The 118,666-nt window shown below is 41.8% G+C and overlaps 1 protein-coding gene across 6 annotated transcripts; it reads left to right on the forward strand.

Annotated features, from left to right (window-relative positions):
• The first annotated feature begins 18,749 nt into the window (after positions 1–18,749).
• On the forward strand, positions 18,750–113,305 carry add1 (adducin 1 (alpha)). Of its 6 annotated transcripts, XM_078431947.1 has the most exons (17): positions 18,750–18,954; positions 44,639–44,852; positions 59,583–59,745; positions 61,948–62,099; positions 65,081–65,161; positions 66,913–67,062; positions 68,198–68,341; positions 71,165–71,263; positions 75,935–76,108; positions 79,976–80,329; positions 86,269–86,355; positions 90,253–90,342; positions 91,624–91,710; positions 96,461–96,614; positions 99,600–100,037; positions 102,596–102,703; positions 110,861–113,305. In XM_078431947.1, exons 2-17 carry the CDS (start codon positions 44,658–44,660, stop codon positions 111,208–111,210), a joined length of 2,826 nt encoding a protein of 941 aa, XP_078288073.1. In that variant the 5' UTR covers positions 18,750–18,954; positions 44,639–44,657; the 3' UTR covers positions 111,211–113,305. The 6 variants fall into 6 exon arrangements, with proteins under 6 accessions (XP_078288073.1, XP_078288065.1, XP_078288058.1 ...); XM_078431939.1 differs by lacking the exons at positions 99,600–100,037; positions 110,861–113,305 and adding an exon at positions 103,953–103,987 and having other exon boundaries at positions 18,753–18,954; XM_078431932.1 differs by lacking the exon at positions 99,600–100,037 and having other exon boundaries at positions 18,754–18,954; positions 110,861–113,280.
• Positions 113,306–118,666: the final 5,361 nt, after the last annotated feature.

Here is a 118,666-nt window from a genome sequence, read left to right on the forward strand (position 1 = left end):
GGCGCCATGATATGAGTAATGCTAACTTAAAGAGATGAGGCCTAACAACATTTTCTTAAGACTCTTTCTTCTCCCTCAATCCTGCATGTCTTAAATGTACTTCTGCGTTAAACCTATAAAATGTTGCCATAAAATAATTGGCCTTATTTGTTTTAGCTTCATTTTCAAAACATTTCGCAGGCAATTTCCAGGGCAAACACGAATAATTTTTTTCCCGGACAATTTCTCAAAAGAAAAGATGTGGCAAAACTCAGTGGGAGTTCACTTTCCATCCTGGATAATTTAGTGGAACTGCCATTTGAAACATCACGTGAAAAGAACACTGTGGAGAATAAGTAAGTATAATGAAATAGTGTCACCTTTCTAAGACCCATGCTAGGAGCAAAGGAAATACAAAGGGTCAGTCCGAACATGGGATTAACATAAGTGGATCCAATAACATTGTTTCTTTAATTGAAATATTTTGCTGGTGCTTTTAGATCCTGTTATCAGTCAAGGACATTGAAAGGCTTGAATTTCCTGCACAACCATGAGTAAAAGTGGAACGTTGAGGGTGAAGGCTCTCTTATAATCCTCGATGGGTGAAGGAAAATAGTTGTATCAAAAAATAAGCAACAGCCGCATTTCAATTGTATGAACAGATCACTGTCACACTGTAGGTAGAGCAGCTGTCTCACAGCACAAGTGTTTGATCCTGACCTCTGTCAGAGTCATTGAGCTCTACAGCATGGAAACAGGCCATTCACCCATCTTGTCATTACTGACCAAGTTGGCATTTCGGGCAAGTCCCGTTTGTCTGCATTTGGTCCCTATCCCTCTAAACCTTTCCTCTCCATATATTTTTTATCCATATATCCATAAAACTTGTATTTACATCTGCTTCTGTAACATCACCTGGCAGCCCATTCCAGATACAAACTCCACCCAGAGTGAAAAAGGTGCCCTTGAGGTCCCTCTTAAATCTCTCCACTCTCACTTTAGACCCATGCCCTTTAATTATAGAATCCTTCATCCTGGGAAAAAGACTGAATGTTCACTTTACCTATGTCCCTCATAAACTTGTACGCCTCAATAAGGTCACCCCTCAGCCTGACCTCTATCCAGGTATCTGTCCAAATGTATTTTAACCCTCTGTGACCAGGTGCACTTCTTCCGGTGCTCCACTTTCCCTCCACATTCCACAAAGACCTACCTGTATGTTAATTTTCTGCAGTAAGTTACCCCATGATGGGTGGGTGGAAGGGAAAAGCAGGCAGAAGAGATGGCAGATGCTGGAATCTGGAGCATTAAACAATCTGCTGGTTGAAAGCAGTTGGTGAAACAGCATCTGTGCAGGCAATGAAATGGTAACAATTTTGGGTCAAGATTCTGCCTCAGGACCAAATTGATAAACATGTAAATGAAAACTTGGAGAAAAATCTGTGGACAAATTTGGATTCTTCACAGCTAAAATGATAATTTAACTGAACAACCTGATCTTGGAAGTTATTTGCTGATATAAACATATAATTTTTTGGGGATCCTCTGACTTCATGCATCTGTGCATATTGGAATTAGCTTCATTTTTTTACTAATGTCTTGACGGAGGGAGAAATCTCTGGAGAAATTCTTGGCTGGAGTCCTGCCAAAGAAAATTTCCCTAGCTACAGATTATTTCTCACCACCCAACCAACAAGGCTACTCTCAAGTGATCTGGTCACAGAGGTTTGAGTAAATGTGACTGTATCTATCATCCCACAATTTCCTCCATGTACTGCTGGCAGGAAATGCTGCTTAGTAGTAAGGAGGAGGAAGTCTGTTTTGATTGAGAGGTAGGGAGGTCAACTGTGGTGTCTGGTCATAATCCTGTCTATATCTCAAGAGTTGAGAACATTTAAGGGACTGAGTTATAGGGGGAAGTTGGGTAGACTAACACTTTATCCATCTTGCATGGGAGACTGACGGGTCGTCTTGTAGAGGTTTATAAAATCATGAGGACCATAGATAGGGTGAATGAGCACAATGTTTTTTCCAAGAACTAGAGGGCAAAGCAGTAAAGTGAGGGGGGGGGGGGGGGAATTTTCACAAGAACCTTAAAGGCAACATTTTCACACAGAGGCTGGTAGGTGTATGGAACAAGTAGTTGAGGCAGGTACAAAAACAACATTTTTGTAATTAATTTATTAGCCAAGTATGTAAAAACATGTAAGGAATTTGCTTTGCCATACAGTCATACCAAAAAACAATATTAAAAATACATTTGGACAGGTACATGGATTGGAAAGGTTCAGTGATATTGGCCAAACACGGGAAAATGGGACTAGCTTAAATGGGGATCTTGGTCGGCATGGATGAATTGGGTCGAAGTGCCTGTTTATGTCCTGTATAATGCTATGTCCAGGCTGGAATCTCTCAGTCTTCCCTAGAGAACAGGCAGATTTTCAAATTAAGGTCGGCTGGCACAGCTGGAGAAAGGCCAAACTTTCCAACAGTGTTTGATAGATCAGAAGTGGAAACTAAGTCTTTTAAAAAGGAGAATTAAATAAATGCTGACTATTCATTCTCCCATTTCAGTGTTTGCCTCAAGGAGAGCAACAACCAATATTATTTCACTAATTTAAAGCCATTAGCTGTCAGCCTCTTCTATCCTTGCGAAGTTAGTGGAACTGTGACTTCCTTTCAGATCCACTGCTTCATGACCCTTTGCAGGAAACAAAAGAATGAAACCAAGGGAGTCTGTATCCCCTAACAACTGAGAGTGCTAGAGTAATAAATCTCTATTATTTCATTGAGCCATATAAGGAAGCACTGTTCAAGCCGGTTATTCAAAATGTAATCAAAGTATGTTAGTGTTCTATTGCTGTGGAGGAGGCTCTACCATTTGAGATTTAGAACTGCAAGTAAGGTTTAGTGAAGAGGGATCGTAATGTTGATGATCTTGCATCAGAACAGCGCAGGTTAAAATCAAGCATGTTGTGAGATGCAGATATGCATCTCCCTCTCTATGGGGGGGAGTGTGATGGTGGATGGAGAGAGCAAAGGGAATGTGCCTCCACGCTGACAGTGGTCGAGAGACTGAGTGGCACAAATGGTTGTTGCTGAGAGAAGGGTGTAAAGGCTTGTTGATCACAGCTGATGTGCCTGGGGGTGGTATGAAAGGAAGGAGATGAGTCAGAACTGAACAAAGAGAAAAATAAAGAAATGTTGGGTTTGTGTGATACAAAACACTAGATGCAGGAAATCTGTAATAAAAGTGAATGCTTGAATTACTCAATATGTCAAGCAGCATCTATGGAGGGAGCAGATGGTTTCAGCCTGAAGATATTAAATCAGACGTGTTTCCACTTGCCTATCACTTTAATTTTCTATACAGTCCCACTCCTTTTTGTTTACTTTAGACTTTAGAGATACAGAGCGGAAACAGGCCCTTCGGCCCACCGAGTCCACGCCGGCCATATCTTATCGAAACATTATTAAGGGGTTGGACACGTTAGAGGCAGGAAGCATGTTCCCAATGTTGGGGGAGTCTAGAACCAGGGGCCACAGTTTAAGAATAAGGGGTAGGCCATTTAGAACAGAGATGAGGAAAAACATTTTCAGTCAGAGAGTTGTAAATCTGTGGAACTCTCTGCCTCAGAAGGCAGTGGAGGCCAATTCTCTGAATGCATTCAAGAGAGAGCCAGATAGTGCTCTTAAGGATAGCGGAGTCAGGGGGTACGGGGAGAAGGCAGCAACAGGGTACTGATTGAGAATGATCTGCCATGATCACATTGAATGGCGGTGCTGGCTCGAAGGGCCAAATGGCCTACTCCTGCACCTATTGTCTATTGACCAGCAATCACCCCATACACTAGCACTATCATAAACACTAGGGACACTTTACAATTTACAGAAGCCAATTAACCTACAAACCTATACGTCTTTGGAATGTGGGAAGAAACCGGAGCACTCTAGAAACCGGAGAAATCCCACGCGGTCGCAAAAAAAATGTATAAACTCCATACAGATAGCATCCGTAGTCAGGATCGAACCTGGGTTTCTGGTGCTGTGAGGCAGCAACTCTCCCGTTGCGACTCTGTGCCTTCCTGTGTTCATTCTTGTCCTTCTTTATAAATCTTCTTCCGACAGATAGAATCATGGAGCACAGAGTAGAGAAGAAAAAGTCAGACAGCCATTATTCTGATTACAAATGCATTACAGTGGCATTTGTTCAAACACAAAAAAAGGTCCTTCGGCCCAACTTGTCCATGCCGTCTAAAATGCCTCTTCCAAGCTAGTCCCGTTAGCCTATGTCTGGCCATATCACTCTAAACCTTTAATTTCCATGTACCTGGCCAAATGTCTTTTAAGACATTCTAGACAATAGACAATAGGTGCAGGAGTAGGCCATTCAGCCCTTCGAGCCAGCACCACCATTCAATGTGATCATGGCTAATCATTCTCAATCAGTACCCCGTTCCTGCCTACTCCCCATACCCCCTGACTCCGTTATCCTTAAGAGCTATTGTCTATTGTCTATGACATTCTAGATTACTGTGATTAACAAACCTTCACCAACTTCTCGGCCGCTACCTGAGTCATTCAGTCTCTTTTAGTCTCCAGCTTACTGAAGACATTTCCTTTCTTCCCTCCACACCTTCCAGCTTTCCTGCAACTTAAAACATGTTTGATTTCTCATGTGCAATAGGTCTGATGAAAGGTTATTGACCTGAAACACTTTGTTTCTCTCTTCAAGCTATCTGACCTGCTATTTCACGAATTAGCTACATGGACACGTAGTAAAAATAGAGCATTTTGGCCCTTTGATCTGTCATTGAATTTGATCATGGCTGATAATCCAAATTCAGATTCCTATCCACCCCTACCCAACCCCACATCATTACGAATTCCTCTTGAATATATCTAATGATTTGACTTCAACTGCAATCAGTGGGAGGGAGTTCCACTGGTTCACCACTCTCGGACGAAGTTCTCCACTTCTCAATCATAAATGGCTTACTCTTTATCTTTTAGACAATGACGTAATGACGTGAACCCCCTTGCTATGTGGAACATTTGTCCTCCATCTAATCCGGTCCTGTTTGAATTTTGTAGGTGTCCATGAGATCCCAGTCCAAATCCTGGAACTCCATTCTCACCGGCACTGTGGGAACACCTTCACCATAAGTACATGATTCATATTCCTCTATTTCCTACACTTCCATCTAAAAGCCTCTTAATCTGCCTCCACCACCACCCCTGGCATAGAAACTAGGTGCAGGAGTAGGCCATTCGGCCCTTCGAGCCTGCACCGCCATTCAATATGATCATGGCTGATCATCCAACTCAGTATCCCGTACCTGCCTTCTCTCCATACCCCCGATCCCTTTAGCCACAAGGGCCACATCTAACTCCCTCTTAAATATAGCCAATGAACTGGCCTCAACTACCTTTTGTGGCAGAGAATTCCACAGACTCACCACTGTGTGTGAAGAAATGTTTTCTCATCTCGATCCTAAAAGACTTCCCCCTTATCCTTAAACTGTGACCCCTTGTTCTGGACTTCCCCAACATCGGGAACAATCTTCCTGCATCTAGCCTGTCCAACCCCTTAAGAATTTTGTAAGTTTCTATAAGATCCTCCCTCAATCTTCTAAATTCCAGCGAGTACAAGCCGAGTCTATCCAGTCTTTCTTCATATGAAAGTCTCCCTTAACCTCTCCCTGTAGCTGAAACCCACTAATTCAGACAGCATTCTGGTAAAAAGTACTGCAGTGGTTCACAAAGGCAGCTCACCACCACCATCTCAATTACAATTAAGGATGGATACATGTACATGTACATTGCCTGTCCAGCAACATCCAGATCCTGAAAATGACTGAATCAGTGTAGCAATTTACCAGGGGTTCTTTGCAGGAAGCCCATTCCCTTAGCCATCTCGTGGCAAAAGGCAGATGGAAATACCGCCTGTGTTAATTCCCCTCTCAAATCGCGCTGTGGAAATATCTTCAACTCAAAGAATGCAATGGTTCAACAGTGAGCTTGTCAACGCCGATTGCATGTGTACAATAAATGCTGATTGTACACATTTTTAAAATGAATAGTTGTAAAACAAAACAATTGCACAAAATATGTCCCTTTGGAATCAGATTTTGGCTGACAGTTTCCTCTGACATATTGACACTGATACTTTTTCGAGGCACACCCAGATGTGTAATGCTTCCACTGACCTTCCTTCAGCTGAAATCTGTGTTAAAGAATGGAAAGTGTCGGAGCTCTTACCCATTCAGAAGATAATGTTCAGACTCCATTTCATTAAAGTCAATTAACTGGGGGAAAATGTATTTACTCCACAAGTTCGGCTTTGCTCATTCTCCCAAGAATGAAATATTCTTCAACATGTAAATTTTAGTCGCAGCCACAGAAACAGATGGAGTCATACACTACAGAAACAGGCTGTTCACATCAAAACACTTTTACACTAATCTTGCCTTAATACCCTTTATTTTCCCCACAACCCTATCATCTCGCCCCCCCCCCCCCCCCCCCCAAGTGCCTATTACCCACCCACCCATTAATGTGTAATTTATAATTACAATTATCCCAAGTCTTTGGGAAGTGGGAGCTCCTGGAGGAAACCCACGTGGTCACAGGGAGGACACGCAAATGCAACTCAGCCGACACCCGAGGTCAGGGTCGAACCCAGGTCTTTGGAGTTGTGAGGCAGCTGTACTGCAAGCTGGGGTATGAAATTTGTTTTGATAACTACTCAGCAGAGATTTAAAAAAAACTAGTAGGAAAATAACTGCAGATGCTGGTACAAATCAAAGGTATCACAAAATGCTGGAGTAACTCAGCAGGTCAGGCAGCATCTAGGAGAGAGGGAATGGGTGACGTTTCGGGTCTCAACCCGAAATGTCACCCATTCCCTCTCCCCTAGATGCTGCCTGACCTGTTGAGTTAATCCAGCATTTTGTGATACCTTAAAAAAAACCTAGTAGATACCTACTTTGATTAGAGATAGATTAAGAAGATTCTTTAGCACCTTAATGTTAGTTATACAAATTCTGAAATTGTCCCATCACAGAAATAGCATTTACACTCTTGCAGTTTTTATTTTGCCATTATTTAAAGGACAAAATCTGACTCTGCACATGATTTTACAACGTTTCACCACATGTGGCAATTTATGTGTTTATGTAACCCTGAGGGAAATATCAAGCAAAGCCATCTGGGAAGAATAATGTAACACTCACTGATACTTTAACCCATCAAAACCAGGCATTGAGCGTGAGACATCCTGATTATGTACCATCGTAACTCATAATCAGAGCAGTATGCAGCACGGAAACAGGACCTTCAGCCCAACTCATCCATGCTGACCTAGATGCCAACCTGACCAAGATGCCAACCTGAACTCGTCCCATTTGCTTACGTTTGGCCCAGATCTCTCTAAACCTTTCCTATCCATGTATCTGTCGAGATGTCATTTTAACATTGTAAAAGTACCCACCTCAACTTCCTCCTCCGGCAGCTTGTTCTACATACTCACCATCCTCTGGGTGAAAATGTTGCCCCTCAGGTTCTTTTAAATCTTTCTTTTCTCACTTTAAATCTATGTTCTCTAGTTTTGGTCTCCCCCTACCCTGGGAAAAAGACTACGACCATTCACTTTCTCTATGCTCCTCATTATTTTAAATCCCTCTGAGGTCATCTCTCAGCCTCCTATGCTCCAAGGAACAAAGTCCAAGCCTATTCAGGCTCTCTTCATAACTCAAACCCTCCAGCATTGGCAATATCCTTGTGAATCTATTCTGCATCTTTCCAGTTTATCCTTCCTGTAGCTGGGCAACAATATTCCAACTGCAGCTTCAACAACTTCTCCAGCTGTGATACGATATTGGAATAATTAATGCCTTGACTGATGAAGGCAAGCATGCTAAATGACTTCATCACCCCGTCACCACTTTTGGGTAACTATGTACCTACTGTATACTCCAGAGTCTCTCTGTTTGAGATACTACCCAGGTGTATCTACTCAGTTTCCTAATGCTAGAGGAAAGATGTTGTTAAGCTGGAAGGAGTGCAGAGAAGATTTACAAGGATATTGCCAGGATTTAAGGGCCTAAGTTATGGGGAGAGGTTGAGCAGGCTACAACTTTATACCTTGGAGCGCAGGAGGATGAAAGATGATCTTATAGAGATGCATAAGATCACAAGGGGAATAGGTAGGGTAGATGTACAGAGTATTTTACCCAGAGAAGGGGAATCAAGAAACAGAAGACATAGGTTTAAGGAGAGGGGAAAGATTTAAAAGGAATCTGAGGTGCAACGTTTTCACACGGTGGGTAGTGGGTATTTGGAATGAGGTGCCAGAGTATATAGTTGAGGTAGATACCATAACAATATTTAAAATACATTAATACAGGTACATGGACAGGAAAGGCTGAGAGAGAAATGGGCCAAACACGGGCAGGTGGAACTAGTGTAGATGGGACATCTTGGTCAGTATGGGCAAGTTGGCCAAAGGGCCTGTTTCTGTGCTGTATGACTCCAATCTAGAAGCATATTACTGCTGTGGCAGACCATATGCCAAGTCTGAGGCCTAATGAAGCTAATATTCACAAACTAGTTGGGAACTTTACAACCAAACTCCAGAAAACATGAATATATCCAAACTATGTTAGGAACTATTTAGCAGTATGCAACATATGGTACATTCAATTATTGGTTATGCTTCCTTTCCAAAACAGGATTCATGTGATCCCAAGAAAATAATGGCAGAGAAAAACAAGTAACAAAGATTTCATGTTACACGTTCGATAGTGAAGAGCCCATCGGAAGGTTATCTTCATTACAATTGGATGTTCCCTGACAAACAGGCTTTGTAACAGGCCCTTAGAAATTGAATCATTTTTCACACCTGCAATACATCATGAAGAAAATATGTGAGTGTGCTCTTTTTCAGAATTGTGAAAATATTGTTTTCTTTGATAACAGAGCGATACATGTACACACACACTCAAACACAGACACACGCACATCAACGGGCATTTGTCTGTTATCAGGCCAAGCAGGCCATTTGCCCTCTTTAACACATTCCAGCTGTCACAGGAAATTCCAGCCTCCTGCTGAACTTACTGCTGATACTTGACTCACTTTTATAAAGCTCATAGCAGAGATGTAGTACATTGTATTTGCAATGGATATTATTGTGTTGTCAACTTTTGATGAAGTGTTTTGAAAACTATGAATTGATTTTTGGTTAAATTAGAAGCAGAAACTAAGATGACTAAGTAGATTTCTGTACTGCAGTCACTAAGACACTATTCAACTCAATAGACAATAGGTGCAGGTGTAGGCCATTCGAGCCAGCACCACCATTCAATGTGATCATGGCTGATCATTCTCAATCAGTACCCCGTTCCTGCCTTCTCCCCATACCCCCTGACTCCGCTATCCTTAAGAGCTCTATCCAGCTCTCTCTTGAATGCATTCAGAGAATTGGCCTCCACTGCCCTCTGAGGCAGAGAATTCCACAGATTCACAACTCTCTGACTGAAAAAGCCCCTCCTCATCTCAGTTCTAAATGGCCTACCCCTTATTATTAAACTGTGGCCCCTTGTTCTGGACTCCCCCAACATTGGGAACATGTTTCCTGCCTCTAACGTGTCCAACCCCTTAATAATCTTATACGTTTCGATAAGATCTCCTCTCATCCTTCTAATTTTTCTAACTCATTTTGGAAAATATTTAATAAAACATGTATTATGTTCATACCTTCATACTCATTTTCTGCTTGTGGTTTCAACCAAATTTCATATCAATCAGCAATATATTCTTAAACAAAGTGTACAGATCAGAATGCACAAACCCATGATTAAATCTGAAAAAGGATCCCTACCCGAAACATAGTAAAACAGGTGCAGGAGTAGGCCATTCGGCCCTTCGAGCCAGCACCGCCATTCAATATGATCATGGCTGATCATCTAAAATCAGTACCCTGTTCCAGCTTTTTCCCCATACCCCCTGATTCCTTTAGCCCTGAGCTAAATCTAACTCCCTCTTGAAAACATCCAGTGAATAGGCCTCCACTGCCTTCTGTGGCTGAGACTTCCACATTTTCACAACTCTCTGGGTGAAAAAGTTTTTCCTCGTCTCAGTCCTAAATGGCCTACCCCTTATTCTTAAACTGTGACCCCTGGTTCTGGACTCCCCCAACATCAAGAACACTTTTCCTGCATCTAGCCAATCCTTTTAAGAATTTTATATGTTTCTATAAGATCACCTCTCATCCTTCTAAATTCCAGCGAATACACACCCAGTCGACCCATTCTTTCATCATGGGTCAGTTCCACCATCCCGGGAATTAACCTGGTGAACCTACGCTGCACTCCCTCAAGAGCAATAATGTCCTTCCTCAAATTAGGAGACCAAAATTGCACACAATACTCCAAGTGTGGTCTCACCAGGGCCCTGTTACCGAAATGTCACCTATCCATGTTCTTCTCCAGGGATGCTGCCTGACCCGCTGAGTTGCTCCAGCATTTTGTGTCTTTCCACAATTAACTCTTTATTTTCATAAGGATTTGATATAGAGTCACAGTCATCTCGCATGGAAACAGGCCCGACCTGACTATGCTGACCAAGGTGCCACATCCCAGGTAGTCCTATTTGCTCACCCCTGGCCCATATTCCTCTCAATCTTTTCTATCCGTGTACCTGTCCAAATGTACTTTAAAGTTTGTTATATTCTACATAAAGGATGGCTGCACAAGGTAACATTGGAAGTAGAAGCAGGAGTAGACCAGTTGGCCCCCCATGCCTGCTCAGCTGTTCAATAAGATAATGGCTATTGTTTTACCAGTGCACCGATCTCTTACACTAACCATATCCTTAATTTGCTAAGTATTTAAAAATATATTGATCTCCGTTTTGAATATACTCAGCAAGTGAAACTCTGCAGTCTTACAGGGTAGTGAATTCGAAAGATTTGCCACCCTCTGCGTCTTATTATCTGTGTCCTGAATGTCCAACCCTTTATTTTCAGGCTGCAATGCCTGGTAAAAGGCTCTTTAGCCAGGGAAAATATTGGCACCCTGTCGTCCCTATAGGGAAGTTGTATGCTTCTGCAAAATCAATCCTCATTTTTCTAAATCTAGAGCACAGGCCCAAACTGCTGAATATCTTCCCATACGACAAACCTGCCAAATCAGAAAACATTCCTTGCTGCACCCCTACATTGTAAAATACACTCACTTTAATAGGGAGAATGTTCCAAATTAAGGTGGGGGCTTGGAACACATTGCTGGGGTGGTGGTGGAGGCACATATAATAGTGGTGTTTTAGAGGCTTTTGGATAGGCGCACGGAAGCGCAGGGAATAGAGGGATATGAATCATGTGCAGACAGATTAGATAAGTTCCGATGGGCATTATGTTTGACACAGACATTAGAGGCTGGAGGGCCTGTTCCTGTGCTACACTGTTCTATGTTCTATAAATGCAGTCTCATCAGATCTACATAATTCACGGAAGAAAGTCTCTGCTTTTGAATTCAAATGCTCTGTTAGCTGCCTCACAGCTCCAGACAACTGGCTTGATCATGACCACAGGAGTTGTCTTTGTGGACTTTGGACATTCTTTCTGTAACCACATGGGTTTCTACTACATGGGTTTCGTTGGGTACTCTGACATCCACCGACATTCCAATGACATACTGGTTGGTGGATTAATTGACAAGCAAATTGCTCCTAGGTAGGTGAGTGGCAAGAGAATTATAAATGGAGTTGACAGCGATGCAAGAGGAAATCTGTATTAGTGTGGATGGGTGTTTCATGGTCAGTGTAGAACTGGAATAATTAACAAAGATTGACAAAATCTTGGAGTACCTCAGCAGGTTAGGCAGTATCTCTGGAGAAAATGGATAGGTGATGTTTTGGGTTGTGACCCTTCTTCAGGCTGATTGTAGGGGGGGCGTGGTGTGGGAAGAAATTGGAAGAGAGTAAAAAAACAGGACAAATCAGAGCTGGCAACAGATGTGTAATATAATGAACAAATATAGCTAAAAGATGGATGTTTTACCCAAGAAGGATGAGTGTAAAATATTGGATGGGATGGGATGAGCATAGTAAAAATCAATGGCTTAATGCCATTAATTAAAAGTGGATACATTCGCAACCCTGGAAGATGTATACACTACAACCACTCGTTAAAAGAAGCTAAGAAGGAATTTAGGAGGGTCTGCCTGCAACCTACAATACATCTGGGGTGAATAAATTCAACAACAACATCAGTTATTCATCACAGAAACAGGCTCTTTGGGGCAAGTTTTCCATGTTGACCAAGTTGCCACCTGAGCTCGACCCACTTTCTTGTGTTTGGCTTCATATCCCTCAATAAATGTAACTATCAACGTGCCTGTCTTGTCTTATATTTTGCAGGGCCAAAGTAATGCATGACGGTAGAGGTTTTTATTCAGCTTGAAAGACTAATTGGTACTTTCGCAGTTTGCAAGCAGAAGCTGAACATCACCCATTACAATTTTGTTGGGAAAGTTTTCCAAAAATATTTGTGCTACGTTGTGATTGAATGCACAATCGTGCAGCCAGCAATGACAATAATGCTAGTTTGTACTCTGCACTCTGTACAGGAGAAAAAAGGATTCTTGTTTCATTAATGAGCTGGCTTACTCGGTATGGGGGGGGGATTTGTTGATCACACGAGTGCTGTTTCCCCCAGACCAAACTAATGTGCTTTTGATTTGAATTTTCTTTGGCTTTCCTTGCCATTCCCGTCAAGGAAATTCTGGATAAGATCAGCAGAAATCCCAGAAAAGTGTCATATTTACAACAGCAAGTGATCATAAAAAAGAAACCTTGTGGAAAAATATTACCGTTGTTGGGTTAATGTGGAAGGAATTTTGACTTGTCTTTCATCCATGTTTGTACATCTTTGTAATGTTCAGTTAAAAGTTTAAATTTTTTTTTTAAAGCAGATACTGCTTCCAATGGTCCTTGATTTGAAGCCTTTTCTCTTTCTCTTTCCACAGATGCTGCCATGCCTGCTGAGTGTTTCCAGAATTATCTCTTTTTAAAAAATCAATCAAATGGTGTTCAGCGGGTCAGGCAGCATCTCTGGAGAAAAGGAATAGGTGATATTTCGGGTCGGAACCCATCTTCAGACATTTTGTGTCTGTCTTCGGTATACATTTTGTGTCCCTCATTGGTTTAAAACAGCAGATGCAGTTCCTTCCTACACAAACGTGTTCAGCCTCGGAAGGTGCTATCAATCTTCTGCCTAATTGGGTGTAATCATACAGTTTGCAACTGTCCACCATGCCCAAACAATATGAGTCAGAAAATAGAAACAGATACTGAACTGAAAGTAATCATTTTCTATGCATTCTAAGTAAATTTAATTCTTAACATATTACATTGACACAGCATAGAGCTCTGATTGAGCTGTCCAGGCAGACCCAGCAGAACATTCTCTTGCAGATGTGACAATCATGTAGATTTGGCAACTACTCAGCCCAAGGAACAAGTATACTGGTCTCCTTGTTAAATTAGACTAAAACCATGGCCAGTATACCAGGTATGGTCTCACCAATGTCCTGTGCAATTCCTCACTTTTATACTCCATAACCCTTGTAATATGGCTAATATATTCTAGTTTGCTTCTTTATTGTTGTAAATGCTGCTTACTTTCTGTGTTTTGTGAGTTAGAACTATGTACATTTCCTTACATGACATTCCATCTGACTAATTTTAAGCTGTTCATTTAACCTATCCATACACTGGCAGATTTTTCATGATTCCTCACCAATGGCTACCTACCTTTGCATTGTTGGTAACTCTGGTACAATACGCATAATTCCATCCCTCTGGTACTCAGCTAGTTTATAGTTTACCAGACTAAAAGATTTTTTACCAAATTCCTTGTTTCTGTTAACTAGCTAATCTTCTGTATGTTAGCTAACCCTATGTGAATTTGTTGCCGCAACTCTCATACCTTTTGCAGCAATCTTATAGATGGCAGCTTATCCTTTTTGAAATCTAAATATATTATATCTACTTGTACCCCGATATGGTTTCAATGGTTTCTTTATTATCATATGTACCAAGGTAGAGTGCAATACTATTTTTTTTGCGTATAGATCAGCAAGACCATTACCATACATAAGCAAAATCCTCCAGTTCATACAGGATGTACAGAACAGCCCTCTGCATCTACAGTATATGCAAGAGGCCCAATTTTGGCACCATTTTACAGTCGCAGTTGTAGCTGGCCACAAATGCCCGTTGCAACTGTTGCCTCCATTCCTGTCCTCCCGCGAACCGTCATCCCTCTCCTTTCATGGCCCTCTTCAGCCCATGTTCCCCGGGACCCACCCTTCTCTTTGCATCCTCAAAGAATTTGTGAACTAAAATGTTCCTTTCATTAAACCATGTTGACTTAACCTGATTGCATTGTGACTTTCTAAATATCCTGCTGCTCTTCCCCAAAAAAATAGATTACGTATCAGAATGGTTTATGCTGAGTGGTTTATGGTTTCTCATTTTCAGTCTTGTTCCTTTCTTGCAGCCTTCCAATCTACTGGGACTTTTCCAAAACCTAGGGAACTTTGGAGGATCATAACCAATGCATTCATCACCTTGCATCATCGTCTTCTAAATCCCCAAGCTCCAGCCACTTAAATTTTTTTTTAAACTGCATACCATATCTTGTAAAATCCTAGAATACAGAAGCCTTTGGTGAGTCTCATTTAGAGCACCACATGCAATGTTAGTATCCATATTTAATAAAAAGGATAGACTTGTTCTTGTAACCAATGCAGTGTAGACTCACTAGATTAATTCTTGAGGCGAATGAGTTGCAGTGAGAAGTGAATTTGAGAAACACTATGTTATACTCACTATGGGCGGCACGGTGGCGCAGCGGTAGAGTTGCTGCCTTACAGCGAATGCAGCGCCGGAGACTCGGGTTCGATCCTGACTACGGGCGCCGTCTGTACGGAGTTTGTACGTTCTCCCCGTGACCTGCGTGGGTTTTCTCCAAGATCTTCGGTTTTCTCCCACACTCCAAAGACATAGGTTAATTGACTGGGTAAATGTAAAAATTGTCCCTAGTGTGTGTAGGATAGTGTTAATGTGCGGGCATCGCTGGGCGGCCGGACTCAGTGGGCCGAAGGGCCTGTTTCCGTGCTGTATCTCTAAATCTAAAAAAAAAATGATTTAGAAGGGCAAGAGGAGATTTAATTTAGAAGATCGGATAGATGTTGGAATTTTGAGCAATAAATTAAATGCTGGATGAATTCAGTGGGTCAGTCACCACCTGAGAAAGGAAATGGCAGAATAATTCTTGGAGTAAATCAGTAGGTCAATCAGCATCTCGAGATTGCTTTCTTCAGACTTGCTGCCTGACCCACTAAGTTACTCTCGTACTTTGTGTCTATCTTTGGTATAATCTAGCATCTGGAGTTCTTTGTTTCTACAAAGTAATTATTTCCCTTGCACGTGAGATGATAGACAATAGGCAACAGACAATAGGTGCAGGAGTAGGCCATTCAGCTCTTTGCACCATAATGTTTGGGACACAGCAATGTCATGTAAATGAAAGTAGTCATGTTTAGTATTTTGTTGCATATCCTTTGCATGCAATGACTGCTTGAAGTCTGCGATTCATGGTCATCACCAGTTGCTGGCTGCCTTCTCTGGTGATGCTCTGTCAGGGCTGTATTGCAGTCATCTTTAGCTTATGCTTGTTTTGAGGGGTCGTCCCCTTCACTTTTCCCTTCAGCATATAAAAGGCATGCTCAATTGGGTTCCGATCGGGTGATTGACTTGACCACTCAAGAATTGACCATTTTTTAGCTTTGAAAAACTCCTTTGTTGCTTTAGCAGTAAGTTTGGGATCATTGTCTTTTTGGAGAATGAACTGCCGGCCAATGGGTTTTGAGGCATTTGTTTGAACTTGAGCAGATAGGATGTGTCCATACACTTCAGAATTCATTATGCTACTACCATCAGCAGTTGTATCATCAATGAAGATAAGTGAGCCAGTACCTTCAGCAGCCATACATGCCCAAGCCATAATACCCTCACCACCGTGTTTCACAGATGAGGTGGTATGCTTTGGATCTTGGGCAGTTCCTTCTCTCCTTCATATTTTGCTTTTGCCATCACTCTGATATGTTAATCTTCGTCTCATCTGTCCATAAGACCTTTTTCCAGAACTGTGGTTGCTCTTTTAAGTACTTCTAGGCAAACTGTAACCCGGCCATCCTAGTTTTGCGGCTAACCAGCGGTTTGCATCTTGCAATGTAGCCTCTGTATTTCTGTTCATGAATTCTTCTGCGGACAGTGGTCATTGACACATCCACCCCTGAAGAGTGTTTCTGATCTGTTACACAGATGTTTGGGGATTTTTCTTTATTATAGAGAGAATTCTTCTGTCATCAGCTGTGGAGGACTTCCTTGGCCTGCCTGTCCCTTTGTGATTAGTAAGCTCACCAGTGCTCTCTTTCTTCTTAATTGAATTGAATAGAATAAATTTTATTAGCCAAGTATGTATACATACAAGGAATTTGCCTTGGTGCTTTGCTCGCAAGTAACAACACGACATACAGTAAAACATAAAACATTAAGAATAAAACATTATAGTTTAAACATATGAAGAATGAAATAAAATACCAGAGCAAAAGGAGGCTACAGACTTTTGGTTGTTGAGTAGAGCTACTGCTCATGGAAAAAAGCTGTTTTTATGTCTGGCTGTGGCGGCTTTGACAGTCCAGAGTCGCCTTACAGAGAGAAGTGCATCAAAGAGTTTGTGGCCAGGGAGAGAGGGGTCGGAATTGATCATACCCGATCGCTTCCTGGCCCTTGCAGTGCACAATTTGTCAATGGGGGGAAGGTTGCAGCCAACAACCTTCTCGGCTGATCGAATGATGCGCTGCAGCCTCCGGATGTCATGCTTGGTGGCTGAGCCAAACCAGACCATGATGGAGACAGTGAGGACAGATTCTATGATGGTAGTATAAAACTGGACCATCAGTGCCTGTGGCAAATTGTTTTTTTCTCAGCAGCTGCAGGAAGTACATCCTCTGTTAGGCCTTTTTGACGGTGGAGTCGATGGTGGCCTCCCATTTAAGGCCCCTGGAGATGATGGTTCCAAGGAACTTAAATGATTCCACAGATGTGTCTGTGGTGTTGTTGATGGTGAGTGGGGGGAGGGGGAGCTCTCCAATGATGTTCCAAACAGTTGATTTAGGTAAGCCTAAGGTCTAACAGTTTTATTCTTGTTTCTCAGTCTCATTATGGCTTCTTTGACTTTCATTGGCACCACTTTGGTGCTCATGTTGATAAACTGCAATAAATGTTTCCAAAGGTGATGGAAAGACTGGAGGAAAGACTAGATGCTGAGAGCTCTCTTGCACCTGCATTAAGGAGGCATTTTAACACACCTGAGCAATTACAAACACCTGTGAAGCCATGTGTCCCAAACATTAAGGTGCCCTGAAATTGGGGGGGGGGGACCACTATGTATAAGCACAGCTGTAATTTCTACATGGTGACACCAAAATGTATAAAAATACCCTTTAATAAAATCTGACAATGTGCACTTTATCCATGTGATTTTTTTTCTCTATTACAAATCTCAAATTGTGGAGGACAGAGGCAAATAAATAAATGATGGGTCTTTGTCCCAAACATTATGGAGGGCACTGTACATCAAGGTGGGCAAACCCATGGAAACCTATGCTCCTGTGCATATCACATCCAGATACATCCTTGCAAGATCTGAGCTGTGAGCACTGGAGCACAGTGAAGATGAAACATCTACAGAAAAGTACAATTGGTGATGAATAATATCCAACGGTGACTCACTTAGTAGTAGATGCTTGTGGTTTCAAAGACACCTGCTGCGTCTTAACCATAAAATTCAGCCATGTGTTGGGAGGGAGCACTGTTATTTTAAATTGAAAGATTCAGCATGGAAATGTTTTAATTGAAAGATACATCCCTTTTGCCCACCGAGTTCACGGTAATCATCATCCATTTACATCCGTTCTATGTTATCCAACCTTCTCCCCTACTCACTTGGTAGCATTTTCCATAGGGCGAATACACGGACAAACCAGCACATCTTTGGGATTTGGGAGGAAACCTGAGCACCCGAATGAAAACCACGCGGTCAGAGAGAGAACGTGCAAACTCCGTACGGACAGCACCTGAGGTCAGGATTGAACCTGGGTCCAGCTTTACCATCTGCGCCACTGCAACCTTTTGGAGGAGATGTTGAACCCGAAGACCCCTGTGCTTTCCGAGGTTGCTGTCCTCTCAAGATCTACAGATGCTGATATCTATTCCGATGGAAGCTTCTCTTGGCGTCTTGGGCTAATATTTACCATTAAAAAATAAATAGTTAAAGGACAAATCGCGTTAAATAAATATTGTTTGGCCTAAACTAATGGCTTTTGTTATCTCAGCTCCCCCCCCCCCCCCCCCCCCTACCAAAACAAAAGGCATGACAAGAAATTAACGCGAAATACAAATTTGAACCGTGAACGGTTGGCGCGGCGGTTGGGGCGCCGCACACGCGCGCGGGGGGTCGCGGGGAGGGGGCGGGGCGGGGCGGCGCTGGGCGGCGCTCGGCGTCGCGCGTAAGGGGCGGGCTCATCCAGCCTCGACCAAGACCGACAGGAGGACCCGCCATCTCGCTCCCTCCTCTCATTCCTCTCCCACGCCCCACCCTCTCTGGGCCAATGAGAGGGCTCGATGCAGCCGCGGGCCGTCGTTTGCGCTCGTCGTCCGTCTCGGTTTGTTCGCCTGAGCCGCGGTGGGCGCCGCACCCATGTCAGTCTGTGTGTAGCGTAGTGGAGCGGAGAGGGGGAAAAAAAATAATAACCGCCACCTCCCTCTTGTCACCCCGTTGAGAGAAATACACACATTCAAACACACGCTCACCTCAGATCGTGGCATTTCTCACGCTATCAGGTAAGAAGATGCGCCGAGGCCCGAATGAAGCGGTCAGCGTGAATCCGGCGGGCACTGCACCAGTCCGGCGGCTCCTGAGCTTGGATGTCCGGCGGCCCCTTTCGTGGCGGTTGGAGCTCTCCCTGATCGTGGTCTTATCCCGAGCTCTGTGCTGATTTGTAATTAATTGCTCTGCACTGTTGCCATCCATCTTCCCCCACCCCATCCTTGGCAACGCCGTTTTTTTAAATTTTCTCCATTGCTCCCACCCTCTGCACTCAACCGCTCCGCGGATGCAAGGGTCTCGTATCTTTGTGGGAAAAAGCATCATTTTTTAAAAATCTCGTTAAATTTGTATCTATGTAAAATATCCCCTTGTCACCCTGGACGCAACCCAGCTACCCAATGCTGCAACCTGGTTGTGTCTCTTTGTATTGTGGGCGTATGTCAGTAAATTGGATTACTGCAAAATAAAATATGGCAATGTGTGTTTCATAGATAAACATAATCGTTTTTTTTAGTTTTTTAAAAATAATGCAAGAGGAGAAAAAAATATAACGTGTCACTGTATTGTATATATCAGTAGTAATCAATAGAAGGCACTAAAAGATAGAAAAGTCGAGGTGTCCTTGTATCATGTTTTACAATTTTGCGATCGACTTAATTCTACTGTTGTAGTAGTCATCTGCCTGTGGCTGCGTGTTTGTATGATCTGGCTATCTATATAGTGTATTTTCAGTTAACAGTTAAATACATTCGATTCTTTTTAAACCTAAGACCATATTCAATGTAACGTGCAGCTTTAGTGCAGTGTTGCAAACGTTCCTGGGATGAGCCTTTTTATTTTGTTTTCTATTGCTGAGTTGCAGTCCTGACTGACCCGGGACATAGCAATATTCTGAAAATGGGTGGGGACCTATACTTGGTAACCTCTTGCCAAGTATTTCAAATGGATGAACCATTACTGCCCATGAATAACTAGAGAATGTTAGTCAGATGAGTAAAGTTATAATCAAAACAGTCTAAAATTGAGAAACTGGTCTGGTAGTGTTGCTACTTTTCCCGTATCTGTCTCTTTGTGTCTGAGATTTCCTAATAGCTACAACATTTGCTCTTCTTCCCATGTCTCTGCACAGCCTTGCAACCCATCTTAACAATTAACTATTTATTGAAGAAAACAAATCTTTTTTTTGTCTTCATTGTCCAAACACCAGTATTGATATTGATAACATTGAAGTATTTGAATTTAAGACCTACTGATTTACTTTGTCCTACAATCATAATTTAATTTGAATTATTGTTAATAGGTTAACCTTTTATTCCATTCCACTTGGTATCCATAAAATTCTGATCTAATGTTCATAGGTTTAATGTCAGGTTTCATAAGGAAGACCCCTGATGGTCAACAAACTATTTCCAAGTCTAGAATGTAATAAAAGAACTGCAGATGCTGGTTTATACCAAAGACAGACACAAAATGCTGGAGTAACTCAGCAGATCTGAAAGAGGATCCCAACCCAAAACGCCACCTATCCATTTTCTCCAGAGGTGCTGCCTGACCCGCTGAATTAATCCAACATTTTGTATCGAAGTCTTGAATGTTCTCCTCATGCGGGTGGCAGAACTGATCACAGAATTCAAGGTGTGGTCTAATCAGTACACTATATAACTTCAGCTCAATGTCACTGCCCTTATCAGTAAATTAGTACAATGGTTTGAATTGTTTCTATAATGTAAAGAGTTGGGAATAAGGCAAGGAAGAGGTTGGTTGATCTTGTTTGAGATAGATAAAATGTCTTGAGCAAAAACAGGAAATAATTCAGCAGATTAGGCATGCATCTATGGAGAGAAATGGATGATGTGGGACCCTTCTTCAGACTGTCCATTTTCCTCTACTGATGCTGCCTGATCAACTGAGATCTTCCAGCAGTTTGAATTTTTTTTTTGCTCTTGATACCAACATCTGCAGTCACTTGTGTCTCTAAAACATGTGAATATTTGCTTGTACGGTTATTTCTTTTGTGTTCTGAAGCCTGCAGGCATTGATCCAACTTTCAGTGTCTGACAAATGGGCATTAAAAAAATTACTAGTTGTTTTGCTGAAATTTTATTTGCAGCATTTGAAGTGACCGGATGATTGGTACAGAGTTATATGTTTAAATAAAAGCAAAGATACAGGCCTTTAGCCTTTCACATCTATGCTACAATCAAATACCCATCTATGTCAATCCCTTTTACTTTCTACTGTCGATTTAAGTGCTCATTTTTTAAATGTTGACAACCACCACCCACTGAGGCAATACGTTCCAGATTCCAATCACCCTCCAGGAGAAAAAGTTTTTTTCCCAGACCCACCCCTTCCCCCAAACTATTTATCCCTTATTATCAACCTATACTGTCTTGGTTTAGATATCTGTGCTGTGCGGAAAGGTCTTCTTCTGTTTATTAGGAAGTATTCCAATGTTGTAAAGTCATGGACAAAAAGAAGTACATATGATCTTTCATATGTGCAGACTGTTATTTCTTTATTTCATAGTTTTCCTTTGCCTTCTTCACTGTGCATTAATTCTTTCTCCAGCTTTGAAGGAATTGACCATGTTATTGCATCTGCAGTCAGTTGTAATAATGGAACTTGGCTGTAACAAAATTGTTTGCAGCTGTTATTTAAGACTTTTAAAACATTTTAAAGCTGGTTTAAACTATTGAACCCAAAAGTTCTTGCTCTAAGATATTGAAAATAATTGTGATTTATATATTTTTTATATTTTATTTGGGTAAAGCTACAGTTGTACCCTTATAGATGATCAAGTGATTCAGTCAATGGTTGACTAACAGATGGCCCTTTGGCGTATTAGGCTTAATCTTTTTAGTTCAGTCAGCCAGAGAAAATACAGGCTTGCTAGGATTTGCTTTAGATCTCTGTCTTTGCCTGCTGCCAAGTTGACTATCTAATATAAGTTGTCTACCGAGATGAAATTAATAGTTTTTTTAAATGCGAATGTTTTGACCTAAACTGATGTCCATGTGCTGTGATTTATTTTCATCTTTCAGCGTTTGTTATTCTGCAGATAGCTTCATTCTTCGTCACTCTACTTCTGCCTTTCTCTAATTCATCGATTTATAGCTCCAGTTGTATTAATATTCTTGCTTGTCCTCTTTGTTAATTGTTTTTTACTGAGCCACAGTTTATTGTACATTGAGCTTTTTCATGGAGGTACTATTTTATTTTGTCAAGTTTATGAATCATAATTTACTTGGGTGATGAAAGATTTAATATCTAGGAACTGTTGTATAGGTTCACGATCAAGACTGAAGCAAGGAACCGCTGTTTTATGATCAAGATCAGGCAGGATACTTTTCAGGATACTTTCTGAAGAAGGGTCTCGACCCGAAACGTCACCCATTCCTTCTCTCCTGAGATGCTGCCTGACCTGCTGAGTTACTCCAGCATTTTGTGAAAGGAAACTTTTATTTTGGACGTGCACACACTATGGGCAAAAAAATGGCTTGTGTGTACATTTTTTATGATTTGATTCCTTGTCTCAACTCCAGCAAGTACAGGCCCAGTGCCTTCAAACACTCAACATATGTTCACCCAATAATTCCTGGGATCATTCTCGTAAACCTCCTGGACCCTCTCCAACGCCAGCACATCCTTCCTCAGATATGGGGCCCTAAACTGCTCACAATACTCCAAATGCGGTATTACCAGTGCCTTACAAAGCCTCAGCATTACATCCCTGCTTTTTGTATTCTAACCCCCTCGAAATAAATGCAAGCATTGCATTCGCCAATTCTTGTTGCCTTGAGCAGGACTATTCCCAAACCAAGCTGTGATGCAACCCAACAGTAGGCTTTCTATGATGCATCTGCATAAGTTTGTAAGAGTCACTAGAGACATGCTGAATTTTCTCTGTCTCCTCAGGAAGTAGTGGCATTGGGTGCCTTCTTGGCTGCTGCATCACTGTGGTTGGTTAATAACAGATCGTTAGTAATATTAATGCGAAGGATCTTGAAGCTCTCAATCATTTCCACATCTGCAGCATTGATGCTGACTGGGGCATGAACTCCTCCATGCTTCAATAACTAACGCCTTTGTCTTGCTGACATTGAGGGAAAGGTTATTGCCCTGACACCATAACACTATATTCTCTATCTCCTTCCTGTACTCCATCTCATAATTATTCGTGATTTGGCCCACCACAATGGTGTCATCTGCAAACTTTCCTGGATTCATCTTCCAAAAGAAACACACTTCCTGAAAAATGACCTCTTTGACCAAGCTTTTGGTCATCTACGTTGATATCTTGTGTGGTATTATGTCAGTTTATTTGTTTGAGGATGCCTTTGTGAAGCATTGGTGTATTTTTGTTGTGCAGAATGTGCTGTATGGAAATTATTTATAAAATGTTAGTTGAATTTCTTATGTTAAATAATTCCATGGCAAAGATTGATAGCTTTGAGAGTTATATTTCTTCATTTCATCTAAATATAATATTTGCGTTTAATCAATGGCTTGTAAAGCAACTAAGACTGCTGGAAGAATTAACATCTTAATTTCGGACCATGATTAATTTTGTATAGTTGGTTTAATGAATGAATAAATTGGAAAATAAATTGAATAACTTAGTTTTTTTTAATTGCCTTAGCATTTAACATCTTTGATAATGTTGATGCAGTTATGATTAGATCTAACATCCTTTGATTTTGGTTTGAAAGTTGGGCATTTATTGAAATTATAAATCAAGATACTTGAGTTTGTTATAGTTGCCTGTCAATTAGATATAATTTAGAATTGATGAAAATCGGTGACCTGTTCATCAGAGTTGCCTTTGCTTGGTAATGAAGTCTTTCATTTGTCTTTCAAGTTGAAATGCCCTTGTGTACTGTTTCACTTTCTGTTTACTAAAATGTTAGCAAGTAAGCACCTTATTTTGCTCAATCTCGTTTTCTTTTGAAGCGTATTCTGCAAATCTAAAAATTGGCATGGAGCAAGTAAATTTTATATGCACTAGGTTGCATTGATATGGCATATCTAACATGAGCAGCCAGGAGTGGAGGGATATAAACCATATGAAGCAGATGTCATTAATTGGGCATCGTGGTCAGTGCAGACATGGTGACTGTACTACCTATACCAATGATGTATTTTTCAATGTTTCTATGCAATGTCCAGTGAACATATATTTGGAAGGGTATTCGAGTGCATATTTTTCTTGATCAAAAAACAACATGCTAGAGGATCTCTGTGTCAGGCAGCAAATGGGGAGGGAATGGATTGATGACGTTTTGGGACCCTTTAGACTTGTTTTTTGAGTGTGACTAGTAATTTTCATTTGTCTAAAATGCAAGCGTTAAATTTTTTTTTACTAACCATTTCTACACATTGCTGGTCATCTTTAAGAAATAGAAGCAGGATTTGAGTCTTTTTGCTGGACTCCCATTCAGTTTGGATAGGGATGATCTTTAACTCCGGGGCTACTTGTACACACCTCTGAAATCTCTTGTATTGAAAATACTCTGCAACCGAGTATCCACAAACCTCCTGGATAGTAAATTCTAAATTTAAATCTCAAGGATCATATGATCCACATCCCAGAGTTTTGCAAAGGTGGCTGCATAGATAATGGATGCTCTGGATATTATCTTTTCATGTCTGGATATTTTCCTGCAGATTGAAAGGAAGGAGAGAGAAAACCCAGCAGTATGACCCATTGGCCTATCATCAATAACAGTGATAATGCTGGAGCCTATAATGAAGGATGTAAAAACAGAACACTAGGAGATGAATGATGAAATTGAACAGAGTCCGCAAGGATTATGAAAGGGAAACCACGCGTGACTAATTTTCCCTTCGTGCACAGGATGAACGGTTATCAACCTGAAACATTAACTTTTTTTTCTCCACAGATGCATGCTGAACATAATGAGTACAGCACTTTTGGGGTTTCTTTTGTTGAGGTATCTGCAACTGCAGCTTTTTTTATTGCTCATCTTACTGGCGTAGTTAACTTTGCTCTTTGAAATAAACAGGTTTTTGGAACCAAGAGATTAGGACAAGGTGATGGACATTTAGTAATGAGTTGAGGAAAATTTTCTTTAAGCAAAGGGTTGTAAAAGGGTCTTTGGAATTCTTCACGTTGGAATGCTGTGTCTGTTCATTCAACCGGTACATTCAAGGTTGAGTTTGATCAATGTCCTTAGTTGCCATATATGTGAGGAGTCATAGAGTGATACAGCATGGAAACAGGTCCAACTTGCCCACACCGGCCAACATGTCCCAGCTACATTAGTTGCACCTGCTTGCATTTGGTCCGTATCCCTCCAAACCTGTCCTATCCATGTACCTGTTTCTTAAATGTTGGTATAGTCCCTGCTTCAACTACCTTCTCTGGCAGCTTGTTCCATACACTCACCACCCTTTGTGTGAAAACGTTACCCCTCAGATTCCTATTAAATCTTTTCCCCCTCATCTTAAACCTATGTCCTCTGGTTCTCGATTCACCTACTCTGGGCAAGAGATTGTGCATCTACCTGATCTATTCCTCATGGATTTTATACACTTCTATAAGATCACCCCTCATCCTCTTGCACTCCAAGAAATAGAGTCCCAGCCTACTCAACCCCGCTCTATAGCTCAGCTTGGCAACATCCTCATAATCTTCTCTGTACCCTTTCCAGCTTGACAACATCTTTCCTATAACATGGTGTCCAGAACACAATACTCTAAATGCACTTTCACCAACGTCTGATACAACTGCAACATGACCTCCCAACCTTTATACTAAGGAAATGAGGATTGAGTGGGAAGGTAGATTTTGGTTTCCTTGTTATTTGAGCCCAACAGAATACAACTATGTAGTCTTGGTTGGGTGTATATTTTGATTAATATTCATAGTCCACTATTTGCCTGGCCACCTGGCTCAGTACTTTATCCTGGTCAGAATGATTCACTTAGTATTAATGCATGTCTCTTCTGCTCTTTATCAGTGTTCTGTGTTTCATCATAAAACAAATCCATGATATGTTTAAGATTATACTTGCAGCAATGTTTGCGTGATGTGTGGAAGGAATCTAAAATGCTCAGCGCAAATTTGATTGGTCATAATCAGATACAGCTCTGATTGGTCAATTTATAATTTTATAACCAAGTAGACATTTATTACTTTTTGCTGCTATTACTTGCATATTTATGAGCAGGTGAAAGTATACAAGATTACTTTACAGGACTTAAAATGTTTATCAGAGCTACTATAATGAATGATTGAAGCTAAATAATGCACCATTGTATCCCATTATTCCATATGTACTGACGAGACAAGTTTAGCACTGAAAATTTAAATCTGAATGCATAGTATTTATTAAAAAGTACTTATTTCAAAAATAATATAATTCTGAGATTTTCTGGGCCTATTGGAGTGTGTAGAATAGAACTAGTGTATGGATGATCATTGGTCAGCGCAGTCGCGGTGTGTCGAAGGGCCTGTTTCCACGCTGCATCTCTAAACTAAACTTGTCAATGCCACTTTCCAAATCCAGGTTTTCATTGATTTAATTTTCTTGTTATTCTTGGTCAGATACTCCTAAAATGGTTCTTTGTGCTCCTCATTAACTCTGGTATTCCCCAGGGACCTATGCCTAACCCTTTTTGTTTCTTATTCCAGAACTGGCCTTCCGCAGTGACTTCTGAAAACTCAGCATCAGTTTCATCAACAATATGCAATTCCTTCTCACTTAATTTCTCCATTCTATAAATTCTCATTCTGCCTATGCATATCCAGTGATACTGGATATGAGAAAATATTGGGGAAAGTGATATCATTGTTCTGAGGTCTAAACCAAACTTCATTCACTTTTCACCACCTACATCCCTTTTTTGTAAGCTATCTAAGGTTGAAAGCTGTCAGTTTAAGAACTTTGCTATTTTTTCTACCCTGAAAGAATGGATGTTATCCAAATCTTATCAACAAGATTGCCAATCTAATGCTATTCATGCAAACCCGTTGCCTTAAACTCTTAACCAATGTCAACTACAACTCTGTTATGCATCCATCAGAAATATAAGAAGCAGAGTAGGTCGGTTAACCCACTGAATGTTATGACAAATTCAATCATGGCCTCAATACTGTTTACTGCACTCACCATCTTCTTGACTCTTTTATTGGTTTAATATTTATTACTCTGTACCCTGAGTAGACTCATTCACTCTGCTTCGTTAGATAGGGGGTAACAAATTCTGAAGAGTCCTGACTGTCAGAGAATCTGCATCTGAGATCACAGACCCCAAGTTCTGGATACTCTTATCAGGGAAACATTCTGTCATCTTCTATCCTATTAATCCCCCCATCCTCGGGATCTTATCCGGTTCAATAAGATCACATCTCAATCTTCAATATTCTGCAGATTATAAGCCCAGCTGGGTTTTTTTTTCAGGTGTCAACCCCTTCCATCTCTTTCTTCCTCATAAGGTGCTATTTGAGATTTAACTGGGATCATATTTGTGACAGATGTTCTAATATCTAATGGTGGGGCATTATATTATTTACAAAATGTAATTTTATTTTAGTTCAAATCTGCAAACTACAATTAAAGGCTTTTTGACTTTGGTCAATTATTGTGAATCTTTTCTTGACATATTTCTGCATGATATAAACGTGCATGATTATTATCACTATTCCTTTTCATTTTAACTTCTTGATTCTGTGTAAACATTGGATAGACTAAACTGTAACTAATGTTGTGCTGGGATTTAAATTAGTTTTTAATATCCGTACATTATACTTGTGAATACAATGAGTATTTGTATATTTTAATGATTTTTAAAATTAACTACTAGCATCTTGATGCCTTTCGGTGGAGGTAATTTGTTGCAAGTTGTCAGACAAAGTATCTGTACTATGGAGAAAGTATAAATGAATATTATGTAAGTGCATGACTCCACGGCTCTTAAGTAAACTGTTTCAGGAATTTTTCTGGTTAAATAATTGGAGCATTTTGGTCATGATATCCAAATCCGTAACCCACATTTAACTTTCAGAGAAAAAAAAAGTTAAATGTAAAATTAATTAGATGGTGAACCTCCAAAACTATATTTACTACCTTTTCTTATTTGAAGTAAATAAATCCTGAAGCAAGGTTTACTTTATCATCCTCCAACATTTCCACCACCTCCAACAGGATCCCACTACTGGCCACTTCTTCCCATCTCCACCCTTTCTGCTTTCCACAGAGACCGTTCCCTCCGAAACTCCCTGGTCCACTCGTCCCTTACATCAGTCTGAAGAAGGGTCTCGACCCGAAACGTCACCCATTCCTTCTCTCCTGAGATGCTGAGATCCACATATGCTGTAGATTGTTTAAATTGCTGCTCTGCTGTTTGGACCTCTGCTGCTTTCAGTTGTAGGGTCCTGTATTGGCTAATAGGTGTCAAAGATCAATAGTACCTCAACTATAGTAGCTGTTAGAATTTTATAGGTGTTTAAATTTGGTAGGTTTGAGAGGGTTTTCCTCTGACGAGTGCAATTAAAATTGGATAATTACTGCAGCAGGGGGATATTGGATGATCTCAATGTGGCATATAATTCTGGGATGGATTGACAAGGGTGTTCCCAAAAGACATGTTGAAGTGCTAGGGATCAGCTATTTTATGACTGAGATGACAAATTCAAGGTTGTGATCATTTTTTGGACACAATGGGATAAGTTAGGAAAGCAGAAGTACAAGAACAGTTAATGATATTTAAGTATTCAAGTTGGATAAAGAAATTTTAGATGTTAAGAGATATGAAATAAGTGTACATAAGTACCACTCAGGTAAATGATCTTGCTGAAGGTTGGCTTTTGGTGCAGGCATAAGGCAACAAATGTCCTCTGACTGCTATTTCTTGTTACCTTTTGTTGATGTTCTGGTGGAACAGGCTTGAATGGTTGGCTGTGTATATTTACTTTCATGAAGTTATTACTTTGAAAACTTGAGAATTCAACTGTGTTAGACTGAGTATGCCAATTTCAGAAAGCGGTAATTGGGTGGCAACTGTAAGTACATTTAAAACTTTTTTCTTAATTCCTGATTTGTAATTATTTTTATGAAATGCATAAAATTCTGATAGCTTTGCAGACATTCTGTTTGATATTTTTCACTCTATCCTTACTCCTTTTTTTATTTTAATTTATTCTGTCGGCATTTTCTTGTGATGTGGAAGGAAGTCTGAGGAGGAAATCTTGTGCATTTATATAGAGGATGTGTGTGTGAGATAGTCTAGCGACTTCCTTCCTAATATCTGAGGATAAGATGAAATTAAACGCAATTTCACCCAGGCCTGTTACATTTTTATATATTCAGTATCTCTTTCTAATTCATTGATCTTGAGTATGATTTCTCTTCTCATCCATTCTGATTTCCCCTTCCGTCATCAAAGATGTAGGCATCCAATGCAATTTCTCCTCTATTCTTAAAGCATGTAGGTCATGGACTAACAAAGGTATTTTTGTGCATTAAAATTTACACTCTAGTATCCTAACACTTTATTTATTCATTTCGTTCGGTGGGGGGTTGCTCGCAAGGCCAGCATTTGTTGCCTATCTTCAGGTAGTGGTTTTCCCAAGTGGCTGCTGGCCTTGTTTCCTTGGTCGTTTGGTACTGTTGAAGTGGCCTAGATAAGTGGCCTCAACACACAGTGGACAAGTGGACAGCACACAGTGTGATGTTAATGGAAGATTAGTTTAGTTTAATTTATATTCAAGTGTACCGAGGTACAGCGAAATGCTCTTTTGTTGCATGCTATGCAGTCAGTAGAAAGTGTATACATGAAGTCAATGTTTTGGGGATGGATGGATTGCCAATTGGATGATTTGCTTTGTCCTGAATGGTGTTGTGTCTATTTAAGTTACACACATCCATGCATATAGAAAAAAAAATCCATCATATTCCTGATTGTTAGTCCTTATGGATGATGGAAAGGCTTTAGAGTATCAAATGATAATTCTTGCCGCAGGATATACCACAAACTCTGGTGTGGCTGTTCTTGATCTGTTTCTGGTCACACAAGATAGTGATTGTGGGAGACTTGGCAAGGATAATAAATGTCAAGAATAAGCAATTGGACCCTTGTTTGAACTGACCATTCTTTGGAGTGAATGTAACTTGCCGCTAATCAGCCCTTGCCTCTGTGTTGTCTGCGTTTTGATGCACGCATGCATAACTGTTTTACTGCAAAGTTATGTGAAATTAGACATTGTGATTAATAGAAAATATCTATGTTTTTGATGTTACGATGTATAGAAGGACATTAGGAAGATGCAGCTGATCTGACATGTTTGGGGTGAGATGATTAACCACCACACTTATCTTCCTTTGTGCAAATTATAATCAAATTGGTGGTATTTTTTTCTCGATGCCTGTTGAGTTAATTTCAACAGGGCTTGATGCCACTGTCAACTGATGCCTTAATGTCAAGGAGAATTGTTCTCATCTTGCCTCCGAAATTCAGGTTTTTGGTCGGTCAGGAGCTGAATTGGTCTTTAAAAAACCCAAACGAGGGGTTGGTAAGTAAGTGTTACTTGGTTTGGTTTGGGCAGCTTTCCGCATTGCTGGGAGGATGCTAGTTCTTTAAATCTACTGGCACAGCTTGACGAGATATGGATAGTTTTTCTATATACTGTGGAACAACTTGATTGTTATCATGTATAGTCTTTCCACCGACTGGATAGCACGCAACAGAAACGCTTTTCACTGGACATCGGTACTCGTGAGAATAAACTAAACTAGCCTAACCTTAAAAAAAATTCTTTAGTAATGGAAAGATTTCTTGTCTCATGGCGTCATAGAGCAATACAACACAAAAGCAGGCACCTCACCCCCATCTTGTCCATGCTGACCAAGTTGGCACATTGTGCTAGTTCCATTTGCTGCCATTTGGCTCTTATAACCCTTCTCATCCACACATTTATCCAACTATCTTTTAATTCAGAATTACAATTTCTTCAATAGCTTTATCTGGCTGCTCTGTCTCTGAGTAAAAAAGTTGCTGCTGCGGTTCCTTTTAAAGCGATGCCCTTTTACTCTATAAGTTAATGCCCTTAGTTTTAGAATCCTCTACCCTGGTGAAAAAGACTAAGTATTTGCTTTATCCATGGCCCTCATGATCTAGTGCATCTCAATAAGGTCAGCCCACAGCCTCCGATGCTCCAAAGAAAAAAATCTCAGCCTTACAAGTTCATAAATTCTAGGTGCAGAATTAGGCCATTTGAACCATTAAGTCTACTTTGCCATTCAATCATGGCAGATCTACCTTTCCCTCTCAATGCCATTCTCCTACCTTCGCCTCATAACCCCTGACATCCTTACTAATCAAGAATCTGTCAATCTCTACCTTGAAAATATCCATTGACATGGCCTGGATATGTGGCAATGAATTTCACAGATTTACCACTCACTGACTAAATAAATTCCTTCTCATCTCCTTTCTATCAGCCTATCCAACCTTTCCCTATAACTTAAGCTCGGGTAATATCCTGGTGAGTGTCTTCTGAACCTTCTCCAATTGACATCCTTCCTATTGCTGGTGACCAGAACTACCCACAGTATGGTGAGTCAAGTGTGGTTTCACCAATAACTTGTACTGATGCATCATGATGTTCCACCTTTTTTACCTTCTGCACTCCACTGTCTACTTACATGCCACTTTCTGGGAACCTTGTACCTCAACTTCTGTAACACACTCCAGGTTGTACCAGTTAGTGTGCAACTCCCACCCTGGTTTGACATACCAAAGTGCAAAGGATCTACCTTATCAAAGCTCTTGCTAAAGACAATATAGACAGAATATACTGCACTAACCTCCTCAATCCTCTTGGTGACCATTTCAAAAAGAACTCTTTCACTTAGTGACCTCTTCAAAAAATCTATCAAATTTGTGAGACTATTTTTGATACATCAAAACCACATTGACTATACCTAATCAATCCATGCAAGGGCCAGGAAGTGAGTGGGCAAGATCATCTCTGACTCCTCTCACCCTGGCCACAAACTCTTTGAAGCTCTTCCCTCTGGAAGGTGACTCCAGACTGTCGAAGCAGCCATTGCCAGACATAAAAGCAGCTTTTTACTGCGAGTATTAGCTCTACTCAATATCCAAAAGTCTGTAGTCTCTTTTTGCTCTGGTTTATTTCACTCACATGTTTAAACTGCAATGTTGTATTCTTAATGTTTTAATGTTTAATGCTTAATTCTTAAATGTTTACTGTATGTTCGTGTTGTCACTTGCGAGCGGAGCACCAAGGCACATTCCTTGTATGTGTACATACTTGGTCAATAAACTTATTCATTCATCTATTAGACAATAGACAATAGGTGCAGGAGTAGGCCATTCAGCCCTTCGAGCCAGCACCGCCATTCAATGCGATCATGGCTGATCACTCTCAATCAGTACCCCGTTCCTGCCTTCTCCCCATACCCCCTCATTCCGCTATCCTTAAGAGCTCTATCCAGCTCTCTCTTGAAAGCATCCAACGAACTGGCCTCTACTGCCTTCTGAGGCAGAGAATTCCACACCTTCACCACTCTCTGACTGATTCTATTCAAATGGTGGTGGATCCTGTCCCTCCAACAACTTGCCACCGCAGATATCAATCTCACCAGACTGTAGTTCCTCTGTTTGTCCTTCTTAAATAACAGTATAGCATTAGTCACCTGCCAGTCCTCTGGAACTTCGCCCATGGCTAAAGATAATGCAAATATCTCAGCAAGGGCATCTGCAATTTCCTCCTTCGCTTCCTTCAAAGTCCGAAGTTGCACTTGGTCAGGCCCTGGGGAATTGTCCATTGTAATGCACTTTAAAACAGCCAATACTTTTAATAATGGTTGGTGCCACAGCAGTTAGTGCTGCCTCTCAGCTTCAAGGACCTGCCGCTGATTCTGATCTTGGGTGCTGTTTGTGTGGAGTTTGCAAGTTCTTTTGGGTTTTTGTTGGGTGCTCTAATCTTCTCCCGCGTCCTGAAGACTGGTAAATTATTTGGTTACCATAAATTAACCCATTGTGGTATAGGTCAGTGCCAAAATAGGAGAGTGAGACTGCTGCAAAAATAGAGTGAGAGTGAGAGTGAATATGAAAGTGAGACTGCTGACATTGCTGTGCTGAGCCCTTTTTATCTTGCAAGTAATTTTTTAATTTAACTGGAAATCCTCCTCCCTTATTGAGCTCCATATTATAATTCACCATTGTGATTGTAGCAGAACAATGAAAGCTATTAATTTGGAAGTGTTATTAAGAGCTGGATCCAGGGGGATCGTCCTTTGACTGGAGTCCACAACCTGGGGTAATAACCTTGGAATAAGAGGAGGTAATTTAAGATGGAGATCACAATAAATTTCTTCATGCAGAGGGTGATGAGTCGGTGGAATTCTTTCTTGCAAAAGACTGGAGTATCTTTTGAAAAAAGATCCATAGATTTTGGAGATTTAAGACAATTGAGACTTTTGAGAATAGGGCAGGAAAGTGGTGTAGGTTGTAGATCAGCTATGATCTTAATGGGTGGACAGCAGTCTTGATGAGCCAAATAGCTGTCCCAAGCTCCTTTTTAAAAAAAAAGTTCTAATTCTTGACTGAGTTGTTAAATTTTGCTTGTACCTTTTAGGGAATAGAGAAAACTCTCATCTGACAGTCAGCAAGTGGACATCAAGATTACAATAACCTTCGAGAGCTGGCAGGAGTATAACTATGAATTATTGAACACTTCCATCGCAGCAATCTCGGAGAGAATAAATATGCTAATGTTTCCCTTTGGTTTGTTGGACTGGGCTGCACCATTTTGGAGTCTTGCAGGTGTTAGTGTACCTTATAGTAGTTTTTTGTTAACTTGCTGAACTGTGCTCCCAATTATGGTATTGAGAGTAAATGTCAGCAATGAATAAAAATAAACAATGTTACAATGATTTTCAGAAAGCCTTTAATAGGGTGCCACAGGTTAGGCTGCTTAGAAAAAGATGAGAGCCCTTGGTATCAAACGGCAGATACTAGCATAGATAGCAGGTTGCCTGGATGGCAGAAGAGAAAGAGTGGCAATAAAGTGGGCTTTTTCTGGTTGACTGCCAGTGACTAGTGAGTTCTACAAGGGTTGGTGTTGAGAGCGCTATTCTTCAAGTTGTATATAAATGGTCTGGACGAGGGGATTGAAGGCTTTGCGGCAAAGTTTGCAGGTGTTACGAAAATAGGTGGAAGGGCAGGAAGTGTAGAGAAAACAGGGATTCTGCAGAAGGACTTGAACAGGTTGGGAAAGTGGGTAGAGAAGCTGCAGATGGAGTATAGTGTAGCAAGGTGTGGAGTCATGCATTTTGGTAGTAGGAATAAAGGCATGCAGTATTTTCTAAATGAGGTGAGAATCCAGAAATCGGAAGTGCAAAGGGACTTGGGAGTGCTGGTGCAGGATTCCCAAAAAGTTAATCTGCAAGTCGAATCGGTAGTAAAGAAACTCAATGCTAGCATTTATTTCAAGAGGGATTGAAAACAAAAACGGGGGTGGAATGTTGATGCTCTATATGGTGTAGGTAAGGCCGCATTTAGAATATTGTGAGCAATTTTGTGCACAATATCTGAGGAAGGATGTGCTGGCTCTGGAGAGTGGCCAGAGGGAGTATACAAGAATGATCCCAGGAATGAGTAGGTTAACCTATGATGAGCATTTGTTGGCACTGGGCCTGTAGTTTAGAAGATTCGCTGGAGTTTAGAAGAATGAGGGGGGACATCATTGAAACATACAGAATAGTGAAAGGCTTGGATAGAGTGGATGTGGAGAATACGTTTCCACTAGTGGGAGAGTCCAGGACTAGAGATCATAGCCTCAGAATGAAAGGACGCTCTTTTAGGAAGGAGATGAGGAGAAATTTCTTTAGTCAGAGGGTGGTGAATCTGTGGAATTCTTTGCCCCAGAAAGTTGTGGAGGCCAAGTCAGTGGATATTTTTAAGGCAGAGATAGATAGTTTCTTGATTAGTACAGGTGTCAGAGGTTATGGGGAGAAGCCAGGAGAATGAGGTTTGGAGGGAGAGATAGATCAGCCATGATTGAATGGTGGAGTAGACTTGATGGGCCAAATGGCCTAATTCTACTCCTATTCCTTATGACAACTGAATATTATCCCCAGGTTCAGTCCTCAGGCTTTATCTTAATTCATTTTGTAAATTCTAATGATTCTTGCTCTTATAATCTGATGGGTGGAATTCCATTGTAGTTTATGTGTTTTTAGCTTGAGCTCTTTAGCCTTGGTTTTAATCTGGGCAAAATACTTTCCACTCCCATTCCTTTAATTGTCAATTCCAACTGACTTTTTGTGTTTCTGAGAATTGCTTCCCCAAATCTGTACTCTTGTATCTTGACAAGATACAAATCTTTCTTCTAACATCATGTTTTAATTTCACGAATCAAGATACCACCTGCTGCAGCCCTAAAATGAGCCAAACACAAGTCATAAAAGGAACCTTCCTGTATGTGTCCATAATACATTTACAGTGCCCTCCATAATGTTTGGGACAAAGACCCATTATTTATTTGCCTCTGTACTCCACAATTTGAGATTTGTAATAGAAAAAAAATCACACGTGGTTTATGTGCACATTGTCAGATTTTATTAAAGGGTATTTTTACACATTTTGGTTTCACCATGTAGAAATTACAGTTGTGTTTATACATAGTCCCCCCATTTCAGGGCACCATAATGTTTGGGACACATGGCTTCACCGGTGTTTGTAATTACTCAAGTGTGTTTAAATGCTTCTTTAATGCAGGTATGAGAGCTTTCAGTACCAAGTCTTTCCTCCAGTCTTTCCATCACCTTTGGAAACTTTTATTGCTGTTTATCAACATCAGGACCAAAGTTCTGCCAATGAAAGTCAAAGAAGCCATTATGAGACTGAGAACAAGAATAAAACTATTAGAGACATCAGCCAAACCTTAGGCTTATCAAAATCAACTGTTTGGAACATGATTAAGAAGAAAGAGAGCACTGGTGAGCCTACTAATCGCAAAGGGTTTGGCAGGCCATGGAAGACTTCCACAGCTGATGACAAGAATTCTCGCTATAATAAAGAAAAATCCCCAAACACTTGTCCGACAGATCAGAAACACTCTTCAGGAGTCAGGTGTGGGTTTGTCAATGACCACCGTCCGCAGAAGATTTCATGAACAGAAATACAGAGGCAACACTGCAAGATACAAAACCACTGGTTAGCCGCAAAAATAGGATGGCCAGGTTACAGTTTACCAAGAAGTGCCCAGAAGAGCAACCGCAGTTCTGGAAAAAGGTCTTGTGGACAGATGAGACGAAGATTAACTTGTATCAGAGTGATTGCAAGAGCAAAGTATGGAGGAGGGGAAGGAAGTGCCCAAGATCCAAAGCATACTACGTCATCTGTGAAACACAGTGGTGGGAGTGTTATGGCCTGGGCATATATGGCTGCTGAAGGTACTGACTCACTTATCTTCATTGATGATACAACTGCCGATGGTAATAGCATAATGAATTCTAAAGTGCATAGACACATCCTATCTGCTCAAGTTCAAACAAATGCCTCAAAACTCATTGGCCGGCAGTTCATTCTACGGCAAGACAATGCTCCCAAACATACTGCTAAAGCAACAAAGGAGTTTTTCAAAGCTTAAAAATAGTAAATTCTTGAGTGTTCAAGTCAATCACCCGATCTGAACCCAATTAAGCATGCCTTTTATATGCTGGAAAAAACTGAAGGGGACGAGCCCCCAAAACAAGCATAAGCTAAAGATGGCTGCAATACAGGCCAAGCAGAGCATCACCAGAGAAGACAGCCAGCAACTGGTGATGTCCATGAATCGCAGACTTCAAGCAGTCATTACATGCAAAGGATATGCAACAAAATACTAAACATGACTACTTTCATTTACATGACATTGCTGTGTCCCAAACATTATGGTGTCCTGAAATGAGGGGACCGTGTATAAACACTGCTGCAATTTCTACATGGTGAAATCAAAATCTGACAATGTGCACTTTAACCACGTGATTTTTTTTCTATTACAAATCTCAAATTGTGGAGTACAGAGGCAAATAAATAAATGATGGGTCTTTGTCCCAAACATTATGGAGGGCACTGTATTGCTTTCTTGAACTCCTCCACAGATTTGCAGTTAACTACATCCTTCTTATACTCTTCTTCCACCTCCTCAAACACTTCTTCAATATTATCTGGGCCATTGAGATGCCACATGCTTGTTCCACTGTTATGTATTCGATCATTGCTGAAATGTATTCAACCTACGGTCCTCTGCAGTTATGAAGCACTACTTGCTAGGAGCTGTTTTGAGACAGCTTAACCTCTTTGTAAATAGCGTTGACTGTTTTTCTAGACGCTTGAACAATATTTTACGGAGCTTCGATGTGGATTGCCTTTGATTAGATGAATTTCAGCCATGGAGGTTTAAATTCCATTGCAATATTTGAGGTCACTACACAATTTTGTTGCCACTGATTTTTACCCACGTCCATTTTCCATGGAGAAGATTATAGTGGTTATTTCAAAAAATTGCTATTGTATTAAAGGATATACAATAATTTTTGTATTCCATTGAAAACTGTAATTCCATGGCAACTTAACATTAACTGCATCTAATTGATAGCATTTACATCTGAATTGCTTGCAATATTGATCCCTGCTAAATCCAGATTTGTCACGTCATTGAAACTTGAATAATCTGCAGCAACTCTAAAAATGTAATACATTTTCCTAAGGTTAATAAAATATTCTAAGGTTAACAAAATTGCTTTTTTTCTGTGCTATTTGATTTATTGGAATCGTAGAGCACAGAAATGGATCCTTCAGCCACCCATATCCATGATGACCCATTTTCCCAGCTACATTAATCCCATTTACGTGAATTGGAACTGCAACCTTCTATTCCTTGCCTATTTATGTGTCTGTCTAAGTGTCTCTTAAACGTGCTAATTGTATATGATTATACCACCTCTCCCGGCAGTGCATCCGAAATCTCAGCTGTGGTCTATGGAAAAAGAAACTGTAAAAAGATCAACTCAATTATTCTGTACTTGTGAAGTTGGCAAATTTATATGCTTCACATTTGTGATTACTTTCAGGATTATGTTTATAATAAAACACAAAGATTAACCATAATGCATTTTTTGCATGAGAGGAAATGTGCTCGTATGCCTAAGTCAATCACACAGCCAATTTTAGATCCGCTTGGGCCAGGATCCCGTGTGCCTCAACCTTCTGGACCAGCCTCCCAAGCAGAGATTAGGCAAATGCTGGGGATATTTACCCATTGATTGGCAGTATTCAATTTCATTTATAAATATTTAGCAAATGAACCAGCCTCTGGCTGCCAACAGCATGATATGGGCACCATTCTGGCATTGAAACATTAGTGCCAAATATGTGCCAGGCAATGACCATCTCCTGCAAGAGAGTCTTAACAACCTATCCTATCACCAGGTTCCTATGCTATATGCTGTGTAATGCTCTATAATTCCCTCCTTGAATCTATCCACTTCTCTCCTTCAAATCCTCCTCACTAACATTTCATTTAAACATTAATAAAATGCAGACTCTTCATTTAGTTTGCTAGATTTTGTTTCATTGATAGGCACTGGTACTTTATTATGGTTCCATAAATGCATTAATTTTGAGGTTTGAGCATTATTCTAATCGATCTGCAATCTGGCATTATAAATTTTAATATACAAAATTATAGTAGATTCATAGGATGTAGAAGGGAGCCATATAGACCTATCAAAACTATGCCTGCTCTGAGTGATCCCATCAATTCCATTTTGCACCACTCTCTGTTATTTCCATATAACAGTCTCTCTCGCTTACTCATTGCGTCCCCAGTGATTTTCCTGCCATCATCTGTACGAGAGAAAATTTATGGTAGCTAACTAAATTACCATGTCACCTGCAGGATGTGCAAAGAAACCCACTTAGTCGAAGGTTGACCTCCACATAACCTGCGTTTCTGAAGCTATGCAGCAGCAGCACCTTTTATATATTTCACTGTATCATCTACCTTAATAGTGTTGATCAAGAAGAGACTTAAGGTAACTAAAAACACACTGATTGTTGAGGTCAGAAATCAGTTGTGAATCCAGGTGGATTCTACTAAACCATCAATGAAGACTGTATCTACAAAATGAGGAAATTGATGTTTATAATTGCAATGTGCCCGTTGAATGGAATCAAGCTGCAAAATTTTAATTGAAGCTTAAGTGTTATCCTGACTGTAAACACAGTGAAAGTGTTCATTATGTACAGGATACTAACAGCTTAAAAATTACCATGGCATTTGTCATTCTTTAGCATCGTGGGCATAATTTTCACTGTATTAACTACAATGTTCATAAACTTATTTGGATTATCCCAATATTGCAGTTAAAGTTTGAGCTTGATTTGACTTATAGAAATGAGTAGGGTTTGCAGTCATGATCTTCATAGAAATCCATGTAATTGGATTCACCCAGTTTAAATGAGCCTCTTTTAAATTTCTTTTTTTTGTGCAAGGTTCCTTCCTGGCTTGGCTGCTCAACAATGTTATCAGTATCTTTCTTGGCCTTTTCATGGTTCCAATGAAGGATGGTTTATGTGTGTTTTTAAATAGTACATTTGCTCTGCTTTGCTTTTCACAAGCTTCTGAAGGCTAAAATTAACCTGTTACTAGCGAATAAGTGCAGAATTTGACTCAAACTTGAACAACAAATGAGTTTCTTCAGTTTGTATGAAAGACTATCAGCTGTGCTGTTTATAACCTCAAAAATTGCATGTAGGCTTCTTGAGGACTTTAGAGGGATTCTTCAGAACTAGTCAATCTATTGCTTTAGTCTTTTATTATATTATGCAGTGAACGTGCATTTTACTATTGTGTAATTGAAATTTAAATTAGCTCCATCAGAGAATCTTTTTTCAGAACTTTATTCTTGGCTGCCTGTTATAATTGAAAATAATTTTGCTTTGTAATTCGCTTGGTAAATCCGTCTTTACTGTATTGTTTCCATTTTGCAAAATGTTCTGGGTTAAATGTCAAAGTAGTCATTGCTGTTCGTGTTGAAATTGTGCAACCTCAGTATTCGATCTTATCCTCCAAAAAAGCTTCAGTTGCTGTTTAAACATGTGTCTACCTTTCCAAAGAAAACATGGCTAAGAATAATGGTGGGGAGGTGGAGGTCAATGTCGTTCTTATTATTCAAAGTGTTCCGAAAGGTTTTGGTTTCCTGTGCTCTACTTTATTTAATTATTTAAGTAGGTTAGAATGTGCAGCTGTCAAAGAAGCAAATCCAAAAAGCAAAAATGGCTGCTTGTGAATATATCATTAGTTAACCACCTACCTATTCTTCCCCCATTGCCACATACAATGTGATATTCTCCCTGTCTTCCTCTCTTTCATTGCTGTGCATCACTAAATCATCAGATTTGCACCAAGAAGTAATAATTCAGTTGTTTTATGTATATATGTGTACTGTTTTACTCATGTTTCCCATGTAACTTAGTTTAGAGAATTACAGAACTTTCCTCTCTCATTTCATCTCGCCCAAGCAAAACACATTTTAATGAAAACACACTGCCTTCAAAATGGATGCAATCAGGATCAGTCAGTTGAGAACCAATGGAACCAGTCAGTTGAATTTGTTTTTTTAAACAATTATATGCAAGAAGAAAAGTAATATAAAAAGCAGTCTACTTAAGGGAACTTAAATTCAGCCAATACGAATATATGAAAAAACTATAAAAATCCCATGTTTGTTTTTGGGGAGGTGCAAACTTAATTGTAGATGTAGAAAGACTCTCATCCTTTCCCCATTATTCATCTTTACGTCTGTGCCTTCTTATCCAAACAAACAACATTCTCCCGTTTAGCAAAAGTGCCTATTGGCATAAGATTAGAGACAATTCTTTCTTCCTTTATATTCTCCCTTTGCATGCTGGGCCAGGCTGTTTTCATTTAAACAAATAAGAGGGCACTTCATTGAAACACATGACTCTGGATGAGTTCAACAAGTTGGATGTTGAGAGGATTATTCCCCTAGCCTTTGGGACCTAAATGGAAGAGACATTTCTTTACATAGAGGATGGTGAATCTTTATAGGTTTAGACTTTAGAGATGCAGCGTGGAAGCAGGCTCTTTGGCCCACCGAGTCCGTGCCAACCAGCGATCACCCCATACACTAGTACTAAATTATTCACTAGGGATAATTTACAATTTACCAAGCCAATTAACTTACAAACCTGTACGTCTTTGGAGTGTGGGAGGAAAACTGAGCACCTGGAACAAACCCACGTGGTTAATGAGAGAACATACAAACTCTGTACAGACAGCACCCGCCGCCACGATCAAACAAATGACACATAGAACGCTACAGCACAAGAACAGGCACTTTGGCCCACAGGTTTAGATTAATTTGGTTTAGTTTAGAGATATAGTGTGAAAACAGGCCCTTCGGCCCACTGAGTTCAAGCTGAACAGCAATCACGTGTTCACTCGTTCTACATACACACGAGGGACAATTTATAAAAGCCAATTAACCGACAAACCTGCACGTCTTTGGAATGTGGGTGGAAACCAGAGCATCTAGAGGAAACCCACATGGTCACAGGGAGAATGTACAAACTCCGCACAGACAGCACCTGTAGTCAGAATCGAACCTGGGCCTCTAGTGCTGTAAGGCAGCAACTCTACTACTTTTTTCCACTGAGTTTGCTATTACTTTCCTCGAACCATCAGATTCTTGAACCAACCTGCACAGTGAAACACCCCGGCACCTCTTCCACCACAGTTGTCTTATTTTCTAATTGTGTTTTACATTAATGTCATTTTTTTGCACAGTCTTTTTCTTTACACCGTCTTGAATAGTTTATATTTAATTCATATATTTAATGCATACTTTGTTTCTGTGTACTTATCTCACTATGTGCCTGTGAAGCTGTTGCAAGCAAGGTTTTTCACCATTCTTCTGCATCTATATACTAAAACTCGTTTGTTTGTTCCTGAATTACAGCCAAAATGGTACACGATAGCGTGACAATTTTAGGCCCACCTTGCCATCATCCCTTTGGTGCTAATGATAGACTTTTCATTGAAATCGGTGTTATATTTTTAAAGTTATTCACATTTTAAAGTTTAAATCTATCTCCTCGGGAGAAGGGAGGGGGGGAGGAGGGAGGATAAGGCGGTTTGAAGGGGATGGAGGGAGGGGGAGGGGGGGTTTGCAGGAGAGGTTTGGGCCCAACGGGTCCACTAGGTCGAGATGATAATAAACTCCTTGACTTGAGAATGACCTGAGTTGTGGCAACATCCTTTTTCTTGGTAAAATCTGATGCAAAGTACTTTAAATTTTGGCAATGCCCAATGAATTAATGCACAGATTAACTTGTTGGTCCCTAATCAGCCTCACACCTCCTCCTTGACAAATGCTTCTTTTAACTTTGTATTCGTAATAACTTTGAGTTCCATTCTGTGTGAACTACAATTCTTAGTTTAGTTTAGAGATACAACGCGGAAACAGGCCCTTCGGCCCACTGGGTCCGCGCCGACCAGCGATCCCCGTACATTAACACTATCCTACACCCACCAGGGACAATTTTTACATTTACCAAACCAATTAACCTATAAACCTGTACGTCTTTGGAGTGTGGGAGGAAACCAAAGATCTCGGAGAAAACCCACGCAGGTCATGGGGAGAACGTACAAACTTCGTACAGACAGCACCCATAGTCGAGATCGAACCCGGGTCTCCAGCACTGCATTCGCTGGAAGGCAGCAACTCTACCGCTGCGCCACCGTGCTGCCCTGTTTTTGTTCTCCCACTTTGCACTACTAGTCTACTTTTTCATTTCTGAGCATAATATATTCTATTAGCCTGCTGGTTCCCAAGAAATGGGTCATGCACAAGCAGTGACAGCCCCAACATAAACAGCAAGTTTTATTCCTTTGGCCATTTTTATTTAATTGAAGTTTACCCCCCCTCACCCCGATTCATTCAAGCTCCCTAGTGACATGCAGGCTAAAATTGGAAAGACCAGTTTGTAAAAGTGAAGTAGAAAGTCAATGCAGGGCACTAGAATAAGTTCAGGAATTTAAGATTGTAGTAAAGTAATAGAAACAGGTATGAAAATAGCGTTAATATTTTCATCTCTAAATGATATCCATTAATTAATGGTTTCACATCTCAAATATTGCAATTTATATTTAAATGTTAAGCAAATTCTGTCTGGTCGGCAGTAATGGAAGCTGGAAATACCATACAGATGCAAATTTTGTTCTATTAAAAGCACTGTGGTTGAGATACTAAACCTTGTATCTACAAGAAATAAGCGAAAAGGGCAGAGCCAACTATTAGACAATTTAGTTTTCACACTTTAAATGCATCATCTATAAATAGCAGTTCTCCAGTATTGGTATGCTGAAAGCTTCCAGAATGCTCAGCGTGGCTTTGAAGCCTCCTAGAAAATGTTTGAATATTCATGAAGATAATTGGCACTGGATTTGTTAAAGTGACAGTGGGGAAATTAGGAACAGGAATACTTTATTGTCACATGTGACTAGGCACTGTGAGATTCTTTGCTTGCATACACAATGTATACAAATAGCAGCCACCTACAGCGCTGACAAAGTTACAAAGCTGCCCCTGTTGTTCTCCCCCTCCCCCCCTGTGGTTCCCCCACAGCGGGTCCCCTTTGTCCCCAGCCCCCACATTGTCCATTGTTCTCCCCCCTCCTCCGTCACGGTGGTCCCCCCATGCCGTGTCCTCCATTGTTCTTCCCCTCCCTCCCTCATGGCGGGCTCTCATTGACCGTCGACCATGGGTCGACCAGTGAGGCATTGCTGCCGCCGCGAGGCTACACCGCCGTGGCCCCATCATCGCGAGGCTTCACCTCTGCCGCTGCCGAGGCCTCACCGCTGTCCACGCCCCACTTTACGCATCCGTGGTGCTGACCCGGGCCCCAGTCACGGGCGCTGTCGGCCACTTCGTCCGACCCGGGCTTCTACCTGCAAGGCCCCGCCAGGCTTTTTTGCGGCGATCCGGGAGGCATCGAGACCACGGCGCCTTGATAAAGGCCTCCAGCCGTGTTCCCAGTCCACAGCCGCGGCCCGTGGGGAAGTTTTATGGCTGCGCAATACAATAATGTATTGTTGCATTTCCAACTTGGACTCGCCATTGAGTCAGCAATTAGCATTCCTTAATAGTCACTGACTTTGCAAATTGTGGCAATCAGAAAATGTCCAGCAATCAATTTTTTAAAGTAATTTGACCATAGATTAAAAATATTGAAATCTTTAATTTTTTATTTTGGGAACTATTTTTTTCAAATAATATCAAATTCCAGGTTGAGATGTTAATATTTTATCCACTGTACTTAATTTGACTGAGTAGCTTTGTAGCACAATATGATCGTCTTTGAAGTAGTTGGATCATCATTTTTATCCTAACTGTTAAGAGTTGTATTTGAAATTCATTTGGCGTTTGAATACAATGGGGAAAATTAAGATGGAAAAAGTAATTACTTGCATATAGGGAAGCCTTCATTACAAACTACTTGGTGTGTTTCTTAACATTGTAGATAATTCAATCTAAAACTTGATGAAGTTGAGTTTTTTTGTCCCGAGGAGCAGTTTGACTGTACTTGAAAGGTTATTTGTGATTGGGTGACTTTTCAATGTCTTCTTCCTCACAGGAACCTAAGATACCTTGCCATGAATGGTGACTCTGGTGCAGGGGTGGTTACTTCCCCACCCCCATCAACTGCTCCGCACAAGGAGAAATATTTTGACCGGATTGATGAAAACAATCCAGAGTACCACAGAGAGCGGAATATGGCCCCTGACTTGCGCCAGGATTTCAACATGATGGAACAGAGGAAGAGGGTGTCCATGATTCTGCAAAGTCCGGTAACCTCAAATATTTTCATTTCAAATGGATTTCCACAAGTGCATGTTTTCATTCACATTCAAAGTGTAAACTAGGCTTAAATTATTTTGGAGGTCAGGGTCAAAGCCCGATTGTAATCATTTCATTTAGTTTAGTTTTACAGAGAAATCGTTTGTTGGGATGCTATCCAGTGGGGAAAAAAGAGACTACACGTGATTACCAACAAGCCGTCCACTGTGCACAGATAAAAGATAAAGGCTGTAACATTTGGTGCAAGATAAAGTCCAATTAAAGATAGTACAAAAGTCTCCAATGAGGTATGTAGGAAGGAACTGCAGATGCTGGCTTACTTTGAAGATGGACACAAATTGCTGGAGTAACTCAGCGGGACAGGCAGCATCCCTGGATAGAAGGAATGGGTGACGTTTCGGGTCGAGACCCTTCTTTGGAAGGGCCGGTGAGACCAAGGGCCTGTTTCTGCACTGCATTTCGAAACTAAACTAATCTGTCACTTCTCTTCCCAAATTTCCAAATGATCGATATCTCCTGAGTCCTTTGACAACCTTCCTTGCTATCCACAACTCTACCAATTGTCATGTTATCTGCAAACTTACTTGTGAGATCACTTTTGTCCAGAGAAGAACCATTGACCTGCTGAGTTACTCTAGCACTTTATGTCCTTTTTTGTAAACCAGCATCTGCAATTCCATGTTTCAACAATAATCCCTTGATTCTCACCTTCCACCGGCTACTCATTGAATATGTCATCTCTTGTGGCGCCATTTGGTGGTCAAGCCACTTATTGATTGAACCCTCATCAGTAGAGCTGGAACGATCACGTGACTGGATTTTGGCGGGAAGTAGAGAGAGAAGACTATGGATAATTGATTGGGGATGATCAACCATGATCACAATGAATGGCGGTGCTGGCTCAAAGGGCCGAATGGCCTCCTCCTGCACCTATTTTGTATTGCTCTAAGACGTCAGTCGAGTAGTGTGTTCCACAGCAACAACAGGAACTTTGCCTCTGTGTGCTCCACAGCAAAACCAGGAACTTTGCCTCAGTGTGCTCCACAGCAACAATAGGAACTTTACCTTAGTGTCTATCAAAAGCACGTGTGTGCAATAACTGTACCGTCTATCCAAAACGGTATTTTGGATTTCTCACTGTGGATGCCGCCACCAACACAGCCCAGCTAAGCGCAGCCTCCATTAAACTGTGCGATTTCTGGACCTCTTAGCCCCGCGTATGGTTCGAGCAGGCTGAGGCCCAGTTTCACATTCGTCACATCACGGCAGATGTGACCCGATATTACTACTGGGTCAGCACGCTGGACCAAGACATCACTGGTCGCCTTATCGATTACCTGAGCCTGCTGCCGGCAACTATGAGAGCGTCAAAGCGCTCCTTTTGCGTACCTTCGGGCTCAGCAGCCGCAACCGGGCCGCTCAGCTCCTCCACATCGATGGTCTCGGCGTATCACAAGCCGTCCGTGTTGATGGGCGAGATGCTTACTTTGATGGACGGACATCGGTCCTGCCTCCTGTTTGAGCAGGTTTTCCAAGAGCAGATGTCTGACGATGTCCGTCTGCTTCTCGCGGGTGAGGATTTCGCTGATCCCTGGCAATTGGCCCCCCTTGCGGACGAGCTGTGGCTGGCCAAGTAGCAGGGGGGAGCCTCGGTCAATCGTGTGTTGGCGGTTCCTCGAAGGGTCTAACGGCTGGTTCCAGCCTCCACCAGGATTGCGGCAGCGCAGCCGGTCTCGAGGCAAGCCGGCACAGGTACGTGGTGCTGCTACCACAAGCGGTGGGGTTCCAAGGCACATTGCTGCCGACCACCCAAGTCAAGTCAAGTTTATTTGTCACATACACATACAAGATGTGCAGTGAAATGAAAGGTTACCCAGCAACAGAGCAATAAAAATAAACAATTTCACACACAATCACAACCAACACAAAACAAAAAAAAAGCAACATCCATCACAGTGAGTCTCCTCCAGTCCCCTCCTCATTGTGATGGAAGGCCAGAATGTCTTTTTATCTTCCCCTGCCGTCTTCTCCCGCGGTCAGGCTGTTGAAGTTGCCACGTTCCAGGCCGCGCCGGACGGTGAAAGGTCCGCAGCGGGCCGACCCAAGCCCCGCGATTCGGGTTGGGCGGAGACGCTACCGATGCACGTCGGGGCAGTCGGGGCTCCCGACATTGAAGCCCCCGCCGGGCGGAGAAAATCCCGCGGCCTATTTCAGGCTGCGCCGGACGGTGAAAGGTCCGCGGCGGGCCGACCCAAGCCCCGCGATTCGGGGCGGTCGAAGACGCTGCCGCTGCCGGAGCTCCCGAAGTCGACCCCCACCCAGGGGCCTGCGAGCTTCCGACGTCCACGCGGCCCGCTCCGGAGCCTCCAAAGGCGAGTCGCAGCCACTCCCACAGCGCCACCACAGCCTCCGAAGGCAGCCAACTCCGCAGATGGTAAGTCCAGTCCGCAGGCTCTGCGATCCTGAGCCCAGGTGGTCCCAGGTGGAGGCCGCTAGCTCCAGGTGTTTGGCCGATGGTAGGCTGCAGCGGGAACGGACGACCCAGAAAAAGGTCGCGTCTCCGTTCGGAAGAGACAATTTTACAGTCCCCCCCCCCCCCCCCACATAGTACACAACCACAAAAAACGACATCACATCTAAACACTACAATCAAGATAAAAAAACGACATAAAACACAAAAGACAGACGGACTGCAGGTGAGCCGTGGCTGTCGTGGCTGGCCAGAAGCATTGCCTCTACGTCTGGGATCGTCATTCCGGATGGTGTTTCCTTGTCAACAAAGGAGCGGAGGTTAGCATATTGCTCCCATCAGGGGTCGATACTCGTGCCGGTAAATGGAGTCCTGCTTTGATCGCCGTCAACGGCAGCTCCATCCGGACGTACGGTACTCGCACGGTCCCTCTCATTTGCGGCTCCTGCCATTTCACTTGGGCTTTCGTCATTGCCGATGTCTCCCAGCCGTTGCTGGGAGCTGATTTCCTCCGGGCACACTCTGCTGGTCGATGAGAAGGGACGGCGTCTCGTCCATTCTGCGACTTGTGAATCGATCTCCTTGCGCCCCGCTGACTTAGCATGCCTCGATTCGGTGTTTTCCTCAGACAACGTTTACGCCCAGATATTGGCTGAATTCCCTGACATCCTGAACACCCCCAGTTTCAGACGGATAGCCCCAAGCACATCCCCACCATCGGGCAACCACTCCAAGCACGTGCACACCGGCTACCCTCCCGATAAGCTCCAACTGGCTCGAGATGAGTTCCGCAGGATGGAGGAAATGGGCATTGTGCGCCGCCGCTCCGACAGCCCGTGGGCTTCTGCACTCCACATGGTCCCCAAAGTCCAGGGGCTGGAGACCCTGTGGGGACTACCGGCGTCTTAATGACGTCACGACAGCCGACCGCTACCCTGTTCCCCACATTCAGGACTTCACGGCCCACCAGGGTGGCGCCCGGTTTTTCTCCCAAGATCGACCTGGTTAAGGGCTACCGCCAGATCCCGGTCCATCCGAAGGACATACCCAAGACAGCTATCATCACTCCCTTTGTATTGTTTGAGTTCCTCCAGATGCCTTTCGACCTCAAGAACGCCGCTCAGGCTTTCCAGCATCTGATGGACATGGCTGGCCGTGGGTTGGAATTTTTTGTTACTTTACTTGGATGACATTCTCGTCGCCAGTCGCTCTCACCGGGAGCACTGCGCTCACCTCCGATTGCACTGTCAGCGGCTCAGCGAGCATGGACTGGCCATCAACTTGGCTAAGTGCGAGTTTGGGCTTAATACCATCGATTTCCTTGGTCATCGTGTTACTCAGCATGGTGCAGTCCCGCTTCCAGCCAAGGTTGAGGCCATTCGTCGGTTTCCTCGGCCCTCCAGGGTATAAGGTGTCATGGGGTTTGTTGGTATGGTGACTTTTTATCATCATTTAGTGCCTGCGACTGCCCGGATCATGCGACCGTTGTTCAGGTTCCTGGCCAGCAAACAGCGGGACCTCGTGTGGGATGATGAGGCCATGGCCGCCTTCGGGGGCGCTGGCGCAGGCGACGATGCTGGTCCATCCGCGGGCTGACACTCCGACAGCTCTGACGTATGTCGCCTCCGACAATGCAGTGGGCGGAGTGCTGGAGCAGCTGTTTGCTGGACGCTGGCAGCCCCTTGCCTTTTTCAGTCGGCACCTGCGCCTTCCTGAGCGGAAATACAGTGCTTTTGATCGTGAGCTCCTTGCGCTCTACCCCGGCTGTCCGACATTTTTGTTATTTCCTTGAGGGTCGGGTTTTCACGGTGTTTACAGATCACAAGCCGCTTACTTTTGCTTTTGCAAAGGTGTCTGACCCATAGTCATCTCGGCAGCAGCGTCACCTAGCTTACATTTCCGAGTTTACGACTTGTATCCAGCACGTGGCGGGGAAGAGCAACCGAGATGCCCAAGCACTATCCCGCACCGCCGTCAATGACGTTTGTACTTTGGCTCCGGGTATCGACTACGTGGCCCTGGCGGCGGCACAGCACGAAGATGAGGAAATGCTCGCCTACTGTACCGCCATCTCCGGCCTGGTGTTGGAGGCCGTACGTTTCGATCCTGCTGCCACCACGGTGCTTTGTGACTTGTCTACCGGTCATCCACGATCCATCGTCCCCGCTGCTTGGCGCCGTCGGGTGTTTGATATGGTGCATGGTTTGGCTCGCCCTTCTATCCGGGCGACGCCGGTGTTGGTGGCAGCCAACTTTATGTGGCACAAGCAGGTCGGCAACTGGGCCAGGGCATGTGTTTCCTGTCAGACGTCCAAGGTCCAGCGTCACATCAAGGCGCCCGTGCAGGATTTTACCGTACCTCAACGGTGGTTTGATCATATCCACGTTGACATCGTGGGTCCGCTACCTCCGTCCAGGGGTGTCATTCATCTTCTCACCATTGTGGATCACTTCACACGGTGGCCGGAGGCCGTCCCACTCGTTGATACCTCTGCTGTGACGTGTGCTCGTGCCCTCGCTGCCCACTTGATCGCTCGTTTTGGTGTGACGGTGGACATTTCTTCGGACGGGGGCGCAATTCACCTCCGACTTGTGATCTGCCATGGCCTGGCTGCTGGGAGCTCAGCTACATCACACCACGGCCGACCACCTGCAATCCAACGGTTTGGTCAAGCGCTTTCATCGCCACCTGAAGGCCTTCTTAAAAGCACGGCTCACGGGTCTGGATTGGATGGATGAGTTGCCGTGGATTCTGTTGGGGATCCGCATTGCCCCGAAGGAGGACCTGAGTTGGTGTAAGGTTCCGGGGATTTCGTTCCGGCGGCACATGGGCAGCAGGAGCCGCCCTCGTCCACGCTGCGGCGTCTCCGAGAGAAGGTGGGCACGCTCTCTCCTGTTCCAACGTCCCGTCACGGGCTCGCTCCCTCGCACGTTCCATCTGCCCTCAAGGACTGCCAGTATGTGTTCCTGCGTCGTGATGCTCACCAGACGCTGTTGCAACGATCGTATGAGGGTCCTTTCCGGGTGCTGCAGCACGGCATCTTGACTTTTGTGCTTGACATGGGTGGCCAACAAGAGACTGTTTCAGTGGCTCGTCTTCAGCCGGCCCATTTGGACATTTGTCAGCCAGTGCAGATGGCCCTGCCTCACCGTCGGGGGCATCCACCGTCCCACCTGCTCCCACTCGCATCACTGCCGGTTGTAAGGGTGATGTGTTTACGAGATCGGGCTGTCTCGATCGTATGCCCGCTCGTTGTCATTCCTCCGGTTCTGGTTGGGGGGGGGGGGGTCATGTGGCGCCATCTGGTGGTTAACCCACATTGATCGAACCATCGTCAGTGGAGCTGAAACGATCATGTGACTGGGTTTTGGCGACGAGTAGAGAGAGAAGGCTTCAGTCGAGTGGTGTGCTCCATAGCAGCAACAGGAACTTTGCCTCAGTGTGCTCCACAGCAACAACAGGAACTTTGCCTCAGTGTGCTCCACCAGCAACAACAGGAACTTTGCCTCAGTGTGCTCCACAGCAAAACAACAGGAACTTTACCTTAGTGTCTATCAAATGCGCGTGTGTGCAATAGCTTCAAATGTTAATAAAACATCGTATTGTACACGCCAGTTGAGTCTCTACACTCTCACAGTTCCCACTGCTTCAACAAGATTCAATCAAGAGAAACACATTCCCCTACTCTCTTGGCATTTCTAAAAGATTAAATCCTATGTGACTTCCTGGCGATAGGTGATGTTTCTGGACAGAAGATGATGCTGCGGGTCGAAACTCTTCTTCAGAAATGTAATCTACCCATGTTCTCCAATGATGCTGTCTGACCCACTGAGTTACCCCAGCATTTGGTGTTATTTTAAGGGATCATTGTCCTTGCTCTTCTCATAGGTAGGAGGTGGGTTGGAGAACACAAGTACAGGTAAAGCCTTTGTCATGCGCCTTGGGGTATTATACCATGCTAAATGCACCACAAGGCATTTTTACTGAAGATAAATTACATAGTACTTCTATCTTTATTGTTCTTTAGATAGCAATAGTTTCTTTGTTGGAGAGCTGAAAGGTTTATGCATGTGACCTTTCTTGGAGCATCTTCTTTACTTAAGTTATCTTCCACTAATTTTATGTTCTAATTGGTCACTATAATAACGGGTGTCTGATGGTATCGATCTATGACTTTGAAAAGTGAGAATTGTGCAGTTGAGTAAAACCCGTGAAGGAATTCCCAACACTTTAGAAAAATATTTTTAGAGTGGCTTTATGTACTGCTTCTTGGATGGAATTCTCAAGCCTACACTCCATTTCGTGCAGAGTTTCAGCGATAAAATTAACATTAAAGCAGAGCTGGTGGTGTCCACCTCAAGTTAACTTTTGTCCTTCTGGGTCAAACGAGATATTTTTGTTTAGCCTTGTTTTTGGTGCATCCATTTATTGTGTTAATTAATGTTTTATGAGTTGGAATTCTTTGAGTGTGTGATGCATTAGGATTAGAATATTCACTTTTGTTATGATGTGAATATGATGCTGAAGGACTGCTTAATTTTGATGAACAAAATGGGATATCCTGAAATAAAACAAAAACTGGAAATCTTCAGGAAGGAACTGCAGATGCTGGTTTAAACCAGATAGACTCAAAACACTGGAGTAACTCAGCGGGTCAGACAGCGTCTCTGGAGAACTCTGTCTTCTTCACCTGAAGGAAGGTCTCGACCCAAAACGTCACCTATTCCTTTTCTCCAAAGATGCTGTCTAACCCGCTGAATGACTACACGTTTTTGTGTCAAAGTTGTAGCAGATCGCCGAAAAACCTTCGATTTTTATTTAACCCTACGACAATGTTTACAACTCTCCGTACAACAATGCCTGCGACAAGCTACGACAACCTAACACCTCGGCGACGGCTAGCAACCGGCGACCCAGTAGTCTCAACCTAGTACGTCCACCTACGACAGCGACGACGACAAGCTACGACAACCGAAGTCAACCTACCTCCACCCTCGACAAGCTACGACCCTGTCGGGTCACAACTGATGACAACGGGAGTAGCCATTTCACGTAATTTTGGCGCCAAAAGGGTGTGGGTAGGGTCACCGATCATTCTGCATCATATTTACCAGGAAGCAAAAAATGCTGGCATTGCTCTCACATCAAATGCAAGCTCTGCTGCTTGCAGCGGCCCTCACGCTTCAAATTCTGATAGACAGAAGAATGGTGAAGAAGAAGCCCAAGAAGAGGTCTGTGTGGTTGAAGCCCTTGTCCGTGAAGAGACCCAGGTTGGGCCAGTATGACAACCTGATGACTGAGCTCCAGCAAAAAGATGAGGCTGCCTTCAGACTGGCCGGACCTTGCTGTCGGCATGGTCAGGTTGCTGCCCTCATTCAACAGCATCACGGCTGGCTGTTGCAGCTGGACTTCTGTGGACGGATTTTTCCGGTGCCCGTCGCAACTTGTCTTCTCCCGATGCCGGTACCTGTCGCCGGTTGACGTAGGTAGTCGCCAATGAAATTCATCCGTCGTCAATACCGGCGCCAACCTACGTCACCTGGCGACAACCTGACGACAACCGACAACAGCGCCCACGTCAGGATACAACAAGCTACGATCATTGGCGTCAAGCCAGCTGTCGCCGAAAATTCCGCGGCGACCCGAAAAAAGCTATGACTCATTGGAGACTACTCACGACCATGCCAGCAACACACCGGTGACCGTGCGGCAACGGCCTAGTCGCCGGCAGACGCCTTAAAAATCGCCGAGGTGGGACAGGCCCTTTAGTTTTTGAGTTGTTTTCTTTTCTCTTGTGATTGGGATTTTTGCAAGTTCCTCTATCTTATTTGAAATTAGTCCATCTTTTATCTTAATAATATTTTCATTGTCCTCCATAGTGAAGACTGATATAAAAATGTTTTTTTTTCATATCTGCTATTTCCTTGTTTACTGTGGGTAATTCACCAGCCTTCTTCTAGAGGTCCTGGACCTCCTTCTGATTTATATATTCATAGAAACTCTTACCGTTGACTTCTGACATTTCCTTCAAAATCAGTTTCTTTCTCATGAGCTTAAATCTTTTGTTATTGTATTCTAAAAATGTCCCAGGCTTTTGTTCTCCTACCAGCCCTTGAAACCATGTATTTCCTTCTTTTCAATTTGACATTATCCTTGATCTTCTCTGTTAAGCAGAAATTGTATCCCTTTATCATGGAATACTATATAATTGGGATAACTTCCAAATGAGTGGAGTGGACAAGCGCTTTTAATATCTGCCACAGTTCATCCACTGAGCTGTCTCTTAGCTAATTTCCCTAGTTGACCTTGGACAATTCCACCTTCATGCAATTGTAATTCATTTTTTTAAAGTTGAAAGGGGTGGTTGGTCTTATGGTGTCACCATCAAGGCATCTGGAATTCTATCCTGTTGTGATCGCTACCTCCTTTAACCATTCTTTAAGATCTCTTATTATTTATTTCCTATTACTCGAACTAAATTATCCATGATCATAATCAAAAATAGTTTACTCCAAAGTAGATCCTGCAACATAGTGCCCCATAATGTTTGGGACAAAGACAGATCATTTATTTATTTATCTGCCTCTGCACTCCACCACTTGAGATTAGTAATATAAAAAATCTCATGTGGTTAAAGTGCACATTGTCAGATTTTATTAAAGGCCATTTTTATACACTTTGGTTTCGCCATGTAGAAATTACAGCTATGTTTATACATAGCCCTCCCATTTCAGGGCACCATAATGTTTGGGACACATGGCTTCACAGGTGTTTGTAATTGCTCAGGTGTGTTTAAATACCTCCTTCATGCAAGTATAAGAGGGATCTCAGAAACCAGTCTTTCCTCCATTCTTTCCATCACCTTTGGAAACGTTTATTGCCGTTTATCAACACGAGGACCAAAGTTGTGCCAATGAAAGTCAAAGAAGCCATTATGAGACTGAGAAACAAGAATAAAACTGTTAGAGACATCAGCCAAACCTTAGGCTTACCAAAATCAACTGTTTGAAACATCATTAAGAAGAAAGAGCTTATTAATCACAAAGGGATTGACAGGCCAAGGAAGTCCTCCACAGCTGATGACAGAAGAATTCTCGCTATAATAAAGAAAAATCCCCAAACACCTTCCGACAGATCAGAAACACTCTTCAGGAGTCAGGTGTGGATTTGTCAATGACCACTGTTCGCAGAAGACTTCATGAACAGAAATACAGAGGCTACACTGCAAGATGCAAACCACTGGTTAGCTGCAAAAATAGGATGGCCAGGTTACAGTTTGCCAAGAAGTACTTAAAAGAGCAACCACAGTTCTGGAAAAAGGTCTTGTGGATGGATGAGACGACGATCAACTTATAGCAGAGTGATGGCAAGAGCAAAGTTGGAGGAGAGAAGGAACTGCCCAAGATCCAAAGCATACCACCTCATCTGTGAAACACGGTGGTGGGGTTGTTATGGCCTGGGCATGTTGGCTGCTGAAGGTACTGGCTCACTTATCTTCATTGATGATACAACTGCTGATGGTAGTAGCATAATGAATTCTGAAGTGTATAGACACATCCTATCTGCTCGTTCAAGTAAATGCCTCAAAACTCATTGCAGGTCTGGCAGAGCATCAGCCAGCAACTGGTGATGTCCATGAATCGCAGACTTCAAGCAGTCATTGCATGCAAAGGATATGCAACAAAATATTAAACATGACTACTTTCATTTACGTGACATTGCTGTGTCCCAAACATTATGGTGCCCTGAAATGGGGGGACTATGAATAGACACTGCTGTAATTTCTACATGGGGAAACCAAAATGTATAAAAATGGCATTTAATAAAATCTGACAATGTGTACTTTAACCACATGTGATTTTTTTTTCTATTACAAATCTCAAATTGTGGAGTACAGAGGCAAATAAATAGATGATGGGTCTTTGTCCCAAACATTATGGAGGGCACTGTCTGCTCCATATGAAATTTCCTCCAGAGGAAATTCCCAAAGTATTCCACAGATTCTTTTTCAACGAGAGCCGTAAAATTCAGGTCATTATTGGGCAAAACCCCAACAATTGAGCACTTATAGGCATGTCAGGATGATGACATACCCAAACATTTTCTCAGCGATGGACAGGATGGTTAACAGATTTCGACAAGACTGCAGAGTTTAAAGTGGACCGGTGCATGAAGCCCACAAATCAGATATGCACAGCTACACCACTTCTCAGACGCCAACGAAAGTGGCTACGGTACGGTTTCATATTTACGACTGGAAATTGATAGCAAAGAGGTGCAATTGGCAGCCACACCTCTTCCTCACTGATCCTCAACACAGGCACTCCACAGGGCTGTGTGCTCAGTCCTCTCCTGTACTCCCTGTTCACGCACGACTGTATTGCTAAGCACAGCTCAACCAGCATCCTAAAGTTTGCTGACGACACGACCATCTTGGGCCTCATCACAGACAACAGTGAGACGGCCTATCGAGAGGAGGTAAAGGCACTAAATAGCTGGTGCTCTCTCTCAATGTCAGCAAAACTAAAGAGATGATCGTGGACTACAGGAGACAGCGGGTGAGTGGACACCTCCCCATCAACATCAGTGATGCTGAGGATGAAAGGGTCAGCAGCTTTAAGTTCCTCGGTGTGCACATCACTGAGGACCTTTCCTGGACACTGCACACGGACACAATAACAAAGAAGGCCCACCAGCGGCTCTTTTTCCTGAGAAGACTGCGAAGTTTGGCATGAACGCCAGCATCCTCACAAAGCTCTACAGATGCACCATCGAGAGCCTGCTGACAGGCTGCATTACAGTCTGGTACGGGAACTGTTCTGCCCACAGCCACAAATCACTACAGAGAGTGGTGAAGACGACACAGCACATCACTGGCAACTGTCTCCCAGCCATTCAGAACATTTTCTACCGGCGGTGCCTGCGGAAGGCAAGCAGCATCATCAAGGACCACAGCCACCCAGCACCAAGGCTGTTCTCCTTGTTACCGTCAGGCAGACAATACAGGAGTATGGCTGCGCGTACCACCAGACTTAAGAACAGTTTCTACCATCAGGCCATCAGGCTTCTGAACTCATAAACACATTTCAAATCATATATGTTGATTATTTTTTAATATTGTCTTTTTAACTATTTTTAATATTGTCTTTTTACCTTACTAATGTCATTTTTTAATCTTATTTATCCTTGGAATATTACTGCTGAGGTGACCCGTTGTCTTGTCAAATACATTTCATTGTACCGTTGACCCTGTGCCAACCTACATATGACAAATAAAATTTATTATTATTATTATTTATAATGGGTAAGGCCAGAATGGCCCCATTAAAACAGATGACAATTCCCAGGATGGAGCTCATAGCTGCAGTCTTAGCTGTCAGAGTTGATGTAATGCTGCGGAAAGAATTACAGCTTCAACTGGACAAATCCATCTTCTGGACCGATAGCACACTGGTGCTTAAGTACATCAACAACGAAACCAAACGCTTTCAGACGTTTGTAGCAAACAGAATCTCTTTTGTAAGGGATGTTACTGGCGTATCACAATGGAGATATGTTAGCACAAAGGAAAATCCTGCAGATGGGGCATCAAGAGGATTAACTGCAGACCGCTTTTTAAGCTGCGAAAGATGGACCAAAGGACCGGAATTTCTCAGTAAATCAGACATGAATGGCCAAAACATCACTTGGAAGCCACAATTTCTGCTAACGATCCAGAAATTAAGCAAGACATTATTGTGAACGTTATTGTCACAAATTCTCTGATTACTTATTTTTCGTGGAGGAAATTGAAGATTGCAGTAGCTTGGTTTCTTAAGGTAAAGACAATGCTCTTGCAGCCGGCTCGAAAGAGAAAGGAAATCTAGGCTGCTGTGAGTGGCCTTGAAAAGGATCCTGACAAGCTGAAATGAAAAGTTGGAAGGGAGATGCAAATCTTTAAAGCAACACTCCAAGGACAATGTTTATGTCCAGAAGATCTTTTTCAGTGGGGAAAACGCAATCATCTCTTTCAGTCAAAGACAATGATTCGAGCCAGAACTATCAGCACTAAAAGGTGGTAATACTGTCAAAGCAGGTAGTCATTTATACAAACTGGATCCAGTGCTGCAGGATGGATTTCTGAGAGTAGAAGGTCGCCTGAATAGGCTAGCGATGCCTGAAGAGACTAAACATCCTATTATTCTCTCGGTGGACCTCCACATATCTACATTACTGTTATGATATATCCATGAACAGCTTGGTCATGGAGGTCGAAATCATATGCTGTCTCATCTCCGTAAAAGGTACTAGATTATCAAAGCTAACTCCGCTGTAAAGAGAATTATAACGGATTGTGTTGTGCGTAAACGGCAGTGGGGAAGAGTTGTGGAGCAAAAGATGGCAGATTTGCCTCTAGTGAGAATTCAACCAGATGAACCTCCATTTACAGATGTAGGAGTTGACATAGAGGTTAAAAGAGGACGAAGTTTGGTTAAAAGGTATGGTGTAATCTTCACCTGCATGGCTAGCGTTTGCATATACTCTTTATATGGACTCCTGCATCAATGCATTACCAAGTTCATTTGTCGACGTCAAGTTTAGTCTTTAAGATCAGATAATGGCACAAATTTCATTGGAGCGGATAGAAAGTTGAGAGAAGAAGTCAATAACTTCAAGCAAGACATGATCCGGAAGGCAATGCTTCAGCAAGGAATAAAATTGTATTTTAACCCTCCGGCAGGATCGTCTCGCGGTGGTATTTGGGAATGACTGATCCGCATGGTTCGAAATGTGCTGCGTTCTGTTCTTTAACAACAAATTTTGGACGATGAAGGACTGTAAACTTTAATGTGTGAAGTTGAAGCAATTCTAATTGATCGACCCATTACCAAGAGTTCTGACCTCGAAGCACTTACACCAAACCATCTTCAGTTAAAAAGCAAGCCAATATTGCCACCTGGACTATTTGTGAAGGTAGATTTGTATATTAGACGTAGATGGAGACAGATACAATGTATCGTAGATCTTTGTTGGAAACGTTGGATACGAGAATATTTGCCTCCGATCCAAGAACGACAACGGTGGTCTAAGGTGAAAAGAAGCTTTGCTACAGGTGACATTGTGCTGGTGGTCGATTCTTCTGCACCACGTAGCTCCTGGCTAATGGGCAGAATATTGGAGACCATACCAGATGCACAAGGGTTTGTGCGTACAGTTCAGCTCCAGACTAAGAACAACATCTTGGAAAGACCGATAACCCAGATATGTCTGCTCCTGGAAGCTGATACCTGAGTACAGCAAAGACTGGTTTTGAAGATTGAAGAATCACTATAGTAGATTAGATGCCGATAGATAGTGCATGCTTTTTTGATTATGTATGAAGTTTTATGGCTCTTTTAATGTTGATTAGTAAATGTTGCATTATATACTTATAACAATTGGGGTCCAGTGTGTGTGAGCCATTTCGCGTTTATTAGTTATTTTAGCATATTGTTGTATTAATTTTGGATACTAAGAGGTTAATACTATGCCTACGTATATGGACTGGGCGGAGCCAGATGATCTTTCAGCACCGATATAATGCTTCAGTACAAGAGCCTGCTGATATTAGGTCAGCAGGAAGAATTTTAACTACAAGAGCCTACTAAGATAATAAGATTTTAGTGGCCAAAGCAAATACAAGAAGTGCCTACTGGATATACGATCTGGTAGTTCGTATAAGTCACGAAGGATCGACGGTAGGATATTAGATTCTTACCAAACTAATAACAAGTTAACAACAAGTTAATGACAAGAGATATGTCAATATGTTTTATTGCAACTTCAAATAAACGATTAAGTAACTGATATGTCGTGGAGATCTCTTTGTTATTTGCGTAATGAAGATATCATCCCCTTTCCTTCGTCAATAGTGAGCTCTGGGGCTTTATAAGAAAGACGAGAAGTTAACCGTCACAGTTGGTTTACATAAGCAAAGGCCTATGAGGCAAAATTAGTCTGGTTTATCATTTAATTCCCATTCCCATTCCCAACCTTCCCGCTCTCCCTCCCCCAAGTCGATTAATGTTTTATTTAGGTGGGGGGAGTAGAATGTTTCTGCTGCAAAGGTTATTGATTTTTTTTTGTCTATAGCAGGTGGATTATAATCGGTTTTCTGGCTAATAATGGCATTGTCTGACAGCTTGCTCTTCATATACCTGTGGGTAATTAAATTAGACTGGGTGAGGAATAATATTCTTGCCTTTGTGAAAGGATGTCTGTCTGTTTCTAGGCTTTCTGTGAAGAACTGGAATCAATGATTCAAGAGCAGCTCAAGAAAGGAAAAACTCCAACTAGTCTACTTGCATTACAACAGATTGCAGATTTCATGACAACAAATGTGCCTTGTATGTATCCTGCTGCACCACAAGGTGGAATGGCTGCATTAAACATGAGTAAGTATATTTATTTTGGGCAATTGAAAAAGCTTCCATTGAAAGGCGTGCAGTAAATGAATTCCCAGAGATAACAGATTCCCCACTGCTCCTATCGACAAGTTTAAGCCGCAGATAAGATATCTGATGCTTCCCAAATGCTTTGGGTCACATTTGGCTCTCTCTCAATGTAAAAAAGCAAAGAAAAGGCCTGGAAAACCCACCTAATTCCAGTTGGATCTTAGGCTGGAATAAGTGAGGGTGCAACTAGGTCGCTATTTAAAAAATGAACTTTCATTTATATCGCACCTTTTACATCGTTGTAGAATCGAAACACTTTTTTTTAAATAGATTACGGAGTAGATTTAGTTTATCACAAAGTCTGCAGTAAGTTTGAGAATAGAAGGATCCTTTTTTGGAATGGTTAATAATGTTGAAGGTACACACAATGCTGGAGTAACTCAGTGGGACAAGCAGTATCTCTGGAGAGAAGGAATGGGTGACGTTTTGGGTCAAGACCCTTCTTCAGACTAGGTTACCAGCATTTTGTGTCTACCTTCGATTTAAACCAGCATCTGAGTTCTTTCCTACACAGATATAGAATGTAGTCGGAGTACACAGTAAGACTGGTGGGAGAACCTGGAAGGGAGAGGGGAGGGAGAGAGAGGGAAAGCAAGGGCTATTTGAAGTTAGGGAAGTCAATGTTCATACCACTGGGGTGTAGGCAACCTGAGCAAAATATGAGGTGCTGTTCCTCCAATTTGCTCTGGGCCTCGCTCTGACAATGGAGGAGGCCCAGGACCGAAAGGTCAGATTTACTCCAGCATTTTGTGTTTACCTCGATTTAAACCGCATCTGCAGTTCTTTCGTACACATTAATAATGTCAATAGACAATAGACAATAGGTGCAGGAGTAGGCCATTCAGCCCTTCGAGCCAGCACCGCCATTCAATGCGATCATGGCTGATCACTCTCAATCAGTACCCCCATGTCGAAGTTGGTTAGTGAACTGTGATAATCTATCTTTCCTGCCCACCATTCCACACATGAGATTGCCAAAGAACCTTTGCTGCTTTATTTTTCACAATGCTAATATTTGCAGGGTTTCAGTTAATTTGATTAACAACTGGAATGTTTACAGATGATTTGGAAGTATTCAGCTCAGGGTACTTTTAATAATGAAACTGAGTATGCAATTCCATAATATGACCTGGACATTAACCATATCTGGGCTGAAATGTGACCAATATTTGTAACAGATAATTGGCTGCCTTAAATAATAAGTCCAGCCTACCCCCCTTTTGACCTTCAGCAGTCCCTGTTGTTGAGTACCCCTATCGTTAACATCTTCAGTATTTCAGACTGTTCTTTTGTCTGAATTGGTAGACCGAGCTCTTGTTCAAAATTCAGAGCCTTTATCGAGCCATAAAGTTGTTTAGCATGGAACAGGCCCTTCAATGCAACTCGTCTATACTAACCAAGGTGCCTACCCATGCTAGCCCCATTTGTCTGCGTTTGGCCAACATCCCTCTTAAATCCTCCCTGTACATATGCTTGTCCAGGTATCTTTTTTAATGTTGTAAATACGCCTGCCTCTACTACTTTTGCTGGCAATTTATTCCAAATACCCTCTGCTCTCTTTGTAGAAAAGCATGCCTTTTGTGTCCCCTTGAAATCTCTCCTTTCTCGCCTTAAACTTGTGGTCTCTTGTCTTGTACTCTCCTTCTGTAAAAAATTAACTGTGACCATTCACTATATCTGTGCCCCTCATGATTTTAACAAACCGTAGTCGGTTTACTCCTCGGCCTCCTACGTTTCTAGGGAAAATGGTCCCATTCTCCTTATAATTAAAACCCGTCAACCTCAGCAACATCCTTGTGAATCTTTTCTGCACTATCTAGCAGTTAGATTCTAGCTTAATCACTTCCCTCTGATAGTATGGCGACCAGAACTGCACTCAATATCAGCTGTAGTTTTGTACAGCTGTAACATGATGTCCCAACTCTTATGTTCAGTGCCCTGACTGATAAAGCTGAGCGTGCCATACCCCTTTTTACCACCTGTCTAACTGTGTCGCCACTTTCAGGGAACTATATACTTGTCCCCCCCAGGAGTCTGTTCTACAGCACTACCCAAATTCCTGCCATTCATTTTGTATATCCTGCCTGACTTTAATTTCCCAAATCACTTATGTACTGTTAAATTTTCATATTTCTATTTTAGGTCTGGGAATGGTTACCCCTGTGAATGATCTCCGTGGATCTGAGTCTGTTGCATATGAGAAAGGAGAGAAATTGTTGCGATGTAAGCTGGCTGCTTTCCACAGGCTTGCAGATCTCTTTGGATGGTCTCAGCTTATCTACAACCACATAACAGTAAGTTGAGCTCCCTATATTTGACATGCTAAAGTTTATATATTTTTAATACGAAACCATTTTGATATGCAGTTAGTAGAGCTGACTACTCATTTGTTCAGACTTTATTTTTTGCATTTTCCCAAACTATCAGTCTTTTGAATGCAATCGGTGATGCACAGCACTGAGATTTGAGAATTGCAAAGATGCACAACGATCTGCAGAATGTTCTTCTCGTAAATAGCCTACTTCCTACTAATAAAGGCTTCCATTGGTAGTTTATTGACCCAAAGGAGATGAATAGTGAGAAGGTATTTATGTTTGCTGCACCTTGATTTCCAATGTAAAGCAGGGATGAAAGTAATTGATGAAGGAGGAATTAAACACAAGAATAAAAAGTTTTAAGTTGAGAACTTTGAATCAAATTTCAATGTGATGGTTTGATAGAAGGACTGAATCTTGTATAAGTGTGGAAGTCTAGCTTAGGGGAACATTAGAGTTTGAGCAGCAGATTAGTTTTTATAGTATGTTTGAAAGTGTGTTTAGTGGGTTTCTTTTCTCCCAACTTCTCGATTAGTGATGTACTCCTTTCCTGTAATCTACTTTCTGGCTGCTTACAACTGAAATGTCAATATTTCTGTACCCTGGCTTTAAGATTATAGAATTAAATGAATTAATTTCAATTCACTTCAATTAATTTTGAATAATAACCAAAGATGCTAATTTGTAGACCTACATAAATGTAAATGCAATCATAGATTTAAATTCAAAATACCACGTGTTATTTTGACTTTGATACATTTATTAATATGTAATGATTCAATGTGTTTGTTATGAAGCATAAAATATTTAGTTCTGCAACACATTGCAAATCCACTCTCTTCTCTGGGCCTTTCTCCCGTGGTGCAGCGCGGCGGCAGAGAGAAGGGCCAAGAAGAGGGCCGCCGGCAGGATAAACATGGGCCAGCACCTTGCGGCCGCTCTCCTGCTGCTGGCCACCGCGATGACCGCCCGGGGCCAGGGTGAATGGCTCCCTCTCCCCTTTCCTCTCCCCCTCGCCCACCCATGGCCCCGGGGGAGACTCCCCGGCTGCCACAGCCTTGGACATATCCTGAGATCTTGCTGTGCGCTTTTAGAGTGGGGGAGGGGAGGGTGCTAGAACAACGCAGGAGAGGTTTGGATCCAACGGGTCCACGGGTCGTCTAGTAATATGATAAAAGTCCTGGCTTTAGAAGACATTCCACTTTCTAATTTGTTTTTCGTCTCCATCAATGATGTGGATGTGCAATATACCAGGGAGTACAAATATCTTGGAGTGTACCTGGACAGTAAACTGGACTGGTCCAGGAACACTGAGGGCCTGCACAATAAGGGATAGAGCCGGCTGCATTTTTTGAGAAGTCTCCGCTCCCTCAACGTCTGCAGTAAAATGCTGCAGATGTTCTACCAATCGTTGGTAGCCAGTGCCACCTTCTTCACTGCCGTCTGCTGGGAAGGCTGCGGACGCCAATAGGATCAATAAACTCATCAGGAAGGCTGGCTCCATCCTGGGGGCGGAGTTGGATTCATGGGAGGTGGTCTTGGAGGGGAGGATGCTCCTCAAACTGTTGAACATCCTGGACAATGCAGCTCAACCCCCCCCCCCCCCCTCCCCCCATGACACACTGGTCAACCAGAGGAGTACCTTCAGCAAACGACTGGTTTCACCAAGATGCAGGACAGAACGCCACAGGAGATCCTTCCTCCCTTATGACGATCAAATTTTACAACTCCTCCCCCTTTTATCATGGGGCTAGCTGAGACTGACTCCCCTCCCCCTACCCCCTACCCCCTCAATCTTTGCACATCCCCATCCTTTCCACTCGTCACTTTAATTTCACGTTTCATGTATTTTGTTTTTTTTATGACTGTTGGCAGATCAATTTCCCTCCTGGGATAAATAAAGTTCTATCGTATCGTATCATACAGATAACAAAAGAGAACATAAATAGAGGTAGAAGTTGAATGTCAGCTCCTGGAGCCTGGTCTGTCATTCAGGAAGATAATTTCCAGTCCTATCCTTGCTTCTTTTCATTCCTTTTGATATTCAGAAAAATATTGATATGTTAAAAATAAACGATGACTTAACTTCCACAGAAATGTGGGACAAAGAATCCCAGATATTCACTAATTCAAAAATTGCAAATCATTTGATCCATCAGCTGAATACTTTATCTGCTGTGAATAGATGGGATCCAAGCGTATTGTTCTGTTCTTTGCCTTCTATCTGTTAACCAATTCTGCCTATGTTAGTATATTACCCCCAATTTGATGTACTCTAACCTTCTGAAAATCCAATACATCACATCCGCTGGTTCCCTCTCATTTACTTACCACGTACACTGTCAAAACTCCCAAGAAATCATCCAAACATAATTTTCGCACGTTATTATTTTCTAACTAAGTGTTATATTTTTTACTTCAGGACCAACAATTTCCTCTTTACTGATGTCAGTCTAATTGTTGTTGCTTCCCTGTTTTCGCTCTCCATCCTTGAATGATTGGATCCCATTTGTTATTTTCCAACTAGCAGAACCCATTCCAGAATTGATATAATATTGGAACAAGATAAATAGAACGTCCATTATCTCCATACCACCCTTTCAAACCTCTATGTAGACTGTCAACTTGTTGAGATATATCAGTTTTCAGGCTCATTAACTTCTCAGTAAACAAATACCTGTCTGTCTGCCTCAAGCTTTTTTCATATCTCCAGGTTATAAATGTATTGAATAAATTAACAAAGTGAAGAACCGTGATCCACTGCTCTTCTGCAAATGTTAGGCTCATTATTACCTACTTATTGCAAAACCTTAATTTAAGATGGATGTTTGGTGTTTTTTTCCCCAAATTATTGCAAGTAATTTCTTTTAGAATCAGAGCTAAGTACATGCAGATTTTTTAATTTCATTTCATTTATCAATTAGTTACAATTAAATGCCTGGTCTTAATATTTTGCTTAGGTCCGAGTCAACTCAGAGCAGGAACACTTCCTCATCGTTCCTTTTGGTCTTCTTTACAGTGAGGTCACAGCATCTAGTCTGGTAAGCAATGGAACAAATTAAAATTTTAATCCCTGCTAAATTAATCCATTTAAGTGCGTTGCATTTATTGTCTTGCTGCCAACTGTAAAGCTGCATAATCTGTGGAGCATTCCCAAAATAGCAAACCTCGGGCATGTTCTTGATATTCATCCACCAATTACTACTTACAGATGACCTCACGTTACAGTTGTTTAGATTACAGAAATTTGCTCTTACAGAATTCACAAATCCCAGTCCAAAATTCTAATACATAGAATAAAATTGGTTCTTACCGAATTTATGAGAGGTGAGGAGAATTAAATAAGTACAAAATGTGAAACAAACAAATATTTTTTTTAAACTTTCTATTCACGTTTCTTGACACACAGAGATAATGTAATGTTTTTTTAATATGGAGGGTTTGTTTTGATCTTCCAGTTTTTTTCAAACTAAGCTTTTTCCAAATCATTTACTCTCAGGATGCTTGAAACAGGGCCGGAAAGTTTACATATGAGTTGTAAACCTACACTCCTACTGTTATTTATTGAATTATTTATTGATCTATTTTGCCTATATTTGATATTAATTTAAAACTGTACGTCTCCCTTCAAACTAAACGCTCGAAGGTGATGAGAATTGTAGACACAAGGAGCTGCAGACACTGGTTTACAAATAAAAACACCAAATGATGGAATAACTCAACAGGTTAGGTAGTATCTCTGGAAGACATGGATAGGTGATGTTTTGGGTTGGGACCCTTCTTCAGATTAATTGTAGTAGGGGGGAGAAAGTTGGAAAAGAGATAGGGGCAGGACAAAACTGCACAAGTGATAGGTGGATATAGGTGAGGTCTTGATTAGCTGATAGGTGAACCAAAGATAAAAAGACCAAAGATAAAAAGAAGTCGAAAGGCTGCAAGAGGGACAGAAATGATTAAAATGTGAAACTAGAGGAAGTGATATAGGTGGAAGGGGATGAGAAGGGAAAAGTGAGGGCCGGGATAGTGGGAGAAATGGTGCACATCTGGGTGGGGCACAGGGAAGAGAGGGGGGGAAAGGGGATGGAGATGTTAGGTTGTTACCTAAAATTGGAGAATTTAGTTTTTGTGTTGCTGAAGCTACCCAAGTGGAATATGGGGTGCTGTTCCCCCAGTTTGTGTATGGCCTCACTCTGGAAATGGACGAGGCCCAGAGCAGATAGGTCAGTATGGGATATGAAGGAAGCTAGACCGACCAAGTACAAGTGTTCTGTGAAATGGGTGCCTAGTGTACGCTGGTCTTGCCGATGTAAGGAAGGCCGCATTGGGAGCACCAAATGCTGTAGATGAGGTTAGAGGAGGTGATAAGAATCTGCAGTTGCCTGTGTCTCCAAATGCAGTTCAAGATTTTCTTTGAAAACTGGTAAGGCAATCTCTTAAATGGCCCTTCGTTGTGAACAGACAGCTGTAGTATCCATTGTTACTTTAGAAAGAACAATTTCTAATAGGAAACCATCTCCACTTGAGTGCGGGATTCAACGGGGAAACAGGGTTCACATTATGGAAAATGGCGATATAGACAGTTGTCTAGGAACACAACCCCTCCGTAAGACGGGGGTTGTCGGTACTGAAATTTAGCCAGGTTATTGCATGTCTGGCACCTTTATGGGCATTGACATGAAAAGAATGAGTTTCAATTTTAACACAGGGTGAGAAAAGATCTGTTGAAGGCAAGAGACATTGATGATTTGTTGACAGTCTGTAGAGGCAACCTAAATTGGTCTGTATTTTACAGGTTAAAGTTAATCTTCAAGGTGATATAATTGACCGTGGTTGCACCAATTTGGGAATAAGTCAAGCTGGCTTTACCTTGCATTCTGCCATCTACGCAACTCGACCAGACATCCGATGCATCGTACACATCCACACACCAGCCGGGGCTGCGGTAGGTTCACTTGTGTTTCATATCTTTTGGAATACTGGAACTTAGAATGAGCTTTCCTTTTTATGGATGTAATCTTTATTCTATTACATTGAATATTTTCTACCATTTAGTTCTCATGACAAAACAACTTGTTGGAATGTCATCTCAGTTTTTAATATTTAGGGTCTGTTTAGGTTTATTAAATACAATCAATTAAAGAAAAATGCTTTTTGTTTTAGATGAATAAGGAGTTCCCCTATTGATTAAATTCAATTAAGTCAAACTTAAGTATAATAGATAAAGGAAAGTGTAAGATACAGGATGCAGAATATAGTTCTCCGTTTTGCAGCGCATCATAGACAAAGTCCAATGTCCGCATTGGGCTTGAGGTCAATCAGACAGTACCCTAGCTTATGGAATGACCATTTAGAAGCCTGATAAGAAGGGAAGAAGCTGTTTCTAGGTTTGGCAGTGCACGCTTTCAAGTTTCTGTACCTTCTGCCAGACAGGAGCAGGGGGAAGAAGGAATGACTGGGGTGAGACGTCTTTGATTATGTTGGCTGCTTTTCTGAGGTAGCGTGAAATGTAGTTAGAGTCAATGGTGGGAAGTCTGTTCTGTGTGGTGGACTGGGCTACATCTACAACTCAAATCTTTTGCGCTCTTGGGCGAAGCTGTTCCCGAACCAAGCTGTGATGCAGCCCGACAGTATGCATTCTATAGTGCATCTGTAGAAGTTTGTATGAGTCATTGGAGACATGACAAAATTCCTCAGTCTCCGAAGAAAGTCGAGGCATTAGTGTGCCTTCTTGGTACTCCGAGCAATGTGATTGGTCCACGATAGATCATTGGTAATATTAACGCCAAGGAACTTGAAGCTCTTGACCATCTCCACGATACCATTGATGCGGATTGGGGCATGTACTCCACCCTTCTTTGATAAATGGCCCTTTGTCTTACTGACATTGAGGGAGAGGTAGCGTCATGACACCATGTTACTAAGTTCTCTATCTCCTTCCCGTATTCCATTTCATCATTGTTACCCATCTAAATTAACTGTGCGTAAATTATTTTAATCAATTATTTTTAGAGAAATTATTAAATATGTCTTATAGTGCTTAAGTGCTGATTTTCTAAACATATTTTGTTTTTAATCAGGTGTCAGCAATGAAATGTGGCCTACTACCAATTTCTCCTGAAGCGTTGACACTTGGAGAGATCGCTTACCATGATTACCATGGAATCCTTGTGGATGAGGAAGAAAAAATACAAATACAGAAAAATCTGGGCCCCAAAAACAAGGTCAGCATTTAAATTGTAGTAACATTTGCATTTTATTTGCTTCTGAAGTTAAGCAATAGCAGATTATTGTTTTTTTTAAACATGGTCATCTAATGCAAATTAATGAAAATTCCCAAGCAAAGAGGATGACATGCCATTTTAAAATTATTTTGAAATACAGATCCATTCTGCAATGACAGTTTCCTTGCTAGAGTCACAAGGAAAATGGTAATTATAATTCAGGTCAAGTTAAGGAGAATAATCCTGTCTGACTTGCAAAAAGATTTCAAAGCCTTTCCATTCAAAATAAAAGGCATAAAGTGCTAGAGTAACTCAGCGGGTCAGGCAGCATCTCTGGAAAATATGGATAGCCATGTTCTCCAGAGATGTTGCCTGCCTGCTGAGTTACTTCAGCACTTTGCCCTTTTTTGTAAACCAGCATCTGTAGTTCCTTGTTTCTATACTTTACTGCTCCACTGTGTAATCTCCTCAAGGTATGCCTACTTTGAAGATGTTCTCCTCTTTCTGACAGGAGTTCTGTGAGACCTTCTCTCACTGCACCCCTCTGTGATTGCTGAGCTACTCCAGCACTTTTTGTTTGTAATTCGGCATCTGCAGTTCCTTGTTTCCAGCCTTTCCATTCATGTAGTCTAGATGTCATTACTGAATGAGCATTCTGCTCCATTTATCACAATATTATTAAGCCGTGTTGTTCTGAGTGATGATATAAGGTCCAAGTTCATTCTGCAAATGCACCTTCATTTCTCATCAATATACAACCCTCTGAAGGAATAACCACCCACTTTACTACTATAGATTTACAGCTGCGTTTTAGAGATTAGTCATAGTTTAGTTGCAAAGTGTATTAAGAATTATACACATCTCATAAAAGACATATCAATGAAATAACAATATCAAACAATGTTACGTAAGAAAAATGCTTTTTGTTTTAGATGATCAACAGGATGTTCCCCTATTAATTGGCTTTGCCTTGAGGTTTGATAGATTAATTATCAAATGAAAAGTATAACTATCATTTCAGAGATTTGCAATACAATTAATTCCTTGAATAGAGTTTTGCACTACAGGGGACGTAGTGGTTATGGTACCAGATTAGTAAACCATAGGCAAAGTTCAAATTGTACTACAAAGTTGTACAATCTAAGCTCAGTAGCAATTTATAAAGTAACTTCTTTCCTCTCAGCAATTGCGTCAGTAAATGACTAGATATCATTCCTATATTACTGCCAACGATTATGAAAACCTTTTGTCCTATTGGATTCGGACTATAGAAATCTTGAGATTGCATCTCATGTTGGCAGTTATCAGGAAAAAGAAATATGTGTAAATTATTTGGACAGTTTCAGTCAACTTCTACCCACAGCAAAAAGTGTTTCCCAATGCAGCACTTTTATTAATGCAAAAAATGGCATACTCAGTGAGAAATGGAAAATGCAACAATGATACTTTTATTGTGACTGAGAAGGCTACACACTGAGTACTAGCAAATGGGATCTGTAAGGAGTGGGTGCTTGATGGCCAATATGGAAGTCGTAGGCCAAAAGGCCTGTTACTGTGCCAAATGACTGACTATTCTGTAATTTATGTTTTTCCCTTCCTTCAGATCAATGCTGAAGCATGTTGAAAAGTATGTACAGTGGTTAGTGTTTGGCATGCATCTTTGCAGATGTTGACTAGGGTCCAGATGGGGTTTTTTCTTCTCCTTTTCCATTCGTATCCAGGGCCACTTATGTTCATCTTGCACCATCCAGGACCACAAGATCAATTTCTCAAGTGAAAACTAAAATGCTGTAAGCATTCTGCAGTTCAGGCAGCAACTGTGGAAAGAGAAACAAAGTTGACATTTTATGTTGCAGAATATTTTGGGCTGCACGAAAACACCGATTGGTGCAACGATCACTCGTTCAGAATAGTTTAATGTTATCCAACTTTTACATCCACTACCAACACATTGGGGCAATTTCCAGAGGCCAATTGACCTACAGACTCGCACGTCGTTGGGATGTGGGAAACAAACGGAGCACCCGAGGAAACCACACAGTTACAGCGAGAATGTGCAAACTCCACACAGAGATCAGAATTAAACCCGAGTCTTTGGTGCTGTGAGGCTGCCCACCTCTACCATTGACACTGGCAAAGAGAACGTTGAAGTTTGGAGCCTTTCCCGTGTTGAATCTAAACAAATCCTTAAAAGAAATGAGTCATTCAGCACATAAAACACATATTTCCCTGTTCTCTAAATCTCTGTAAAGCGTCTTTGAGTATATGAAAAGCGCTATATAAATAAAATACATTATTATTATTATTATTATAAACAGGTCTTTCAACCCACTGAGTCTGTGTCATCCATCTGCAGCAATTTACTTAATTTCCCATCAACTTCCCATACATTTTATCACTCACTTGGACACTAGGGACTATTTACAGCAGCCAATGAATCTACCAGACCCTCACGTCTTTGGGATGTAGGAGATAATCTGGAAAGAAATCCATGTTGGTCAATCTAACAAACAACACTAGGTTAGGATTGAACCCAGGTCACTTGATCCCTTAGGCTGCAGCTCTACCTGCTCTGCACCACCCTGCTGCCCACAGATACACATGTTTACAGTTTTGAGGTCACTTAAGTAATCCAAATCATACTTTGTGAAACAAAACAAAATCTTTCATATTTACTGATAACCATATCTAAACCATGGCATTATTGTTAAAAGCAATGTGCAGTGTCAACTACTTTTGATTTACAAAGCTTCTTAAACGAGTAGATGAGAAGATGTTTTGAACTGACATTGTTGCTTGTTTACATTACTCTCATTCTGTCAGGTGCTTATTCTAAGGAACCATGGTCTTGTTGCCATTGGAGAAACCATTGAGGAAGCGTTCTATTACATTCACAACCTGGTTGTTGCCTGTGAAATTCAGGTAAGAAAGTGGTAACTAACAAAGCATTTTCTTCTTTGAACAATGCTAAATTAATGGACTTTGTCTCCAACCTTTCTTGGCACGATTCCTCACCATTTTGTTGGAATTAGCATTCCTCCCTGTTCACTTGTTCATACATGCAGTTGGTGACCACTAAAAGACTCAAATTACTGCAGCAACTAGTGACCAGGACCTAAAAAACACAAAATTGTATCCTGTAGAGAAGACATTTAACCTGTATGATCCAGAGTTTGCAACTATTTACTGGCATTGTTTCAGGTCAGGACTCTTCAGAGGGAGATGTACAGTTGAATTCCAGAGTGATGCAAAATAACCTAGAAATGGCAATGTGTAGGACTCCAACAAAAGCTGTGTAATGTAGTGCTTAATAAACTAGTATGCATACTTTCAACTTTCTAGGTTATTTTAGTTTTACACCATGCTTATTATAAAGGTGCGAGCATCTCTTTGAAAGTGAACGGAGATATTCATTGCTGTCTCTTTAAAGCCAGTAATTATTCTAGATATTCATTGTTGCAGAAAACTAGAAATATTCCTGCCAAGTTTTGTAATTAGAGTCACAGTCTTACAGTGTGGAAACAGTCCCTTCGGCCCAACTTGCCAACACTGGCCAACATGTCTTATCTGCACTAGTCCCACCTGCTTGTATTTGGCCCATATCCCTCTAAACCTGTTCTATCCATGCACCTGTCTAAATGTTTTGTAGACATTGTTATGATACATGCCTCAACTACCTCATCTGGCAGTTCGTTCCAAACACCCACCACTCTTTGCATGAAAAAGTTACCCCTAAGCTTCCTATTAAAATTTCCCTCCCTCACCTTAAACACATGTCCTCTGGTTCTCGATTCCCCTACTCTGGGCATCTACCTGATATGTTCCTCTCATATATTTGTATTTTTTTAACTTTTTCCCCACATGAACATTACTTTACCTGATTGGCACAACTTGGGGTGAGAGACGCATCAATCTAATTTTAGAATGGTTGGTGTGAACATTGCTATTAAATGGCACTTCCTCAATAAACTACTCATTGATGCCAAGTACAGGTTTCACAAAAAGAGCGCCAAGACCCAGGTTCTAGTGCTGTATTAGCGTGGCGCTCAGAGAAGCAGGAGGTTTGAAGACGGAGAAAAGAGTTCAATGGCTGGAAAGTTTGTTACAAAAGAAGGTGATTCACAGAAATGGCAGGCAAGTTGGTGCAGTGTGTTTCCTGCTGTATGTGGGAAGGCAGGGACACTGCTGCAGATTCTGGAAACTACACCTGCAGGAATTGTGTCCAGGTCCAGTTCCTGAATTAACGTATTGGGGAACTGGAGAGGCAGCTGGATGACCTCAGGACCATCCGGAAAAACGAGAGTTTCCTGGACAGGACCTACAGTGAGGTTGTCACGCCAAGGATCCAGGAAGAGCGAAGGTGGGTGATTGTGAGAAAGGGGAGTAAAGATGGAGTGCAGGAGACCCCGGTGGCTGTGCCTGATGAAAACAGGTACACCCTCTTGGGGGCAGAAGATGCTTTCAGTCCGAACGGTGGACAAGTCGGTGGCTCCAATACTAACGATGAGACTCGACCGATGAGACCGACGTCGGGCAGAGCCATAGTGGTGGGTGACTCCATTGTCCGAGGTGCGGCCAGGAGATTCTGTGGTAGCAGGTGAGACTCGAGGATGGCATGTTGCCTCCCTGGTGCAAGGGTTCAAGATGTCACGGACCGACTTCAGAACATCCTTGAGAGGGAAGGTGAACAGCCAAAAGTAGTTGTGCACACTTTTTCACTCAGAGTTGTGAAGCTGTGGAACTCTCTGCCTCAGAGAGCAGTGGAGGCCAATTCCCTGGATGCTTTCAAGAGAGAGTTAGATAGAGCTCTTAATGATAGTGGAGTCAGGGGATATGGGGAGAAGGCAGGAACGGGGTACTGATTGTGGATGATCAGCCATGATCACGGTGAATGGTGGTGCTGGCTCGATAGACCGAATGGCCTACTCCTGCAACTATTGTCTATCGGCCCATCAAGCTCCAGAATCTATCACAACCTTGTTCCAGTCGAGGACTGAGCTGAATTCTGAGTTGAGGTGAGAGTGGCTGCCATTGAGAAGAAGGCAGGTTTTGACCTGCTGGTAGCGTCAAGGTTGGCATCAAAGTTAAAGCACACTGATGGCTGTAGTTTTTCCTCGCACAAAGAAAGATGATTAAGTTTAGTTTAGAGATACAGCGTGGAAACGGGCCCTTCGGCCCACTGGGTCCGGGCCGACCAGCGATCCCTGCACATTAGTACTATCCTACACCCACCAGGGACAATTTTTACAATTACCAAGCCAATTAACCTACAAACCTGTACATCTTTGGAGTGTGGGAGGAAACCGAAAGTCCCAAAGAAAACCCATGGGTTTAACGTACAAACTCTGTACAGACAGCACCCATCGTCTGGACCCTGGTCTCCAGCGCTGCATTTGCTGTAAGGCAGCAACCCTACCGCTGCGCCACCGTGACCGCCTTATTGAAGGTCAGTCTCCCTCTACGACACAGCAGCAGTTGTGTACATCTGTAATGTGTACACATCTACAAAACAAACTACAGTTACTTTGATAGCACCATCTAAACCTGTGATCTCTACCATCAAGAAGGATAACAGCTGCATGACACGGTCTACGTGTTCCACTCCAAATTGTACGCCATCCAGATTTGGGAATATATCAGTTTCTTTTTTGCTCTTGGTCCTGTGTACCGAGGTTCCTGACCTGACAGCGCACTGGGATCATCGTCACCAGAAGAACAAGGCAGCTTGTCATCTTCCCAGGGGAAATTAGGCATGGATTATAAAAAGATGGCCAAGATTGTCATGATCCATTCTGCCTCAGCTTTGAGGAAGGAAATCAGCCACCCTTACTTAGTCTGGCCTGCATGTGATTCCAGCCTTGCCGAGATGATTAACACTCATTGCCTCAGTTCAGCAGCAGTTCAGGATGGACAATAAATACTTGTATTTCCAGCATTGCACATTTCTTGTTAATGAATTTTAAAGCTGATTTACATTAAACATTTCCTCAAAGTGTGCTTATTTACCAAGTGTAGACTCGGCGACCGCTTTGCTGAACACTTGCTCGGTCCTCCAAGGTTTACCAGATTTCATGGTTGTTAACCATTTTAACTCCCCTTCCCATTTCCTTTTTTTTTTAAATTTTTTTTTTTTTTTAATTTATTTATTAAAAGCATATGTACAAATCGAAATTTTAAAAAAACACATTTGTTACAAAGTTCTTACATAGCTTCAATTTTTAAATTTTTGAAGAGAGAAAGTAAAAATAAAAATATAAAACTATAAACTTGGGAAGAGAGAGTAAGAGGGTTAAAAAAAAAAAAAAAGGATCTAACAATAAAAATTAACGGGAGTAGATCCGGGAGACAAAAACCACAGCTGTACATCCAACCCCCAACTCAGGTTTCAACTTTTTATTTAAATTTTTTTAATTTTTATTTTAGTCCTGTGCCAAACCCATTTACTTTTCTAAAAATTCAATAAATGGAGACCATATTTTTAAAAATAACTCAGGTTTGTCGATTAAGGCAAACCTTATTTTTTCCAAATGCAGGGTCTCTGTCATTTCCATAGTCCACATTTTAATTGTGGGGGTTATTGGTTTTTTCCAAAATTTTAGTATTAGTTTTTTCGCAGTTATTAGACTGTAATCAAGAAAATGTACCTGACTTACTGTAAAATTTGTAGTATGTTCTGATAATCCTAATATAATTAATTTTGGGTCCATATCTAATTTTTTATTAATAACTTTAGAAACTATTTTAAAAATCTCCAACCAGAAGTTTTGCATTTTTATACAAGTTACGAAAATATGAGTTAAATTAGCTTCTTGAAATTGGCATTTATCACACATAGGAGAGATACTAGGAAAAATCCTATTTAATTTCGTCTTCGAATAATGTAATCTATGTATTATTTTAAATTGTATTAAGGAATGTCTAGTATTCAATGAACATTGATGTATATGTTGTAAACTTTCATCCCCTTCCCATTTCCATATTGACATTTCTGTCCTGGGACTCCTCCATTGCCTGAGTGAGGTCACACGCACACCTGAGGAACAGAACCTCCTATTCAGCTTGGGATCTTGCAATCCAATAGTATAAACATTGAATTTACATGATTCATACCTTTTCTATCCCTGAGTTTAACAATTCATTACTCTTTATCCTCTTGGGCCCACACCTGTCTCCTCATCCCTGGCCTTTGTCTCACAATCTGCTTATCAAATAATCCCCTCGCCTGTGTACACATTACCGGCCATGCTCTGTCAGTCCCTTTTCTTTTCCAGCTTTCTTTCCCCCCACGATCAACTTGAAGAACGTCCGACCTGAAACGTTGCCTATGCTGCCTGATCCAATGTGTTACTCCTGCATTTTGTGTCAATCTTTGGTGCTTTTTTATTCAACTGATTAATTAATACATTTGTCAAACCATTTTTATACAGTTTTTTTTAAACCAAATTTAGTTTTATTTTAAGAACTTTCAAAAAATAAGTTTTTAAATTCTTCGTCAGAAGTATCCAGTGTGAGCAGAAGAGGTAACATGAATTAGGCTTGAGGAACTGTGCAAGTAGTTACATTATTAAAACCTAAATGCTTTTCGGTTTTCAGGTTCGCACAATGGCTAGTGCTGGAGGCCCTGACAATTTGGTTCTCTTGGATCCTGTAAAGTATAAAGCCAAATCTCGCTGTCCTGAGTCATCAGGTGATGAGAATAGTTCACATCCAAAATGGCTGATTGGGGAGCAAGAATTTGAAGCCCTAATGAGAATGCTGGATAACCTGGTAAGTGCCGCAGGAGAAGGTTATTTTTGTACGGAAGGAATGTAAATGATAAGTAATGGTAATTTACTAATCCTTCTCTAAACCTCTTCATCCCATTTTCATCTTGAATGAACTCCTTAAGGGCCTGTAACACTTAGGCGATTTTAAGGCGACTGCCGGCGACTAGGCTGTCGCCGACAGTTCGCTGGGGTGTCCGGGTATGATCGTGAGGAGTCTTCCAAAGATCGTAGTGGATCTCGGCGCATCGCCGAGAAATCAAACGGTTTGAAATCTCTCGGCGACAGCTGGCTTGTCGCCAGGCATCGTAGCTTATTGCGGGCGCTGTCGCATGCTGTCCCGAGGTTTGATAGGTTCTCTTAGATGCATTTAGAAGCACATAAAATTAAAATAAGTAAAGTCATTTCAAAATACCATAAAATACTTGTGTTTAACCAATTTATTTACCGTCAGGACATTTGACAGGTAGATTGGAGGCGACAGTTTGACGGTCAGGTAATCGTGGGAATTTTCACGATGTTTTTGGCCTCAGTCATTACATTTAAAGTGAGCTCCAAACCCAGATATGCAACCCAGAAACCAGATATACATCTCCCGTACATTTTCAAAGAATGCCCACACACTTTTGACAAAAATCCACTTAACCACTTTAAAATTATTATTTTTTGAATACAGCTATTAATAAACTGGAAGTAAATCCAGTTTATTCCTTGTTACAGTGAAGCTTGGTTTTTAAGTAACCCATACAAGGTGTTATTGTTCAAAACTCTCAAGTACTTACAGACTTGTCAGTGATTTCAGCGAAAACCAGGACGCCGGAGAAGCATCGACAGCGTGGGAATTTTTGCGATGTTTCAGAAGACGCTGTAATCTCGACCTGACTCGGCATTGTCGTGGTCATTGTCGTCGGGTAAAAGAAAAGTTCGGCGATCTGCTATGACTTTGACAGTCGCTGGCAGTCGTCAAAAAAATCGCCTAAGTGGGACAGGCCCTTAACTGCACCTTGTATTGCGTTAAATTGTGTGAGGTGCCTTGGGATAAGATCACACATCGTTTCCAATGTACAAATGTCGGTTAATGCCATGTTTTGGATGCATAGCTTCATGTTTTGTGCATGCTATCCCTCAAAATCGCTGCTGTCACCCCCATTCTGAAAAAACCTGGTCTAAACCCTGACACCCCAAACAACTTCAGACCAATCTCCAACCTACCCTTTCTGTCCAAAGTTTTGGAACGTGCTGTAGCTTCCCAACTCAAATACCACCTCTCTACCAATAACCTGTATGAAACTTTCCAATCCGGATTCCGCTCAAACCACTGTACTGAAACTGCGCTCCTCAAAATCACAAACGACATTCTCCTCTCCTCCGATGCTGGCAACCTCAACATCCTCATCCTACTTGACCTCAGCGCCGCCTTTGACACCATAAATCACTCCATTCTCCTCACCCGACTTGAAACCTCCCTTAACATCACCGGCACAGCCCTATCCTGGTTCAAATCTTACCTCTCTGACAGACACCAGTTCATCTCCATTAACAACTGTAAATCCCCCACCGCTCCCCTCCCCCAAGGTGTCCCCCAAGGCTCAGTCCTTGGCCCCCTCCTCTTCATCCTCTACCTGTTCCCCCTTGGTCAATTAATCCGCCGTCATGGTCTCAACTTCCACTGCTTCGCCGATGATATCCAGCTCCTCATCTCCACCAAGTCAATCTCCTCCACCACACACTCTACACTGACAAACTGCATTACTGAAATAAAATCTTGGCTTCAATCAAACTTCCTCAAACTCAATTGCAACAAATCTGAAATCATCATCATTGGTCCAAAAATGCTCACCAAATCCACCCAAAACTTCATCCTCAACATTGATGGTCTCCCAGTATCCACCTCACCTCACATCCGGAATCTTGGAATCATCCTTGATCAAACCCTCTCCTTCGACAAACACATCAAACACATCACAAAGACAGCCTTCTTCCACCTCAAAAACATTGCCCGTCTCCGTCCATCCCTCTCCTCCACAGCTGCAGAAACCCTCATCCACGCCTTCATCACCTCCCGTCTGGACTACTACAACAGCCTCTATGGCGCACCCTCAAAAATCATCAATAAACTTCAATACATTCAAAACTCCGCTGCCCGTCTACTCACACACACCTCGATCCGTGACCATATCACCCCCGTCCTTTATAAACTCCACTGGCTCCCCATCCCCCAGAGAATCCAGTACAAAATCCTCCTCATAACCTACAAAGCCCTCCATAACCTGGCCCCATCCTACCTGACCGACCTCCTCCACAGGCACACTCCCACCTGCACCCTCCGCTCTGCCGCTGCCAATCTCCTATCCCCCCACATCCGGACTAAACTCAGATCCTGGGGGGACAGGGCTTTCTCCATCGCTGCTCCCACCCTATGGAACTCACTACCCCAAACCGTTAGAGACTCCCCCACACTCACCACATTCAAAACATCGCTGAAGTCTCACCTGTTCAGTACTGCCTTCAACCACTGAAGGTCACCTCACCTTCTGTCTCCTTTCTCTGTTCATTTATTTATTTACTTATTTATCTATTTATTCATTTCCCCTATGTTCTCAAAATCTCTGTAAAGCGTCTTTGAGTATATGAAAAGCGCTATATAAATAAAATGTATTATTATTATTATTATAGTGCTGGCCTCGAGATTGGATATCTTACCCAAGTGTAAATGATGAATAGAAGAATATTAAATTAAATCTTCATCACATTTAGTACTTTTGCTTCTGAAGTATTCATCGTTCTGACTCCTTGGAAGAAAGATAAACATTTACATTTGTATAGGAATTAGGAGTACCATCATTACATTCCAAAGGATTTGCAGCCAAATATGTGATTTTGAAGTATATCCTTATTATATAACCACAATATTGCATTGATGTGTCAGTGTAGATCTTTGTGCTTATGATAGCTGAACCCAAAAGCTTCTGAATCTATCATGGGTATGCAGCCAAATGCGCCAAAGCTGACACCAATCTGCATTATTTCAAAATCCAAAAATGTGTTCCAAGGAAAAGTGCTTTTTGTAATATTTAACAGTAATTACAAAAGAGGAGATTTCACTGTTGTGTGAAATCTTAAACTTTCACAAGTTCTGTTTTACCTTCCTCAAGGCGTGAAACAACTGTTGATTATTCATCTGTGGCGGTGAAGTTAACTTAAAAAAATAAAGAATAAAGAATATTGTTTCAAAAAATAGTCATAATTTATCCTGTGCAATGTAATAAAGAATATGTGTTGATCTGCACTTCTGAAACTCGTATAGTGATGTCAAAGGAATTTAGTTTCAGAAGCTGTTCAATGTGCATACATTATTAAATTGTGTATATGCAGCATGTAAGAGAACAATATGTTACACAAAGGGATTTGGTATGTTGTGTTGAAAAGATATACACAGTTGGGTATATGAAAGCTTTCAATTATTTTGAATCTCTGAATTTCAATATTTCAACATAAACACAAAGCATGTTTTTTAAGAAACGTTTCATTATATCACCTTTTTCATATTCTTGGACCACATACTCTTATCTCTACCTCGTACAGTTATTCCGTTATTGTACCAATACCTTACGGACTACTTCACATTGCCCTCTCCATGTAGGACACCATCAAAGCCGTGCCATCATCTCACAGATGGACGGATGTCAATGTACCAGTTCAGATTGTGCAGCCCAGCACAATTCTGCTGTTGTGCACTCATTGTATGTAATGTTGTATTTATCATCACTGTAGCATTAGTGTGTGCATACTGTTTACTCTCTGAGCATCATGTGAAGAAATTTCAATGCATGGTGGTATATATAAACTAATCTGCATCTGTATCTTGCAGGGTTACAGGACTGGTTATCCATACCGTTGCCCAGCTCTGCGTGAAAAAAATAAGAATCGCAGTGATGTTGAGATCCCACCCTCTGCCACAGGTTTTACCTTTCCAGAGGACAGTGACTCTAGCTCTCGCTCCCCTCTCAAGCAAAGTTCTCAGAAACAGCAGCGAGAGAAGACGAGATGGCTGAATGCAGGCAGCACAGGCAGAGTTGATGAAGTGCCAGAAGAATCTAGGAATGGTGGCAGCCCCAAATCGAAGACTAAGGTGTGGACGAACATTACACACGATCACGTGAAACCCTTGCTGCAGTCTCTATCGTCTGGTGTCTGCGTGCCAAGCTGTATTTCCAACTGCTTGGTCTGTGCCTACCTTACTGTTCATAGTTAGATCACGTACAGCTACCTGAGGCAGATGGCCCTAGATGCTTTGGGGCAGAAGTGTAACAGTGCAACTCATACAGTTCTGGTTTTGCTTCTGTGGGAGGTTCTTTATTACTGCTAATTATTAACTGCATGTGTGCACTGTAAAAAAAAATGTGATTAATCTATTAACACCTCCAGATTCATTCTTCATTCGGAATCTGGATGGGCTGTCTTCTATGTCGCATGCAGTATATATAATCTGTCTACCAGCTATCTGTAAAACTGCTTGAGACTAGCTATTTTTTAAGAGAAGACAGGAAGGCACTTTGGATAATTTGAGGTTTTCAGACAGTTGATCCACATGCTACAGTTTTGTCCCGCTAAGTTCTTCCAGCACTTAGTTTTTTGCTTAAGATTCTAGGATATGCAGTCTCTTGTATTCCTGTGCCATAGTTTTTGTGCTGACTTATTTTTACAACACTTTGTAGTTTGTCATAGTGTGATTCATCTTTTTAGTGGGCACATAACACACTTTATAATTATATTAGACATGGAACACGGCACAAGATTAAGAATTCTTATTCTCATATTTCAAATTTTGAATTTAATTATTAGCTGTTCTCTGGCATGGATTTAGATTTAAAGATGCAGCATGGAAACAAGCCCTTTAGCCCACCGAGTCCACGCCGACCATCGATCACCCGTTCATGCCAGTTCTATGTAATGCCGAATTTGCATCCGCTCCCTGCACATTAGGGAGAATTTGGAGAGGCCAATTAACCTATGTCATTGGGATGTGGGTTGAAACCAAAGCACCCAGAGGAAACCCATGTGGTCACAGGGAGATTATGCAAACTCCACACAGACAGCACCTGAGGTCAGGATCAAAACTAGGTCTTTGATGTTGTGAGGCAGCAGCTCTACCAGCTGCGCCACTGCCACCCTGTACAAAGATTTGTGGTTGATTTGCTCAATTTATTTAGGGCAGTCTGCAAATCTTTCCTTTGTCTCTATAGCTATAAACCCCTTCAGATTTAACTTCATACTTTTCAGTATGTTAGTATAGTGATGACTAAATCTAAATAAAATTAATTCTATCTTTGTGTATTGTGAAGAGCCTTGTTGAGTTGTGTCTGCTTTTGCTATTGCATAAGGTGCAATGTGTAGTTGAAATTTTAAAACTATTTTGGAGGGGAATCATATGAATGCTGGAGGCAAACAGTTCCAAAAATTCAAACGTTTCCTGTTATAATTATTACTTGGTGTAGGATGTTCGAAGTGGCAAATGTTTTTAAATCCTTAAGCAGTTTTCTATTGCTGTTCGAAATCAGTGCTGTATATCAAACCTAATTTGCTCGTGAAAATATTTATTGACCGCGCTATTCCTAAATTGCCCTAAAGCCTCTAGGTGCTGAAATTTAGCTGCCTTCTGCATGGAATATGGCATGCAAATAGTGTATAATCCTTTCCTCCTGTACCAACCAATAGGGTGTGGCATGACTGAAGTAGAGCAGGAAGATGCTAATAGAAATCTGTAAGATTGTTCAGAATAATTTTTATTGAAATTTTCCTTTAATTCTAACTTTTTGGCATGCGGTTTTCTCCAAAAGATAGCTGTTTTGAGAAGGGGGGTCAATGAATTACCAGCAATGATTGGAGCGATCGCCCATTCAGCTATTCACTTTTAAGATGCTTTCTTTTGCACTCACTTGATCTGATATATTCTGAGTTGATTAGCGAACATGGTGCCAAATGGATAATACTTTAAAGGGTTCCTTATACTCATTTGCACCAGCATTTTTCTGACGGTTGGCAAATTCTGAGTACCTTGTATTAATTAATGCCACCGTTCCATAGGAATGCCAAAAAGCAAACCAGCTTCCTCCTAAAGTTGCCATTTATTGCACAGTCCATATCCAACAATCCTCCAGTAGTATTCTTTCCCAAAACATTAAAAGCCTGGAAAGAATCATACAAAGTGATGCGGGCAGGTATCACTTGTAAAACCAGCATTAGTCCTTTTCATCAATTTTTGGATTAGAGTGCTGACATTTCACTGGAAATGGGGAGCAACTCATTAATTGTGGGGTATTAATATTTCAATGACTCATCCTCTTTTTATGTCAATGATGATATCTATGAGAATGGCCTAGGATTAGACAGTACAGTTGTGATTATTTTAATTATATTGTTTCCCTAATGCAGCCTTGTGTAGAAATGCTTTATCTGGTCATTCGAGTTAAGGCAGCCCTGATGTTGCCAGTGGAACAGGTCTTGGTTACAAGTGCAAAATGTATGCATGGGCAATCGTATTAAGAATATACACATGAAGTAAAGATCGCAGCTGTCAAACATGATATTCAAATATGTTCCCTTCATTAAACAGAAACCAAATATAGCTAATTTTCCAAGTCGAATCTTGAAAGCACTTTAAAAGTTAGTTCTTATTTCAGTTTTATTCTTTGCTTTAAAAAAATTGTTACTGACATGCATCTTTTTATATAGGATTAAATTTAGTACCAAATGGACAAGGGCTTTCCTAATATATATTGAAATATACTTCAAATCAAGTGACCTTTGGGCTTTGTTCTTGAGCCACTCCAGTCATGTATGATTTTAAGAAAGCATTTCACCACTTCTCGAGTGCAATTAGGTATGGAAAATCTTTGCTGGCCTTGCCCAAGTCCTTTTATAAAACAAAATTTAATTTTAAAAACATTGTAAAAATAATCAGGTTTATGTGACCCCCCCAGGCGATTTGGTAATTTAATAATCCAAATAATCTTTTCCAAAATTACTTCCTGATCACAAGTTAATACCACCTGAAATAGAACTTTATTTTAATTGCAGATCTCAAAAGATTGGTCATGCAAGAAAGAGTACTTATTAACATGAAGTTGCTGCTAGGTTTACCTTATACCAAAGATGGAGAGTTGGAATAATCAGCATAGCTGCCAGTAGCTATTATGATTCTTTGTTCCAAACTAAATTGCGCTCTTTATATTGTAACTGATGGCTTAAGATTTCCAGCTGAAATTTGTAAAGAAAATACTGCAAATTATGCAATTACAGTTTTTCAAATGCTCGTGTGCTTTTTTTTTTAAAGAGCTTTTGGTGAGTTCACATGTACGAATATTCTGTTTTGTCTGTCTTGTCCATCTATAACCAGAAGTTTGGCGTGGTCTCAACAGAGTGATGGCTGTATCATAGCTCTGATTGGTTTGCTATCATTTTGTACGTAAGATACCTTAAGACTAAGTAATCCTTAAATCCTTTCTTTTTTTTTGAATGTCATGTCCTTTCTTCAAACAATAGGGTTTTTTAAAATTATTCTACTGTGGTCGTCTCTATATTGGTATTAGTCGTGGTATTTTTGTTTTGACTGTGTTAAAATTATTTCTGGTGAAAAGGTGCTGTAATTTTTTGTCAGAAGAATGGTTATGAGTGAGTATTCATTCTTCCATGCCCATCCCTTATTTAAAAAGAATGATGAACATCCAAAGCTTTATTTTCTATTATTTTCTGCATAAACTCTACAAGTGCATTGTTCTTAAGAGGAATAAAGAAGTTCGTGACATACACGAACTCGGGCGGCTCATGCTTATTCTCTTTGCACATTATTTATATGCTTGTTGGCTCTGATCAACTGGTCAAAGCTGCAGCTCAATACACTGAAATATAGAAATGTAACTGTTGTCTGTGTTGGCTGCAAGTTATGATCAACTCGTCAGACCTATCACTTTACAGAAAGTATGCATGGAGGATAGGATCCAGCCTTAAAAATAAATCATAAAATGCTTAGTTTGCTTGTGGTTATGTTTTGGGGTGGTTTTGAAAATGTAGTTTTCAAAGTAATTAGCAATACTAGTAATCACTAGATTAATGGGTCATATTGTGAATATTAGTGTTCATGTCCTCAACTGTGGAAGTTCCGAAGATAAATTAGCATTATTAGTTTCCAGATAAACTTAAAATTCAGTACAGAACTTTGGTGATGCCCACTCATGACTTGCACCCAAAAATTCCTTCACCAAGCTTCTGGACTACCGATACCACACCACCACCCCATCCTTCCTCTCTATTAGTCATTTTGTGCTTTAATTTGCTTTTGTGTAAATGTTGCAGAACAATGAATCAATGGTGCAAACATTTTTATTTTTAACCACCTTTAAAGCATTTGTTTTACTCGTCTCTGGTCCCATCTTCTGCTCGTTTTCCATGCCCTAAATGGAATGAGTTGACAAGGATCAGTCCCGGAATCATAGGTTCCATAGTGCAGTAGCTCTACTGCACAAAATCCACCTGTAATTCTCAGTTTAAAGGCTGTTAAGATTAAGTTTTAAAAGAATATTCTGCAAAATGATGTACTGAGGTAACACTAAAATCGCATTGGTTTCTGAAAGTGCAAGATGATTTTAACACTCAGTTAAGCTATTTCTAATATGTTTGTGGCTGATCATTAGATTTACAATTTTAGGAAGGGGTAATGGGTGATGAAACAGAAGCAATATTCTAATTTCCTATCACTATACTTGTTAAACTTTTTAGCAAAGGAAACATCCATTAAATAATCCTCCATGGTAAATTATTAGTTTAATTTGTTTTATTGGCAAATCACAATCATTTTCAAAGCTAACCATTTTGTTAGAAATTAGACCCCTTAATGACAAGATCATTGATATAGTCTGTGCATTCAACAAAATATCCCTCTCTTGAGAGTTGGAGAATTATTTATTGAAGAATAACTTGTTCAAAATGCGTTAGTAATGTCACAGAGTGATACAGTGTGGAAACAGGCCCTTCGGCCCAACTTGCCCACACCGGCCAACAATGTCCCAGCTCGACTAGTCCCACTTGCCTGCGCATATTCCTCCAAACCTGTCCTATCCATGTCCCTGTCTAACTGTTTCTTAAATAATGAGATAGTCCCAGCCTCAACTACCTCTGGCAGCTTGTTCCATACACCCACCATCCTTTGTGTGAAAACGTTACCCCTTCCTATTAAATCTTTCCCTCTTCACCTTGAACCTATGTCTTCTGGTCCTCGATTCCCCTACTCTGGGCAAGAGACTGTACATCTACCCGATCTAATCCTCTCGTGATTTTGTACACCTCTATAAGATCCCCCCTCATCCTCCTGCGCTCCATGGAATAGGGACCCAGCCTACTCAACCTCTCCCTATAGCTCACACCCTCTAGTCCTGGCAACATCCTCGTAAATCTTTTCTGAACCCTTTCAAGCTTGACGATATCTTTCCTATAACATGGTGCCCAGAACTGAACACAATATTCTAAATGCGGTCTCACCAACTCAATACTCTGACTGATGAATGCCAAAGTGCGAGAAGCCTTTTTGGCCACTTTATCTACCTGCAACTTGACCATCAAGGAACTATGCATATGTGCTCCTAGATCCCTCTGCTCTACAACACTACCCAGAGGCCTACATCTACTGTGTAGGCCCAGCCCTTGTTCGACGTCTCAAATTGCAACACCTCATACTTCTCTGTATTAAATTCCATCACATTCCTCCGCCCACCTGGCCAATCGATCCAGATCCTGCTGCAATCTTTCACAACTATCTTCACTATCTGCAAAACCTGGATCGTACAGGTTAAATGTCTTTACTGGATAAAATGTATTTTTTTAGGTCCAGGTCACAGGTTGCTGTCGTGATTGAGTCTTTCACTGATCGCAACAGTATGTATGAACAAACGCACGATTGATAGAAATTATGAAAGATCTTGTTCAATTGATCTTGATACTCGAGAGGCATCACGCCATCATTGATTCAATGCTCTTGCTGCAGTCCATGTTTAAGCACTGAATGTTTATTGTAAATTGCATGGTTTACTTCACACTACAGTGTCATTAGTTCCATAATTATCAAACCTGACTTGCATACTGACCATTTGGTATTCTTAATATTTATAGTGGACAAAAGACGGTGCTGGTCCTATTCCCAATCAGTTTGTGCCATTAAACACTGATCCACGTGAGTTTAAAGAGATGAGGAATAAGGTAGGAAGAATTTTTCAATAGAACTGATTTATTCTGCAACTAAATGTTACTCTCTTGGTGTTGGTAGGGATATTGATTGATTTTAGCTCTTAACTGGAAAGAAGATTTAATTTCTGTTACCATTTTGTAATACGTCAATTAGCAGCACATCTATCCTTGATATTTCATAGTGTTGACCATAAGGGTGGTGTTTTAATCAATTGCCTAAAAGCTTTTGAGATGGAATGTTCTGAGCTTTCAATTAACTTGCAGGGGAGGTCAGAAAGTGAGAGATTTGTAATTGATTATAGTTTAAAAATCCAACTTAACTTGTGAGCTTTTTTTTTATACGTCCAATCATTAAGACACCTTGCATTGATATAAAACACGGATGAAAGTTCTATTTATTATCTGCTTGCCTTTGATTCAGAATTTGGAGTTGACGTGGTCTCTAACTTTTTTTCTCCCGTCATGTATCTCTACTTCTAAGTCAGAAAGTAAAAGACACACATTCCATTGTTTTTTCCTTGTCTGTCCATTCAGTACATTTATATATAAATATTGAAAATTAAATACAAAAAGTGGATAAATATTAGCTGTCAGATTTCACCATGGAACGCTTAATGTTCAACAGTTTTTTTTTTTAAACGGAGAATATTTAAACATGTGGATTAGGGAACTATCTGGTTTAACCAGTAGCATTTGACTTTTGGATGTAAGAGAAAGCAGTAACTTATAATGAGCAATAGAGTTAGCTATAGAGAATATATACTTAATTCCATTTCCTTTTAACTTTAACTTATGAGAATACTCCTGTTGCCTGATGCAGTTTTTGGATGAAACATATTGTTTGCTTTGTAATTATTTCATCTTTGTGGAAAATCCTTAAGAGTGTCACCTTCTCGCTTGCATTTTCCATTTGCAGTCCCACTGTTAGTCATACAGAACCCTGTACTGATTTTCATAAGTGTTTTGGGGAGATAGGTTCTAATATACATAATGCACATAGACTTAAGAAATAATACCTAGATTTAAACCATAACTGGATTTTAAAAACTACCATGAAAGCACTAGATTATCATAAATGACCATTTAATGTGCTGTAGAGGAGGACATGAACTACTTTGCCATGTATAGCCCAGTTTTGACTCTTGCCTGGCTCCTGAAACATATAAGATAATTAGGGGATTGGACACATTAGAGGCAGGAAACGTGTTCCCAATGTTGGGGGAGTCCAGAACAAGGGGCCACAGTTTAAGAATAAGGGGTAGGCCATTTAGAACGGAGATGAGGAAGAACTTTTTCAGTCAGAGAGTGGTGAAGGTGTGGAATTCTCTGCCTCAGAAGGCAGTGGAGGCCAGTTCGTTGGATGCTTTCAAGAGAGAGCTGGATAGAGCTCTTAAGGATAGCGGAGTGAGGGGGTATGGGGAGAAGGCAGGAACGGGGTACTGATTGAGAGTGATCAGCCATGATCGCATTGAATGGCGGTGCTGGCTCGAAGGGCTGAATGGCCTACTCCTGCACCTATTGTCTATTGTCTATTGTCAATTAAGGAGTCAATTAAGGCTGTTTAATAAATTGGTGACATTCATAATTGATGCTGCATTTAAATTGCTGCAACTCAGAGACCTGCATTAAAAATCCTGAGAGACTAATTCAAATCCCATCGTATCAGATGCAATGTTAAATGTGATTCATAATTTGGAATTAAAAATAAATGGTAGTTTTAGTAATGGTAAGCACCCGAGATGCTGCCTGACCTGAGTTACTCCAGCATTTTGTTAATAAATACCTTCGATTTGTACCAGCATCTGCAGTTATCTTCTTATACATTATTGTGAATGGTCATCCTTCAGGAAAGTAAGCCTATCATTCTTATCTCGCCTGGGTTAAATTTGACTCCTGATCCAAAGTAGTGCGGTTGACTCTTAAATGTCTTCTGAAGCAGCTACTCTGAGGGCAGTTGGGGTTGAATAATTAATGTTGGCTTTGCCAGTATGGACTACATCCCGATCCTGACTACGGGTGCTGCACTGTAAGGAGTTTGTACGTTCTCCCCGTGACCTGCGTGGGTTTACTCCGAGATCTTCGGTTTCCTCCCACACTCCAAAGACGTACAGGTATGTAGGTTAATTGGCTGGGTAAAAATGTAAAAAATTGTCCCTAGTGGGTGTAGGATAGTGTTAATGTACGGGGATCACTGGGCGGCACGGACTTGGAGGGCCGAAAAGGCCTGTTTCCGGCTGTATATATATATATGATATGATAAAATAATCGGTTAAATCGCTAATCAATAGACAATAGACAATAGGTGCAGGAGTAGGCCATTCAGCCCTTCGAGCCAGCACCGCCATTCAATGCGATCATGGCTGATCACTCTCAATCAGTACCCCGTTCCTGCCTTCACCCCATACCCCCTCACTCCGCTATCCTTAAGAGCTCTATCCAGCTCTCTCTTGAAAGCATCCAACGAACTGGCCTCCACTGCCTTCTGAGGCAGAGAATTCCACACCTTCACCACTCTCTGACTGAAAAAGTTCGTCCTCATCTCCGTTCTAAATGGCCTACCCCTTATTCTTAAACTGTGGCCCCTTGTTCTGGACTCCCCCAAATCACTCCTAAATAACCCAGCCCTCTCTACTCCTTTTAAGACGCATCTTAAAATCTGTGTCTTTATGCTCCTTGCATGATTTGATGATCCAATACTTGGTTTGGAGAAAAGCCCTGGGATATTTTGGTCTATTTGAGAGGTGATTCTCGCACGGTTTTCAAGTCCTGAAATTTAAGATTACTTCAGCTATTCAACAATTAGGATTTATTTTGTTTGGACTTGCTGAATAACCCTTTGAGCCACCTTGCCTGGAGGAACTTAAAAGAAAAAAAACAATCGTATTGTTTCCATGATACAGATGTAAAAAATATAACTGCAGACTCTTTCCAATTTCAAGTTATATATTTCTTCTTTACATTTACATATATTTTCCTGATAAGTTTAAGGGCATATAGTCTTTGAATGAAATATTGGTAACATTGTTTTTAATTAAATATAAATAATTGACTTCTAATGTTTTTAAAAACAGCTACTTTAGCTACATTTCCCAGAAGCAATGTAAATGTTGCACCTTAAGTTTATAGTTTACATTTAGAAAGTTACTGAGTCGCTTTCAGGCAATCTTTTGGGCTGTGCATTTGGGGTCGTGTTTTCTGAATATATGCTTCTCATTTCGTCATTATTTTATTTTATTCCCTTTATCCTTCCAGATATTTTGCTGCAACCCTTGTTTGTAAAATTATGGAAGGTGCCTTGAACACAATTTAATGCACCGTGAATATTTTGGCCTAATATGTGATCATATTATTTATGGAGGAGTTGGTGCACTGCTGTCCTGATTTTAATTCTATTATTATTCATCACTTTAAATTTTAATTATTGCCTGGGAGAAACTAAATATTGAATAGTGGTAGGGACAAAGAAATTTAAAGGCAAAGGATGAGCACGATGAGGCATTTTGGACAATTATAAGGAGATTGACGGGAAGAGATTGAGTATTAACAGTTTAGGCAGGTTCTATCAGAGTACAGGAAGGCGGTCGGTGTGGGAGCATGTGATAGGAAAGCACTAACCTTCATTTAACAGCGAGATCTTTCTATCCCATAAAGTGTTATTTATTTTCCATAAGATGAGTTGGTAAGCAATCCTGGTGTTTTAATCAGTCATTTCCGTGGGTTGTTTTACAGTAACGTTTAGTTATCCATTATTGCCACTGAAATGCCTACCAGTTGGAATGAGAAATTTATAGGTCGAGAGATTTCACAAGGTCGTAGAGTCAAGAGAGCTGCCTGAATCTGATGAACAAATAAAGTTTGGTCCTTATCTATGAAGAAAAAAAATAACTGCTTTCCTTACTTTATTTTTAGATTCGTGAACAAAATTTCCAGGATGTTAAGACTGCCGGACCTCAGTCTCAGTTGTTATGTGGTGTTGTACTGGATAGGTCTTTTACACAGGTGAGTATAGAATAGAGAGATGTTATGTTTTCTCTGTTATCAGCATCAAGTTTGTCTATCTGTCATTATCATTGCCTAATATTTTGTAAACAATATTCTTTAAATGGCAGAATTTATCTGTGTGGGAGGTAAGTCTGAGTGATATTCCATCCATTATATTTCAAATATTCAACCAAGAATGCAGATATATCAGAGTAAGAATAATATTGACAGTGGGTTAATAGCATGTCTGTCAGAGCCCCTGCAAATCATTGCCGAATGCAGTCATCTGTGCATGTTCTTTAATGATGTTTAATAGATGATACCATTAGATATCATAAGCATGCCAAGTACACTGGTCAGGCTTTCAAAACCTCATTTATTTCACTGTTATATTCTAATTAAATTGGGGATCAATCAAATTTTCATCAGACCTAAAATTATAGTTGTTTTTTTCGATTATCGGTACACAATCATGATGTAAGGTACCAGTTCTGCCTTTCAGATATAAATAATGTAAACAGAAGACTCCAGTTACTCCAGCACTTTGTTATTTTTTTATAAATCATGTAATACTGGCCGAACTGAATTGTATGGAGTCTGTTTGCATGTGGCTGAAAATGTTTCATATATGTGAAAACAACTAGTGTAATTTCTGATGTATTTCAATATGATTTAAAATGTGTTTTTGGATTCCATGCTTTTAAAAATGAGTTAATTGACAAACCGAATTTACAATCTGCCTTACGTTTGAGATTTTGCTTGGCTTTGTCTACAATGGGAAAACTAATTGCAGTAAAAGTGTAAGTTTTATTTGTCTGAAATTATTCAATATGAGCTAATACAATAAATTTGGAAACGTGTAACAGTGTATTGTGTAAGTACGTGTAAGGTGTATTGATCCTTCGTGTTTCTAAAACATTGGTCTGCATGAGTTTGAGTGAATATCCCCATCTTTTTACTTTTATTTTATTAACAAGCTGAAACTAATAATTCAACACTAGTTTCTCATGCCCCAAAGGGTAATGGTAGTTCTGACACATTAATATCATTAGTTATATTTATTTAAAGATTTTGGTAAATTTCTAAAATTAATTGTGTATGAGATTATGAAAGTTTGACTGGTTAGAATCCCTTATCTGCACATCATCTAGTGTTGGGTATAGTCTGCATGCCATCTTCCTGCCATCCTGCTGCTGTCAAAACATATGCTGCATGGAAGTGACACGATATAAGGACTTGAATTATCCAATCTTTAAGGGAGGGTACGGTTTGCACTGTTTACTCAATTTACTGTTGCAGGATGCACCACTCTCAGACTGTACGGAGTTTATTGATGGTCTCGATCTCTCAGAGCAAGTCTTAAATCGCACTAACCCTGTTAGAAAGGTACTTATTGACCTGTTGTTGTTGAACTCTGCGCCCACTGTTGCTTTTCCTTGCACAGTAGTTCTGCTCTTCTAACCTTAAAATGCTTGCTTCATGCCCAGCATAAATTCTTCATGTCATTTTGTTTCATGATTGAGAGGGAATATACCTACAGGTAGAAGTTGTGGGCTTTTCCCAAAGCACGAATGATTGAAGATAGTTGTATTTAGTCCAGAGATGCAGTGCTTTATAGAGAAGGATTTTCTTTTCGAGCCTTTTCCTGCAGCCTTCCTCATACCCAGGAGAAAATTTTAAAGCAAGAACTTTATAAACAGGTTAGGGAATCCCCCCCCCCCCCCCCCCCCTCTCCCAGTTGATTACTCAGTGTTGTCTTAGAACATTATGTTTTGTTTTAGTATCTTATATGTTCTGCAATTATATTTGATCTGAGAGGAGATGAAACAATGTAGATGGAGGCAGATGACTGTTTTCCCATCCCGGTGAGGCTAACGGAAAAAGGAAGTGTAGATAACCGGTCTATAGAACTAAATGCTGAAGTGTTAGAGATCAGCAGACTGTGTGGAATAAATAAAGATACAGATAACTTTTTATTAGTTTAGAGATACAGCACGGAAACAGGCCCTTTGGCCCACCGAGGACGCGCCGACCAGCGATCATCCCCCACACGAGCACTAGCCTACACACTAGGGACAATTTACAATTTTTACCGAAGGCAATTAACCAACAAACCTGTACGTCTTTAGAGTGTGGGAGAAAACTGGAGCACCTGGAGAAAACCCATGTGGTCATAGGGAGAACATAAAACTCCGTACAGACAGCACCCATAGTCAGGATCGAACCCGGGTCTCTCGCGCTGTAAGGCAGCGACTGTACTACTGCAACACCGCACCGCCATAAAGAACATCTACATTTACGCCTTTTGTCGCTAATTACCTTTCCCCATCAGAAATGATGCATCTCTCCTTGACCTTGGCATAGGTTTGCAACCTTTCTTATAATCACACAGTTTTTTCTAAACGTGGTCTAAAGGTGAAATTATATTCATCTAGTACCATTCCTATCTGTTTATTAGACACAAAGCAAAATAAATTGTAAAGTTTTCTTGATTGTTCTGTTACTGATATTTATCAGCCACGTAAATACTGTGCCTGCAAGAGCAGTTCAGAAGCTGGTTTTCAATAGCAGTTGGATGACCACCTGACACTCAAAGTCATTTCACCACCTTTAAGGCATAAGTCTGGTCCTGATCGAACGCTTTCTGTGTGCCTAGATAATTGCAGTTCCGACAACACTCACTTAAAAGGTTCAATACCTTCCAAGACCCATGGCCAGTTTCACTGGCATCTCATGCACTCACCGAAACATTGATTCTTTTCACAGATGTTTGATAGCTGCTCTGTATTTCATCTATAAAATGTACCATAGCTGCTCCCCTTGGCGATTTCAGCTGCACCTTCCAAGTCCATGATCCATATCATCTTGTTTTGTGGGCTTAAATTATAGGGAGAGGTTGGATAGCCTGGGAGATTTTCTTTTTGCAGTGTCGGAGGCTGAGGGTGAACTCATTGAGATGTGCAAGATCATGAGGAGCATAAAGTGAACATTCAGTCCTTTTCCTAAGGTAGAGGATTCTAAAACTAGAGGTGATAGTCATAAAGTGAGAGGGGAGAGATTTAAGAAGGAACACTGGCAAAGTTTCATCAGACTGCAGTCCTTATCTGGAATGAGCTGTGAAGTAGCTGTAGAAACTGCTACAATTATGACTTTTAAAAGATATTTGGACGGATATATGGTTTAAGACGGCCAAATGCAGGAAAATGGGACGCCCTGTATACCAAAATGGACGAGGTGGGCCAAAGAGCTGTTTTTGTGCTGTATAGCTCTGTAAGAAGCATAAGCACATGAGAGCACCACCAGCTGCATGCTCCCCTCTAATTCGCAAGCGATGTGAACTTGGAGTCACAGGGTCTTTCAGCGAGGAAACAGGCCCTTCGTCCCAACTTGCCCACATCGACCAACATGTCCCTTCCACACTAGTCCCACCTACCTGTGTTTGGCCCCTATCTCACTAAACCTATCCTGTCCATGTTTCTTGAACATTGTGATAGTACCTGCCTCAACAGGTCATTCCATACTCCCACCACTATGTGTGTAAAAAAATAGTTACCCCTCGGGTTCCTATTAAACCTCTTTCCCTGCCCTTGCCTTAAACCTATGTCCTCTGGTTCTCGATTCCCCTACTCTGGGCAAGAGGCTCTGCGCATTTACCCGATCTATTCCTCTCATAATTTGTACGCCTTTATAAGATCACCCCTCTTCCTTTATCCAGGCATGTTATAGCCCTTGGTGACAAACATGGAGTTTAACAATTTCAGATCATCTGTTTTTTTAGTATCAGAACTGGCTTCAGTTTTGGTTTCAGATTTCCAGCCCTTTTTACGTTCTGCATTTCACAGTTACAACATGTCCTTTTGTTTCTTTTCTTTCCAAGTGCTCTTTTTTATATTTATTAACAAAACGGCAAACCAATTATCTTAACTGAAGATAGACATAAAATGCTGGTGTAACGCAGCAGGTCAGACAGCCTATCTGGATGAAAAGGATAGGTGATGTTTTGGGCTGGGACCCCGGTTGCATCTGCAGCTCTTGTTTCTACAATGATCTTAACTAGTCAGCCTCCACCACTCTATCACAGGCATTCTCCCCCTCCTCCTCAGTACAACCAAGGAACACATTTTTCTCTCTTTTCCAAATCACTTATTAATACTCTGAGCATTATCTGAATCCGTAAAGCAATCCTAGAGCAAAATGTTCATTACTTGACACTCGTGAGCTTCCATAATGAGAACCTCAGGAATCCAAAAATGGTGTTATATTAAAAAAAAAGTTTTGTTTTATCGTGCATTTATTGTGTTGTGTATCTGCGAAAATGGAAAACCCAATAGCTTCCGAACTTTATAGAAGTTTATGCAGTCAATACTTGTCAGTCTTGAGCTTCCGCACTGAAATATAACAAGAGCTCTTGAGTCCAGAAATGCTGTGTATGATTATGAATTGTCACAATGTTGAGCTTTCACGTTGTTAAATTATTATTTAAAATGTTGTTTGCATGCCTCCATGTTTTTCCCTTTGAGCAACATAGAACAAAAACCTCTTGATCTGTCATTGAAATAAATTTATTTCTCTTGCGAGAGCACATGTTCTTCTGCAAACAATGTGGTGGGTCCTAATGGATTGGATATTTAGATGCTGCATTTTTAATTTAAATGTTATTTTTAATTTAAAAATTGCTTTTTCAGACGATTCATGTTAATTGAGAATGATGATAAAATCCAATCTGGAAATTGCATTGTTGGCCTATTTTCTTGATCCACGTTATCAACCTATCCGGTTTATTTAAGGGTTGATGTACCTTAGTAATCCTGGATCGACATATCACCAAAAGTTGAAGTACTTAGACAATGGTGTGAAGTTTGGTGCGCTTTGATACTGTTGTGAAATTTACTGGAAACAAATAACTGCAGGTGCTGGTTTATAAAAAAAACAAAGTGCTGGAGTAACTCAGCGATTTAGATATCTCTGCAGAACATGGATAGGTGACATTATGGTTTGGGGGCATTCTTCACACTGATTGTAGGGTGGAGGAAGAAAGCTGGAAGAGAGGCGGGGCAGGACGAAACCTGGAAAGTAATGGATTGATAAGGAGTGCTTTTTGATCGGCAGATTGTTGGACAAAGACCAGAGATGAAAAGACAGAGGGTGTGAGACAAAAGGATTGAAGAGTTACAAATTGTGAAGCTAGAGGAAGGAATGTAGGGGGAGGAGAAGAAATTGCTGCGAGTCCAGGTGCGGCATGCGGGGGAGGGGAGGGGGAGGGTTTTGTAGTTACCTAAAATTGGAGAATTCAATGTTCATATTGTTGGGTTATAAAGATACCTAAGGGAAATATGAGGTGTTGTTCCTCTAGATTGCCTGTGGCCTCACTCTGGCATATAAACATTCCAAATCTGTCGAACCTCCCTTTGTGTCTAAGAGCCACTAATCTAGGCATCTGTATTCTCATGCGTCTCTGGATGAGAATTATTTCCGTGCTTGTAAAGAATGAATGTGCACAGAACTGTACCTGTAATTTCCCAATTGTGAATTAAATAGTACTTTTGTGGGAAAATTGGCAAGTTTGGGGTGGGGGGGGGGAAAGAAATAACAAAAACATGGGCTGCTGAGATCAGTGTGTGGAGAGTGACAGTGGGAACTAATGGAAGCACGTTTGCTTAATGACCAAGCAGTGTTGCTGGAGGTATGAGTGGTCTAACAGTTCTTTTAACTAGTTCAACTTAGTGGGGATTATAGTAATTGGGATAACAGTGTGCGTAATATCACTTCTTGCTAATATAGCAAAAGGAAAGGGGATCAGGAATGATCCCATCTTGGTTAATATACCACAGCTGTAATGGTATGTCTGTAGTCTCGAAGGTACACGAGGCAGTAATTCAACCGCCACGGGTAAAGTGGAGGCAGACGTGATGTGACCTCTGGGCCACAATGTACCATCTGGTTCCACTTTAGGATTCAGCCTTTATGCATGAAGTAACATATTATTGTAAAATTTTCTCTCCAGGCTACGAAATTTATCTCGCTCAACCTCACACGTGATCAACATTTATTATTTGAGGGTCATCTGAGTAGCTGCTTTAAGTTGGGGTCTGTAAATCATCGAGACGTTTGATGGCAGTTTGTTTTGCTTATTCAGGGAGAGTTGGTGACGGCATCAAAGGCGATTATTGAAAAGGAATACCAGCCACGAGTAATTGTGAGCACAGCACCAAATCCCTTTAACAAATTGACGGACCGTGAACTTGATGAATATCGCAAAGAAGTTGAACGCAAGCAGAAGGGCCCTGAAGGCAAGTTTCTATGCAGTGGTTTATTAAGGAAATTTTTCAAGAATTCCTTTAAAAAAAAAAAAACATTACAATCAAACCTGATTAATTCCATTGTCATTCTATTCATCAATCAAACTGAATCATGAATCATTTTCGGATTGAGAAATTAACTAAACAGCCTAAACCTTTCATTATCCGAGCAAACATTTGAAGACGGTGCATTTGCATTCCACCCAGTTAAAGCAGATCTTTTTTTTTCCCCAGTCCTGTTGCATCAAATGCACAACAATTCATTCTGGATAGGATAAAAGTCTGTTTTGAATAGATGCGTGTTTTTCATGGTCTCCGCTTGACATGGTCCCACACGGTCTGCTTCCTGTTTTTGAAGACAACAGCTATTTTTCTTCTTGCATCTCAACATGGAAGGATAGGTTCAAAGGGATATGAATAGGCAAATGGGACCAGCTCATGAAGATTTCTTGGTCGCTATGGATGAGTTGGGCCAAAAGGCCTGTTTCTATGTTGTATAACTGATTCTTTAGAGGTAAAGGAGGATGGTAACGGGGCAAGGTAAGAAAACAAAAGATTATGCAGCAGAATGCTATTTGGTTACAGTAGCAACTATGCTAGCATTGGAGCAAATGGTTATAGCAGTTTTGATCTGAAATTCTTGAAGTGTGTTATGGGAGAAAAGTTAACCAGAATTGAATTGGAAGAATAATGTTTTATCCCTTGAGCCTGTGCAGAACCTCAAGGGATAAAACAGAAATAAAATTAGTGTTTCAGGTCAGTGGCGTCTCTGTCTGTGTGTCCCGCCTGTCTGTGGCACCCTCCCTACCAATGCTATCATATCTGTATATTTACATCATTTTATTTATTGATAGAGGGAGTTGGTCTCGTACTAAGTGAGAGCAAACATTTGCTTAATGAAGAGTGGCAAAATCAGTTGCAGGGTCCTTCTCTTCTGTCAGTTTGTTGGGAGGAGAGGGTGCCGTTAAACAGATGAGCACATCTTCCTAATCTGCAGGGAGCTCGACATCTGGTCAAAGCCCACAGTCTTTCAGTCAGTAGGGTCGGGGAGATGGACAGCCCTTGCTGTTTTGATTAGTCTCTGACCTCGCTTGTGGAGAGTTTGGGACTTTCACCACACCCTTTCTTGGCATGGTGGGATAAATAAAGCTGAGATGTCCCAGTAACATTTTGGAAAAAGAACATTATTCTGGTTGCAGCTGATCATGAACAGAACTTTGGAAACTTCACACCTATTAGTGATTTTAGTATTAAACCATCTGGTGTCTGAGCAATGAGACCACCTAACTCGATGACGCTGTCATACTGTGCCTGCACATTAATTTTCCTCCCAATTCAACTGAGGGATTACATGGAGATTATAATGTGCCTTTCATTTTCTATATTTTATAGTAGGTATTATAAATAGCAAGTGTAGTATTCCAATCAAAGTGTTTTAATAAATCTGGAAAACACACTGATACTGAATTGGCTAATGCAAGTTTCCCTTTAGTGTAGGTAAGTGGCAAAAAAAAATTGGTTAATAGGCATAAAACACAAAGTGCTGGAGTAACTCAGTGGGACATCTCTGGAGGACATGGATGGGTAACTTTTGGGACAGGACCTTTCTTCACACTTTTGTAGAGGGGTTAAAGGTGGGTACGGGACAAAGCCTGGCAAGTGTTGGGTGGATAAATGAGGGGATTTTGATTGGCAGATAAGTGGGCAAAGTCTAGAAATGAAAAGGATGTCAGATAAGGCAAAGAGTGAAAGAAGAGCGAAATGTAAAGCTAGAAGAAAGGGTTTAGGTTTATTGTCGCGTGTACTGAGTGAAAATCCTGGTTTTGCATGATATCCGATCAGATAATACTGTTTATAAATGCAATCACGTCAGACTCGAGGACAATAGGTAGAGCAAAGGAGAAGATACCTAGTGCAGAATATAGTTCTCAGCATTTTATTGCAATAGATTTGACATAGCTCCGGGCGGCATGGTGATGCAGCGATAGAGTTGGTGCCTTACAACGCCAGATACCCAGGTTCAATCCTGTCTATGGGTGCTGCCTGTATGGAGTTTGTACGTTCTCCCTGTGACCTCATGGGTTTTCCCCGGGTGCTCTGGTTTCCTCCCATACTCAAGGTATACAAGGTTGTAGATTAATTTGGCTTAGGTAAAAATTGTAAATTGTCCCTAGTCAGTAGGATAGTGCTAGTGTACGGGGATCGCTGGTCGGCGTGGACTCGGGCCGAAGTGGCGTGTTTCCGAACTGTATCTCTAAACTCTAAGAGATTCATAGACAAAGCCAATGTCCACAATGGGGTAGAGGTGAATCAGACAGTACCTGAACCTATGGAGGGGATAATTCAGAGGCTTGATAACGGAGGGGAAGGAGCTGTCCTGCGTTTGGTCGTGCAAGCTCTTGAGCTTCTCTAACTTTTGCCTGACAGGCGCAGGGAGAAAAATAAGGTGGAAGGTGACGGGAGTGGAGACAGGGGGGCAGGATAGTGGGAGTTTAATGGGCAAAGGTCATCTGGGAGAGATGTGGACCTGATGAAATAACTCTGCGAACCTGCATGAGCCCATTGGGCCACAAAGCTTCCTGTGTTGTGATAAGCAATATGCTAATTTAAAAAATCTCTATCAGCATGTCAGCCATTTTAGTTACATAACCGTGGCAATCCTATTCCATAACAAATGCCGTCTCTAATATATAGCCAACAAAAACTCTATTGTAGAATTTAAATGTCTGGGGCACAGAATGAAGGAAAAAGAGATGATTTAAAGAATTGACACAAAAAGAACACTAACTGATGAAACTGAAGAACTAATCTTTTGGTGATCTGAAATAAAAATTGAATGATGTTAAGCACTGACTTGTACACTGGTAAATTAGATTTTGAGAGGCATCGATTATATTTTCAAGAGCCATGTGCGCTAGAGAAGTAATAGTGCAGTTGATCAATGGAAAAGCTTTATCTGCATATTGTCTCATCTAGCTAAGAATGCTACAGCTCGCATTGACGAGATCTCGAAAGATGGGTCCATTTGCGTGCATACTGACAACCGGCCAGACAGTATGGCAAGCACACCACAAAGGCATTCTGCTCTGCAGCAACTAGCTGTCGTTGAAGACGATCCAAGCCAAAATCATTCTTCCATGTATGAATCTGTAGATGATCAAGGCAAAGCAACTGAGATGCAATCGCACAGCAGCCAAGAATGTTCCATAGAAGTCAAGAGTCCATGCAGTAATGAAGAGGTCTCTGAACTGAAACCATCCTTTAGCGTAAGCCAGGACTCCAAGCAATTCAGCCCAGGACACGTGGATATGAAAGGATCTCTACACAGCCAGCTTCACAGTGCTGTCGTCAAGGCACTTGCTACTTCTGGTGACCGTATTTCTCCATCTGACCTCTTGCTTATTGGTCAGCAGGGTAAGGCCCAGAATACTTGAATGAAGAATCGTGACTCTATCCAATCAAATACTTTGGATATTTGATTTGTCTTGATCCCTTGATGTGCTGAATCTTCACTATCACTGACTTATATCTCCATATTTTTGTTTGATTAATCTACCTTTCTGGTTGCCCAGTGGTGATTTGATCTCAGTGGAGCTGGGTTTTCTCTTGCTCTTGGTGGCTATACAACTGAAATCTTATCTCTCAATCTGAGATTGACTATCCATGTGCTCCTCTGGTTTCCTCAGACATGAAGTGTTTCCACCTTCTACTCTTTGCATGCAGTAGATTTTAGAAACAAAATATAGTGGTGACATTGTGCTGGGATTTCTATGCTTTACAGGTAATGTTTACAGCAAGGTTACAGAAATCTGGCCATCTGATTTCAACAGTGAATTTTGCAGATCTGTTTTGTGCATTCAATGTTGACTAGTTTACTTGGTAAATGTTTCAGAAAGAACACAGATGCTCTTGGGAAAGCTCTCCTCTGGCTTGTTAGAGTAGGAAGTTTCATGTTTCACATTCTCAAAGGAATATTCCGTTGCATAGAATTAAAAAATAGGGTGGTCACGGTGGAGCAGCGATAGAGTTGCTGCCTTACAGCGAATGCAGCGCTGGAGACCCGGGTTCAATCCCAACTTTGGGTGCTGTCTCTGTACGGAGTTTGTACGTTCTCTCCGTGACCTGCGTGGGTTTTCTCCAAGATCTTCAGTTTCCTCCCACACTCCAAAGACGTATAGGTTTGTTGGTTAATTGGCTTGGTGTAAATGTAAAAATTGTCCCCAGTGGGTGTAGGATAGTGTTAATGTGCGGGGATCGCTGCTCGGCGCGGACCCAGTAGGCCGAAGGGCCGGTTTCTGTGCTATATCTCTAAACTAAACTGAAAATTAATTCAGTTGGTCTGTTTAATTTTGCTGGCGAGTGTACTACATCCTGATGCAGTTTTTCAATTTTTATATATTGATAGATACATTTTATTCATATGGACAATTCTCTTGAGGTTAGGATTCCAGAACATGTTGGAGGAATCACTTTTGCTATGGGTATCACAAAATGCTGAAGTAACTCAGCGGGTCAGGCAGCATCTCTGGAGAGAAGGAATGGGTGACGCTTTGGGTCGAGACCCTTCTTCTCGACCCGAAACGTCACCCATTCCTTCTCTTCAGAGATGCTGCCTGACCCGCTGAGTTACTCCAGCATTTTGTGATACCTTCGATTTGTACCTGCATCTGCAGTTATTTTCCTACTACAACTATGGGAACGCACTGGCTAGTTTACAGAAACAGCATGAAACAAGCATTTTGGCCCACCGAGTCCACATTGACCATTGTGTAGGAAAATAACTGCAGATGCCGGTACAAATCGAAGGTATCACAAATGCTGGAGTAACTCAGCGGGTCAGGAAGCATCTCTGGAAGAAGGAATGGGTGACATTTCGGGTCAAGACCCTTCTTCAGACTGATGACTACATTGACCATTGATCACCCACCCATTCATACTGGTTCTATGTTATTCCACTCTCTCTCATCCACTCCCTGCACACTCGGGGCAATTTACAGAGTCCAATTAACCTACAAACCTTCACATCTTTGGGATGTGAAAGGAAACCACAGCACCCGGAGGAGACCCATACAATCACAGGGAGATCATGTGAACTCCACACAGATCCCAAGGTTAGGATCAAACCTAGATCTCTGGCTCTGTGAGGCAACAGCTTGACCAGCTCTAACACTTGCCTCTGCTTTGAGGGAAGGGGGTGAATAGCACTTTTTTAAAGTTCGCTTGGGTCTAGCTAGTCACTTGGCTAATTGGGAGAATCACTATGCCACTGAATAGTTTGAAGATACAGCATGGAAACAGGCCCTTCGGCCCATCAAGTCCGTACTGACCAACGCTTGCATGTACACTAGTTCTATGTTAGAACGGTTTATGATCCTGCACACTAGGGGCAATTTTAAGGAGACTAATTAATCTACAAACCCGTATGTCCTTGGGATGTGGGAGGAAACAGCAGCACCTGGAGGAAACCCATATAGTCACATGGAGAATTGTGTGAACTCTACACAGACAGCACCCAAGGTCAGGATCGAACCTGGGTCTTTGGCGCTGTGAGACAGCACTCTACCAGCTACATCACTGTCCTGCCCCCTTCGCTAACACTTGCCTCTGATTTGAGGGAACGGGGTAATTGGTACCTTTTAAAATTTCTCTTGGATCTAGCTAGCTGGCTAAATGGGTCTAGCTAACTGGCTAACTCACCATGCCACCAAATAAATGATTCATTTTCCAGGTAGTCTTTTGATTAAAAAAATACCCGAGCTATAGAGGAGGATCTTGATCATATTTCAACCCTGTGCATATCATGGTGGAAAACAGATTCTGCTGAGGTACAAGAATGAAATGAGAATTGAAACAATGATCAATACTGGTCCATAGCAGATATCGTCACAAACATCCGGAGTGTTTTTTGTATGCTGTGACAGCACATCTTCAAATTGTACCCTTTTTAAACATTTGTTTCCTCTCTTACTCAGAGCTTCCTGAGCCCCAGTTGGTGGAGGTAAAAGTGAACGACCAGCAGAGTCCTGCAAACCTCACCCCGACCCGCACTCCCCCCAGCACACCCACCAAACTAGACGATGGTAAGACACGTCAAGCAGTTCAGTGCACGCTGGTAAAGCACAATGGTTTGTCATCTCTAGGATATTGAAGAAGTTATTTGAGTGTGTGTTGGTATAAAACCATTCAACAGGTGGTCTGCTCTGCCTTTAGATTGAGCAACAACTATACAAGACAGTGTGCATTTGATTGCTGCATCCATTTCGAGAGTAGCAAATAATTGTCAAACTGGTTATCAAATTAATGGTTAATGAATTGTAGAAATTTTAACATACTGGCAGTCATAACTTCAGGATGACTAGTATGTGATTATTTTTAAATACAAATTTAAACTTTAGTCCAAATATACGAGCATCTAAAGTATGTAAATTGCACACCCTCTTGTTTGTTGCTGCTATTAGATTACACCGCTCAATCTCCAATTCACCAAAAGCAGTTAACACTGGCTGCAGTTAGGAGGGTACGTTGGGTGGAAGAAGAGGTGACTAAATGGGATTAAGAACAGAATTTGAGTTCCAGAATTGATTAGAGCTAATAAGTCAAAGGCTGGAAAAGTTAAAATGGTGGAAATGTAAAACTGAATGAATAATCTGCATCTTAATTGGAGTAAAAAATAAACCTGTTTTTGCCCAGCATTATAATAGCATTTGGACATCTCGCACTGTGAATTAGTGTTTTTTTAAATGTGATTACAGAATGGGTGACTTTGGGTCTGTAGTTCCCGGACCACTCTGCATAGAGAGCTCTGTGGATTTTCCCTCACTGCCTGGGCATTGTAGAGGCAACCATTTGCAAAAAAGAGTAAAGATTTGGATAAGGATAAGAAGAAAAAAATCCACAGGTTATTAATTTGACGTAGAATTCATTGCAATGAAAATTGTTTTATAACACCCAAAATGTATAAACATATTTATTTTCAGAATTGGATTTAGAATAATTTCAGAATTTGAAGTAGAATAATCAGATTAGAATAATTCTTTGCATTATTCAGGGGTCTGTATAAGATTTATACAGTGTTGACAGCAGATTGTTTTAGTGTTTGGAATGGTGTAATCTGATATATGTATCTGTGTATCTTCTGTCACACCAATATCGCTGTCATGTTGTAGTTTTTTTTATTCACTGATCTCATCTGATTTCTCTGTCCTGTAAAAATTGTATATTCCGTTACCTTTTTTTTGGTTTAACACAAATGGCTGTTATGAATGCATAGATTTTTCTACTTGTGCTTTTTTTCTTCCACCCGCCTTCCTGTGGCTGCATTACAAACAGGAGCTGGATGTGCTAAAGAGTACCTGTTACCATAGTAAGTATTGTGCGTTGATGTACAGCGCTGCTTCAGTTAACCCTGCAAGACCTACGTGCATGGCTTTCAGCTTTCACGTTCCTGTTTACGCTTTCATTTCCTCCTGGTTAATAGGCTCTATTTAAGATGCAAACGCCTTCCTCAAAACTTTAGAAATCTCTTTTACTTCATGCCTTGAGAAAGGCCTTGAGAAACTCTCACAAGGACCAGTACATATGTGCTGCTTTTCTTTGAGAAGGGACTGCACATCATAATGTGTTGTTTAAACGTTATGTATCCTGACAGTGAGCATATATCTTGGGGGCGTGTTAACATTGTTTAATTTTAATCATTAAACAATTCAGGGTTTGCTTATAAAAGTTGAAAGAAAGAGGCTTGAATTTGTCTTCTGCAACCTCAGGAAATTCCAAATCCCTTTACATTAGTGAGGTATATTTTGAAGTGTAATCACTGTTGTAGGAAACATGATAGCCAATTTGCGTAAGATCACAGAAGGGCAAGATGATGACCACCTCATCTTTTCATCTAATTTTGTGATGTTGATTGAGGGGTAAATATTCTGATTCCTGGCTCTTTTCAAAATATTCTCCTGGGAGATTTTTCCACTTGAGAGAACAGGGGTTTCATTTGAATTTGGCCCCTTTGACCTTCAGTACTGCTGTGGAGTTTCAACGTCAAATGGGAATGGAACCCATAACTTCCGACTTAAAATCTTGACCCACTTGGTCATAGTTGGGTCTCCTCTATATCCCGCAGCTCCGCTTTTGCTCCCCCTCACCCCGTTCATAACAAGGATAGAGTCCCCCTTGTCCTCACCTTCCACCCCATCAGCCATCATATACAACAAATTATCCTCCAACATTTCCGCCATCTCCAACGGGATCCCACTGCTGGTCACATCTTCCCATCTCCACCCTTTACTGCATTCCGCGAGACCGTTCCCTCCGTAATTCCCTGGTCCACTCGTCCCTTCCCACCCAAACCACCCCCGCCCCAGCTTCTTTCCCCTGCAACCGCAGGAGATGCAACACCTGTACCTTTACCTTCCCCCCTCGACTCCATCCAAAGACCCAAACAATCTTTCCTGCTGAGGCAGAGGTTCACCTGCACCTTCTCCAACCTCATCTATTGTATCCGCTGTTCCAGATGCCATCTTCGCTACATCGGCGAGACCAAGCGCAGGCTCGGCGATCGTTTCACTCAACACCTTCGCTCAGTCCGCCTTAACCAACCTGATCTCCTGGTGGCTCAGCACTTCAACTCCCCCTCCCTTCCCAATCTGACCTTTCTGCCTTGGGCCTCCTCCATTGTCATAGTGAGGCCCAGCTCAAATTGGAGGAACAGCACCTCATATTTCGCTTGGGCAGTTTACACCCCAGCGGTATGAGCATTGACTCCTCTAACTTCACATAGTTCTCTGTCCCTCTCTTTTCCCTCCCCTTCCCAGTTCTCCCACTAGTCTTCCTGTCTCCTACTACATCCTATCTTTGTCCCGCCCCCTCCCCTGACATCAGTCTGAAGAAGAGTCTCGACCCGAAACATCACCCATTCCTTCTCTCCCGAGATGCTACCTGACCCGCTGAGTTACTCCATCAGAGTTAATGGAATATAATGATGATTGTTTTATTATTTTTGCCATTTCTTGCTAATTTTGTACTTACTTTTCAAAAACAAATGTAGTAAGCAAATAGACTTGAATTGGTTCCAACTCCCTAAAATATATGCACCATAAATAAGTCTAGGAAATGACCGCAAAGTTGTTTAACCCATTTAAGCTTTGAAATAACATGGCCATGTTCAGCATTAAATGCTAAATGTTTTCAGATGACATTCCTTTTAACAAGAGACAAATCTTTGAAAATTAATTATTTATTAACCTCTAACATTGTGGACAGAGGAAAATGATAAATGTTTATTCACTTGGCTTGTGTGAACTAAAGTGCTCCATTGAATTTTAGCCCTTTGTATGTGTGAGAGGTATTAGCTTAAGTATGGTGCACTTTGGAAATTTGCCTCTGCTCTATGCCAACGTATTGGCTCCCTACGTTTTTGTTAACTTTGCTCTTTACCTTTGATGAGAGCAATGCTTCAAGTGGCATTACTGGCCCTCGCCGATTTTCCAGCACGTTATGTATTGCTCAAGATCCTTGCATTTGCAGTTTCCTGGGTCTCCAAAAGAATGTGGGTGTTGAGAAATTCAGAGCATACAGGTCACGGTGGTATAACTCCCAGAGGAAAAATAAGTGTGGGGGGGGAACAACAAACAAGCTGAGGGAATATCACGGGTGGGTAAATGATGCATGTGAAAAATCAAGTAATTTGAAGTTGTGGCATTCAATATTAAACATAGAAACATAGAAAATAGGTACAGGAGGAGGCCATTTGGCCCTTCGAGCCAGCACCGCCATTCATTGTGATCATGGCTGATCATCCACAATCAGTAACCTGTGCTTGCCTTCTCCTCCTATCCCTTGATTCCACTCGCCCCAAAGAGCTCTATCTTAACTCTCTTTTAAATTCATCCCGTGAATTGGCCTCCACTGCCTTCTGCAGCAGAGAATTCCACAAATTCACAACTCTCTGGGTGAAAAAGTTTCTTCTCACTTCAGTTTTAAATGGCCTCTTTACTCCTATACTCCAATCCTCTTGTTATGAAAGCAACATGCCATTAGCTTTCTTCACTGCCTGTTGTACCTGCACGCTTACTTTCATTGACAAGAAGGCAGCATTGTGTCCCGGAAGAAGATGTGGTGCTGTTCCTCAAGCTTGAATTGAGTGTCACGATGGAGGTCACAGACCGATAGAGTGGATGTGAGATGGGGGAAATTAAAGTGGCAGCAACGGGAACCTCGCAGTCGCACCTGCTGACTGAACACGGGTACTCTGCAAGCAATCTCCCAGTCTGTGTTTGGTTTCTCCAGTGTAGAGGATACCACATTGTGAACACAGAATGCACTTTACTGGAATGGAAAATGAGCAGTGAATCACAGACTGCTGTGGAGGCCAAGTCATTGGGTATTTTTAAGGCAGAGATTGACAGATACTTGATTGGTAAGGGTGTCAAGGGTTATGGGGAGAAGGCAGGAGAATGGGGTTGAGAGGGAAAGATAGATCAGCCATGATTGAATGGTGGGGTAGGCTCGATGGGCTGAATGGACAAATTCTGCTTCTATGACTTATGAGCCTCACCTGGAAAACTTATGCCTTGTGAAGTAGGGTGGTTGGTGAGAATGTAAGAGTGGGTTCAGGGGTCACAGAGGGAACAGAACCTATGAAATGCAGAAAAGATAAGAGGGGAAGATTTGTCTGTTGGTAGAATCTTTGAATTTGGCAGAAATTCCAGAGAATAATCTGATGAATGTGGAAACTGATGGGATTGTAGGTGAGAACCTGGGGAACTCTATCCTTGTTCAGGATAAGAGTGTACGAGAGCAAAGGTGGAGGAAAAGGATGAGTTGCATTCAAGGGCTTGGTTAACAATGGTAGCCACGGTTCAGGAACAAGGAAGGCATTTCAGAGGCATGTCTACAGAAAGTCTCATTATCAAAGAGTTTAATTGAGGGGCAATTAAAATCAACAGCTATTGTCTTCCACTGTGCAGTTGCATGGTGCAGAGTCAGTATATCCCACATCCAGTGGCTTGCCTCAATGCCTTAAAATATCAATGGTTCTGACATTTGATGAAGTATTTTACCAGTGAAATGGTGAACATGGATAGGCGAGGTTTTGGGCGGGGTTTCTTCCTCAAACTGATTGTAGTTGGGTGGAGAAAGCTGGAAGGGAAGTGACGTTGGGACAAACATTGCCATGTGATAGGTAGATGCATGTGAAGGGGGTTTTGATTGGCATATGGTTGGGCAAAGGCCAGAAATGAAAAGACAAAAGATAGTGAGATTAGGAGAGGAGGCAAAGAACAGATGAAGGTGGAAGGGGTCAGAGGAAAAGAAGAAATGGGTATGCATCCTGGTGGGCTAAAGGGAAGGGGGGGGTGGGTAGGCAGTTGCTCGCAGGATAGCTACCTAAAATTGGAGAATTCAATGTTTATACCCTTGAGTTATAAAGTTGGATTGCCATAAATCAGGTCTTCAGTAACCCAGGAGCCTCTGTACATAAGATTGTTAGAGATATAGATTAGATAGTCAATGTTTTTCCAATGCAGAAAGGGCATGGATTTGAGGTAGGAGGAAGGAGTTTTAAGGTGACAGAATCATACAGTGTAGAAACGGACCCTTCGGGCCAACTTGCCCACAACAACCAACATGTCCCATCTACACTAGTCCCACCTGGCTGTGTTTAGCCCACACCCCTCTAAACCTATCCATCTACCTATCTAAATGTTTCTTAAACGTTGCGATAGTACCTGCCTCAACTACCTCCTCTGACAGCTTGTTCATATACCGAGCATCCTTTGTGTAAAAAAAGAAAAAATTGCCCCTCGGGTTCCTATTAAATCTTTCCCCCCTCACCTTAAACCTATGTCCTCTGATTTTTGATTCTCCTACTCTGGATAAAAGAGACTGCATTTAACCTATCTATTCCTCTCATGATCTTGTACACTTCTAAGCTCATCCCTCAATCTCCTGCACTCCAACGAATAAGGTCCTAGCTTGCTCAACCTCTCCCTAAAGCTCAGGCCCTCGAGTTCTGGAAACATCCTTGTAAATATTTGCACCCTTTCCAGCTAAACAATAGCGTTCCTATTACAGGATGACCAAAGCTGAACACAATACTGTAAATATTGCCTCACCAATGTCTTGTACCTGAGGAGAGAGATTTTTACTCAGTTGTTGATATCTGGAATGTGCTACCAGAGGAGATGGTGGAATCACATACAATTAAGATGTTCAAGAGGCATTTAGACAAGCAGTTGGATAGACAAGACATGGAAAGTCCTAATGTGGGAAAATGACGTTAGTATAGATGGGCAAGAAAATCAGTAGGGATGTGGTGGGCCAAAGGGCCCATTTCCCTGTTGTGTAACTCTGTAATTGAACAGCTTGGCCACAATGGCAGTCATATTTGGAATGAGAGCTGCAGTCAAGACGTTGTTAGAGCATTGGTCGTATCCGGTGCATTTAGCTGTTCAAGAGAGCCATGAATCGAATTGGCTGCAGGGTGATTGAACAAACCTTGGAATGAAACAGATGTGGATTCATTCTGAACTTCTGGCTGAAGATGGTTATAACATCACAGGTGTGTTTTTGATTGGGTGTGTGTTAGGCAATGCCTTTGTTAAAGATGGGCATATTCATGGAGCTTCCTCCCATTGACAACTGGCTGCAGCAGAACTCCAATCTTGATCTGATCTAGAAACAAAGAACTGCAGACAGTAGTTGACAAAAGTGCTGGAGTAACTCAGCAGGTCAGGCAGCATCTCTGAAGAACAAAGCTGGAAAAGAAGTGTGGCTGGGACAAAGCATGGCACTGGGACCAACCCAAAATGTCACCAATCCATGTTCTCCAGAGATGCTGCCTGAGCCGCTGTGTTATAATAGGACTTGATCTGATCTGCTTGCTGTGGAATCGTTCAGCTCTGCCAAGGGCATCATGGTTCTGCCTAATCTTAATTTCACCAGGTTGGCACAACACAAATTTACAATTTGAAAAAATAATAAAACTAAAAACATACAAGTTTACAAATGAAACAAAATAGTGCAACTTGCAGTAATTTGCAGCAGAATGCTGAAAGCACTCAAATTGGGCATCATGGAAAAATAAGTTAACAACTCTGTTTTTTGACTCTTTGTCAGTTCTGTTCATGGTCGTAACCAAAGTCTTTAGATTATTTTTTTCCCCTTGGTCAACTCTGGATTATAGAATCATAGAAAAGGTGAGTAACCCGAGCTGGTGTATTGAAGTGATAGTGTCATGGCCAGACGGATGTTGAAGATTGCAGATCTCCGATCAGTAATGTTACTTTCTCCTCCCTTTATTTGCAACGTAGTCCATAGTAGAGTAACATTGAACATTTATCCAATGCTTGCAATCTGGTAAACGTTGACCTGTGAAGAGTCATAATGAGACAAGATATGCCACCAATCCAATGGAGACTTTGGGACCGATGACCAAAAATTGGTTATGTTTGCAAAAGTGACTAAGGAAAAATGGCAGATGGGAATGTTCGGTGAAAAATATTCCTGAGGTCGGTGTAGGCAGATGAAAGGATGGTCATCATTGGCGTCATGATATGGACAAGGGTTGTGGGGAGAAGTGACCATGGACTGTCTTAAACTCAAAAGTGAGAAGCTTGAATTTGAGCTGCTGCTGGACTGGGAGGCAGTGCAGATCAATGAGCTCTATATGTGGATGAATAGAACTTGATGTGAGTCAATACTTTAGACTCCAGAGTTTTGACGTATTTGGGAAGCTGGCCGGAGAAATATTGAAGTAATGCAGAAAAGTTTTGAACTTAAAAGTTGTAGAGAATCGCTGTTATCAAACATGACTATTCGATATCTTGTATACTGACAAATTGCAAAAGAACAGATTTAGATTTCTGATTGTTACATATTTGGAGGTACTGTGTAAATCTTTGTTTTGCATGTTATTGAAACAAATCAGATAATACTATACACAAATACAATCAAGCTAAACTCAAGTACAATAGGTAGAGTGAATGAAAAAATACAGTGGAAAATATAGTTCAGCGTTGTAGTGAAACAGTTCCATAGACTAAGTCCAATGTCCTAATGAGATCGCAGAGAATCGGACTGTACCCGAGCTTATGAAAGGACTGTTCAGAAGCCTGGTAACAGAGGGGAAGAAGCTGTTCTTGCGTGTGGCTAGTGGAGCTATGCAGAGGAGTGAAGGGATTCTGTTACCAGAACAAAATTTGTACATTTGCTTATTTTGTCCCCTTCTATAAATTCTTCAGAATCGCAAATGGAGCAGACATGCAAGGACGACAGTGCTGCAACCTTCCAACAGTCCCTGCCTGAACTTGCCCCCGATGAGCCCTCTGAGCCACTGACCATCCAGACCCCTGGCAGAGAGGAGTCTGACAGCCCAAGCAAAGACCTGAGCAAGAAGCTTGAAGAGCTGACGACAGCTGAGCGGCCAGAGGTGTCCTCTTCCCTACCTCCTGAGCAGGTGCCATCTTCACCGGTTGAGGAGGCGACTGATGCGGCCAGCGACGAGTCTCCCAGCAAGTCACCTTCCAAGAAGAAGAAGAAGTTCCGCACCCCTTCCTTCCTGAAGAAGAACAAGAAGAAAAGCGAATCCTAAAACAAAAAGCTCTTGTTTTTTTTAGCAGGAAAGGCAGAGTGCCCTCAATCCTAATTCATTTCTAGAATGTTCCAGGTTGTATCGTATAGTGTTATATCTTAATAAAAACATCCATGTAACGGAATGCAAAGAAATGTCTAGTATAGCTCAAGCGATATTGAAAGTAACAGAACATTTTTGACACAAAACAGAGGTGCTAATCCTTTCAGTGCAGTAGATGCTACCCACCAAATGTTTAATCAAGCATGGTTTGCCACTTTGGAATAGTTAGAATACCGAAACCAGAGCCAGAGGAAGCCTTTGTAATGAGATTATGTTTTAACGATGATTTAATTGCTTTGTTGTAATATGCAGATGTTAGAGTAGAGGCCTACATTTTAACACGTGTACAAGAGACACTCAGCGCATGACTGTTGACAACCAGCCGATCGTGATGCTGCACACCGTTTTTAGCCAGCGATGTTTAAAGGAAGATTATTACATGTGGTATGTTGATTGGCAAGGATCATGAGTTGCTTACTTTTTAAAATGAGAAATGGTCTAAGTATTGCTGAATCATGAATGCTGTTTTTTCAGTGTAAGGCAGGCTTCCCTTCTATTTGTCCAAACGCAAACTCTCAAGGAAACCTATTGCTGTAGCCTGGTTGCAAGTAAGCAGGTTCCATCCCGGACAACACAGCAAGTTTCCTACTACTGCTGCTGCTGTGTGTCCCTCATCTACTAGTACAAGCGCATTGGATTCTGATGACACATTTCCCCACTTCTTGTCACCACTGTTCTGTTTGTGAAATACTGTTGAATTAGATCGTAAAAAAGTGCTATAATACTGGAATCTGATGCAAAACAAATTGCTTGGATTTATATAGTGCTTTATCCTATATGAGCCCTATGTGGCTGATTACTTTGAAGTTCAGTACTTGTTCGTATAGGCAGCTGTTGCATTTACCGGATATCTTGTTCTGTGAAATGACCAACGTTTTGTCCTTCTCTGATCATGCATAGTACAGTATTGAAAAACAACATAAATTCAGCAACCAAAGGGTTACTGCTGAGAGTTGTTTGAAATCAAATGAAGGAATTGGATCAGAATGGGCTAGGACTTTGTTTTTACTCTGAGCCAGGGCCCTTCACCATTATAATGGAGGAACATGGACTGCAAATCCTGCAGTTCATTATGCCCACTAAAGGTCCCCATTCTAGTTGGGCAATGGGCAAAGCTGCTTGGAATGTGTCACGCAAGTGCCACATAACCCATCCCGTCACCAGCGTTCTTTGCTAGATGAACAATGTTGCATCCCCATCCACAGTGATCCGATCAGGAAGTGGAGCCATTTCTGAGAACACCACTCTCTCCCGTATGCTTGGTGTGTTACGGTACCCCATGATGATCAAAGCCCAGAATACACACTTGTCTCGCTAACCCCCTAACTTAGATTCTGATTAACCCAGTGACTTGTGTAAACAGAGACACTCCTTGTTGTTTTAAAAATGGTATTGATGGAATTTTGCAGCATCTACTTGCGAGGTATCGGTTTATATAAATAATACCGCCCCAAAATTGTGCTCTACTCTCTTAGTTTCAGGCAGCACTGCTTGCAGTCTCAGGTTGAAGTTCATTCAGTCCCATGGGAGATCTAGGTTTGGGTATCATGTTACGTTTGTAGCATGCTTAAAACGTGACCAGACCATCAATATGTTGGTGTCGAGTAAGTCTACTGGTGGGTTGAGGTAGAGGCCGTAGTAGAAATGGCAGCAAAATAAAGCGATATAATTTGCAGATATGGTGTGTAATAAGGACTGCATGGTATCACTGGCTTTCCGCTTGTATTTTACCCTTGTATAACTTCTGTACTCTAAGCATTTTTTTCTGTTTATTGGTTACAACTGTCAGATTTCAATGATAACAATGCCACCTATTCATGTTTAGATTCTCATTTTAGTTAATCATTCACATATACAGAACATTTCTAAACTTTGATTTTTGTTCTACATCTTCAATTCTGTCTATGACTACATGAAGTAAAAACAATTTATTACTTATGAAAAGAATTGTATCTAATTGGTTTTTTTTAAAGTTTCATTGTAACATTTTTGGAGTTACTTAAATAAAATCCTTTCTTTAAACCCCACAACAGAGTAATGTTTAGTTTATGCAAGGAAGTAGCTATACTCATTACTGACTTCTCATGGATCATACATTAACACCATCAACAATCTATTGCCACACTTGCACTAAGCTCAGGGGGAAATGTGTCTAGGTTTAACATTATACTTTTTTAGAGTGACTCTAAAGTTAATAGAACCTGGAAACTTCAGAAAGGGGGAATTGGGAGACCGTGTGTCAATTTTCAATGGTTCTTTATTATCACATGCACTGGCATACAGTGAAATTATTTTCTTGCATACAGTTCAGTAAATTATCACGACACATAAACGCAAACTTAGATCAAGTACAAAGTGTATAGAAATGGCCATGGTGTATAGAAATGGCAGCTGGCCATGAAGGCCCGTTGCAGCCATTGCCTCGATCCGGATCGTCCAGCGAACCGTCGTCCCTCTCCGCGCCCGGCCGCCATTCAGTCTTTGTGCTCTCGCCTCCCACCGCTGACCTTGAAGGAGTTGAAGATAAAACCCCAGTCCTCATACCGGCCCTTTTGTTCTTGCATCTGCCGTCGCCAACTCCCTCCCTCCATCCTCCTCTCCGGGCTGGGCTCAGCAGTTTCTCTCTTCCTCGTGGGTTTGCCTCACCCTACTTGTGCATCTAACTATAAACTGGACTTTCTGGCTGTTATTCCAGCAACTGTACAAGGTCCAGAAGATGGAGAGAATAAACTGGCCCCTGTCCTGCTTGATTTTGGATGTTCCCACTCCTGTTCATCTAAAGCAGGGGTCTCCAAACTATGGCCACATCCGGCCCGCCACAAGATTTTATCCGGCCCGCAGCAAGCTCTTGACACGTTCCGTGCTGCGGGTTCTGAGGGTAGCGAAGGAACTTTTTTTAAAAAGTGTTTTTAAGCGTCCTATATGAATGGTGGTTTATTGTCACGTGTGCATTACACAGTGGAATTATTTTTGCATAGATCACACGTGCACGAGTCACCATATTTTGGCGCCGTTTACAAATAGTCCAAAGTCCGGTCCATGTGCTGGATGTACTGGAGCAGCTCCCGATCCAGGCGAGCCCCAGGCTGCTGCAGGGCCTCCTCCGTCGCCCACGACTGACTGGGCCCATTGATCGACGCCATTCTCCTCGCCCGACCAAGCGCCTCTGTGTCCCGGGGGAAATGCCTTCTGCAGCCGACCTTGCAGGCGCTGGAGGCATTACCCCTCTCCTACTGGCCCACTCATCGTGTCCGTCGTCGAATGCGGCTCCCTCCTCCTTGGTTCTCCGGTCTTCAGGGCCGATCTCGGCAGTTTCCGAACTTACACGTCTGGTAGGCTATCAAGTTGAGGGTTTGTATGCAGCTGCCAACTTAATTATAATTTTAAATTTTAATGATTTCTTAACGGAGTGCCCTCTCGTGAGTCACTGCGACGGTGACATACATGGTCACTCCCCCATTGTATCATATGATATTTCTGTACTATCTGCATGCCCACAGGTGGTCACTGTATTTTTTCTGGTTTATAAATAATTGTATACCTATAGTATATATCTATTCCAATATTACAAGCTCTTTTTAAAAATCAAATATTATTTATTTGTTGTCATATAAACCGCATTAAATTTATAAAACTGACATTTCTTTATTTTTTCCTAAGGCCACCAAACATATAATGTGGCCCTCATGATGAAAAGGGTCCCAGCATAAAGATAAAGATGGTCGCTCTGGTCCTGAAAGGTGTAACTCACGGTCTCTGTTTTGGTCTGGAATACTAATTCCCGGAGGAAGCAGAATTTCAGGAACTTTTTCCAGGATGGAAAAATTAAATACTGGAGACAATTAGACAGGTACATGGATAGTATAAGAAAATAACTGCAGATGCTGGTACAAATCGATTTATTCACAAAATGCTGGAGTAACTCAGCAGGTCAGGCAGCATCTTGGGAGAGAAGGAATGGGTGACGTTTCGGGTCGAGACCCTTCTTCAGACTGATGTCGGGGGCGGGACAAAGGAAGGATATAGGTGGAGACAGGAAGATAGAGGGAGATCTGGGAAGGAGGAGGGGAAGGGAGGGACAGAGGAACTATCTAAAGTTGGAGAAGTTGATGTTCATACCACTGGGCTGCAAACTGCCCAGGCGAAATATGAGGTGCTGTTCCTCCAATTTCCGGTGGGTCTCACTATGGCACTGGAGGAGGCCCATGACAGAAAGGTCAGACTGGGAATGGGAGGGGGAGTTGAAGTGCTCGGCCACCGGGAGATCAGTTTGGTTAATGCGGACTGAGCGCAGGTGTGGACCAACACCTTTGACCACAAGTCCATCGGGCAGTGGTCAGCACGGAACGTCCTGCAGGCACTGCAGGGGAATGACTCCATGGATCCTGTGGCGTGGTTCCCAGAGCAGACTGCCCAGCTTGTCTGGCAGAATGCCTCATCGCCAGAACTCACCAACAAGCACCAAGACCTGGCTTGGCTGGCGGTGAGGGGAGCCCTCCCAGTCAGATCCTTCCTGCACCGCCGGAACCTCACTACCAGCGCACGCTGCCCTCGGGACGGCTGCTACGGAGAGGAGACGGTGGCCCACCTCTTCACAGAGTGTGGATTTGCCAAGAGAGTCTGGAGAGGTCTGCAGGGGTCCCTGTCACGATTCATTCCGAGCATCTCCGTCACAGAGGACTCTGTGCTCTACGGACTGTTCCCAGGGACGAATTCCGAGACTGACATCGAGTGCTGCTGGAAGGTCATCAACTCGGTGAAAGACGCTCTTTGGTCTGCCCGATCCTTGTTGACCTCCCAGCGGAGCGAGCTGTCCGTCAAGGAATGTTGCCGACTGGCCCACTGCAGACTGCAGGAGTACGTGCTGAGGGATGCATTGAAGCTCGGTGCAGCCAACACTAAGGCCCTGTGGGGGAGGACCACAGTCTAGGGTCCTTCCGCTGCTGGACATGGGGGGCAGGGTGTGGTGGAGAGAGACGCCCCTCCAAATAAGGGATACTGGGTAAATGTCTAAGTGAATGTCTAAGTGAATGTCTGTACCAAATGTAACCTCCGGAAATGTCGGATGGGCTTGTTTAAGAATATGTTTTGTGAATTATATTTATTATTTGAATAAAGTATTTTTTTATATTAAAAAAAAAGGACTGAGCGCAGGTGTTCAGCGAAGCGATCGCCGAGCCTGCGTTTGGTTTCGCCGATGTAAATAAGTTGACATCTAGAGCAGCGGATGCAAAGGATGAGGTTGGAGAAGGTGCAGGTGAACCTTTGTCTCACCTGGAAAGACTGTTTGGGTCCTTGGATGGAGTTGAGGGGGGAGGTAAAGGGACAGGTGTTGCATCTCGTGCGGTTGCAGGGGAAAGTGCCCGGGGTTGGGGTAGGAAGGGACGAGTGGACCAGGGAGTTATGGAGGGTACGGTCTCTGTGGAACGCAGAGAGGGGAGGGGATGGGAAGATATGGCCAATGGTGGGGTCCCGTTGTAGGTGACGGAAATGTTGGTGGATGATATGTTGGATCCGCTGGCTGGTGGGGTGGAAGGTGAGAACGAGGGGGATTCTGTCCTTGTTGCGAGTGGGGGGAGGGGGAGCAAGAGCGGAGCTGCGGGATGTAGAAGAGACCCTAGTGAGAGCCTCATCTATAATGGAGGAGGGGAAGCCCCGTTTCCTGAAGAACGATGGATAGGACGGGTTTAGACGGTTTTGGGCCAAGTGTGGGCAGGTGGGCTAGTGTAGATGGGGCATGTTGGTTGGCGTGGGCAAATTATGCTGAAGTGCCTGTTTACACACACTATAACTAGGCATAGCTTTAAGGGGAGAGGATCGAAGTTTAAAGGAGACGTGCGGGGCAAGTTTTTTTTTACACAGGGTTGTGGGTGCCTGGCTGGCATGGTAGGGGTGGTTGGTGGCTAAGTTAGATATAATAGTGGCATTTAAGAGACTTTTGGATAGGCATGTGGATGTGCAGGGAATGAAGGGGTATGGCAGGCAGATAAGAGTTGGTATTGTTTGGCACAGACATTCTGGGCTGAAGGGCCTGTTCTTGTGCTGTACTGCTTTATGTTCAATCTAAATGTAATAAGTAGTATGGGTTCTCTGCTACCAGTCTGGTTCTTTTGCAGGTTATGTATAACCAATTTTAACCAATTGTTAACCAATTGTCATCCACATTTGCATTGAAAACACCCTCTCCATATTACCACAATACTAGAATTCAGATTCTAAGATTATGGTAATACAATTACAATCGTGGTAATATGAGACTCCACAAATGGCTGTGGAGTCCAAGTCTTTGGGTATTTTTAAAGTGAAGATTGATAGGTACGTGATTAGTAAGGGTGTCTTAGGTTATGGGCAGAAGCAGGAGAGTGGGCTTGAGAGGGAAAGAGCTCAGCCATAATTGAATGGCGGAGTAGACTTGATGGGCCAAATGTCCTATTTCTGCTCCTATGACTTATGAACTGATGTAGACATGTACACTGACATAAAAAACCATTTTGATTTGAGGGGTTTGGCTAGGCACATGCAAATTGGATGAGCTTGGATGGGATATTCTTGATCGGCATGAACAAGTTGTGCTGGAGGGCCTGTTCCCGTGCCGTATAATTCCATGACTCTATTTAATCATGTTTAAAGTTATGCAACAAGGATTGAAACAAAGGTACTAAACGGGTGGACACAACCAGGAAGTGGGCTCAGGTAAACAGTTTGGTAGGCAGGGCGGCACAGAGGCGCAGTCTTGCGGCACCGGAGACCCGGGTTCGACCCTGACCTCAGATGCTGTCTGTGTGGAGTTTGCATGTTCTCCCTATGACCGTATGGGTTTCATCCGGGCGCCCTGGTTTCCTCCCGCAGATGTGTGGGTTTGTATGTTAAGTGACCTCTGTAAATTGGCCCTAGTGTTTAGGGAGTAGGATAACATTAGAACTATTGTGACCAGGTGATTGATGGTCATTGTGGACTTGGTGGGCCAAAGAGCATGCGCCATGCTTTATCTCTAAATTAAACATGGACAAGTGGGGCTAAAGGGCCAGTTTCATGCTCTTAAACTCTGACTCTAAAAAGGACACATTGAGGATATAGGTTAGTTAAGGACGGATTAAAAGATAAGAAGGCATGAGATAATAGACAATAGATGCAGGAGTAGGCCATTCGGCCCTACGAGCCAGCACCACCATTCAATGTGATCATGGCCGATCATTCTCAATCAGTACCCCGTTCCTGCCTTCTCCCCATACTCCCTGACTCCGCTATCCTTAAGAGCTCTATCTAGCTCTCTTGAAAGCATCCAGAGAATATAAATGGGTTAATTTAGGACATGGAGTACAGATTTTTAAAAATTGATTAATTATATTGTTTT

The sequence above is a fragment of the Rhinoraja longicauda genome, chromosome 3 (genome assembly GCF_053455715.1).
Source record: "Rhinoraja longicauda isolate Sanriku21f chromosome 3, sRhiLon1.1, whole genome shotgun sequence".
Lineage (NCBI taxonomy): Eukaryota > Metazoa > Chordata > Chondrichthyes > Rajiformes > Arhynchobatidae > Rhinoraja > Rhinoraja longicauda.

What these genes read in the sequence shown, in the direction of transcription:
- add1 (XM_078431947.1), top strand. Translation starts at nt 44,658, where the DNA reads ATGAATGGTGACTCTGGTGCAGGGGTGGTTACTTCCCCACCCCCATCA. An exon ending in ACACACCAGCCGGGGCTGCG is followed by an intron (nt 67,063 to 68,197) that starts GTAGGTTCACTT and finishes GTTTTTAATCAG; the next exon opens with GTGTCAGCAATGAAATGTGG. An exon ending in ACCCACCAAACTAGACGATG is followed by an intron (nt 102,704 to 110,860) that starts GTAAGACACGTC and finishes TAAATTCTTCAG; the next exon opens with AATCGCAAATGGAGCAGACA.